This window comes from Taudactylus pleione, unplaced genomic scaffold, assembly GCF_031769625.1.
Source record: "Taudactylus pleione unplaced genomic scaffold, aTauple2 ptg000485l, whole genome shotgun sequence".
Classification (NCBI taxonomy): domain Eukaryota; kingdom Metazoa; phylum Chordata; class Amphibia; order Anura; family Myobatrachidae; genus Taudactylus; species Taudactylus pleione.
Window position 1 is genome coordinate 1,436,636 of NW_028284887.1, and position 144,179 is coordinate 1,580,814.

At 43.1% G+C, this 144,179-nt stretch overlaps 1 protein-coding gene across 5 annotated transcripts; it reads right to left on the reverse strand.

Moving 5' to 3' along the window:
• Positions 1–671: 671 nt before the first annotated feature.
• MNT (MAX network transcriptional repressor) lies at positions 672–104,458 on the reverse strand. Of its 5 annotated transcripts, none has more exons than XM_088449463.1 (7): positions 104,162–104,458; positions 70,018–70,618; positions 69,790–69,807; positions 61,327–61,368; positions 60,261–60,372; positions 21,268–21,460; positions 672–6,745 (listed from the first exon to the last, which is right to left on the reverse strand). In XM_088449463.1, exons 1-7 carry the CDS (start codon positions 104,244–104,246, stop codon positions 6,033–6,035), a joined length of 1,764 nt encoding a protein of 587 aa, XP_088305589.1. In that variant the 5' UTR covers positions 104,247–104,458; the 3' UTR covers positions 672–6,032. The 5 variants fall into 5 exon arrangements, with proteins under 5 accessions (XP_088305589.1, XP_088305593.1, XP_088305592.1 ...); XM_088449467.1 differs by lacking the exon at positions 104,162–104,458 and adding an exon at positions 103,136–103,283; XM_088449466.1 differs by lacking the exon at positions 104,162–104,458 and adding an exon at positions 102,799–102,863.
• Between the last annotated feature and the right edge of the window lie 39,721 nt (positions 104,459–144,179).

Here is a 144,179-nt window from a genome sequence, read left to right on the forward strand (position 1 = left end):
ATCCCCTCATTGCGCAGTGTCTGTTGAGCATCATGTGGTTCTCCAGAAGTGCCTTGGTATTGTACCTGATTTATCACAACTTCAATGATTAAAGGCTCCCATACATCTGTGATGGATTGGGTCAATTCCCCAATCCCCAGGGCCGTAGCATGGGTGAAATCCAATATGTTGGATTTCCCCGATTTGCAAATCCCAACCAAAATATGATCAGGATCAGCAATTGGGGATTTTTAGCCTGAAGAATTTTATCGATTGATGGCCGCAAATTGGCAGTTCCAGTCAGATCAGGAAATTGGGCAAAAGGTCAGCAGGTGTATGGTGCCTTAAGTCATGGAGACAACCAAGTGCCAGGGAACACGTAGCTTTCTATAGGAACAGTAGTTGCTATAGGTGAAAATCTTGTCAAGACCAGTTAATTTATTTTGTGCACGAGTTTAACATCTCTACTGTAGGTAGACAACATATTCACGCATGTTGTAGCCTGAATTTACAATATTTGGAATATCTATTTCAACTCATCCATACTTTGTGAATTTTGCACAAATAAGATGAAACATCCCTTATTGATAAACATTAGGCCGTAGCCACTCTTAAAATGCTAATAAATTTATACGGAAAATTAAAACAAATGCTAAAGACTATACAGTAATAAAAATCAAAATAAATGCAAATTGAGTTAAATAAATAAAGTGTTCATTATTTTTGTAAGCATAATAATCTCTTTGAACAGACAGTGGAAAATTAAACATTTGTAAAATCACATCAGTGATTCACCGTCCCCTCCCCTCCAAAAAATCTTTTAGATGTCTCTAATTTATTAACAGTAATGTTTCATGAACATCATCATAACAAAAAAAAAATCACAGTGATTGTAACAATGAAGGACAGGAATGTTTAACAAAATATATTTAGACCTATTAATAAATACCTATAGTTTTACATATGATTACACAGACATATGTAAATGGAAAATATAGCTGGATAATGGATATTGATAATAAAAGCTTTGAGGTTTTTCTATCTTCATAGTGATGAAATAAACAATTTCAAACTAGAGTGTAACGTTATAATTATTGGCAATTACAGATTTATGCAGTTGTCCTGTGTATAGAGATGGAATATGGTTAAGAGCAGTCACTAAAAGGTTTCCTGTGGTTAAGAAGTTTGAGTTCTGAAGTTAATTGGTAATTATGAACATGAAAAGAAATAGCTTTTCCAACTAGTCTCCCAAAATGGATGTAATGTAGAAATAAACCATTGTTGAGCCACTAACTTAAAGTGGGTATATACTATTATCCACAGTAATAATCATACTGTAGAAATGTAGGCTTTGCATAGATGAGTTTATTACATTTAAGGTATACAGATCAGAAAATAAATCTGGACACACATGAAATGTGTTGCATGGGTTCATTGCAATAATATACTGTAAACTGCATGCTTCCAGGCTTATACACCCTCTGCCCCTCAAGCACTCACTGTATATAGTATATCGTGTCTGACATATATCAATTGCCTTATTACAGCGACTACAGATCACCCGGTGATCCTTCTGCAATCAGTTATTGCAAAGCAGACCGGGATCATAGAGCTGGGAAGGGAGTAGAGAGTCAAGTTAGAGGTCAGGATGGGGAGACTGGGTTCTTATCTTCTCTTATGGGGGGTAACAGCCCTGCATGCTGTATGTGCATTTTATATGTCTGGCTTTATTTACATGACTGATCTGGCCACCTTAGCTACACGGGTACTAGAGATGTGCGTAGACCTCTGTGTTTTGGATCTGGATTCATCTTCATGTTTTGGTTCTGCAAAACCACTCTCACTTATTTTGGTTCTGTATTTTTTTTTTTTTAATATATAATGATAATAATAATAAAAAAAAAAAAGACTGCTAAAATCGTGTAATTTGGACCTGTTTACATGCAATCCAAAACCCGAGTTCGGGACTCTGTTCGACTCAGAATTCCAAAGTGATTTCAAACTAGGACTCTGTTCGACTCTGAACCGCTAAATTCGGATGCTGTCTGTTCTCTGGGAACCAGACCCGCACATCTCTGATGGGAACAGGAGATAACTGAAAGTGAGAACATTTACCTGTAAAGAAGAGAACAAACACTATGCCCACACTGGGATTTGTTTCAGGAACACAAGTAAACATAATTTTCACACCCTTATAAGCATCAATTTAACCCCTGAACACAAAACCTCATTAATGTAGACATGTACATAATTGGGCAGCAGAATTTTGAGAAGCATATATTTGGCCATTTTCCTCTCCTGCTACATAACTTGAAAGCAGTTATGTCGTCATGAGTAGTACAACTTTGTGCCAGCTAAATCTGAATTTAGAAAAATCATCTTCGTTGACAAATAATTATTTCCAAGGTAAACTAACAACAGCTGGTAATTCCTACTAGGTAATGCTATCTAGAAAACAGATGAATCAGCTGTATACGGCGACACTTTCTCTAATGCTGGCTACACAGTGAGATGACAGAGCGGTCAGCAGACTGATCCGCCATCAGAGCGGCTGATTGGTAAGTTAGTGCAGCCTACCAAACAGCCGCTCAATATGTCTGGGCTGAAATCACAACTGGGCAGGCATTTAAATTTGAGATGTCGTTGTCGGTGGTCCCTACAGCAAGTGTACCAGTGGTCGGCGGGTCGCCCGTACACACAACCAGACGTACCGATATATCGGCATCGGCTGTGCTGCAGGGCCGACCTGACATTTCTGTGAACATTGTTCGTAGACATATTGGGTGTACACACCCACCGATGCTTTCGCAATATATAATTCCTTGATCGAACTAACTATATATTGTCAAGTTTGTACCCAGCATTAAGGTCTATAAAAGATAAAGTTAATAAAATTAGAGAGAATTTTGACCAAAATTAATGTTCGCCTTCAAAAATAATCCCCAGGCCCCTAAAAAACTATTTATCAAAGCTGGGAGAGAGATAAAATTGTGATAGATAAAACTAACAAATCAGCTTCCAATTTACATTTTGCAGGCGGTATTTAAAAAATTATAGGAGCTGATTGGTTGGTAATTTTTTTTTTTACATTTTCTCTCTCTCCTAGCTTTGATAAATAACCCCCTTAAGCCCATGATTCAGACCCGAGATCTCTCATCATATGAAGTGGGGATTTAATTCCCGTCATTTTTGTGATGTGCTGTTACATTGCATCCTGCAGGCATCGCAACTTTTCCCTTGCATTCCATAGAATGGGGAACCAAAATTCCTCACTTGCTTGCCCCATATCCCACCTATTCATTTTATCTATTGCTATGAACTGTCCTGAATAGGGGGGCGTGGAGCGGTTGACAGAAACCTTAACTGTGGAACTTGTATTCATAATTCACATTACTGGGGTAAATATACTCATAGGAGATGACAGTCCAGCATCAGGAATCCAGACATCGATTGATTTGATTGGAATTTAACTGGACTCAAAGCCACGAGGGGATGGTAGGAGAAAATGACACACAAGGACAGCTACCCACTGGTAATGCACAATGCTACTATTTTTTTCCCCAGCTGTATAATGCCTTTTTGGGCCTTTCGCAGACATCAAAGTGCTGAAATTGGATAAGAAAAAATTACTCTATTGCTTTTATTCTTTTAGAGGATCATTTTTGAGCATTATGGTTTTTGTGACTTTGCCAATATTAAAAGGTAGGGAAAATATATGATGCAAGGCCATTAAACTTAAAATGCAAATTATTTTATATAAAAGGAGCTATAAGCAACATTCCAGTATACAAGCCATCCAATGGCCGACAAGAGAACAACAGCCAGCACAGACATGTGTGCGCATACAATGTCAAACATTTTAACTTTAGGACTTTCACATATATTTGTTATTACAACGTCATTTAGATATTTCACCAACTTATGTTTTTTAAGTTTAGTGGCCTCAAATGAGAATTTTAAATTTTTGGTTGGATTATGCCCAAAATAATTTGAATTCACTAAAAAAAAAAAAAACTTTTATAAATATAGATATTATTTATGAGTCAAATTGTCTGCATTTGGTATAATAAACCCAAGGAACACATTTCTCACATTTAACACAATTCTGATAAAATGATTTGCAGTGCACTGTAATACACTCTCATGCCTTGACACAAAGCCTCTAATTAATTGTATTTTTACAACATTTCAAGAGAATAATGCCTTTATGTACATAGTTTAATATTCTAACAACTCAAAATGGGCCCAGTAATGCACATTTCAACCCAAGTGAGAATTATATAAAATCTGGAGATAAAATTATTAACATGAGTTTAAAACCAGTTTAGTTGTCAATGAAAATAATACAAATAAATAAGTTAAAACAGAAAGTAATGGCACAAACTCCATGATAAAGATCTTCCACATTGAGAGGAATTTTCAGTGCTTGTAGTTACAATTTACTAAAGTTGTTTTTGATTTGTATCAGGCGATGCTAAATAAAATTTCAGTCTCTTTCTATCTGTGTAACTATTATTCTTGTTGCAGTAGTAGAACTACTCTCTGGATTTCTTTGAGCGACTATTCCATGCCTCATTAGTACATTTCTCAATAGTTTTAAACAATTGGAAACACATTACTAAGTGATGATATATGGGGTACGGAAGCGATGCCTCTAATCTAAAAAGGCAGTCTTTTGACACAATGAAATGGGACCTAGCAAAAACACAATAACCTTGAATAGCAGTTGTGTGAGAGATGGGATGTACAAGGTAGAATACTACTTACAAAACATCAACCAAAGTACTCTAATTTTGGTTAGATGGGAAATCTAGTCACAAGATTTGGTAAAGTCTGGAAATTTTGTAAAGAAAACAAGAAAAAACTTTTAAAGTTATTTTCTGTATTTTGTTTTAGCATTTTTTTTTCACTGTTATACAGGTTTTGTTATGCCTGAAGCACATAACATTAATTTGATGTGTTTGTAAACTACACTTGTGAGAAGTATTAATCCTGCCTTTCAGTCAAAATAACAATATAAGAAATAATACATATGGTTTATAATTATACCTGTGGATAGGTTTGCTACCAAATCACATGTCAAAGAAAGGCAATCTTGGGGAACACGTAATTATATCATTGGGGCAATATATTTATGTCTTTAGGATATTATGTAATAGAACTAAGGCACCAATATATTAAAAATGTAAGTAACCAGTGCTTAAAAACAACAAAATCATGGGGGAGAGGGCGGGTGAGGGCATTAAAAAAAGAAAAAAAGAAGACTGTTCTGTGCAGAAAGCGAGGTATTGCTCACAGTAACCAGATTACAGTTTATAAAATTAACAAAATATCTGACTGGTTGTCATGGGCAACACCACCTGCAGTTACCTATAGAACAGTTATACATTAATGTCCTGTCTCTTCACTGCTGCAATAGTGCATGTTATGTTCACGTGTCACCTCAGCAGCGGCAAAGAGATTAACTTGCCCAGCGTTGTTGCATCTTTGCCTATGCGATTAAAAAAAAAAAAAAAATGAAGGTGGTGATTTGTTTTCTTTTGCGAGTGTGTACATTCTGCAGTTGTCACCTCCATGGAGGTATAAACCGACATTATAGTCACTTTGACAACTGAAATTTCTTATATTAGAGAGAGATCATCGATTTGTATGTTACAAAGATACACATTTAAAAAGACAAAAACAAAACAGAAAACTGAATAAAATAAAAATGTCAATGGAGTAGCAGTTAGGAATTCAAAGTCCTATTTTGTATTCATTGATTACTGGTATTAGGGAAAACAATGAAAAAGTCACTATGAGTGGCTGCCACTGAGACAATGAGAATGATAAAATTCCAGGGCCCTTTGTGGGTTGCAATAGACAGGCCTATAACAATGAAGACTGACACCTTTTCCAAAGCCAATCACAATGTGGATCTTGTAAAGAAGTGCCTGCGTAGCTTGTCCATGGAACATGACTTGAAAGGAATGTATGTAGTTTCAGCTGTCCGGTGGATGACTTAATTTATTTAATTCTTATTTTTTTTTTTTTTTTTTATAGTAGTTGAGAGTTTAAGCTAGCTTCAAAGTGCCGACAGGGAACGATGGCATTGTTACCATAGTCACCGGGTTCAGGACTGTTTGACCAACTAATTGGGGATGGTGAACCACCTGGGCTCCTACGGTTGGCTTTGCCATGACGGCAGGTTGGCCCAGGTTTGTGGTTCCATTTACCTGTGGGTGGGAAATGGTGTGAGCAATGTGACTCATCATGGGCTGACTTACTGCAACAGATTGGGGGTAAATAGGTAACTGCTGGCCAAGATGGGTCATATGATTAATGGCAGCTGGGTGCACAGTGATGTGGCCAATTGGCTGAGCAGCAGTGGTTAGCTGTACAGGGCTTGACGTGGAAGGTGCAATATGAGCAATGTGCTTGGTCTGAGGCCCTGGGATGACATGATTTAGAGTCTGGATGACGGATGCATGAGTGGTGGCCGTGTGGGCTATCACTGTTGACTGCACCGTGGAAGCAGCCACAATATGAGTCTGTGCTGGCACCATGGCCTGAGGCGGGACCAGTGCTTGGTTGGAGAGAGGCTGTACGTGGGGAGTTGGTACTTGTTTCTGTTGAATGGAGATGTGCTGAGGCAGAACGGTGGAATGGTGATTCAGGGAAGCTGCGTTGGACGGTACCATCTTCAGGAGCTCTGGCTGCTGGCGTTTCGGTAGTGAATTTACAGGCCTGTCATCATCCATGTCCTCATCTATGTTGTCTTCTCCCTCTGACAGACAAAACAAGAAAATGTGATTAAAAATGGAAACAAAAAAGGGATGGATTTATCACATGGGAATTTTGGAAGCCATTCACATCTTAGGACCAACAAACACATCAAACCGTCATTTAAGTTTTGGTATGAATATTTGAGGTTTGTTTTTTTAATTTAATTATGCAAAACTTATTACGGAAAACTTTTAAATAATATATATTATTAATTTATACACAAAATGAACACAGAGGGTTTGCACTTGATCCACTAAATGTTTTGGAGGGACTTCTCTTTCACTGGGAATATCCTTTCTACTTTTTAATCTATCAAATCAACCTTTATTTTCTCCCCTCTGGATACATTAGGCTTTTCTTTAGTGACATATTAGAATAAAATAAATTTATATTTTAATAAGCTTCAAATAGAAAACATAACAATACAATTTGGGTAGTACTCTATGGTGCTCACAACCACATGAAATATCCTCATAAAACCATGTGACAAATGGGGTTGGGGGGTGGGGGGTGCCATTATGAACATAAAAGACAACTACAAACTGACCAAACATATCAAACATTGAAAACAGAGCCTACTAACAGAATTAGGAGTTTTAACAAATTCTTAAAATATCTGAAAAAATGATGGAACGAGAAGAAAAAGAGCATTTGAATATTTAAACACAGAGAATACAATGACTCCTACATACGGATGGCCATTGGTGGATTAACAATCGACGGTGCCTTGGGTGGTTATCCTCACTGGTATGAATCACTACTGCAGCTCCAAGATGCCCAATAATCAAAAGGAACAAAAAGTCTCACCACTAACTTTATAGAGATGATCGACTATTATCTCAAGCCCATATTATGGAAATACAAAACTTTCCTCAAAAATATGAAAAGGAAGCTTAAAAATGTCACATTTGAGGATAATATGCAGTTTGTTTCTGCAGATGTCACTACTTTATATACCATAATAGAACATAAACATATATAAAAGCCATCTCCTATCTAACAGGAAACTACAGGAAAATAAAATTTATTTAATCAAGGAAACAACTTTTTTTAATTTGATGGCAACTATTATATCCAGAAAACGGGAACAGCCATAGGTACCAAGGTCACCCCCAGCTATGCAAACCTGTTCATGGTACATTGGGAACAGTGTGGCTAGATTGGTATCCTGGTACAGATGTATTGATGAAACCCCATCTATATGGAAGGGATAATTTCTGCATTTACCTTAAGTCTAATAATCTTAACAATTCACCTTTGACATCAGCCAACATTTAATTAATTTTCTCAACCTTACTATTTACATCAAAGAAGGTACCATACTAACCAGGGGTTTTAGGAAACCCACATATTCAAATAACTATATAAGTTATTAGAGCAAACATCATAGAAATTGACTAGATTAATCCCAAAGGGCCAATTTTTAAGATTAAAATGGAATTGGAGTGAAGCAACACATTTTTAAATCCAGAGTATAGAAATGTCCAAAGGTTTCCTGGAAAAAGGGTTTGATGAATGAATAAATTTAAAACGCAAAAGAAGAAGTGTGCACATATGATAGAAAATAATTACTTTTAAACAAAACTACATATATAAAACAAAGAATGAAATAGGAGAATGGACACTGATTACAGGATATAGTTCCAACCACAAACAAGTTGAATACATCATAAGGAAATTCAGTTTTGAAATATGTCATCAATAGAAAACCAAGCTTTATTTATAGAAAAGCACCAACTTTAAAAAATAAATTTGGCGAGGAACACCACACCCTTTCGAACTAATAATCCTATTAGGACAAAGGAATTTCACCGAAGCGGAACCTGCATAACCTGTAAAAGTTTCTTGCACCGTGTCAAAAATAACCAACTTCTCATCAAAGAGACAGTCTTTTGAAATATAAGGATGTTATCATACCACTAATGTCATCTGCATAGTGGAGTGCAGTTGCAATCTCCTCTATGTAGGACGCACATCCAGTTCCCTAAAATGCCATTTGGCAGAAACACGTAAGAAATATTAACAAAGATTTGACCACAAATAACCTATCAGAATATTTTAAAACTCACCATAATTGTTCTGCAAGCGGCTTATACAGAAATCTTTGGACAGTCCAAATGTGAGAGGTAATTGGAGAGACAGAAATGTAAAAGAAAAATTTGCAAAAGCAGAGATGACTTGGATATATAAACTTAAGTCCATGAGACCAGAGGATTTGAGTTAAAATGGTTATTATTGGTCCTTTCATTCTGTTTTTATAATTTTTATGTAGTTCTTTATTTATCATGATTTCTCTTGCTCAAATTTCAAACACTGGAACTTGGGTCCTAATAAAAAACTATTCTACCACTTCTCACAATTATGGTCACTATCGGAAAAAAGATAATACTTTTACATTGGAAGTCTAAATCTGCTCAGTCTCTTTCTGAACTTCTGAAAAATGTTGCAGCTAATCTATTTTGATAGACGCTCTACTCTTCCAGAAGTTAACAAGGAGTAGAAATATTTTATGCGAAATGGGAACTACCGGTATATATAGACAAACTAGAATTATCTGCCCAAGATCACATCTCAAAAATCTTAAAAAATCTGACTGGTTTTTGCTGAAACAAATATCATCTGGATAATGATCATCTGCTATTGCCACTAAATATATCAATAGAACAGTGGATATCCCACACCAGGTTAATACTGAAATATTATATTCTAATGAGGAATATATTTCTACGTTTTTCCTATAGAGCAACAATTTTATATTTCTTTAGGTATAGAATTAGCCTCGAGAAAGCTGACCAAGCGAAATGCGCTTCAGCGTGTATGCCGTGAGCTGTCCATTTATTATAAATGCTTCAATGTAATACATGTGTGTGTGATATTTAAAGGTTGTGCGGAAATACTATCCGCTATATTTGAATGATCCTCACATTGTGAAATTATATGCAGCATGGAGGTGATCACAGTATCTTTAGATAGAGTGACAGGCGGAACCTCGGTAATGCCGGTTCTGGCATCAGCAGTTCGCTGCACAATCACTATCGAACAGGATTCTTATTAATTCACGTGGTCCAATGATCCTTATACTGAAAAACCATATGCAAAATGAAGGAGATTAGATAGATTTGACAGATGGCACCTAAATTATACCTCTTTTCCAACAAAAACCCGGGTCCGACCTGGGTTTTTGGACATGGTTCCAACATATGTCAGACCCCATTTACACTGCACCTTCGATCTGGGTTACTCCAAGATCAGCCCTGTTCACACTGAACTCAGGTCTGCCCTGCTAAACCTGTGAGGTCATAAAAAGTGGGAGGTGACTGCTCTACAACCACCAATCAGCTCATTTTAGGCATGACCCAGGTCGGATAACCTGGGTCGCACAGTTTACACTGCACAATTACCGGGGTCCATTCTGGGTCCAACCCTGGTAGCTATCTGGGTTGGATTGCTGGGTCACTTGACCCAGGTTATTCTTCAGGGACACTGAGCTGCGACCCAGGTAGACCCAGCAAAAACCCAAGTTTTCGCTCTGGTGTAAAAGGGGTCTTATAGTGGTTCTGGCATTAACGATGCACTACATCACTGTGTCTAAAGTGTATAATAGACTGCACCTGCATAATAAAATGTTGTGATAGGTGTAATGAAGCTATGTTTATTCATAGCATGACTGGATTCATAAGGCACTTAAGCTCTAGCAGTCCCGGCATTGGTAGTGCGCTATATCATTATTATTGAATAGGATTCTTTTTTATGCATATGGTCCTGATAAAATTATACATAAAAGTATTCACTGTATAAAGGGAATTACAGCCACTGGGTTTTAAAGTATACAGCACTCTGCATCTGCATAATAAAAATATTGTTATATGTGTAATTACGCCATGTATATTCATTATATGATTGGATTCAAGAGGTTGATAATGAAGAGAGAATAAAAGTGACTAACATGTTGCATTGGGATTAATATTGTTACATGCCACACTGGAAGTCATCTAGATATCAATTGTATGATTAAACACTGAAATACATTCTTAATAACAGAAAAGGAGATTTAAACATTACTCCTGCTAACACAACTAGTAGATACTCTACTTATCACATGCTGAAACAATTGTTTCAGAATCCCATAACTGATGATCCAGTGTATACTTTGTTTATGAATGTGTAGCAGAAGCTTGAAAAGGATCTGTATACATATTAAGAGAGGAATTACTACCCAATATTATTTGAGGAATTTACTACCCAATATTGGTATTTCATCCTTGTGAATAACGCACATAACTTGAAATAATATATTATATACTTGTCAATAAAGACAGCACATGGTTGTCTTTTTAAGTACAAGTTTAATTTTTTTTTCATTCTTTATTTTCTTGTATACTTATACATTTTAATATTTCGCTTTACATGACCCTATATAAGGGAATATTGTAATGACATAAAAATGTTGACTTAATGAGAGCAATAAATAGCATTTATACTGTGATCAAATGAGGCCAGACATTTTTAAATTATAATTAATAAAGATTTGATTATTTTAATATTTGTTGAGGGATTGAGTGCACCCAATTCAGAATTCATTCCCTTCGCCCCTAAATATTGTCTGAGCCAAACATTTCTTATGATATTTTTCTCAAAATAATTAAGTTATGCTTTTTTTTATCTTTTCTTCCTTTTCTGGTTATCACTCTAATATTCTTTGTACAACTTTACCTCCAACGTTAACAACATGTTTCATGGTTCTTAGCATAGGATGAATAGTTACCCCTCCTTACCCTTATGTGTTTCCCTCACCTTTTCTTTTTAGTAAAGCCTAATTGTTTTAGTGTGCTTATTTATCCCATTGTTTCCTGAGGGACAAAGCAAGTTTTCTACCTCAATTTATAATGTATACAATGCTTGAATTACCCTTACTCTTTTTATCTTTTTTTTTTTAGCAGTGTAAAATCTTTTGCTATTACTTTACGGACAACGAGGTATACTCATTTCCTACAGTCAGTCTAGCTCTCTTACTGTTAATGTATAATTATAATACCACCTTTTTATAAAAGTATTTTCTTATGTATATTCTGGCTATATATCTCTATTTTTCAAAATTCAATAAAAATGTATTAGATTATAGAAATCATGATAATTATTTTCAAATACATTGTTTTGTTATTATTCTTCTAATCCCTCCAGGAATATTGAAAAATTAACTTTTGGGCCCACAAAAAAATTAATAACATTTATTATCTATAATTATGTGTTTTATCTTTGGTAACTTTTTTCAGCGAAATCACCCTGTTTATAAACAAAACCATGTGACCACATTCAATTACAGCCCCTGTATTGCTTAGTAACAATATGTTACTCTCCTGATTGGCTGCATCCATCATTATGGCCGTTCTGCCGACGGAGTTAAATTTGTGATCTCTCCTATAGCTGGCCATCGATAAGGTGACTGCACCTATTGGCAACATTCGGCAATAAGACCAGGATAACCTTGCCGACGGAGCACGGTTGTTTATGACCGGCAACCATGGAGACTAGATACAAAAAGTGATCAGCTAAAAACCTATAATAGCATTGTTTCATAGTGTAAAGAAGGGAAATTAGGTTGTTTGACTAAACATTATACTATGTACAGTATGCATTTGAAACTAGTATAAATTAAAAATGGAAGATTATTACTTTCGGTGTATGAACAGAGAAATTAACCTGAAAGTGAACTACAAGGTGGGTATTTAAAAGAACACTTGGCAGATACAGGTTATATTGCCTTGAGGAAAAGCCAATACACACACTCGAAACGTGTTGGATGTTTTGGACCTGACTTGCCATACTTGCACATTTCCAGCACCACAAGCACTTAAAGAGCTTAAGGGGGGATAATCGGTAATTTCTGCTCCATTATTTTCCATAGCTCACAAAGGGCGGTATTCAATTGTTATAGCACGCCCGATGTCTAGTCTAAACATAGAATTTGACGGCAGATAAGAACCACTTGGCCCATCTAGTCTGCCTCATTTTTAAACATATTGTTACCTCAACCCTTATTGATCCTTACTTCTTCTTCTGAAGGATATCTTTATGTCTATCCCATGCATGTTTAAATTGCTCTACTGTCTTAGCCTCTACCACCTCTGATGGGAGGCTATTCCACTTGTCCACTACCCTTTCTGTGATGTAATTTTTCCTCAAATTTCCCCTGAACCTACCACCCTCCAGTTTAAGAACATGTCCTCTTGTTCTAATACTTCTCTTTCTTTGAAGAATGTCTCTTTCCTTTACCTTGTTAAAACCAATTATATATATTTGAACGTTTCTATCATGTCCCCCCTTTCCCTTCTCTGCTCCAAACTACACATATTAAGATCTTTTAGTCTTTCCTGGTACGTTTTGTGGTGTAGACCTTGCACCATTTTAGTTGCCCTTCTTTGTACAGTCTCTAATGTATTAATATCCTTCTGGAGATATGGCCTCCAGAACTGAACACAGTATTCGAGATGAGGACATACCAATAACCTATACAGTGGTATTATCACTTCTTTCTTTCTACTACTGATTCCTCTCCCTATGCAACAAAGCATCTGACTTGCCTTCCTCATTGCTTTGTTACAATGTTTGCTTGCCTTTAATTCAACTGAAATAGAGACTCCTAGATCCCTTTCCTCTTCAGTAGTTTCCAGTATAGTGCCATTAATACCATATTTAGCCTTTGGATTTTTGAGACCCAAGTGCATGATCTTGCATTTTTTGGCATTAAACTGTAGTTGCCACATTCTTGACCATTCCTCTAGTCTTCCTAGATCATCAATCATTTGTTTTACCCCTCCTGATGTGTCTACCATGTTGCATACCTTTGTGTCATCTGCAAAAAGGTATAGTTTTTCACTTCAATACCATTTGCAATGTCACAAATAAAGATATTAAAAAGCACTGGTCCAAGTACAGATCCCTGAGGTACTCCATTGGTAACATTTCCCTCTTGAGACTGCTCTCCGTTTACTACAACTCTGTTTCCTATCCTGCAGCCATGATCTTATCCATTCAACTATCTTTGTATCCAATCCCATGCTTTCTAGTTTATTTAACAGTATGCAATGTGGAACAATGTCAAAAGCCTTACTAAAGTCTAGATAAGCTACATCTATGCCCCCCCCTTTTATCTATTTCCTTAGTCACCCAGTCAAAAAGTCAATAAGATTTGTTTGACATGATCTCCCCATCCCCCGGTAAATCCATGCTGTTTGGGATCCTGCAAATTGCTGGATTTGAGATAATCTACGACTCTTTCTTTTAAGAGTGTTTCCATCAATTTCCCAACTACTGATGTAAGGCTCATTGGTCGGTAGTTGCTTGCCTCTTCCTTACCTCCACTTTTGTGCAGTGGGTCAACGTTTGCTCTTTTCCAGTCCTCTGGAATTACTCCAGTAGCTAGTGACTGGTTGAATAATTCTGCTAATGGTGTTACCAGCACCCATTTAAGCTCTTTTAGTATCCTTGGATGCAGGGCCGTAGCTAGGGTGGTGTGGTCGGTGCCTCCGCACAGAGCGCAACATTGCTGAGGGTGGAACACCGACCGCCCACCATCTCTCTATATTGTTGTTTCATCTAGTGTCGGGCGGCCGCTGCTGCGTGTCCGCGGCGCCCAGCACAGAAAAGGCAGGGCACACAGACGCTGCCTCCCCGCCTCCTTATGACATAAAGCCTCCGGCTCCGGCATCCACAGTATTAGGGCAGCCGGGCAGGAGAGACGCAGACGTGATGACGTCATGACATCATGACGTATCCCCGCCCAAGGCTCCCAGAGGACAGAGGAGCTGCTGGCTGCAATCCTGTGTGCTGGGGGTGGCTGGCAAGGAAAGGCGCGGAGTGTGGACACAGCAGACAGCACACAGCAGGGCTGGAAACCAGATGATGCAGGACCGAAGAGCTGCTACTGCCAGGTGAGGTCTGACTGTGACTGGCAGTGGCACTGGCAGTATTAAAAGTAATGGCCAGCCCAGCACAGCAGCCTCCCCATTACAACTCGTGTGCTGAATTTATTAAATAAATAAATGTATACTATATATATATATATATATATATATATATATATATATATATATATATATATATATATATATATATTGCCCATGACCGCTCCCCAGCCCCGAAGACTGGCGTCCGTTGTTAACAGGACCCAGTTCGCCACCCAAAACGGATGACCCTGGTTGAGATGGGTCGTCTGCAACCACCAGGCTAGGGACAGGCGAACCTCCGGAGTGAGCACCATCGTCTGGGACTTTAGACTCTGATGCAGTCCATTCCATTTGGACAGAATCAATTGCTGCAGAGGTCTGGAGTGAAACAGGGCATATTCCACCATGTCGAATACTGACACCATGGAGCCCAGTAACCTCATCGCCGAGTGCAGAGACACTCGGCGACTCTGCAGACAACTGCGCACCTTCAACTGTAAGGCAGAGATCTTTTCCCCCGTCACAAAGATCCTCTGCTGACTGGAGTCCAATATGGCTCCGAGGTGCAGAATCCTCTGAGACGGGATCAGGGTGGACTTTTGCCAGTTTATTAACCAGCCGTGACGTTGCAGAACTGCAATCGTCAGGTCCAAGTGGCGTAGAAGGAGCTCTGGAGATCCTGCTACCAACAAAAGATCGTCTAGGTACGGCAACAAGTGGACTCCCTGCAGCCACAGATAAGCCCCCATGACCGCCATGACCTTGGTGAACACTCGTGGTGCTGTCGCCAGGCCAAAAGGTAACGCCCGCAACTGGAAGTGATCGTTGCGGATTGCAAACCTGAGGAATTGTTGATGGCGTAAAAGAATAGGGACATGCAGGTAAGCGTCCTGTATGTCCAATGACACCATGTAATCCCCAGGTTCCAGCGCCAGAATGATGGACCGTAGGGTCTCCATCCGAAAACGCGGCACCCTCAAGGACTTGTTGAGGGCCTTGAGGTTGAGAATCGGACGGTACGACCCATTGGGTTTCTGCACCAAAAATAGATTGGAATAGAAACCCTGGCCGCTCTGGGAGAATGGAACAGGCACTATAACTCCAGCCTGGAGCATAGTGTGCAAAACCTTCCGCAGTTCCACTGCTTTGTTCCGGTCTAATGGAAGGCCCGTGGTGAAGAATCGGGATGGAGGCCTGTGCCGAAAGGAGAGGGCATACCCGTGAGAAACCACCTCGTGAACCCAAATGTCTGTCGTGGTTATCGACCAACACTGGGCGAACTGCAGCAGGCGGCCTCCCACTTTGGGATCCCCCAAAAGGAGGCCTGGACCGTCTTAGGGGCCGGACGTCTGGTACTCCAGGCCTGTTTCCGGGGCTTGGCCGATTTTTGGGGGCCAGCCTGTCGGGGAAAAGACTGTGCTTTAGGCCTACCCTGGGCCCTGTAAGGCCGAAAGGACGACGTACCTGAACTGGAAGGGACCGCGGCAGACGGGAGACATGCAGATTTGGCTGCCGCCAGCGTGGCTACAATTTTGTCCAGATCCGGACCAAATAGCACTTCTCCATTAAAAGGCAAAGCTTCCAAGCCCTTTTTGGAATCAGCGTCCCCCTTCCAAGATCGCAACCATAAGGTGCGACGAGCAGCTACAGCTGCTGAAGAAATCCGAGAAGTTAGGGTACTGATATCCAAGGCTGCTTCATTGATGTAAGTGGCCGAATCCCGGAGATTGCCTACCAACTCGGCCTGTTCAGCCGAACAGTCGGAATCCAAAGACGCCTCCAAACTATCGGCCCAGCGCTCTATAGTTCTGGCTACCCAACATACGGCCATAGCCGGTCTGGATGCCCCCCCCCCCGCAAGGGAATAAATGGACTTTAGGCAGATCTCCACCTTACGGTCCGTAGCATCCTTCAAGCGCTGTGAGCGCTGCCACAGGACCAATCGGCAGGTGCAGAGATGGCTGTGTGCAGCGGGGGAGGCGCCGGCTGTGTACAGGGAAGGCGCGCTCCCCTGGCATGCAATTAACCCCTGGGACGCCGCAGCGCTACCGCTCAGCTGCGGTCCGCTGTCCCAGGGGGGTAGTGGAAGCGCAGTTTGTTACCTGTCTCCACGCTGCAGCCAGTCCCCAGGGAGCCCCCTGCCTGGGGACTCTGGACCATGTGTTCAGCAGGGACCAACCGCGGGACCCTGCTGCTTACCTGCTGCCCCCTTGAATCCGGCCATGGTCCAAAACATCTGGGGTCACCGCTAGCTGTGACCCCAGATGCTTACCAGCATCCCCGGTTCAGTACCGGCGTTCTGGTACCGGCGGGGCTGTAGGGAAGACAGCATGGACGTCAGTAGTGACGGTCCATGCTGTACTTCCAGATGGGCAGCCACAGCTGCCGTGAAGAAAACTTCAGGGGCTATCCTTAGCCCCCCTCTAAACAGGTGCTCTGACTCCGAGCCGGGCACCAACGAAACTGAGATGCCTTGGCTCGGGGGCGGGGTATAGGAGGGGGACCCTAGTGCATCCTGGGAGGCTGAAAACTTAACTCTAGGGTGCTCGATGCCTGACGTCATCACCTATACCCCAAGGTATCCTGTGGATGCCCTATGGACCCTGATGTAGAAATATATATATATATATATATATATATATATACACACACACACACACATACAAATGTATGTGTATATATGTGTGTAGCATATACATATATATATGCAGTATGTGTATATATATATATGCAGTTTGTGTGTGTGCGTGTGTGTGTGTGTATATATATGTAAAATGTATATATATTTGCTGTAAGCAAACAGCCACGTCCGTTGCCCTCTCGTGTGTCCAACCTCGATGGGCACACCAATGAAATGTAGCGGAATGAGGCGGCACTCAGATGACTCAGATTTTTATTATATAGGAATTTGGGGGGCGGGGGCCACCAATGAACTTTCTCGCACAGAGCACCAAAATGTCTAGCTACGGCTCTGCTTGGATGTATCCCATCTGGCCCCATTGATTTATCCACTTTCAGTTTTGAGAGTTCTGTTAGGATCTTCTCCTCTGTAAATGTGCTTGTTCCTACCTCTATTTTCTGATTACACCTGCAACTTAACTATGGCCCCTTTCCCTCTCTCTCAGTAGTGAATACTGAACAAAAATAATTAAGATGATCAGCTATTACATTGTTTCTCTCAACAAGACTCCCTCTTTCTATCTTTTTATTCCACCTTTTGCTTATATACTTAAAAAAAGTTTTGCCCCCTTTACCCACTGACTGTGCCATTTTCTCCTCAGCTTTTGCCTTTGCACATCTGATTACTTTCTTAGCCTCCTTCTGTTTTACAAGATGCACCTCTTTGTCCTAATTATTTTGCGTCTGTTTGTACTTCCTAAAGGCCATCTTTTTTGCATTCACAATACTTGCTACCTCTTTCCCAAACCACACTGGCTTCCTTTTCCTTGTGGTTTTCCTAACCCTTTTGATACAAAGATCTGTTGCCTTTAATATTGCACTTTAATTTTCCCACCTCTCCTGCATTCCTTTCAAGTTCCTCCACACTGCCATAGATTTGCTTACACATCTTCCCATCCCTGCAAAATGAGCCTTCCTAAAATCTAACACCTTTGTTTTTGTATGGGGTGAGTCAGTATCTGTCTTTATTCTGAACCATACTGCTTGATGATCACTGGATCCCAGGTTTTCACTCACCTTTACATCAGATATTCTGTCTGTCTGTGATAGGAGATCGCGGGCGCTATTCAATTGTTGGCGATTTTCGCGCTGATCACGCCCATAATGTTCAGGTTTAGCCTCATAAACCGGCTACCCCCGACCAAAGTGGTGGGTTGAAATGGTGCACCGGCAACTGATCGCGCCCGACAGGAGCAACAATAGAATAGCTCCTGTTCGGAGCGTAGGGGGCGGGGAGTGAAACAATTGAATACCGCCCTTAAAGTGTTTATCTTGTGCGGTTCCAATCTTGCATTCTATCCTTCTACTGGTTTGCATTTATTGTTTAAATGTTGTTATATTAAATTACTACATTGTACTATGTGTATCTACTAAATTATTTATCTGTATGAGGACTACCTACAGCAGAGATGTTTGTCACCAAAATATCTATACAACAAAACACCACTGTGATTTGAAGACTTGATTGAAGTAAGCTTTTAATTCAAAAGGGGTACACTGACAGCCTGAATATATATTTTGATTGTATTATACAATTCATATACCTATTATATCACCATCTTTTCAAAACAGTATCACACTATCGCTGTATATTCTTTTATTTGCCAATCTTCTGGATCAATAACTGAGAGACTAATCACTAGAAAGATCTAATGAGAAGTGTCTTTTCTTATTTAAATGTTGATATATTTCATGTGGTTGTGGGCGCCATAGAGTACTATCCACACTGTAGTGCTTTGTTATTGGTTCAAGGGTAAAATCAGTGTACACTCGAGCTGCAAACACGACCAGTAGCACCAGAATGCCTCTAATTCTCCCTTTTTCATATAGAAAACATACACAAAAATAAGAAAATCTACAATTTTTTGGGGAATTTACCATAATCCTTCCCAAAGCTAAATTTTATGCAATTAGCACAATCTCAGAATATGACCCCAGAATGTGATTGCTTAGTTCTGAGTAGTGAAACCACTTACTTGTAATATATCTGATTCAGTTACAGGCACCAAAAGGTATACATTTTGGTTTCAGAATTATTTTTTTGCTAGTGTATTTTAGGGGTACATGGATTCAAAGGATCCATGTGTACAAATTCTCAAGAGGAGTATAAGGTGGGATATAAACTACTGTGGCCATTTAGAAAACTACTCAGCATTCAAATAATTGGTATACTACAAACAGTTCTTATGATCGCAGCCAGGAAACCAGCTCCAGGTTGATGCAGACTGCAACCTTATCTCCTATATAAGTTAGGATAGGGTCAGAAGGGGCTGAATAACAACTGGCGTTGATTGTGCCCTTTTCTGTCACAGGGGATAAGTGAAAACTTGGAGGGCTATGAAAGGACCTTAGCGGACATGGAGTCAGTTGTGAAGACTATATTATTATCATTATTTGATTTTATATTCCCTATGCCTTTTTCTAGCAACAGATTACTTGTAATATTAATCTAATGCTTGTGGACTCACGACTGAAGCAGAACTACAAAGGAAAGCTGGATCAATTAAATCTGAGCTGCTTGCTATATCAGACAGGTGGTCATAAGTGGTTAATAAAGTACAACTGTGCAGTAACCATTAGCAACGAAGCAGCAATAGAGAATAATGTCAAATGTCTTCTTGCTTGCTAAGGTTACAATACATCTGCATTTCACAAATAACCCCATAAGAAATGTATTAATTTAACAAAAAGGAAACACAAGTCTTGTACACGTGCTTTGTTGGGAATAAATTAAGAGATGAGTGGTTCGGTTTTGGATTGGTTAAGTTCAGATGTGAAAACCGAATCTTATTGGCTATCACGTGGGTTTTTTTTTTTTTAAAGATAAATGCGAACTTGCGCTAATTTGGTGGAAAGTAAAATGCGAACTTGCGCTAATTTGGTGGAAAGTAAAATGCGAACTTGCGCTAATTTGGTGGGAAGTAAAATGCGAACTTGCGCTAAGTTGGTGGGAAGTAAAAAAGAACCAACACATCTCAAGAATAAAGTGCTCTTCAATGCCTCCAAAAGTACTGTATTCCCTTAAAATACCACTTTTCTATCAAGATATATCAGCTGCGATATTAGGAAAAGACTGTAGGGGTCAGCAGCTGAAGGCGTAAAATAGACGCAATGACTAGATGTACTGCACAATGCTCTGAATAAATACAGAGACAGTCACACAGCTACTAGAGAAGCACATAAGATTCGTAGCTCTTTACACAGCAATAATAAGGTCAGGGAATAGAAGCAGTGCTATATATTTTATATATATATATATATATAAATATATATATATATATATACACACACATATATATATACACATACACACACTAAAACATGTGCAACAGGCAGAAGGTCAATTAATAGGACTGAGATACACAGTTGGTGAGGTGAGTGAAAACGTGTTGTACGTAAATGTGAAGAAACCGCGCTCAAACTGGCTGCAATTCAGTTCTCAATCTAAAATTCAAACAGCTGCCTGAATCTCAGAGCCATTTAAAAGAAACAATGACAAGGTTGAAAAGGACAACTGGAGAAATTGCCCATAGCAACCAATCAGCTTCAGCTACCATTTATATAGTACATTCTATAAAATGACAGTTAGAATCTGATTTGTTGCTACAGGCAACTTGTTGTCCTCTATAAAGGTTTGAAACATCTCCCCCATATGACATACAGTTTTTGAGTTTAATTTTTTTTTTATTATATATTTAGAATTTTTCTCTTTTCACTGTGACCTACAAATACATCTCTGTGCCCATAAAATTAAGTAAAATTCTGAATATGTTTGAGTATCTCTCGGTGTTACCCATAGCAACTAACAAGATGGTCACTGTCATGAGATGGTGTTGAACATGGTCGCCTATGGAACATTTTAAATAAATGGCATCCATTATCCATGACTGTAAGGTACCTGAAGCTGTGGAGGTAGAGGCCTGGTCGTCCTCTGGCTGAACAGTTTGACGCACAATTCGGTCAATCTCCAAGATATCCATCCACTGGCTGAGTTCGTTCTTCAAGTCAGCCAGCCGCTGCTGTGTGGCTATTTTCTCTCTGGCCAGACGTTCCATTTCGTGTTCATATTCTTTTTCTTTCCTTTTCAGACTCTGAGAACCAAGAAAAATAATAATTTAAAATCTCCAATAACTGTGCATAAAAAAAAAAACATGCTTAAGAGTTTACGTTAAAAAAAAAAAAAGAACATCATGTTCATATTCCAGTATGGATGAAACATCTGATAATTTGGTCTGCTTGACAAACTTTCATCTGTGTGATTTGTGGCTTTCTGAGCATGCAGCACAAGGTTACTGTTGCCCTATAAGTGGTGGATGTGGTTTTGCTAGGCAAGCGCACGCTGTCTAGCTAAATAGGAATATTTGACACATATAACCACTATCCCATCTTAAACCATTTCCTATATACACTATCCAGTAAAGTATATATAGCACGGATTGATCTTGCCATGTTCAGGGGAGTGTGCAGTTGAATATTCTACAACTCCAAGAAAGGTCTCGGATTGCACTAACTGTATTTATGAGAGGGGGCAACATATACCATCAGGACAACGAAACTAGGCCTGCTGCCCAGTGGAATTCATGTATCTATGGCAACGAAGGTCAAGGCTGCCCCCCTTTTTTTTTTTTTTAGAATATTAACGTTATTATGATCTTCAAAACTAGATATATTACAGTGGTGAGTAACTGAATTAAACGTACAATGATTTACAAATTGTAAATTTTTCTTTGACACATGAACGTAAAGTGCACCTGCCTGCTCTCTGTCCTACCGCAGCTTAATTCAAAAGTACTTTTCTACCTCCATCAGAAACATAAAACAACCCACACCTCTAAGATACTTATAGGAAATAAACTTCTGATGTTAATGCATAGAATGACTGTTTTACTTACTGTGACAACAGCAGCAAGTGGTATTGACAAGAGAAGTGCAAACATCCTAAAAGTACCTATATACAAACAGATCTGGTCACATGACTCAAATGCCAGATTCTATTCCTGCTAGTTAAGAGTCCAATTAACCTTCTCCACTGTCCTCACAGTAATACCCCTTTTACACCAAAATCCCGGGTCCGACCCTGGAATTTGAACACTGGTCAATCCCGGGTCGAACTCTGCTTCAGACCCCGTTTACACTGCAATTCGACCTGGGTTATTCCCGGGTTTGCCCCGTTCACACTGAAACCGGGTAATCCCTGCTTTTCCCTATAGATGTCATTAAAAATGGTCTTTTTTTAAGGGCTGACAAAGATGAGGTCACAAAAGGCAACAAAAGAGAGGGGCGGGGACTGCTTACAGCATTGCTACAGGTTGCTGTTCTGGCTGTGGCAGGCTGTGTATCAGCCTGCGTTTGTGGCTGCTGGTCAGGCTGTGGTGCAGGTTGCTGTTCTGGCTGTGGCAGGCTGTGTGCCTGCCTGCTTTTGTGGCTGCTGGTCAGGCTGCTGTGGTGCAGGAGGTTAGGCAGGCAAGCGATGGCTTCATGTGCGTCTCTCTCTGCAGGGCACTGACAAATTACATCACCTGCCTGTGCCCCAGAAGCTCCAATCAGCATCTTTCAGAGCTAGCCGGGTCAAATAAGCAGGGTAGCACCCGTTCACACTGCCTCATGACCCGGGAACAACCCGTGTTCAACCCTGCTCTCAACCAGAGTAAGATTCCCGGGTAAATCAACCCGGGAAATTTTTCTGGGAGCCGTTCACACAGAGCATCGACCCGGGTCGACCCGGCAATAACCCGGGTTATTCGGTTGGTGTAAAAGGGGTATAATAGAGTGCACTTCACCTTGCTTACAGCAGGGCTCAGCCTCTGCCACTTAGTTAAAGCAAAACCATTGACTGGGGGCAGTATGCCAACTTGCATGATTTTTAAACACAATCTGCTGTTTACTACTCCTGAATTCACTTTGACTCAACCTTGCGAGATCTCTTCTGACACTGTTGCAATTCACTAGGAGAAAATACCTATTGTATGCAGCGGCGGCCCCTTAACTGTCTGGCCAGGGAGTCTGTAATTGTGCGCATGATCGCAATCCCGCTAATAGCAAGCGGGTCGGTATCTAGGGACTGCATCAGCTAAAGCCCCTAGAAGCCGGTAAGGACTACCGTAGTATCAGGGGAGTGGCTTCCCATGGGAAATGCGCTCTGCTATCAGTCTGGACTGGCAGTCCCAGGGGGCGAAAACCCCTTCCCCTGGCACTGCCTGTTCAGCAATGATTAGCAGGGAGAACTTCCAATGGGAAGTCACTGCCACTGCTGGGTAATCCCTGTGGGTGGGGGATTTTATTAGGAAATCCGCCACCGATTCTATGCATAACATGCTTTTTGAAAGCAATGTTTTCATGAGCTGAAATGCACTTGTTCAAACACCGGTCATTGTCCAGATCAAAGTCCATGGGGCGAGTATATATATATTATTTTTTTTAAGAAACAAGAGGTCAGTTCAGTTTCATCAATTATTCAGGATCTTTTCTCATCAGAGGGAAGACTTATAGCCATTGCAGGAGAAATAAGAAATGGTTTGCACGTAACAAAAATATGAGGACTGGCTAAATTTTATTTTTGGGTCGGCAGCTACCAACCAGATTTTGTCCTTATTAGTTTAGTTTGTTCAGTCTATAGAAAATATCTTATTCTGCAGCAGACTTAATTCAGGACATCCCTCCCTCGACATTAAGGCATTGCTCCCCTCCAGAAGTGATCCTGCAAGATAGGTTAGGGAAAGATGTAAAAGAAGAGTTATCACTGGTTCAAGCGTGATAGCAATATATTCTCCTTTTATTCGTATGAAGGAAAGCAGGGTTCTATGAAGCAGTCAACAGGACACGTCAATAACTTCACTCCGATTGATTTAATTATCAGAAAGTCACATAGATTAGTGAATCAAACCTTGGATCAGGGGGACTGGCTAGCCAAGACTGGAAAACTATTTGCACATACAATCGAACGCTTACTGCACATTTGTGGGAAGGATGTAGCATACTTGGACAGCATTCTCCTGAGAGCCTGAAACAAGTCATTGTAGCAAATGTCCAGGTCCATTTTGAGTATTTCTATTAAATGGAGGTGAACACTCAGGTTAATGGTCTGGGGATTGTCTGAAAAGGACCAGCTAAACCTTTTTAGCAGACAGTAAAAGGTCAATGGGCATTGTACAGTTTTGGAAGTAAATTGGTCTACAAAATGGCACGCACAGGAAAGATGTGTATATTCGCCTATATGCAGAATTGTGCAGCCGCCCCTATGTGTATGCCTTGTTTTGTTAATAGTCATCGTCATCAGTGCCAGCATGCGCCTCGCCTACACTATGTGCAGAAGATACACCTGGAAAAAGGGATAGGTACGCTTACGACCAACCCCTGCAAAGTCTACATTTTGCTGACATGCCCTTACGGCACTTTGCCAAAGTGAGAACTCATTTATGCCTTTATGGTCATAGGTATAGATACAATCGAAATGCATATGACTCTGCACCACCCACACTTGAGTGCAGTAAGTTCCGGAGCATGCAGTGCGAAAACACATAAGACAAGCTGTGCAAACAGCTCTGCTTAGCTCCACAAAGTCTCAGAAATGTTACAAAGTTTAGCTAACCTTGAATGGGTGAGCTTATGTACTAGTCACAGAATTCCTTGATGCTGGTCTGGAGGAAGACCTCAGTGATAACGCACTAAAGGCTCGCTCATTAACAGTCCTTTCACTCTTGTGGAATAGGACTGTCAGAACACCCGGGTGAAGACATACTGTATCTGCAAGAAAGCATGTGGCCTAAACTAACACTAAAAGTTGCACTGTAGGAATTTGTTTTTGGGCGCTAGTAAGTAATAGAACTTTGCTTTGATCCCCTGGCTTAAGAGAAATGATGTAGGCACAGCCTTTCCGGTAGATACTGCCTGGGCAAAAACAGTGAAAAAGATCCATGTATTACAGGTGTCAGTGCTTTAACTGGCAGATCATGAAGATAAAGTTGTTGCATGACACAAAGCTTCTCCAAAAAAGGTTCATTCAGAGTTGCCTATAAATCAGGATAGCTGGTTACTACCATCTCTGATAACCCGCAAAATGCAAATGTAGACATCTGGCGAGGGTCATAGTCAGGACATCTACTTTCTGAAAGAACCAATGGCCAGATGGATGATGGCAAGCTCAGAGTATACAGAAGTTTTATCAGCCAAGAGCACGATCATAAATAGCCTCAGTTAAGGCTCATTCAAACAGGCCAGTAGCAGCTTAAGTATGAACTGAATATTTGGCAATACAGTCATGTCTGCTCTGTTCAAATACATAACTGCAGCCTTTGCCTGCATTTGTGTAATTTAGTGCTATGATATATCCCTTCCATGCCCCAATGCATTCCGTAATGATCATTAGGTGAGACAATATTACATAGGGTGTAGTATATTTTGTCGGCATTCATCAGGGCGAATGTTAAAATGTCGACATGACTACAATGTTGACAAAACGTTCCTGGTGGTCTAGTGGTGACGGTTGCTCTGGCGGTGATGTCATGATGACATATGGCTGATCGTGCAACTGTTTTGGGAGTATCCCTAACCACCCCCTCGTGCCTAACCCTCCTCTTGCAACCTAACCTTAACAATCCCCACCCATAGTCTAACTGTAACCCTCTTGTCCATGCAGAATCCTGACATATCACATGTCAACCTTCTGCGGATCAGAACGATCTACATTGTGGGGTCGACATTATGGCTGCATCCCATTTCATATATACACTGTCTTTTTCTGGCAATAAATACACCCCAAATATTTTTTCTCAAGCTTGTTCTGATCTAGAAGACTAGGGTTATGATGGAGAAACTGAGGTAACAACAGCTCAATTTCTTGCCCTTCTGACTAGAATGGGGCATAAACTGCTCTGTTTCCCAGTGCCATGGTAGCAATCCAGGAAAACAAAATTAAGGTAGGCATGAAGATTGTAAGCTTCCGAGCAGAGCACAAGCTGCATACACACACAACGATTTTGTTACCAACGATTTTATGAACGATTTTCTGTCAGATTTTTTTAAAGTGTAATGAACGATTTTTTTGAACTACAAACGATTTTTGCATATTCCCTTAATGAAAATCGTTGAGTTGACAAGTCTTATGGTGCATACACACGATCAGATTTTTCCTTCAGATATGAACGATAACGATTTAAAAATCGTTCAGTCGTTCATATCTGATGGAAAATCGTTCATATCTGACATGCCTGAACGATGGACGATCAACGATGCGCGTTCCCGTTTGTCAGATAACGATATCTGACATCTGATGGGTTTGCAGTCAGACTTGGACGATTCCATTCATTTTAATGTAGTCAAAAATCGTTCAATCGTTCAAATCGTTCAAAACTTTGGTAAAATCGTTCAAATCGTTCAGATCGTTCAGATCGTTTAATCGTTCAATCGTTCATCTGACAAATCTGACAAGTCTGACAAATCTGACCGTGTGTACGCTCCATTACTGAACTACAAACATGAACGCGCATGAACGATAATCGTTCATCGTTTGACTCAGAAAGTGAACGATTTTTTCAAACGATATCGTTTAACGATAAGCGTTCAAAAAATCGTTGTGTGTGTATGCAGGATTAGTCTGTCTGTAATTACACAGTCTTTTATTCATTTTCTGTTCACAATTGTAAAGTGCAACATTTCCTCTTATACATAAAAAAAACCCTCCAAAAAACATAATAATTTGAGAATATGCTGTGGTGAAAAAAAAAGAATGATGATAAAACAGGTGCCATGGAGACAGCTGTGGCTACATTCCAGTATAATAAAATAAGTGTCTGTTGCTGTATTTCAGCAATGGATTGCACCTTTAAGAGACTCCCTCCTTCTTTGCCTCCTCCCTCTCGGCTTCCCAGTGGGGACAGAAACACGTGTACGCAAGGACGTCATACTTCCCCCTTCACTACTCCCAGGCCTCCGCCTTTCGCTCTTTATTTTGCCGGGAAATTAACTGAACTGGTGCCAGTTTTCAAATCCGCCCTCAGCCTGCGTACATTCCATTTAAGGCTTGCACAAACAGCCTGCCTGAGGCTTTCACACATGTGCTCAGAGCAGCATGCTGGTTATAGAGAAGCTTCTTTAGGGGATATGGATATTCACATTTTAGACACAAACTCAATTGGCACAGTGACTGGGGCTGATCCATTCCCCTGGGCAAAGATTTTAGCTGCTACACTGTGACAACTAGCAGCTGATGTCTAATGTCTTTCTTTCAATTGTATCACTGTCAAGTCCATCTCAGATTACAGGGATCTTGTCCCAATCAACGAGTTGTGAGTTAGGAAGCTAGTATATACTACATGTATAATGACATCTACCATTAATATTACTCTTACCATTTTTGATAAAAATGTAAACAATAACGGCTAACTTTAAAAGGTATGCAATCATTCCATGAGCATTTTAGGATCATGTAAAAACCATAAACTAAAACCTTTTGTACACATCTGTTTTTAGAAGATGCTGTGAAACTGAAACTTTCCTATAGAATGTCTTAATATGCCTTTGTTTTAATGCCATATTTTATGATAAGAGTTGACATATTACACAACACTGTATTTTGAGGGGATCATGATACAAATAAACTATATACATATAAAATCTAAACATAAAAGAGCTTTGTATATTTTATATTTATTTAGTACCCATTCTTTACATAGCGCACACATAATATCCAACACCTTACAGAGAATATTTCAATCCCAGCCTCAGTAGAGCTTACATATATATATTCTCTATCACAAGGACATGCTACAGTTAATTTTTTGTCAGAAGCCAATCAACCTACCATTATGTTTCTGGGGTATCGGAGGAAACCACAACACCTGGAGAAAATCTATGCAAACGAGAGGACCCCGGCCGGCGTGATACCCTCAACCGGCCCTGTACAGCACTGAGGCGCCAGGCTGGAGAGGTGCAGCCGCCTTTTACATTTGCCGGACGCCCACTGAGATTTTGTTACCAGTGGGGAAACCTGTTCAGTAACTTGAGGTCAAGGATAGGCCGATGAGATCTTTTGGGCTTCTGAACTTAGAAAAGGGTAGAATAATAGCCCTTCCTTCGCTGTGAGGAGGGGACTGGAATTATTACTCCTGAGAGCAATAAGGACTGAATGGCCTTTTGGAGCAGCAAGGCCTTGCTTGGGTCAGATGGAGGTCCTCTGCAAAAGAACTGCTGGGGTTCGCCTCAGAAAGGAGATGGCATATCTGTGGGTATCTTCTCTTACCCAGGCGTCTGATGTGGTCGGAGGTCAGAACTGGGCGAATTGAAGAAGTCGGCCTCCCACCCTGGGAGCCCCCAGAGAGAGGCCCGCCCCGTCAGGCTGAAGGCTTGTCCTCAGAATTGGTAGGTGGACGTCTAGTAGCCCAGGTCTGTTTGGTCCTAGGCTTGGAGGCCTTAGTTGATGTATGATGCCTTTTGTAAGGACGGACCTTTAGCTTTTACTTGGGGACGAAAGGACCGAAAGGATGACATCCGAGGCTTTGCATTACATGCAGAGGGCAAGAACGAAGTCTTGGAAGCTGCCAAGGTAGTCACAATTTTGTCTACTTCTGGGCCAAACAGGATATCCCCAGAATCCTGGAGAGACTCCAATGCCTTTTTAGAGTCCGAATCTACCTTCCAGGAGCGGAGCCAAACAATACGGCGGGTTACTACAGAAGTGGCAGATGCCTTGGAAGCTAGGAGAGCCGTATCCAGAGCTGCTTCACCCAAAAATAGGAGGCTGCATCTCTAATGTGAGATATGTACGACAGCTGTTCCCTCGAAGCATCAGAGGGAAATGCATCTTCTAGGGCCTCTGCCCAACTCTCAATGGCTTTTACCACCCAGGCTGTAGCCCTAGCAGGATGAGTAAGAGAGTATATAGATTTTAGACAAGCTTCCATCCTTCTATCTGTAGTCTCCTTTAAGTAGGCTGCAGTATGGATAGGTAAGGTAGCTTTATTGACCAGACATGTCATGTGGGAATCCACTGCTGGGGGAGCTTCCCAATTAGTGCAATCAGTAGCGGGAAGAGGGTAAAAGGCAATCTTTTACTGGGCATATTCCATGCCTCACACATATGATCAAATAGCTGATCAGAGTGAGGAAACTCTGGTAAAACTACCTTTTGTCGTTTAAATACTGGCTCTTTTGCCTTAGGAGCGGGTTCTGGCTCTTCTATTTGAAGAATAGATTTTACAGCTCTCACAAGTGCAGGCATATTCTATTTAGAGGGGGGTTCCTCGTCTCCCGAGGGGGAGTCAGAGTGAGAGAGGTCTGCGTCTTCTGCCTCCCCAGATGATAACTCAGAATCTGATAGCTGGGTGGACTGGGAAGATAACACAGCACGCTTAGTAGGTTTACTAGGTAAGGGTCTCTCATTTTGCAGCATTTGTTGAAAGGCTGTAGAGGTATCCGCCAGGCTCTGCACGGAGGTAGAAAGTACATCTACCCATGGGGGAGGCAAAGGATTTGCAGGGAGTACCTGCTGTGGCCATCCTACAGGGGGACTTACAACAGGGACCGCTAGGTGGTCCGCAATTTTTGGTAGCACCTGTGAAAAAGTAGTACAGGGTGGTTTCTGAGGAGAGGACACCGGGGCAGTACAACAAGATGCACAAAGACCATCCTGAATGAGGTCCTCTGGTGTCTTGTAAATCCTGCTCAGCAGGCTTCGCTTCAGAGTGGGAGCAGCAGGCTGCTTGTTATTCTTGCCTCTGCCAGACATAGCTGCAAGAATACTGCAACACGCAATCTGACACAGTGCAGTGAGCAACCCAGATGTACGTGTAATATGGCACAGTGTACTGCACAACAGCGATATATAGTATGCGATAGCCCTCACAAATATAGGGAGATATGAGGTACACTGATCCCCCTATACCTTAGTATGCCAGGGCTATAGTAGAATAAAAGGAAAGGTATAACCGGACAGTAATTGGAAAAAAAAAGAAAACAGACAGCAGGGCTAGCACAACTCACATAGAAATGCAGAATATACAATATATGCGGTGGACACTAAAATCAACTACACAGACCGCAGTGGCTAGTAGGATATATCGCTATATAAACCTGGCACTTAGGAGAGGTATACAAGGAGACTGGACCCAGCGTTCCCGGAGACCTAAATGCAGAAAATGGCTGCCGTGAGTCTCGGAGGGGGCGGAGGTTGAGGGAGGAGCAGCTCAGGGAGCAACAAAACCGCAGTGGAATGGCGCACTGAGCTGGGGGAGGGGCTGCAGGGAAAGCGCCTTCTCCTCTATGCAGACATTAACCACCGGGCTCCCTGGCTATAATTGTGCCCTGCGCCAGTATCCACATCAGCGACTCCAGTCTGTTTCCTGAGACACAGGGGCAAACCCAGGATTTTTAGAGGGGGGTTTCCAAATGTCCGATTTTAGAGCGAGTGTGGCCAGTCCATGAAAAAGGGCATAATTAGCACTTATCCAGCTTTAATATACATCATATAAAATGTATTGTGTGTCACAATAAGCCCTTAAATGCGGCAGTAGGGCCATCTTGCCTGAGCTGAGTGTTTTTATTTAAGATGTGTGGGCACCATTCCAGATCATGGGAGCAAGTCCAGGAGTCTGGGGGAGCAGTAGAAGAACCTAGCACTGCCCTGGACATATATGTACATATTGGTCTCCATACACACTGAATATTGTATTATTATACAGTATTAATAATTTAGTCTATTAATGGTTTATAGCAGTGCACCTCTTAACAGTGCATGTTTTCCAGATCTCCTAGTTGGTGCACAAGTGTATTTATTGCAGGCTGGCACATGTTAAACGATCCAGAGGTGGTGCTGATTATTTCATTTGTGATACTGAGAATATGCAGCATTAGTAACATTCTATTATATTACTATTTCTATTGTGATCATGGTGTGGGCTGAGGAGGGGGGTTTCCAGGCAACCAGAAACTCCCCCTGTGTTTGCCTATAAGACCGGAGGCAAGACTGCGCATTAGACACGGGACCGCGCAAGTGGGGATCTGCCTTACCTGTCCCATTGAGACCCGGTTGCAGTCTGGGGTCCAGGGAGCCTTGATAGCTAGGTCCTCCTCAGAGGCCCGCAGGGAGGACCTAGCCGAGGCTGGTGTCACGGTGCTGCAGAGGGGTGATGGAGCAGCAGTGCAGACGTCTAAAGGACGGTCTTGCGCTGCTGCTCAGTAGTAAAAATAAATGAAAATAAAAGTAAATTATAAAAATAAGCAAGTCCGGGAGTCTGGGGGAGCAGCAGAAGAACCTGGCACTGCCCTGGACAATATGTACATATAAAAGCAGCCCCACTGTTAAAACGGTGATCCAGCTCCTGCCGGACACCAACGAAAATGGGTTGCCCTCAGGCTGTGGACGGGGTATATGGGGAAGGACCGGAGCATCCTGTGATTGAAAAGCTTTGCTGTTAGTGTTCGGTCCTCCAAGTCCCACCTACACCCCATTGTCTCCCTGTGGAGCCCTATGGACCCTGAAGAAGAAAGTATTTTTTTGGAATCCAATTGAATTGTATGGCAGAGTATACTAGAATCGTATGTGAAGCAACAAAGCACTTCAGGTACTATAGAAAAGGATTTTACCTGGATGCATCATTTTATGTTAAGTTGCTAAATAGGTAACCCAATGCAGGGTACAAGGACTGTCTGCATTCCTGACACTGCATAATGCCAAGCAGGCTGGTCGTTAGTTGGAGGGAACCTTAGGGTGGCTACACACAGTACGATATTTTAAACGATATTGGCGTTTTTCGACTGATTGGTCCGACAATTTGTTTAAAATCTGCCATGTGTAGGCACGATAATGATGCCGGTGCACGCTCCCGTTGGTCGGGGTCTGTGATCTTTTGAACATGCAGAAAGATCACAACCTTTCACGATTTGACACACATCGTTCTGTGTGTACGCACAATGAACGATTTCATGAACAACGAACAATTTGTCGTCACTTTTCCTGGCCACTCCCCTCCACCATTTTGTGCCAGCCAATGGGGGGACACAGAAGATGCATAGTGAAGTTGTTTGCTGTCAAGCGATATATCGTTAACAACCCATCTAAATCGTTTGTACAATCGTTCCATGTGTATGCACAATATCGTTTGTCCGGGAGTGTTCAGGATTTCAAGGGAAATCGTTAACAAGATCGTATCATTGCCTACATCGTTCCGTGTGTAGGGGCCTTAAGCCTGTAGCCACGTGTGGGGGCTCCTCGGTGCAGTGTTTTATAATCTTTATATTGTCTGCTGGAGTAATTAGGTAATATGGTCTGTAGCAATGGGATTTATCAAACTTTTTAGAACAAGCGATGTCTGTCAACCCATTATCTCTCTGACCTCTGTATCTTTTAACTATATAAAAGACAAACTTCTTAATCACAACTCATTTATTCTTTTTAACAGTAGAGGACAGAGAAATTCATGTTAGTTTTTGGAAATGGCTTGAAAATTTGAAAGTTTGTTATTACCATAGTAATTTTTCCAGCATTAAATTTTATATGGATAATTTACATCAAAGACTAACCAACTCCTGTGTTTAAAGAATGCCTTTGAAAAAACATGGGTATCTCAGCCCAGTACTCAAGAAGCAACAACTGAATAAAGGACAATATAACAACCTCTTTCATGTGCATGGTTATAAATTTAAATATGACCGTCACTTGGGCGCCTTTCCTACAGTAGTACTTATTCACAAGCAGATTATTATACGGGCTGATTATCATTTAAACCATGGCATTTCCCCGGCCCCTCTCGCAAGTGAGTAGTGGCAGGGAAAAGCCTTGCTGACTTGTTGCCTCACAATAGTTGAAGAGCTGCAGGCTTCTCCAGCATGTACTGGAAGAAGAGAATATCTACTTGTATTTATATCAAATTTATAAAACGACCGACACTTAATACAGAAATAATATATAATCACCAAGGTACCTTCCATAACCAAATAAATTTTACCAGACTGATGGCACTCAAGGACTTTTAGTGGCACAAAAAACATAGGAACAACGATTCCAACGTTGTTTAATAGAACTTTCCTCAGGGATACAAATATAAATATGGAAATAGTGTCGGTTTACAAATAAAAGCTAAAAGCGACATTGTATGAAAATGAAACAAAAGTATGTGAAATCATGACAGCTTCATTGGCTAAAACCACCTGGACGGAGGTGAATGCTTCTTTTGCACACTAGTTGACTGGTCTTACCTCTTCTAATGAGAGGAACAGAGAACCTCAGGACAGTACAGTATGCCATCATACTGTTGTATAGGGCACACAGCTGTATTTCAGGGAAAGGGGCTATAATGCACAATGAGACCATCAACCAAGGCACAAAGATGTATAGGTGGGCCAGTTATAGTGTAAAATCGGCAATGGTAGACATGTAGCTTTATGTGGTGGGTATGAGGCGAATGCATTGGGCGTAGAGTTGTATATGGTGAGCATATGCTCATAAGTTGTGGGCATGAGGCTGTTACGCTGGACACAGGAATAGAATCATGGGTTAAGACTGGAGTGGGCATATGACTTAATCAGAGGTCAGAGCTGGGCATCGGGTCTATGAGGCTGTATGTGGAGGCATTAGGCTAATATACTATAAACAGTATTTACGTTTGTGCTATATGCCACATGCTATTAGAAAAACTATTATGTTATTTTCACCGCAATCAGTATGATTTACCGCCGGGCGCATGGCGTCGGGATTTCGACGCCGGTCATTAGACACTTGCCGGGATTAGACAGTCTGGATACAGACGGTCGGCATTCCGACTGCATCCCATTTTCACCATACTGCAAATGCCATGTACATTTTTGCAACCTTGTACCTCTCCTCACTTCCCGTGCTGTCTGGTCCTGTACCAGGTTGGGTACGGGACACCAGCACTCAGAATCCCGACTGGGCTAGAATGCCAACACCACCATTAAGTAGGCTAACCCTAACCCTACCCATAGCTCTAAACCTAACCCCCCCCATAAAATAAACCTAACTCCCCCCCCCCCCTGCAGCCTAAACCTAATGTATACGAACTGCCCTCCACAATTTCATAGGGAGTAAAGCAACAACACTTATTGAAGCCTTTCACAACCATAGGTCTATGAACAAAAATCAATTAATTTTTCCTCATGCCTAAAAAAAAAAAAAAAGAATATACAAATGTTCAAACATTTTCTGTGCATTGTAATTATTACCATGAGTGATGGCTGCCTCTGATGAGACAACGTGACATATGCAGATATCCAATACACATTCTCTCACCAGACAGCGATCACTCATGGTAGTAATTAAAGCTGTAGAGCAATCAGACTGCAAACCAAAGCTCACATTTTACTCATCACTTAATCACTATTTAATTCCAACCTAAAGTGGCCACTGATGGGTCGATCCGGACGAATGACTGAGCATTGATCAGCAGGATCATCATTCAATTTAACCACATATGGCAGGTGTATTCAACATGCGTCCCTCCAGCTGCTGTGGAACTATACATCCCAGCATGCCCTGCCAGTTTTGCCATTAGGGCATGCTAAAACTGTGCAAGCGCATGCTGGGATGTGTAGTTCCTCAGCAGCTGGAGGGTCGCATGTTGAATACTCCATGCCATATTGATTCCAGCTTCACTGAAGGAGAGCCACATACATTCTCAACGGGTCCAAGCCTAAGGATCCTTATCTGGCATTTCAGCTGTCTAGGTCCAGACTGGCTGCCAAAATCACCAATTTTCCAGATCTCAACTGCAGTATTGCATCATGCGTGACCAGCATTGCAATTAGAGTATAAGGTAATTATCTTGTAGGGAATCAATTGAATTAGTTTCAGATACCTGTCTGAATGGATTTGGGTATTTTATCCCAGCATTGTTTGCATCAGGTCATCCCACATGTATATTTTCCTCTCTGTTTTTTTGGAGTTTACAAACAACTCCAGACAGACGGAAGGACAGACAAATGGACAGATTGTTTAAAAAAAAACAAAAAAAAAAAACTGGGTATAAAAAGCAAAGAAACCCTTGTTGTAATTAAAAAAAATAAATAAAAAAATACTTGTTAACCCTAAGTGATTACTTGCAAAAAGTACTTTTAAACCTGAAATGAACACTAAGGGGGGAGTATTCAATTAGCCAAGAAAATGTGTTTTCATGCATAAAAATGCGTATCGCCCTAAAAAATTATTTTTTGCGCTATTGAAATAGCTGCCCAGTTAATGTGCAAAAATTCTCCATTGGGTTTAACGCAAATTTATTTTCACCACCTCCTGAGCAGATGTTAATCCCTATTTTAAGGTAAAAATGTCAGGACTTTGTTCAGAACCACTGGGACACCCTTCTTAATGATTAATTAGGCAAAAATACATTTTTAATTAGCTTAATTTGACCAATGTCATTTTTGGGGTGAAAATGTAGGTAAACGGGTTAATTGTTGTGGGACAGGTATATTGGGGTGCTGTATGAATGGCATAGGTGTATTTAAGATTGCAGCTGGGTGTTAGTTTAAGAAAAAAAATACACCTGACACAAATATATACTTATAGGGATATTTATGCACTCCCAATTTAATTAGAACATTTATTTTGCAGAAAAACACCTGCTTTCTATCATTTATTCACGGTTTTAGAAAAATGCTTATAACAGCCATTTGACACAATTTAAGAACCCCAAATGCATTTTATTATGGCCACTAACAGACTTCTAAGGGTATATTTAATAAAGTGCAGGTTTTTAGAAGAGGAGTTGTTGCCCATAGCAACCAATCAGATTCTAGCTATTATCTTCTAGATCTATAAGGTGCTAGATAAATGAAAAGTAGAATCTGATTGGTTGCTATGGGCAACAACTCCACTTATAAAAACTTGCAGTTTAGTAAATATACCCCCTATACTGTTATCCTATATAAGTTTGCCTTTTCTTGGGGTACAAACAGATTTCCCCATTTTCACCTAGACTTTTTGCGAATACAGCCTGCAAGAATTATCGTACGAATGTCGCAGGACGACTTCACTAATTAAAATGTGTGAAAAACAGGAGCGCACATAAATGCGAAGAGTGACATTAGCAGACAAATGATTCAATAAATTATCACACGAAAAGTGTATGCATTATCAGAGCTAATTCAATACCCCGCTAAATAAACCCATCCCAATGTTTGCTTTTTATATATTTTTTTTTATTTTTTTTATTTTGCTAGCCATAATTCCCATCTCAATGCATGTTTTCCAATGTTTAAACAAATAATCTATCAACTAAATTAATTTAGAACTTTGAAAAGATCACAGGCTCAGACACATTACCAGAAGCATTGTTGCACAATCTTTCTACCAGAAACCACTACAAGGTTCACTTGTAGTGAAAACTTTTAGCAAAAGTCAGTGTTGATAATTAATAAAGTTTCATACATTTGTATAGCTATGTTTTTGTACTGCATTAAAAAGAGATTGAAATAAGTGTCACAGAGGTGAACCAAGTGAAATAAATGGAAGAACATTTCTCTGTATGTATAAAAAATGTGGCTGACAATAATGCAGTGATGTCCACCTTCCGGAGTAATAATGGGGGCTCTAATGAAACCTCAATGAAGATGTGGTTAACACACCAGCTTTAGTCAAAAAATGTATTATTTAATTGAGGATTTCACACTTCTTCCCTTTGCGTTATCCCACACTTTTGGTACTGTAAGAACATTGTAATTCAATTACAAACTTACTATACTAGGTAACACAAAAAAGCAACAAAATGAAAAGTAATTTAAATCAATGCTGGAGAATGAGAACATCCATGTTCTGTGTAAGAGAGCTTGGTCATTTCAAAGTCAGACGTCTGATCTTCACTGCTGTAAAACGTGACGTAATGTACAGCCCTGATAAATGGCACATGCTACAATTCCGCTACACACCCCTCCATCTCTCAAGGGCAATGTCATTATTTGCCGTCCATTGCACATTCTGGCTGCATAGGGGCTGTGAGACATGTTATTTATGTATCTGTGTTTTTATTCCTTAAAGCTGAGCTAAATGGCGCTCCAATTATTATAATCACATATACAATATATGCCAATATACAGACTAAAGGTGCGTACACACTAGACAATATTTTGCCTGATTTCGACACATCGGAACAACAAATCATATAAAATATGTCCAAATCGTTAGTGTCTACTCAGGATACCGATGCGCGTCCCCGCGAGTCGTACATCGCATTTCAGATCTTGACTACAGCAGGAAAGATCTGCCAATCTTGTTAACGAAATTAAGGTAGTTTGTCAGATTGGACAGTTTATGCAAGATATAGTTTGTCTGGGAGTGCAGGGGAGTTCAAGGGAAATCGTTGACTACATCGCATCTTCGTAAGGTGGTAGTGGTAATTTCATGTGGTGATGGAAATTCCAGCAATTCATCCACACCAATTGGTAACCAAACCAAGTAAAAATAGTATACTTTCATTTGTTCAATACTGTTAAAAACATAATTACTGGGAGGGGGGGGGGGGGGGGGATAATTACAGGCATATTCCCAGAGGATGGTGGGAGAGAGGGAAGTCACCCTTGGATTAACAACTCAGCACAAGTTTGCAAAATTACCAAAAGACTATTAAAAATCTAGTTTTACAGACAATTACTCCACTAAGCTCCCCTCCCCTAAGACAGCAGCATTATGCCCTAGACACGTTTTGCCAAGTTTGTGTCATACTAGAACTCTTGGTCTGGCTTTACCTGCTAGACAGCACAGATCTTACCATCAGCCATGGTCCCCGCATTACACATGCAATTCCATGTTCTACAGCTCTGAGATATGCGCTCAGTGATTTTCTCCACCCTTTTATGAAAGTAGTGCATTTGAAATCACTGCGTGATAAATACCAGATATTTGTCTTTTTCTCTTTGCGTTCTCCTAACAATTACCAGTTTGTGAAAATAATCTCCCTCAATGACACATAGAGCAGAGCCAAGTCACAGAACACATATACAATACAATATAGCCATACTATTTCCATATTCCTGACATACACAGAAGATATTTTAACAATCATGGTTACAGTATAACCTCTGTGTTACCAGCACGTTTTTTCTATACCTGTTTGAAATGGACGCTTGTGACCATGATCTCTATCCCATATTAGGGACAACTTTAATGTATAACAAAATGTTAAAGAATAATACTAGTTTTACAGATAAGCATAAAATTACTTATTTACTTTCCCCTCAACCATACAATCAGCCTGTAACGCTACATTGTAGTCAAACACGTTTATAAAGCAAAGGGTATTGTTCGCTCTCATATTAACCACTTATTTATTAAACACAGAGGACAAAAGCAAACCGTTATGTTTTAGCTACAATAAGAAGCAGATAAAGAGAGCAATGGATACAACAGCTAATGGCAGTGTGTGCTGACATGCAAATCCTCACAATGCGTCTATGGAGAGCATGAAGTTGTATTACATATTCCATTGGAGGAATCCCAGCGCGTTTCCAGGGAGACGGAAACGAGATATTGCCTTGGAAACTGCCTCGGCTGAGTTGCTTCTTACAGATAAATACTGCATCAATACGGGTCAATCCTGTCTGGAGAAAACATTGAACTCTTCTTTCCCTAAGGGTGGAATCACTTTTCAGAAATGTATTGGGCCTCCATTGAGCGATACTATACCATAAAGAAGCCACGAGTGGTTTTCTTAACAGCTTTTAAAAGGCAAAGATATATGAGTCACAGGTTTTTTTTTTTGCTTTACGTCTAAAAATTTTTAATGTTTCCAAAGGTCAGACAGGAACATGTTTTACATCAATCATCACATGCAACTTGAAACACATGTCCTGCAAATATGTTAAGATATAATAACTGTATTGAACACTGGGCCTGATTCACTACCGTGTGCAACTGCGATTACGCACGCAATCGGGCGGTTGTTTCTTTTTCTTTCTGCGTATACGTATGCATCGCAGTGCGCAAAATGGCCGTTGCGATAGGGACTGCGATCGCAGCCGCAAGCAGACCCATCACAGAGTGATTGACAGGAAGTTCCGTTTGAGGGAGGTGACAGGGGGGGGGGGGGGGTCTGCGAAAAGCAGGCGTTCCAGTACGTCCGGACGCTGTTACAGGGGTATGCATAAATTAGCCACTGTAATGCCGTACACAGTCTGAGGACTCATAGCATGCGATGAAGTTAGCAATTTCTGAGTAAGGTTGGAGCTTGTGCAAGTGTGCGTGAGGCTGCGATGGTACTCGATTGTACCGATGGTTTCGCACGTCTTGCTAAATATAACGGATGTGTGCTAAGTAAAATGGTTGTTCTTGTGTAGTGCTGCGATGGGATAGCGATCGCAATGGATTAGCATACTACCGCAGTTCAACTGCGTGCGTAATCGCAATTGCATACGCAGTGAATCAGGGCCACTGTTCATACATCAGCTCTATAGGGGCTTCTGGTTATTATAACAAACAAACTCAGAAAGCATTGCAGGGACAGTGTAGTCAAAAATCATAGTTCTAAATAAGATTTTCGGTGCACAAACACATGCCGTTAAAAGGCCTGGGGGGAATTAAGAGAGCTTGCAAAAACTGATCTGGACTGGCAAATGTCAATTTCAGTTTAATAATTAAGGGTACTGCCTGCTGCCAGCCTTTGCACTTATTCAAAAGGGATAGTGAATTTCTGTCCCCATTACATGCCCTGTGGGCTTTATACTCTAGCTGGGATCACATTCATCCACACAATGAGGCTTTCCCATTGGCTGGAGCTGTAGGATTACTTTTAGTAGTCACTTCTCTCTCTCCTGATCCTCCATCTAAGCAAAAAGCCTTGGGGGAATGATGGGGTGGAAGTGCTTATCTTGCATGTAATAGAATGGTGAAAACTGAGCTGTGATTTCATCCTGCCAAATGCAGGTCCTCAATACCAGTGTTTTTTTTTTTTACTGTGATTAGGGTGAACAGGGAACATATAAAAAGTGATATAAGAAAAAGCCATATACTTTTTCGCAAATGAACCAGCTGCAGGCATTGCTGTATAAACACACACTGAAGTGTGTCATAACATATGGGAGTGGCGTTGCCAGTAAACATAAAGGATGTAGAGGATTAGTGGCGGAGAAACGCTGGTTTCCATGACCAGATTTTCTACATGTGACCTGATGAAAAAAAAACTCTCCCCAAAACCAAGATCAGCTACTTGACCCAGATAACAGTTTGGTAGATGTCATCTTATGGTGGGTACACACTACACGATATGCTCCCTGAGCGATATCGTGTAGTGTTGTCCCCGGCAGGCTGTGCTCAATGTCGTTCATGACATTGAGCACAGCCGCTGAACGATATCATTAACGATATCGTTCAGCGCCGGGCTCTCTCCCCCATTCCCTGACATGCAGCAACCTGACGAGATCGTCAGGTTGGCCTGCATGTCAGCCCGATGAACGATAATGACAAACGACCCGCAGGAACGCGCGTCGTCGTTATCGTTCATCTTTCTGGGGTTAAAAATGGACGATAAAGTGGACGACTGAACGATAACGATATCGTTATCGTTCAGTCGTCCACTTTATCGCCCAGTGTGTACGCACCTTATGACTCCACACAGCGGAGATACTGGTTATGGGAGGATTCCAAATGCCGCTTAGTGAAGCTTGGCATGAGCGGAACAGAACTTATATCACGTCAATGCTTACAAAATAAAGTTATTGCAAATGTGTTACATGTAACAACTGCAAACCTAATATACACAGAAATCATGGATGACACTGTGTGATGAGCACCACCTATGTTGAAAAATGTGCCGTGCAGAACCTCATTTAGGGGTAAATAATTAAAATACTACTGTAACACAATAATGCTTATGCTGCAAACAGGAATACTCTATGCTAAGAACCATTTGGCCCATCTAGTCTGACCTTAAAAAGGATAAGTAGGTAGGAATCAGCAAGTGTCATGCTGTAATGCTATATTCTAAAAGAGACTTATAAATAGTTGCACTCGGGACGGGGAGGAGCAGTATCAAACGTCCGAGAGAGATAAGAAGCAGAAGATGGCCACAGCAACCAATCAGCCTCTGTCATTTCAAAGACATGGGGTAAGAAAACGGGAAGCAATCGACTGTCTTATCCCGGCATGGGTGAAATGCCGGGCATCTAGATGTAGACGCCCGCATTTCCCCGACGCTGGGAGACCGGCGCCCGGCATCACGATCGTAGTGATGCCGGGCGCCGCGAGCGGACAGCCGCGGGGAGGGAGGGTTAGGCTTAGGGCTCCCGGGGGGGGACTTAGGGTTAGGCCCCCCCCGGGAGGGTTAGGCTATGGGGAGGGAGGGTTAGGGTTAGGCACCCCCCGGGGGGGACTTAGGGTTAGGCACCCCCCCGGGGGACTTAGGTTTAGGCAGAGGGGAAGGGGGTGGTTAGGGTTAGGCACTTGGGGGGGAAGTTAGGGTTAGGCACCCCTAAGGAGGGTTAGGGTTAGGGGGGGTTAGGTTATGTTAGTGTATACTTACCTATCCACGATCGGGATTTCCAGCGCTGTCTGGCTTTCGCTGCTTCTAACTCTGCTCCTGTCGGCCTGCCGCTGACGGGAATCGAACCGCCGGTCATGCGGCTGACGGTATATCATACCCATTCCAAGAAAACTGTAGCAATCCACACATCCCAGCATGCCCTGCCACAGGTGTTCTGTTAAGGTATGCTTAATCTGGGCAGGCTGTGATGTGTGGATGTGTAGTTCCACAGCAGGTGGAATGCCACAGGTTGCCTACTTCTGTCACAGACTGTGCTAGATAAATGACAGCTAGAAGCTGATTGGTTGCTATGGGCAACCTCTATATTCTCTCTCTTTTTTAAATGTTTAATCTCCCGGGTCTTTATTGCCTCTTGGAGCAGGGCATCAAAAACCTAATTATTTTTCTCTGGCAGGCCTTACAGAGCCCCCAAACATACGGCCCAATTCATTACGGATTGCAACTGTAACAGCGTACGCAGATCGGCCGATGGTGTGTACTGCGCATGCACCGCAGTGCGCATGCGTGAGTTGGCATTGCGATCGCACTGCGATCACCTACACAGAAACAAAGCCATCGTAGATCAAAGGACGGGGCATCAGCATTTGAGGGTGGTGGCGGGGGAGTGGTAGGAAAAACAAAGGCGTGCCTGTCCGTTTGAGCGCTGCTGCATGTGCGCGCATAAATTAGCCCACTGCGTCGGCATACGTAGCTTGTGTACTTACTGCGTGTGACGAGGTTAGCAAGGTCTGAGTAAGGTCTGACCTGTTGTAATTGTGCGTGAGGGGCCGATGTTGCTCGATGTTCCTGATGTATACACAGGACTGCAAAGTATTACGGATGTGCAAAAGCGGTAGTGGGCGTCTCTATGTTGGCTTAGTGATTCCAGACATTAGTATATTTTCGCAGCAGGTCTGCGTGCGTAATCGCAGCTGCGATCGCATTAGTGATCGGCAGTGAATCAGGCCCACAGGTCCAATTTTAGGTTGGATCAGTACTTTATGAAGGTGCACACATGCAGCAAATTGTATGCAATTTGTTCTACGACCACCTCACCCTGACCGGGGCAAGACAAGTACACAATGGGGGCAATTCAAATGGCTTTATCACGGTAACATGTATGTTCTTTTATTTTGTAATCTACAAAGATATTAACAAAAAGTGATAACTCAACATAAGACAACTATGAAAACTTGTTAAAAAAAATACAAAGGTGCTGTAACACAAAACAGCTGATCAGATGGGCATTTTTCAACAAGAGTTTGGAAAATGAAAGCAAGCATGTGGATAATTGCTACAGGTTACAGAACTAGATGTGCCCCGGCTTTCATAGATTTACTCTGGCGACACTGATGTGCTGTAGCTGTAAAAAGAATTAAAAAAAAAAAAAAAAGTGTCATAGCATAGAAGTCAGGGGGTGGATTAATTATTCTGTTACTAAGCAACTAAACAAACACAGGGAGCTCCTGACTTTAGATGGCCTATATTATATGCAGCTACACTTGTATCTCAGCACTGTTCTGTTATACCCAGCAGATCGAGTGATCTGCAGATGATGGTTGTTCATACACATTGAACAACCATCATCTGTTATCTGGCCACAGGTCGCACCGCGACCCCCTCCCCGCGGCCTGTATACACAGCACAATAGACAGACAGATCTGCCATCAGCTGTGCAGCATAACCGACGAGATATGTCTATGAACAACGTAGTTCACAGACATATCGCTGGTACACACTGGCAGATGGGCACAAGATATTTTGGCCAATCAATTGATCGGCCAATAGATCTGCCAGTGTGTACCCAGCATTAGACATACAACCCTCGTAGCGCCAGTAGGCAACATGGACGCTATCAGCTAATGGATCTGAGCCTTGCTACTTTTCACTTCAATTTTGACAGTTCCAAAAAAAAAAAAAAAAATTCCTGCCTGGTCCTGGTTATACATATGATAAAGATGGTGTTTTGAAATCAAATCGGTGCATTATGTGACCCAAATAGCATAACAAACAAAACAAGGGAATATAATGCATGAAAAGCTCAATTCAAATCGCTCGCTATGGAAACTGTGAGGTTACAGATTTTTTTGGTGGAATGAAAAGACACAAAGTAAAACAATTATGAATATGGGAAAGAAAAAATAAGTGGGTCTCCTTTAGTCATCTGTGGTGCAAGGTTGACGCTTTAGCTGCATTGTGTGCTGTGCTGTTGCCTGGCTATATAATAACATTTTGTACAAGGCAGAAAAAAACAAAACAAAAAAACCTTAAAGCTGGGGTACTGAACACCAAGACTGCGTTTGTATTGACTGATAAAGAATTTACATTTGTGCTTATCCAAAAGCACTGCAGAGATTTAATGGGGAGGGACGTATCCTAAAGTCCCCTGTTAAAATTCTGGTCACTCGGATCCAGGAGGAGCATGACTTAATGACATCAAGTAGGTACCATGATAACGTCATTGAGCACCTGGATAAGGATTGCTAAATATTTTTAAAAGCCAAGAAATAGGGGCGATCCATCTGCCCCAGTCTGGCACCCTCAGGAGGAATTCAATTAGTCAGGGGATATACCCAGAAACTAATTGATAGCGCAGTGCGGGGAACCAGAATTCAATTAATTAGTCTATTTCCCACATGGGTGAACGAGCGCCAACCCATTGATTCAATGTAAAATGTAGAATCAATGGCTTTTCCTGCGCATTAAAATGTAAGTTCTGCTTCTTACGCAAATTTTTCCTTGCAGCTCCAGAGTAAAAATATTGCCGGTAATTAGCGTGCTGGGTTCCCGAAACTAAATTAATGAATTCCCCCCCTCAGACTCAGAGGTACCTTCGTTTGAAAGAGCCCGTCTCCTCTTTGAAATGTTGAGACCCCTGAGAAACTCTTCTTTGGTGATCATGTGAGATCACCAGAGAACACCCGTGAATAGATCTCCATATCCGAGCTTCAATAAACTCAACAGCAAGAGGGGAGTCCCCTCTTTCAACTGATGTGGTTACTATCTGGAGATCACATGTGATCCACACACAGTATCAACCTGCACTGCAGAAAAACTAGTACAGCTGGTGGCTAGTGAAGGACATGTACAATCTTTACCATCCTGGCACCTACACACTCGGGTGCACCTTGTTTGAAATAGGGATTTCCTCTCTTTCAAACAATGTGCCCTCTTAACAGTTATTTTCTTGTGACCACTATACAATAACACTATGCTATAGACTCCATAGCAGCCTTTTTTAACTGCTGTGCCGCGGCACACTAGTTGTCAAGTGTGCCAGGGGGTCAGCACAGTCAGAGCCGGCAGTCACAGCTGCAGGTCAGATCCGCCCTTACTATACTGCAGACTGGGCAGCGCTGAGCTCTTCTGAGAGACTCAGGCATGCCCGGGCCGTGATGTATGAAGACGCGGTGGCGTGACATCACAGGTCACACACGCCGCCGTTGCCAGCCCGCCAAACCGTTGCTGACAACTCTGCACCGTATGCACACCCAGCCGATGAGAGACCGTTACAGGCAGAAAAAAATGTACGTTTATTTTTTTTAAGTGGGAGCCAGTGTGATTTGTTGTTTTTTTTTGGGGGGGGGGAGCAATGTGGGTTTTTTTTCTTTCTTTGAGGGCCAGCCAATGGTTTTAAATTCTGTTAGGAGCAATGTGGTTTTTATTTATTTCTGTAGGGGTCAGCCAATGGGGTTTGTTTCGTGGGGAGCAATGTGGTACTTATTTTGTTTGCGGGGGCCAGCCAATGAATTTTTTTTTTGTGGGGAGCAATGTGGTTTATATTTATTCTTTATGGCCCAGCCAATGATCTTTTTTTGTGGGAAGCAATGTGTTTTTTTGTTTCTGTGGGAGCCAGCCATTGTTATTTTTTATCTCTGGGGCCAATGTATGTGCGTTTTTTATTCCTGTGGGGGCCAATGTATGTGCGTTTTATTCCTGTGGGGGCCAATGTATGTGTGTTTTGTTCCTGTGGAGGCCAATGTATGTGTGTTTTGTTCCTGTGGAGGCCAATGTGTGCGATTTTTTAAGTGGGAGCCAATATGTATGTTTTCTTCATAGGTTGCGCAGGCCGCATCGCCGGATGGTGTGCCTTGGCAATTTTAATTCTTGCATAGTGTGCCTCGAGTTGTAAAAGGTTGAAAATCACTGCTCTATAGTATAGAGAGCATTATGAAGTCCAGAGATGGGTTGGTTTTAATACCTAGATCTCCAACATCCCTGGCATCAATATGCACAGGTTTTCCCTCATTTCATATGGTGGGTGGTCTATTTATCAAAAGCGGTCGATGGTCTATTCCACCCTACACACTGAATGCACATGAATAATATGGTAGCTCAGCAAAACAATCCCGATGCCAGAATTTCAAAGGCAAATATCGGGGATTAAGGGAGGATTAGGTTTAGGCACTAAGGGGGGTGGGTTAGGGGTAGGCACTAAGGGGGGAGGGTTAGGCACCGGGGAGAGAGGGTTAGTGTTCGCTAACTTGCCTAAGGGTGTCGGGATTTTGACCGGCGGCATCCCGACTGCAGAGATCCCATACCCAACCCGTTTCATTCAAGCATGTATAATAAAAGAAAAAAATGCTTTATCATTTTCAAGTGCAGATTTTCTGAGAATAACGTGTAATGGTCAGCATTACTGTCTCACAGCACTGAGGTTGTGGGTTTGATTCCCACTACGGCCCTGTGTGGAGTTTGTATATTCTCCCTGTGCTTGCGTGGGTTTCCTCCGGGTGCTCCAGTTTCCTCCCACACTACAAAAATATACTGGTAGGTGAATTGGCCCCCAACAAAATGAACCCTAGTGTATGTGTGTGTATGTGCACATGTGATAGGGAATAGAGATTGTAAGCTCCAGGGATAGAGACTGATGTGAATGGCCAAATATTCTCCGTAAAGCACTGCGAATATGTATGCGCTATATAAATAAATTATAATAAATAAATAAATATACATGTAGAATCTGTTTTTTTATTAGTTTTTTGCTATTTTGCAAAGGTGAATTAATACTGAAGTACAGGTCGAGTCTCCCATATCCAAAATGCTTGGGAACAAGGGTATTTTGGATATTGGAATATTCCGTATTTTGGAATATTTGCATATCATACTGAAATATTTTGGGAATAGGACCCAAATCTAAACACAGAATGCATTTATGTTTTATATACACCTTATACACACAGCCTGCAGGTCATTATACAATACTTTAAATAATTTTGTGGCTCAAACAAATTATACACAGAGGCTGATGGTCATTTTATACAATATTTTTAATAAATTTGTGCCTTAAACAAAGTGTTTGTACACTGAACCATAAAAAAACCAAAGGTTTCACTATCTCAGTCATGCTAAAAAATTGTATTTCGGAATATTTAGATATGGAAGACTCAACCTGTACTAACAACAATGTATTTGTTGCTGGGAGTTACTTATAGCTCACTTTAATGCAATTTCAATAAAAAAAAAAAACTTTGGTTAGACTGACTTTGCCTTGTGAAGAGATACAAGCATATTAATGATATTTTGAAGAAAAAAAAGTTTCTTCAAAATATCATTAATATGTGGGAAAATAGTATATATAATATTATAACACATTTGTGTGGCTACTGCATAAATAATTGCAGGTATTGATATTGGAATGCGATAAGCCCCAAAAGACCCAAATTGGGCTCAGTGGTGAAGAGATAGAATGACACTATATATTGAGCATACTTGTTAGTTTTATGAATAGATCACTTGCATATTTGTCTGTTAGACCAGTACACGCTTTCTCACCTCATCTGATGCGAGTCTACCATGCAACGAATATGTTCTGGTCTAGAGAAACAGGCCATTACCCTTTATGTGTAGGATGAATCATTCCAACAACAAAAAAACTTTAAGCACTAAACCAATAACACAGTTTCCTGAACACTGAAATTCTGGCATCCACGCAGCCAGCAAACCTCAGGCAAATACCAACTAGAAGAACTTCACTTGTTCCAAGATTGCTTGCCAACTCTCCCTCATTGTCGGGGAGACTCCCTGAAATAGTAGCAATCTCCCTGTTTTCCTGAAGAGTATAGCAACCTCCCCGATTGTGCCTTACCCCCATTATGCAGCTGTTATATATATAAAAAAAAACAAAAAAAAAAAAACACCAGAGATAAATACATTCAAATGGATCATTAGTATAATTTCCCTGCATTGGTTATAAGGCACAATGATCCCTATGGCTACATGCATTTTCTGAAAAGTATTAGTGTGTTTCCATCAACAAATAGATCTTACTAACTGCTTTTGGGCTCGTTTACATTTGGATATAAGTAAATTATATGACCTGCCTCTCAGATGTAGCAGTACACATCCACTGTAATGCGCTCTTATAGGTGTTGCTTTCACAATCTCCCTGAAATGCTTTTTCAAAAGTAGGCAGGTATGGCGTCATTCATACGTGGACAAACCCATGCAAGCCACCACGCTGCACATCTTCTAATAATACAGGATCTTAAAATATTTTTAGAAGTGTGCGGAGAGGTCTAAAAAGTTAGTTGATGTGAAAGGATGAAAAACTAAATGTTGGAGACAGCTTAACCTGGATGAATTTCAAAAACTGCCTATTCATTACTGTTCTCCCTCCGGAATACATACGAATTACCGCCGGACTTGTTCAAATCCCGACAGCGGCAGGCCGATACGGCTGAAAATACTGATCGTCCCCAGGTAAGTATAAACCAAATTAACCTAACCCTCCTTAGGGATGCCTAACCCTAACCTTCCCCCCAGTGCCTAACCCTAATCACCCCTCTAAGTGCCTAAACCTAACCCCCCTTCCCCGCCGCCTAAACCTAAGTCCCCCGAGGAGGTGTCTAACCCTAAGTCTCCCCCGGGGGTGCCTAACCCTAAGTCCCCCCCCAGGGAGCCCTAAACCTAAACCCCACGGCTGTCCGCAGCGGCGCCCGGCATCACTTCGATCCGGATGCCAGGCGCCGGTCTCCCAGCGTCTACATCTAGACGCCGGTCATTTCACCCTCGCCGGGATATGACAGTCGGGAAGCCGGCTGTCGTTGTAATGTCAGCCGGCTTCCCGATTGCATACCCTCCCCTCCTACCGTTATACAGCTTCACTTGTCTACTACCAGGTGTAATCTCTGCAGAATAGGCATTAGAATGTATTCATTTCATTCAGTGCCACTCTCTATGGCGCCACACATGCTGTAAAACCATTTTGGCCCGCGTTTTAAAGATGGCATTTTAATAGAGGGGGAACACTGTACTTTGTTTCTTCTCCATGGGAGGTAGTGAACCATTTTCTAGCAAAAATAGCATTTAGAGCTTTATTCAACATTTAAGGCATTCAAACTGCACAATTGTTACACAACAGTTAAAAGGAAGTTTAAAATTTCCTTTTTATTTCCCTCCATGGTAAAAAGAAATTCCTAATCTCCCCATCCCTCATCATTCCTAGATCACGAGGAGTAAGCCTGGCATATCACCAGCTATTTAACACAGCCACCCACGCGCAGGATGAAACTTTTTTGCCGTTTACGCAAACAGAATACTGACACCATATTACTCTGGGATCTGATTCTGTAGCGGTAAACAGAGAGCTCAAAGCCAAGTTCCACAGCACATGCTATCCTGCCAGAGACCACACACATTCAAGTAACACATCAGTTAAAGCATTTTTATAGTCTAACATTGGGATCCTACTTCTGTGTTTTCATAGTACGCAATGGTTGATTTATTTTACAGTATAGAATGCTGCCTCCACAATGGGGAATAATTTACAATTCATAGATCAAAAGTCAGTCTCGTAAAAATAAAATAAAAAAGCACTATGCTAACTCAAGTCATGGCTGCTGAATATACACGTACCATTCCATATCAGATGAAGAAAAATAGTATGATATGTAGGAAACCATATAATGGCCGTCAGTGACCTAGATTTCCATCAGTGGAGGTAGAAGAATTTGTAGACGTCCAATCCAAAACATGATAAAAGTCAGATTTAAAAGAAAAATGACGAAGGGGGGAAAGTTTAGAGAGAGATAAAGTACCAACCAATGAGCTCCTGTCATTTTTTTTTTTAAACATCCTGTAAAATGACAGAAGCTGATTGTTAGTACACACAGTGTCTTGCAAACGTATTCACCCCCCCCCCTTGGCTTTTTACCTTTTTTTGTTACATTACAACCCGTAATGTATTTTAATTATTTTTTTATCTGAATTTTATGTGATGGATCTGCACAAAATAGTTTCATTTGGTGAAGTGAAATGAGAAAAATAGATATAAAAAGGAATCTTTATAAATAAAATTCTGAAAATTGGTATGTGCAAATGTAATATATGAAGCCCCTCAAAAGTTTTGGTGCAACCAATTACCTTCAGAAGTCACATAATTAGTGCAATGAAGTCCACCTGTGTGAAATCTAAGTGTCACATAATCTGTCAGTATAAACACACCTTTTCTGAAAGGCCCCAGAGGCTGCAACACCACTAAGCAAGAGGCATCACACCATGAAGACCAAGGAGCTCTTCAAACAAGTCAGGGACAAAGTTGTTGAGAAGTACAATTCTGGGTTGGGTTCTAAAAAAATATCCAAATCTTTGATGATCCCCCAGAGCACCATCAAATCCATCATCATCAAATGGAAAGAACATGGTACCACAACAAACCTGCCAAGAGAGGGTTGACCACCAAAACTCACAGACCAGGCAAGGAGGACATTAATCAGAGAGACAGTACAGAGACCAAAGGTAACCCTGATGAAGCTGCAGAGTTCCCCAGCAGAGACTTGTATATCTGTGCATGTGTCCACAATAAGTTGTACACTCCATAGAGTTGGGCTTTATGGAAGAGTGGACAGGAAAAAGCCATTACTTAGTGATAAAAATAAGAAGACACGATTTGAGTTTGCCAAAAGGCATGTGGGCGATTCCCCAAATGTATGGAGGAAGGTGCTCTGGTCAGATTAGACTAAAATTTAACTTTTCGGCCACCAAGGAAAACGCTATGTCTGGCGCAAACCCAACACATCCCATCACCCCAAGAAAACCATCCCCACAGTGAAAAATGGTGGTGGCAGCATCATGCTGTGGGGATGTTTTTCAGCAACAGGGACTGGGAAACTGATTTGAGTCGAGGGGAAGATGGATGGTGCTAAATGCAGGGAAATTCTTGAGCATAACCTGTTTTAGTCTGTCTGTGATTTGAGACTGGGACGGAGGTTCACCTTCCAACAGGACAATGACCTGAAGCATACTGCTAAAGCAACACTCGAGTGGTTTAAGGAGAAACATTTAAATGTGTTGGAATGGCCTAGTCAAGGCCCAGATATCAATCCAATTGAGAATCAGTGGTCAGACTTGAGGATTACTGTTCACAAGCGGAAACCATCCAACATGAAGGAGCTGGAGCAGTTTTGCCTTGAGGAATGGGCAAAAATCCCAGGGGCAAGATGTGGCAAGCTCATAGAGACTTATCCAAAGCGACTTGCAGCTGTAATTGCCGCAAAAGGTGGCTCGTCAAAGTACTGACTTTACGGGGGTGAATAGTTATGCACGCTGAGGTTCTCTGTTATGTTGTCCTAAATGTGGTTTGATTCACAATATAAAAAGAACACAACTTCACAGTTGTAGGCATGTTCTGTGAATGAAATGATGCACACCTTCAAACAATCCATTTTAATTCCAGGTTGTGAGTCAACAAAACTTGAAAAATGCAAGGGGGGGTTGAATACTTTTGCAAGGTACTGTATCTCACAATTTTATCTCCATCCAAGCTTTGATAAATACCCCCCTTAAAGTGTTCCTGCCAACTGAAGTAGGCAAAACATTACAATACATTATTAGCCTTTATATTACCTCTCACTAGGTTTATAGCACAATAAACTTCATAAGATTATATTTAGGTTTGCAATCAAGTTCAACCTATTGTTCCATTATCAGCCAATTCCGCCCCAGACTGCCTGCAGTGGACTGATCTACAAGGAGTTCTGATGTATAAAAAAAAAAAAACTATTGTCACAATTTATGCAAAAATATATTCAGTTCAGACGAGCTGGCTTCTGCAAGTGGCCTTTCTGTAAGGCAGATTGCATGATACCTTACCTGCTCCTTTACACTTTCATGATGTAAGTGACCATACTAATAAGGCATAAAGTACATCACAGAGCTACAAATCAGCTTTTTCACTACAGGGCTGCATGCTCATCCACAATAAATCATAGAAGATACTTTTAATAATCTGCAATTAAATAAAATACCACGGGGTGATGCCTACAAACAAAACCATAATATAAATTTTAAAAATAGATATTATATTTCAATGCACTGGGCTCTTTGTCTGACCTAACCACCCTGCATACTTAGGGGCATATGTATCAAAGCTTGATGTGAGATACTTACTTACATTTTGCAGGTTGTATTTAAGAAATTATAGTTTGGAGCCGATTGGTTGGTGATATATATTTTATTTCACATCAAGCATTGATACATATGCCCCTTAATGTCTTTAAAGTTTGCAAATAATGCCTGTTTAGTTACTGTAGCTTCTACAAGCTTATCCCAACATAGCCACCATTAACCATATTGACTTAAGTAGCCAGAGAACATTTCAGTGACTTGGGCTGGTGGCATTAGCGTCGGAACGTGAAATCATGAAATCTCAACATGAAATCGTTCCGACACCCCTGGCTGGTAGCTTCCGTATTATACCCTTGTACAGATTTGTGAGGCCTATAACTCTTCATTCTTCATGCTGTGCAAAGCTGTACACCCGTACCAATATCAACCAGAAGATACCTGACTTTCATAACTAATCAACCCCACTCAACTAATTGTCGTAAAACGCTGGTTTTAGGTTTGCTAATTTACCAAGTCAATCAAATACACTCAGAAAGCCGGTGCCGAAGTCTGGAGCATAAAATATGCTCTCTCCGAAGAAAATCGGTCAAGTTGACCTATCCTTAGGCAATGATTAGCCAGCTGCTACCTGGAAACATTGTTGCACAATTAGGAAGTACTTGCATTACTTCATATTTAAGCGGATTGTACTTGAGATGTGATTGGCATAAGGCGTAATAATAATAACAATAATGTTTCCTGCTGTGTGCTTTGCAGAGTTGCACTGCAAGGGTGTATCCTGCAGGTGGCAGCAGCTATGTCACTGTGCCAGGCTTTGTAGCTAGCTCGCGACTCCGCCCACCTTTGCTGACCTCAGACACAGCAGAAACAGCACGCGCTGCGGATCTCGTGCGGCCGCTCGCGCCAGATACATCCCCAATCACTAGACACTTCACGGGGAGGGGGAAAGGGTGGGGCTGAGAGCCGGTGACGTCAGCGTACTCGGGGTAGCCATGTGCTCTATGCGCACGTGGAGTAGGGCGGGGATCACGCACGCGCTACGGGTTACATTTTTTCTTCTTCCGTCTTCTCCCTCCGGGGGCGCGCGTGCGCGATCGCGTGGTTGAAAAAAAAAAAAAAAAAAGAATAAGGGGTCGGTGCTGGAAATATGAGATCCAGGAATTGGGCGGGAGAGGAGGAGGGCGGGGCCGTAGGGTCACCGCCGCCGCCCGCCTTATAACTCCCTGCACAGCCAGTCAGCCACATGACAGGGAAAGGACTGTACGGCTTAACCCCTTGCGGCTCTAGCCTATGTTCTCTCAAGAGTCTCACATCCTGATGTGGAACTATAAATCTCAGCACGGGCAAGCTTAGTATTGCAGTGCCACAATAGGTTATCACCACACACTGTTTCATGTGTCAAATGCTAACAATTCCCCTGCCATAATTAAAAAACAAATTACATGGGCAATACACGATTTCTTAGGACAACAGTAGCATGGGTGCATACACACGGTCAGATGAACGATTTGAACTACGAACGATTTTTGACTGCATTATGGTGCATACACACGATCAGATTTTTCCTTCAGATATGAACGATAACGATTTAAAAATCGTTCAGTCGTTCATATCTGAAGGAAAATCGTTCATATCTGACATGCCTGAACGATGGACGATCAACGATGCGCGTTCCCGTTTGTCAGATAACGATATCTGACATCTGATGTGTTTGCAGTCAGACTTGGACGATTCCATTCATTTTAATGCAGTCAAAAATCGTTCAAATCGTTCAAAACTTTGGTAAAATCGTTCAGTCGTTCATCTGACAAATCTGACCGTGTGTATGCTCCATTAGAATGAATGGAATCGTCCAAATCTGACTGCAAACACATCGGATGTCAGATATCGTTATCTGACAAGCGGGAACGCGCATCGTTCATCTGACAAACGTGTCAGATTTTCCTTCAGATGTGAACGATTTTTAAAATAGTTATCGTTCAGATCTGAAGAAAAATCTGACCGTGTGTATAACATAATTATACCCCTTTTCCACCAAAATTCTGGGTCTGACCCAGAGTTGGAACAGGGTTCCTATCCGGATCAGACCCGGCATTTAGCTGGCGCCGACTCGGGATATCCCAAGTCGGCGCCGCTCACATCACAGTCGGGTCTGCATAGACCTGGCTTTTCCGGCATGAAAGTGGACGCTTGGAGATGACGTCATCTCCAAGCGCCACTGAAGCCGGACCAATCGGCCGGCTTGCGGCGAACTGCAGGTCATCAAAACCCGGCATGCACCATACACAATGCAGGGTTTCAAGGGCTACGCTCGTGTTAAACCCTGCTATTTACCTGGGTTGGATTGCCTGGTCACACGACCCGGCGATCTAACCTCTCCCCTTTTATACCAAGGAACTGCCCAGGTTAACCCTGCAATAACCCGGGTTTTAGCTCCGGTGTAAAAGGGGTATAAGATACACAAAAGACTGCATGAATCATTGCACCATTTTATAAACATTTTAGGGTAAATTCAATTAGTTGCCATGTGTCATACAATGTGTTCATGGAATGGCACATCGCAGGACCCGTACATCAGGAAAATTGCCAATATATAGGCAAATATGCGAGCAGCCGCCCATCGTGGCGATACTTGGCGGCACATCATGCCTAATTGAACTGACCTATTAAACTTGCTATGGGTTGCTAATTTTTACAGTGCCTTCAGTTTTGCTAAAAAGTTGTGTTGGGGCTCTGAAATTTTCTGGGTACTTCTTATTGACCTTATAATGTGTGCGAGTCGGCCAGTGTGTACCATTGATATGCTGCACAGCCGATGCCCAATGTATCCGCTGATATATTGGTGCATTGTGCTGTGTACACTTGCTACACGGGCCGACGGTGATTAATGGCTCAGCCGGGCGGGCACATGTAAATTCTCGCCAAGTTGCCACAATAGTAAAGACGAATTGGGCATTGTATGCGGAACATATGTTCTGCACAGTCTGCAGATCAGTCGGTGTGCAGATATGTCGTTCAGGTGTGTACACACCTATACTTTTTCACAGAACTTATAGAGAATACTATGAGTGGCCAGAGGCATATGAAATGCTCGCTGCTGGGGCCAGTGAGTAGGGAGATGGCAACCAAACATAAATCATAATTCAATTGCGTGCACACGGGTGTGATTTCAAAGCAATAAATGTGCATTCTCAAAGCTAATTAAATGCACTTTTATGCTGGTATCAATTCAAGTGAATGGACCTGTATAAAAACAATGTTTGAGTTGTGTGTTTCACTTTGTTCAAATCTTGGCATTACCAGCAGCCTGTGGCGTAACAGGGCTGCAGGGTGCCATGGCGGCTACACCCCATGAACGCATGACGTCGCGCAAAGGGGCCAGGTGGTACTACAGCAGCTATTCTGGTTGCAGGGTGCCATCACAAGTCACCTGCTAGCCAGAACCATGGGCCGCGGGGCACTGTCTGTGCCACCCACATGGCTCTGCGCTCTGGGCCTGATTCAGAGCCGGACGCTCTGACCAGAACGCTCGCTCTGAATCAGGGCCCTCCTACCTAACATTTTAGCGGCCTCATGGACGCTCGCATAGCTGTGGGTTACCACCCACAGCTATAGCGAGCGTCCATGATGATGGTCGCGATGGTCTTGACCATCGCGACCATCGGGCTTGCGACGGAGACCCTGCGGTAGGGTCTCGCTGCCGCAAGCCCTGGAGTGATTTTGTCTCTATCAGAGCCAAAATCACTCCTACTGACATCACTACTATGTCAGTGGAGCCGGACTCAGACGGTAGGTGTTCCCATGGGAACGCCTCCGTCTGGCAGCCACGCCCACGGCACGCCCACCAAAGGGGGCGTGCTGTCACTAGCAATCGACAGCACGCCCCCTTTGGTGCGAGACCCCGAGCGACGGATTCCCCGACGTTCGCCAGGTCTCGCGCATGCGCACGATGGAGCTCCCTCCGTCGTGTGCATGCGCACTTAGGCACCATCGACCCGCTTGCGAGCGTACAGCGCTCGTGTGCGGGTCAGAATCAGGCCCTCTGTGCGATGGCACAGCTCGCACACCCCTAGTTACAGCTCTGCAAACAGCATGCAGAAGCATTAGCAATCCGTTAAATAGAATGGAGTTCTATGGGAAGTCTGATTTAAGTACATAGGCCGCTCGCTCTGAATCAGGGCCCACCTCCATTAATATGGAGCGTCCTCCTGGACGCTCGTATAGCTGTGGGTCACCACCCACAGCATATACGAGCGTGAAGGATGATGGTCGCGATGGTCTTGACCATCGCGACCATCGCCACTGCGAGCAGAAGCCTGCGGTTGAGTTTTTCAACCGCAAGGCCAGGAGTGATTTTGGCTCTATCAGAGCCAAAATCACTCCCACTGACATCACTAGTGATGTCAGTGGGGCCGGCCTCAGACGGTAGGCGTTCCCTTGGGAACGCCTCCGTCTGGCAGGCACGCCCCCGGCACGCCCACCAAAGGGGGCGTGCTGTCAGTCAACATCGACAGCACGCCCCCTTTGATGAGACACTACGAGCGAAGGAAAGTCCTTCGCTTGTCGCGTCTTGCGTATGCGCACGATGGAGCTCCCTCCGTCGTGCGCATGCGCAGTGCAGACCATCGACCCATAGTACACTTATTAAGGGAAAACTTTGAGACGTGTTATTGCATGAGTCTCTAATGCTCTGTTACAATTAGGACAAAGTGTAAAGGTTAGTCTACGCTTTAACTAGTGTTGTTTTTCATCACTGTGTGTACAGGACCTTAAGGTACCTACACACTAGGCGATATTTTACACGATTTTCCCTTTTTCGATGCATCGGGACGACAAATCGTGTAAAATATGTCCAAATCGTGAGTGTCCACTCACAATCATGATGCGCGTACCTGCTGGTCGTACATCGCATCTTCAGATCTTGCCTGCTGCAGGTAATATCTGCCAATCTCGGACACGATGCACTGGAAATAATTAAGGATGAACGATAGATCGTTTGTCAGATTGGACACTTTACACCAAATCGTGTCCAGGACTGCTGGGGAGAGTTCAAGGGATATCGCATCGTGAGAACATCGCCTAGTGTGTAGGCACCTTAAGAGTGCTGCTGCAGTATATAAAATGCCAGGACAGCATACAGGTGAATTGTGATTTTTTTTTCATATTGTCAGGCAAACCATAGAGGACTTCGATGCATACATCCACCTACAGTGTTTTTTCTTTACATAAATACAACATAAAGAAAAGTTTTACATAACTGTCCTTAAATCACCAAAATCCAGCCTGCTAATGGCCACTAATGCAATTTTCAGGACCACAACACTGGGCAATCACTAGCTAATTAAAACTGACACAGTTAACATAAAGATACTAATTTACTGTAGGCTTCTTTAACAGAAGGTCTGATGTCATTAACGCTACAAAGCGTGACTCAGAAAGCCATCCTTGGCTAATTAATTCCTACCTCCACACAGCTTTAAATTCAGAGCAACATGACACTTGGCAATTGTTGGTATGTTAGCTTGCTGAAGGATACCTGTACATTTCCTCTGAGTTTTAGAGACTAAATAGAAGTTAAATCTCTTGCCTGTAAACAGATTTGGCACTACAACCAGATTTATTTTTACTACACAACAAACAGCTTTACAAAAACAAAAAAATTGCAGAAATACAAATGACTAGCTAGACCATGATAGTTTGTGCACATAAAATCTGAAAGCTATATGAAACATGTAACAGTAATGGAACATCTGAGCACATTTATAAATTGTTTTCACTTTGCTTTTCAATACCCAATTGATGTTATTGGAAAGTGTAATGGTAAAAAAAACAAAAAAAAAACACCTTTAGGGCTATTTCACACACACACCGGTTTTGACAGGCAGGCAAAAAAAGGCCACTTTTTTGCCGTTTACTAATCTTAGTGAACAATGTATATAGATGGGTCCTTCCAGACGGCACGGTCGCCATGTTACAGCCGGGAATGTCCACTGACAAGGATGGCTGCTGTTTTAAATTAAACTTTGGCAGTTTTTTGCCGGCCGTCAAAACCAGCGTTTGTGAGATAGCCCTTAGAATCTGAACAAGTTGCCATTTTAGTGCATAACATTTTGACATTGTTTTAGAACAGTAAAGCTTTAATTCTAATGCCATGGAATAAATCAGGAACATATATATATATATATATATATATATATATATATATAAATAAAAAACCCTGGGGTAACCTGCTCTACCCCTAATGACATGAAAACACAGACCTTAAGGTGTGTGTTGAAATCCTGATGTTACAATGTAAATGGAGCTGGGTGGAGTCCTGGAATTATCGGAAGACACATGGATCTTGTTGGGTATCTCTGGGTATACAAGCCCAGTAAAGAACAACTTCAAGTGTGTCAATGATTTTCTACTTTTTAATGTGTGTTGGTGAAGTTTAGTCTGCATTGCATAGTGGCAACATCACCAAAGAAGAATCAATAGGTATTTCTGTAGGATTGTTAGGTATGTGTGACTGTATTCTCTTAAAGGAGTCATCATTTCTGTATTTCCAAGTTTGCTCAATTACCTATCTCTACTGCCACTAAACCCTCCTCAAAGCATGCGATTATTTTGCCAGGGGCAACAACTCAAGATGTTCCTCCTGGCACATGTATAGTCACAAGACTATTTATGTGTCTGCATGGGAATAGCGGGAAACATTGAGAAGTATAGAAGCATTCAAAGTAGTGCAGGGTATTTCACACACTAATTGCTTACAATGCCACTTCTTCAGAACAAATTTATAATATAAGGGGGAATTCAATTAGACGCAGGGTTTACCTCGCAGCTGATAAAACACGCTGCCCGATTCAATTAGCTGTGGGACCATGCGTGCTAAGCACCAGAGGGTGGACTTTACCTCGCAGCCTCCGGAGCTGTAAGGAAAAATCTGCATTAAAATGCAAACTCCTGCATTTAATGCGTGGGGAAACCCATAGATTCCAATACTTTGCACACAATCTATGAGTTAGTGCTGGTTAACCCAGGGTTTACCATGTGGGGGAAATGCCAAATAATTGAATAGCTCCGGGCATGAAACCCTGAGCTTTTCCCCTCCCGGCAAATCCCGTGCATAGTTGAATCCCTCTCCCCATAGTTTTGTATGTGCATACAAAGAATTGAAGCAGAGATCTGGGACAGGGACCCCATTACTTCACTATCTTGGTTGATGAAATGCAAATGTTCTTTGCATACATTTGCGGATTGTATCTAGGAACAAATACACAGACACATGTAATGACAGCCTATTTATAACACCACTTTGCTCTACATTTACTAGTCATATGATCTCTGTAGCACAGTTGTATAATCCGGTACAGTTGTTGGATACATAAATAGTCATACTAATGGGAAACAAAGTTAACCAAAATGATACTGGATGTCACAGTTTATATTGCTGAATTCAACCACTGCATATTTATTTGCAATGAATGACAAAGGGGGAGATTGATGAAACCTTGGTAGAAACCTTCTGAAGTTATCAAGTGGAGGAGTTGCCCATGGTGACCATTCAGATTATAGCTATCATTTATCTAGTACATTCTATAAAATGATAGCTAGGGTATGATTGGTCACTATGGGCAACACATTCACCTGTCCTTAGAAAGTTTGATAAATCTCCCCAATGTGTTTTTGGAAGACTGTGCACAGGTACATCCCTTTGAACAATGTGTATACTTTTCAATAAGCAGCATTGATTTTCCAAATGATGTCCTGTCTGCACCTATCGTGTGGCTGGAAGGACCAAATGGCACTGAACTAGTCCCATGTACATGCAGTTCACGCACGACAATACTTGTCCCACATCTAAATAGTACCATTACTACGGAAACAGCTATATGGCAAAAAAAAATGCATCACACCTTCTAGTTACCTAGAGCAACCAATCAGCTTCTACCTGTAATTTTATAGATACATGATAGTTAGTAGCTGATTGGTTGTTCTGGGAAACGTCTCCACTTGTCCTCTTTAGAAGGTCTGATAAATCTGGACCCTAATGAGAATCATAGTGGACTAGATAACACTTAGTATTGATGGCATTTGCGATTCCTACCTGTATGTATCTCAGAGCACTTCTTAACACACTAAGGTTGGAAGTCTTCTTGTCATCTACATTTGGGATGTTCCTTTTTAGTGTCTCAAAGCATTCCTTGAGGTGTGCTCGTCTGTAGGAAACATGACACACTGATTAGTAAAACCATTTATGAGATATATGCAATATATAACAGTAATACTAGTTATCCTATTAACAATGAAGATACTAGTGTATATCCTTTTCCACAGTGACTGTCAACAGAGTATTTGGGTTTAATATTGGTTGCCAAATATAGGTTTCATACTAGGTATATTCCTGAGAACATACCCAGTTATTAGACTGCAAATTAAAACACCCCATCTCCTCAAAGGGTACCTGTTTTGAGTTTTTGGTATGTTGCTTGTAACCACTGCGAGACCTTCACCTTGGTATGTAAATTATCTGGTTGGGACCCGGGTTTTTCCGGTCCCTTCCTTCTGACAGACAGCTATAATGCAATCAACATTTCCCTACCTCTCGTTGTGTCTGTCTGCACCATATCAGCAGGATAGAGGAGATTTCCAAGTGTGCTACTAATCACCCCAAGTGTAATCATAGATATAAAAATACTCTTTCCGAATTCTGCAGGCAGCTAACTAACGGCAGGATTGTGGAAATCTGAAAAAAGGTATTTAGCGCCTAATAAAATACACTGAGCATTAACCAAGTGTGGTTATAAAGTGATTACATGTAAGAGATGGAAACAACTTGCGTTGTATAGTAAGCAAAGCTATGATAAACATTAAATTGATTTCATTTTCAATTTATGGATAGGCACATAGGGGTTAGTAAAGAAGGAAGAATTGGCATTGTGTGTGCCTGTACTTATGCTCATGTCCCATAGAAATCTGTGTCTGTGAACGCCAACATACTAACGGTTTAAGTAGTATGAAAATAAATGGGCATAAAAAATATTTTGTCCTCTAAAATAAGCACCATTTGAAGTGTTCACTGTATTGCGAATACCATTTGTACGGGCCTGACTATCCACTGAAATCCAGTGGAAGAGAGAATATAGGAAACAGGGCTTGGACTACATACACACCTGTTTTTCTCCAGTTTATTATGGACTTCCCGAGTGCCAGCCCTGCATGCAAAAGAAAAAAAATAAAATTTAAGATGCTATTAATGGAATGCTATTAATGGAAATCTCCTATATTACCTATAGGCACTATATAACCTCAAATATGTTCTTTGCTTCTAGTACAGGGGTATGGCAATGATAGGCATTTATGCTATTTCCCTGTGCAACTTGGTTGTGTGCTCTATTTTATATTCAGATTTCTGGCCACACCCCCAAACATGTGATGCTCTGCCATCTACTGACAGAACTTGCTAACCCCCACCCTCATTTATTATGAAAGGTGTACCATGAATAAGAGTAACAGGAGGGCTCTAGGAGGAGATAATGGGATTAGATAAAAATCAAAACACCTACATATAAAACAGGTAAAATACAATAAGCATGTTATTATACATTTTCCTCTAAATATTTCCAATAGCTAAATACAGAAGGAAAAAGTAATCCCTGTATGACCGCCTGTAGTGATATGTCGGCTCTTAACCCTGAGCCAAAATAGGTAATGGTTGGCAGTAATGGATTAATAGAGCTGGGCTGTTAGTGACAGCACAAGGATACAATAACTGGCTCATTGATTCGGATCCTGCTCTATTAATCCTATGAGCACAGCACTCAATGTGAGCACCGTGTTCAAAATATCAAAATCTAGGAAACTGGAAATTGGCAACATATTAGGAGTTAAAAAACACAATGAAAACTAAAATGTATACATTTGTCCCTGAAGCTCATAAGATGGTCAGATCTTGTATAATGCTCAGGAGCACTAGCTTTATACACTTTGTGATAAATATTTGGAATAGTACTACTTGTGTAAAAAGTAACTTGTGGAATTATCATGGATATTGCTTGTTTTTACATATGTAGTACCACTTAGAAAAGTGTTTTTATTCCACTAAGCAATCACAAAAGGAAGCCATTTCTGTCACAGGGGAAAATATACAATATACAACTGGCTTAAGAGTTATGGTCATTAAGGGGGGAAATAATAATTATATGTGCTACAATAAAAAACTTAAGTGTTCGAATGCCTTTTATATAAAATCTATTTTTCTTACTGTTATGCAAAGAGTTTTCATGTATAAATGCTTCCCAGTCTGTAGGTTAAAAGGGTCACTAAACCTCTACATTTTCAGACACAAACCATTAAGGTAGTATACATTGATCAGAGATAACCTGACAATCCACTGCATCTCTGCAAAGCATTACCTCAACACTCCATTACAGACAGCTGCAAATCCTCCAACATTACAGCAGGTATCTGATACAGGTCAAAATGCGGAGACACAGTTGCTGTGACATCACAGCCTCTGTATACACACTGTGCATTTCTGTCAGTTTATCAAGCTGCTAACATGAAGAATATCAGTTATAGTGGTCATGCCAGACCAGGGGCAGGGCGCTGAGTTGCAGGGCACCACTATAAGGGCAGTGTACATTTTGCCACTTTAAAAATGGGCACCACTAAAAAAAAGCCTAGCGGGAACATTACATTTAATTGATGGCTGGTTTTGAAATATTCCATAAATGTTTATTTAGGTTCAGATTTAAATAAATCAGTCTGTTTAAATTGATACTAACCCTGCAAAATTGGAATGATACAACAGATTATAGCAGATATGTTCCAATGGTAACCGTATAGTCCAATGAATGTACTGAAAGTTATGCTTTGGATGGCATATGTCAAGTATAAACTGGTGAATATTCATGTGGATGGGCTACAGCATCAGAAGACCACACCATTCTACTCTTGTCAGATAAGAACAGGAAACTAGGGGTTTATTTACTAAGCCCTAAATGGTGATAAAGTGAACGGAGATAAAGTACCAGCCAATCAGTTCCTAACTGTCCTTTTTCAACACAGCCTGTAACATGGCAGTTAGGAGCTGATTGGCTGGTACTTTACCTTTGCTCACTTTATCACCATTCAAGGCTTAGTAAATAGCCCCCTAAGGCTGCCAGCTGTAGACTGGAAAAATGTTTCTTGATTTTTAGACATGGTAGGGAAGTATTTGGCGTAAACATAAATGTGTAGATCCATCCGGCCTTGTTCAGGCTGTTGGTAGTGTAATAGTGCGGGGAATGTTCACTAACACACAACAGGCTCCTTAACACCAATCAGATTAAATGTTATTGTTTTAATAGCTAATTCCATGTCGAAGCACATGTTATCTTAAGATGGTTCAATAACCAGGACATTGATCGTTGCGTACTTCAATGGCTTCCACAGTCACCAGATCAGTCCTATCGAGCACATTTGGATTAAGGTGGAACTGGAAATTTAAAGCATGAATGTGCAGCCGGCAAATCTGCAACAACTGCAGCATGATGTTATCAGGTCACAATGGACCAGAATATCTAAGGAATGTTTCCAGCACCTTGTTGTATCCATGCAATGAAGAATTCAGGCTGTTGCACAGGCAAAGGGGGTCCCACCCAATATGCATAGTGCATATACAGTCAGGTGCATAAATATTGGGACATTGACAGAATTTTCATATTTTGGCCTCTATTCACCACCACAATAGCTTTGAAATGAAACAAACAAGGTGTGCTTTAACTGCAGACTTTCAGATTTAATTTGAGGGTAATTACATCCAAATCAGGTGAACGGTGTAGGAATTACAACGGTTTCTATATGTGCCTCCCACTTTTTAAGGGGCCAAAAGTAATGGGACAAACTAAACAATCCTAAATCTAACTTTCACTTTTTAATACTTTGTTGCAAATCCTTTGCAGGCAATTACAGCCTGAAGTCTGGAACGCATAGACATCACCAGACGCTGGGTTTCATCCCTGGTGATGCTCTGCCAGGCCTCTACTGCAAATGTCTTCAGTTCCTGCTTGTTCTTGGGGCATTTGCCCTTCAGTTTTGTCTTCATCAAGTGAAATGCATGCTCAATCGGATTCAGGTCAGGGGATTGACTTGGCCATTGCATAACATTCCACTTTTTAGCCTTAAAAAACTTTTTGGTTGCTTTTGCAGTCTGCTTCGGGTCATTGTCCATCTGCACTGTGAAGCGCCGTCCAATGAGTTCTGAAGCATTTGACTGAATATGAGCATATAATATTGCCCGAAACACTTCAGAATTCATTCTGCTGCTTTTGTCAGCAGTCACATCATCAATAAATACAAGGTAACCACTTCCATTGGCAGCCATACATGCCCACGCCATGACACTACCACCACCATGCTTCACTGATGAGGTGGTATGTTTTGGATCATGGGCAGTTCCTTTCCTTCTCCATACTCTTCTCTTCCCATCACTCTGGTACAAGTTGATCTTCATCTCATCTGTCCATAGGATGTTGTTCCAGAACTGTAATGGCATTTTTGGATGTTGTTTGGAAAACTCTAATCTGGTCTTCCTGTTTTTGTGGCTCACCAATGGTTTACATCTTGTGGTGAACCCTCTATATTCATTCTTGTGAAGTCTTCTCTTGATTGTTGACTTCTACCTACCTCCTGGAGAGTGTTCTTGATTTGGCCAACTGTTGTGAAGGAGTTTTTCTTCACCAGGGAAATAATTCTTCTGTCATCCACCACAGTTGTTTTCCGTGGTCTTCCAGGTCTTTTGGTGTTGCTGAGCTCTCCGATGCATTCTTTCTTTTTAAGAATGTTCCAAACAGTTGATTTGGCCACACCTAATGTTTTTGCTATCTCTCTGATGGGTTTGTTTTGATTTTTCAGCCTAATGATGGCTTGCTTCACTGATAGTGACACCTCTTTGGATCTCATATTGAGAGTCGACAGCAACTGATTCCAAATGCAAATGTCACACCTAGAATCAACTCCAGACCCTTTTACCTGCTTAATTTATAATTAAATAACGAGGGAATAGCCCACACCTGTCCATGAAATAGCTTTTGGGTTGATAGTCCCATTACTTTTGGCCCCTTAAAAAGTGGGAGGCACATATACAAACCGTTGTAATTCCTACACCGTTCACCTGATTTGGATGTAATTACCCTCAAATTAAATCTGAAAGTCTGCAATTAAAGCACATCTTGTTTGTTTCATTTCAAAGCCATTGTGGTGGTAAATAGAGGCCAAAATATGAAAATTCTGTCAATGTCCCAATATTTATGCACCTGACTGTATGTGTGAGTGTGATTTTTATATTATATATATATATATATATATATATATATAGCATTCCTGCTAGGCTGTTCTAGCGGGGCGCGGCGCCCTGCCCTCCTTCTGGAAGGCAAAAAGCGCCCTGCCCTCCAGAAGGTGGGCACAAAGCGCCCTGCTTTAACAGCCTGCGGGAGCCGTCTTCACCCGCGGGTCGCAGTGTCCCACGGGTGAAGAAATGTGCAGTGACCCGGTCACCGCCGGAGAATAGACGCCGGGCGCATGCGCCCAGCATCTATTCTCCCTGTCTGCGGGGCTTGGGGGCTGCCCGGCGTGTCCGCAAGTGCCGGGCACGCCCCCAAGAGTGACGAAAAGGGAACGCGTCTTATAGACACGCCCCCTTTTCGATGACCATGTCCCCTTCTCGTTCGCACGCACGTGCCCTCTCTAGATCCGGCGCCCTGCCTCACCCCGGAGTTAGAGTGAACACTATATATATATATATATATATATATATATATAAAAATAAAATCACACACAGTATGAAAATGTACAAAACTCAATTCTCTTTCATTGTTCATTTGGTTTGTATATTAATCTGTTTTGCCAACTCACTCCATTAAAATCGTTCATGTAGAAAATATGTCCCACTGCATATGATAATGTATTCATGAGAATGAAGGCTATCACATTCAATAGGAACTAGTAGTATGACTGTGTGTCTTATTTCTTTATTATGTCATTATTTCCTAAAAAAATCGATATGCTGAAATACAGCTGCCCCCACTGTGATGTCTGACAGATACACCAAGGTAAAACATGCCTTGATATGAAGACCATTTGTATTCCTTCTTATCAATAGACTAAAAGCCACATAGGACAAGTGCTCATATTTCACTTCTGTTTCATGAAGGGCTGAGCTTTTTACCGTAAATAGTTTCCTCATTCTTCATAACAAAGTTGACAAATCGTTCCTGTCAGCATGTGACATGGAAAGCACAAATGCTCACCAGTAAACAGCCGTCTACATTCTCTTGCTCTTAATGTGAGATAATGGGGAAGATGCAGAGTTGAATGCAAGCGTGACTGCGCATGTTCTGTAACCAAGTATATGAAAGTACAGGCAATGCAGCAGAGTCGAAGCATCACCATCACATTATCTACTAGCAAATGATGGGGCTTAACTGGGCGTTCTTACATAGGCATTTCTTTGATGGTGCGTCAACGTAATTGCGGTCAATATAGTGATACGTATAATTACAGAGTTTTTTGCACCAGGCACAGTATTGGTACATGCGCCGCTGATGTGGTCGGCTTTACGATCAAGTTACGGATAGGGGCGGCCCAGCTGCAGAGATGTGTACTTCCAAATGAGGGAGATGTAACTGCTCAGTATATGAAAACTTAACTGGGCAATATCACCTCCACTAAAGATTCTTACTAAGGTGCCCCAGGGGCTGCTACAGTGCTGCTGGTTTTCCTAGATCTCTGCCAGTTCTGTTCTACAATTCCTTTTACATAAAGATATACTGCTAATTGTCGGCTCGTACCCATTTAATCAGGTCCTCTATCACCCGAATGTTAAGCCTTAAGCTGGCCACACACTAGACCAACTTACATCCAACCAGCCAACTTGTTGATTGGTTGGAATGAAAATCTGGTAAGGAATGGGATCAGCAATTTGCTCCCAAATGATGATCAGCAATTTGCTCCCAAATGCTAGAAAACAGATGAAAATGGTCCTCAGACAAGTTTGTTAAATGTTTGATCTAATCAATTTGTTCAAACAACAGTTTTTGTCCATTTTCCGGCGTTTGGGAGCAAATTGCTGATTGTCATTTGCTTTCATACCTTACCAGACTTTCATTCCAACCAATCAACTAGTTGGCTGGTTGGATGTAAGTTGGTCCAGTGTGTGGCCAGCTTTAGGATGCGCCTTTCCTTGCAGCCTCAGTAGCTGCGAGGAGAAGTCAGTGTTAAAATGCACCCTATTAAATTTAACGTGCTTGGAAATCCATAGATTTTACGTGGAATATATGGGTTACCGCGCATTGCACAAGGATTTACTATGTGGGGAAACTGCCAAATAATTGAATAGCTCCGGACATGGAACCCAGACCATAACACTGTGCCTAATTGGATATGCCCCTAAAACACAGATAGAAAAAAGGGGTTCTACATTTAGCAAATTATTGAAGGAGGACCACTGCTGAAATGCAGGTAAGGTGCAGGAAGTTCATTGGTGAAAATAAATCACTTAAATAACAAATAATTAAGAAGTGAACATCCCCTTTAAATCATCCTGTTTTTGCTGGTCATTGCAATAATCTTTGGTTTGGCCAACAGAACTATAGTGTTAATGCTTACCATGAAGGTATACACAATGTTAAATGTAAAAAGGACTTACGAGCCAGCGTAATTGTCCACTCAGTTCATGACGATATTGCTTTAGGAAATAAACCACTCATATGAATCTTGAGTGATAATTTTTTAATACAGAGGTGTGAAACCTGTGTCAGGACCCCAAGGGTGTGCAATTAAGCAATGCACTATGGATAATTAGTAAATGTTGGTGATCCTGTTATGTGTCGGTTTGGTGGGAGTTGTGCTGGAAGCTATTGCTATAATGTGGAAAGAGAAATAGGCTTACCTACCCCCTATTCCCACATCCCTCCATCTCTGTTATTTATTTTCTATACTTAATTCACATTTCAACTGAATAAAATCATTGCATATGTTTTAAGGTTCACAATGGATACCAGATATTTTTTATATTCTGCCCAATAGTATCAATATGCTCTGTAATTCCTGTATTCCAAAATGCTGGATTACCACTGATTTAGGTATGTCCTCTGTGAGGTCTAGTGGCATAGTCCTGCGCACTATTATGATGTGTAGAGAACATAGGGCCTGATGCAGAGACGGACTCAATGGCGATTTTTACACAGTTAGAGCAATTGTTTGCCATTGCACATGCATATAAGCCGCACTGCGCACATGCTGTGATTCCGTACACACAGAGAACCCATTCGCAAAGTGAGAGACAGGTAGTCAGTGTTTAGGGGAATTAACAGGGGTTGGTCAAAAAAATGTAGGTGTGTTTAAACGCGTGCATAAATTAACCATTGCGATTACATACGCAGCATGTGAGCCCTCTCCATAAATTAGCCATTGCGATTACATGCGCAGCATGTGAGCCCTCTGCATAAATTAGCCATTGCGATTACATACGTAACATGTGAGCCCTCTCCATAAATAAGCCATTGCGATTACATACGTAGCATGTGAGCCCTCTCCATAAATAAGCCATTGCGATTACATACGCAGCATGTGAGCCCTCTGCATAAATAAGCCATTGCGATTACATACGTAGCATGTAAGCCCTCTGCATAAATTAGCCATTGCGATTACATACGCAGCATGTGAGCCCTCTGCATAAATTAGCCATTGCGATTACATACGTAGCATGTGAGCCCTTTCCATAAATAATCCATTGCGATTACATACGTAGCATGTGAGCCCTCTCCATAAATAAGCCATTGCGATTACATACGCAGCATGTGAGCCATCTGCATAAATAAGCCATTGCGATTACATACGCAGCATGTGAGCCCTCTCCATAAATTAGCCATTGCGATTACATACGCAGCATGTGAGCCCTCTGCATAAATAAGCCATTGCGATTACATACGCAGCATGTGAGCCCTCTGCATAAATAAGCCATTGCGATTACATACGCAGCATGTGAGCCCTCTCCATAAATAAGCCATTGCGATTACATACATGCCCTCTGCATAAATAAGCCATTGCGATTACATACATGCCCTCTGCATAAATAAGCCATTGCGATTACATACATGCCCTCTGCATGTCAGGAGAGCTGCAATGTTTGCTGCTGGTCAAACCAGCAGCAAGGGCAAGAAGGCTGCTCGATGTGCGTCGATGTTACCGATATTTATGCAAATAAGTGACGTTGTGCTTTGGTGACCTATGTAACTATTGGCATGTTTTTGCATCTGTGTACTGTGCGAAAACGCAGCGGTGATCGCATTAGCGTCCATCTCTGAGTCAGGCCCATAGTAACCAAACAGATATCCATGCAAATGCACATGCCCAGAGAATTGATCATAACCTTGATTCCAATAGTTGCTGTAAGTTGCTCATTTCTCATTTTAAATCACATTTTTGCCGCTTAGAAACATTCCAAAAAGGATTCTATCCAAATAATCAAAGAGAGCAAGTTAAGTCACTAGCCAACATTAATATAAGTATTACGGAACTGAATAATACCCCTGTTAGGAGTGAGGCATTTCCCAATCTTACCCAGCTGAAGTGTTAATGACAGACTTGCTTACCTGCTCTGTAGAGATTCCCTGTGTGGACAAGAGAAGTAATTTTAGCTATATGACCTGTATCAGATCCTAATAGGGTACTATCATAAAGATGTAGCATATGGGTTTAGCAAGTTGTAATGGAGAGGTAATGTACTATTAATCTCTACTTTTTAACATAGCTGCAGAACGGAAAACAATGTAAATTTACTCTTGAATTTTGAGGTCAGTCTACAATGTAGAATTTCTTACCCTCCAGGACGCCTCCTCTGCTCATTTGGTCTTCCATCATCTGTTGCAGACAGTCTGAGGGCACCCAGTGGCTGATGCGGAGGCTGCTGCTGTGGGTGCTGTAGGGCTGTTGGTTGAGGCTGTATAGGCTGCTGCTGCTGTTGCTGCTGCTGCATGAGGTGGTGGTGTGTTATTGCCAGCACAGGGGTTGAGTAATGGTGCAGTGGCTTTGGACTTCCGACACTAAGAGGTGTAGTCTTGATCTCTGGGAGTCCTGGGCCTGCTGGTCGCTGGATGACAGGAGCCAAGGACACATCTTTGTTTATAACAGGTGGATTAACAACAGGTGGTTGACGCTGAACAACAGGAGGTGACAAAGACGTTTGGACTATGGGTTGAGGAGTGCTGGTTACCACAGGGAGGGGGATGACTGCCACTGGAGTTGGTAGGGGAGGGGGTGGAGGTGGAGGAGGTGCAGGTGCTGGTGGAGAAGCAGCATCAGGTGGGGCCTGGTTTACCAGTTCTTCTGTTCGAATAATGCTTTTCTTCTCTTGCTCCTCTTCTTCTTCTTCGTCTTCTTCTTCCTCTTCTTCCTGCTCCAGCAAAATCTTATCATTTTCCTCTGTTATTCAAGGGCAATAAGAAGAAGGAAAAAAAAGAATGTATGAGATCAAAGTGATCGTTCATAAGTTACTGCTAATCTGTACACAGCAATTTCTGGTATAGTCCATTTTGTTCTACATGTAGAACACTGGTCACATTATAATGTGCTTCATTCATTTTGTGGAGAACCCACAAGGGAATTGTGCATGGGAGAATAACATCAACATTGCAATGCCATTTAACAGCGGTGAGGGCCATTACATACAAGGACTATATATTTTAATTCCATAAATGTTAAGATTTGCACACCATGGTCATTGCATTTTGTACTGACTCATTGTTAAAAGAAAAAAAAAAAGCGCATTTAAACTTTGGGATGTCTACATGCAGCCAGCCAATCAGCTTTGCCAATACAGGAGGCGTCACTTGAGGTGAAAATTCTCCTGTCAGCAATAGCTAGAGCAGGGGTTCCCAACCACGGTCCTCAAGGCACACTAACAGTCCAGGTTTTAAGGCTAGCCATATATGAGCATATGTGTCTTAATTAGTACCTCAGTTATTTTGATTTAACGATCTGCGCTCAAGCATGGATAACACTAAAACCTGGACTGTTACTGTGCCTTGAGGACCGTGGTTGGGAAACACTGCGCTAGAGAATGAGCCTGTTCAGAGGTACCTTGAGGTGCCTATCGATCTGTTAGATGGGGAGCTTACAGTTAAATCTTTATTATCAGTACACATCTCCATTAACAAATAAATCAACCTCAAATACTGAATTGCACCTTTTCCATCAGCACAACCATTGTCTTTTACGGTTCACAAAGAAAAACCGGAGTAAAATAAAAGTAATAAGCGGTAAATGGCATTCCATACACATTTGGTTTTCCTCTTCCTTTCAACAATTAATACACAAGGCTTATTTAAATAGGTTACGCTGCACTCCAGCAAGCACTTAGTCATTGGCATAGTAACGATGATGTGCTGGGAGCACCAGGTTTAGAGATTCCCTTCTGTCTCTCAGCTAATGCATAACACATGGTTGTCCCCTAGAAGGAAAAACCGAGCTGTTTGCCAGCAAAGCCATTAATGGTGCGCGCACGTGTAAGAAGCATGAATCGGCATCACATCATGTGCTGCTCTGCACTCATCTAAAATATTATCTGTCTCACGCCTCAGTGATGTGGATTCCATGCTTTTTTTATTATCAATTGTTGCTCCTTTCTATATAGTATTTTTATTAGAGTTTGCCCCATGCTATTCCAGCGACATCCCATCTTTGCAATCCTTCAAATGCTTGGATGATCAGACATCAGGAGTGGGATACAGACATTATGACATACTGTAGTTTGCGGTTTTCAGCACAGAAGAAAAGCTGACAATTACAGAAGTGTAGTTTTGAGAAATACAGTATAAAGCATCATTTCACTAGATCCGTATATTTGCTCTATACAGATTTACCTGCAAAAGGTTTCCACACAAATATACAACAAGCTTTAATATGAGTGGTTTGGCTATAATTCCTTGACTTAGTAATAATAATAAAATTTCCCCTATAAACATCTATAAGAAAAAAAACAACTCATTCCCTCAAAATTGGTGTGGCATGTGTTGCTAAAGTCTCACAACAGTTTAAGTATATATTATATATACACTGACAGCCGGGATGTCAACTACATCCCAAGTATAGTAATGCTAACCCTAACCCCAACCCACCCCTCCTGCAGCCTAACCCTAATGGTGCGTACACACTGGGCGATTAAAGTGGACGACTGAACGATAACGATATCGTTATCGTTCAGTCGTCCACTTTATCGTCCATTTTTAACACAAAAAAGATGAACGATGACGACGACGCGCGTTCCCGCGGGTCGTTCGTCATCCTCGTTCATCGGGCTGACATGCAGGCCAACCTGACGACCTCGTCAGGTTGCTGCATGTCAGGGAATGGGTGAGAGAGCCCGGCGCTGAACGATATCGCTATTGATATCGTTCAGCAGCTGTGCTCAATGTCATGAACGACATTGAGCACAGCCTGCCGGGGACACACTAGACGATATCGCTCAGGGAGCATATCGTCTAGTGTGTATGCATCTTAACCCTCTACCTTCGGCACTGTAACCCTCCCCTCACGTAGCCTAACTCACCGTTAGAAATTGTCTGCATTTTGAATTGTCAGGATCCCGCAGCCAGTATAGTGTGCTTATATATATATATATAAAAATTAGGCCTTTTATTTCCCAAAATGTCAGAAGTCTATTTTTTTTTACCTTTTCCCAGAGATCTTTTTCCGGAGTAAGATACCTGGGGTCTCACCTCTTGTCCCCACCAAGTCACATGACTCAGCAGAGACTGGACACACATTTTTAATGGACTTAAAGCAACCATTAAGAAAATTAGAACCAGATATGAAAACGGGAAAAGGAAGATAAATGTTAAGTAAAATAGTACATACCTGCCATGTTGACATTTAACAGTTTCACACTAGCGCAAATAACGTCTATCGGAGCAATTAAATTCAGCGCAACATACAGCTTGATGTTTGGCTGCACACATTGCTGCTTAACACAGCAGCCAAACATTACTAATCTTCCTGCTCACCTCTATGGGAAACAAGGGAAAATGATTGATGTTACTGGTCACTAAGAGCCTTCTCTTGACCATTCGGGAGGCACTTTGTGGCCAGCTGTGCTGAACTAAATATGCCTTATGTCTGTCTATCACACTGTAAGCTCAATAAACATGATGTTACCCTACTATTCTTTATCAGTGTCACTGTCAGCATATTACGCAGCAAACATCTAATCGTTCCCTGCCCCAGTGGAAACTACAGTTTAAAATCTCTACCACCACAAATACATACAATACTAGGGTTCAATTCATCAGAAGCCAGTTAACCTATCAGAATGTTTTTAGACTATGGGAGGAAACCCACGCAAATATGGGGAGAACATACAACCTCCACACAAACAGTCTCTGGGCCACGAGTAGTGCAAAAGCCTGGAACCAGGAAAATTACCAAGTGCAGTTTATCATATATATATTTATATGAACAGACATTTAAACAGCATTATCTCTTTAAAATACCCTCAATACTCGCACACAAACACTAACCAATTGTTCAAATACGCCTTCCTGTCCAGGATGTTTACTGATTCAACAACTAAACACGTGATCAAAAACATTTTATACTAGGGCCACACAATGCGTGACAGGCAGTTATAATAGGCAGGAAACAAAGGACCAGCAAGTGCAAGTGTCCCGTGGCACCCAGTTTCTGAACCACTGCCTTACACTATTTTTCTGTATCCAATATGTTGTGGCTTGTAAGTTGCTGATAAAAAGTAAAAACAAAAAGTTATTCTGCTATATAGCATTACAGTCAAAACCAGCAATAGGCAACCTGCCAGCCTTCAGGGTGCATATTGGGCAGCCCTATAACCTTTAAAATGGCCACAATTACCCTTAATCTCAGTATTATGTTCAATAACTAGTTAGCAAGAATTTTAGACAAGTGTTACTAGTAAGAACACAAATATGACAACAAAGCAGGAAGGAGGTGGAGGCTGCACGTATAGGCTCGGAGGGCCGTCTGCTGCCCATTAATGGCAAAACTGGCACTGCTACACTCAGCAGATCCCAGTATACACTGGCCGCTGTGCACACAATATCTCGGCCGCTCAACTGAACAGTCGGCCAGTGTGATTAGATTGCATTTAGATGCAATGTTTGCACTGAACTGCTATGGCAACCCGGTAAAAATTAGCTCATCTGACTAGTGTTAATTAGCAATAAAAGAATGTTTCTGAATGGAAGCTAGTTTATATGCTATATTAAACCCACTAAATATTAAATCAAGACAATGATACAAGAGGCCTGCTCAGACTATATGAAAGACAAGGGTGTTATGAAAAATAAATCTGCTATGAAGCTAGATTACCAAGAAAAAAAAATAATTAAAAACCATGGTGATTCCTAACAAGAAGGCAGATAGAACGTTATGGTGCACACACACTAGACTATTCACTGCCTGAGCGACATCGTCTAGTGTTTCCCTGGCAGCTGTGTGCTAAATGTCATTAACGACATTGAGCACACACACTGAACGATATCATGTACGATATCGTTCAGCGTGTGTGCTCCCTCATCCCCGAACATGCAAAAACCTGGACAATATCGTCAGTTTGGCCTGCATGTTCAGGCGATGAACGACAAAGACCAACGACCTGCGGGAGCGCGCATCGTTGGTCGTCATCTTTCATCGTTTTTGCGTACGAAACTGGACGATATAGTGAACGACTGAACGATAACGATATAGTTATCGTTCAAAATATAGTCTAGTGTGTACACACCTTTAGCTCATCAGCAATCACAGAGCAGTCAAATTGTGTGACCAACATTTCTTTATACAAACCAAATAAAGCTTAGAGGTCAGTACTTTAAAATAAAAAAAAAATAAAAAAAAAATTTTGCACATCATCTATGGACAGAAAAACTCTGCAGCGAGATATCATCCTTAATATTTTCTTGACAAAGAAACCAGAGACACAATTGGATCAGGTCCAGGTAACGGCACCAAAGATCCGACAGAGAGCTCCAACTGGGCTGCCGAACCTGAAACCAAACCCACACTGGGCAATATAGTGACCTTTTTAGGCAAGCTACATCCTGAGCAACCAGGTACAGGATATAACCCACCATGACCAAAAACCAATCAACTTCCTGAAGAGAACAAGGAAATTAAACAAAAAACAGCAAAGGAGGTGTAGTAGCTTAATGGATACTTCCAACTACATACAGGAAGCACACTTGCAGCTGATGAATAGTATGTGATACTCCATACTGTAAAAAACTGCACCAGATCTAAAAACAAAAAAGCATAGGTTAAGAGCCATCTAATTCCTGAGGAGCATACATAATACTGTTAAGATGCTTTCTTATGCAAACCCTAACACCAAGAACTTGCATTCTTAAACAAAAGTTAATATTGGGTGGAAAATATCCTGAAATATCTGGCCAGGAACATACCAAGTTATATTCATGACCCTACGGATCTCCTTAGATATGCTGCCAAAGGCCCTGTATCAAAGATAGGTATGTCCACCATCGATGGGGAATCTCTGTATGGTAACGGCATTTCTGCATATGAAAAGTACCTGCAGGGCGGTTATGCAGTGGATACATTTCATCCTGACCAATAATTACTGTTCATTTGGCCAGTACCTTTAAATGCATCCATACAGGCAGCAATGAGATCACAATGTGTGACTGTGTCTGATGCACGGTGGGATGTGATCCAGTTTGTGTAGTGTTTCTGGAGTCAGCCCCAGAAAATACATTTGTTCATGGAGTGATTGGAGGAAGGAGCATGAATCATCAAGCCAATGGCACATTTATGATCTTCTGATCATCAAGTGAAGGACTTTTTACATTCCATTAATTAATATGATATTTTTCACCCCCAAAAACTCAAACTCAGTTTTTTGGACACAATAATAAATATGAAATGAATAGCCTGCAAACATCCATTCATCACAAACCGGGATGTAGTTACAAGACCGGCAGCCACAATGCCGCCGGTCTCAATACCAACAGTGAAATCCCGACAAGGGACTTAAGATAGGCGTCGAAATACCAAGGCCTATCTTAATCCCGATGCATGAATGCCGAAGGACGCCAAACCGAACTAGGTAAGTCCGGGGCGCCCTTAGCGGTAGACGCGGGGGTGGGTGGGAGGGGTTTAGGGTTAGGCACCCCTAGGGGGGAGAGTTAGGCATTAAGGTGGATGGTTAGGTTTAGGCACTAACGGGGAGGGTTAGGTTACAAGAAGGGAGGGTTAGGTGGGGGAGGGTAAGTATACTCGGGATACCAACCATCTGGATGCCGCTGTCGGTATTCTGACAGGAGGCATCCTGACAGCCGGCATTGCCTACCCATTCCCCGCAAACCCACTATAACAGATGACAGCTTCCATCTCAAACTCACAGAAAAAAATAAAAACGTATCATTTACAGACAATACGATATAATGCATCTGTTTTGTCGCTACCAGTGGAGAAATATCTAGTGGACCTTAGGGGGAAGCTTTATCAAACCCCAAACAACGAATGTTCAAACTAAAAAGATTTTATATTTCACTATAAGCAAATGGAAGAGGATATCAGCATCCTAGCACTAACAAACATTTGCAGATTATACACAAAACTCGGAAAGGACTATGAGACTATACTGTATATACAGTCAGGTGCATAAATATTGGGACATTGACAGAATTTTCATATTTTGGCCTCTATTCACCAACACAATGGCTTTGAAATGAAACAAACAAGATGTGCTTTAACTGCAGACTTTCAGATTTAATTTGAGGGTAATTACATCCAAATCAGGTGAACGGTGCAGAAATTACAACAGTTTCTATATGTGCCTCCCACTTTTTAAGGGGCCAAAAGTAATGGGACTATCAACTCAAAAGCTATTTCATGGACAGGTGTGGGCTATTCCCTTGTTAATTCATTATCAATTAAGCAGATAAAAGGTCTGGAGTTGATTCTAGGTGTGACATTTGCATTTGGAATCAGTTGCTGTTGACTCTCAATATGAGATCCAAAGAGCTGTCACTATCAGTGAAGCAAGCCATTATTAGGCTGAAAAATCAAAACAAACTCATCAGAGAGATAGCAAAAACATTAGGTGTGTCCAAATCAACAGTGTAAATCCAACCGCACAGAACGGTTTAAGAATAGAGGTGGTATGAACAGTACTATAACTATATAAAGCAGTATCTTCATATGGTCTTTCTGACAGCATGGGATTACAGTCCTATCACTGGCAGGGTCCACATGCGATTAACGTGAATTCAAGATTTGAAAAATAGAAACAATAAAGACTAAACCCACAATAACTATATGGCTTCTGTAGACAATCCAAAATATTGCACAAAGAATACAATTATTATAGATTACAGAAACGTATAATAACTGGGCCAACCGAATCAGATATACTGGGGGTGATTCAGAGATGGACACAGCTACAGTAACGGCTTTGACTCAGCCGCTTCTGAGTCTTTATGTTAATGCTGCAGCTGATAGACGTCCTATTGAGGCGCCCACCGGAGTGAATCCGCCGATGAGCATATAAAAATGCACTACTGGCGGACCAGCGGCTCGCACCATTGGACATTGCACCTGTCTATGGCAGACGGTAAATGTCAGAGGTACCATAGCCGCAGCTGTCAGTGGTCTATGGGCCTGATTCAGACCCGCTCGCAAGCGGGTTAATGGTGGCCCAGTGCGCACGCCACTGTGCGTGCGCGAGCCCCGGAGCGAGTGCAAAAAGCACTCGCTCCGTGGATCACTACAAAAGGGGCGGCTGTCGATGTTGATCGACAGTTCGCCCCGTTTTGTAGGCGTGGCCGAGGGGGTGGCTTCACAAACGGAGGCGTTCGCCGTTTGTGGACGGCCCCACTGACATCACCAGTGATGTCAGTGAGAGAGCTTCCAGGTCTATTAGAGCCAGAAGCTCTCTGGGACTTACGGCCACGAGACCCTACCACAAGGGTCTCGTCGCATCATCCTGGGGTCTCGCAATAGCTGTGAGTGGTCACCCACAGCTATGCGAGCGACCGGGAGTCCGCAACTAAACAAAACAGCGCCCGACCCTTATTCAGAACGAGCGCTCGCTTTTTGCGAGCGCCTCTGAATCAGGCCCAGTATTCTATCAAGAAGAATACTGGAAATGTACACTGAATACGGGAAGCAATCGGGAAGCCGACTGCCTATATACCGGCAGCTGGCTTCCCGACTGTCTTATCCTGGCAAGGGTGAAATGCCGGGCGTCTAGATGTAGACGCCCGCATTTCCCCGACGCTGGGAGACCAGCGCCCGGCATCACGATCGTAGTGATGCCGGGCGCCGAGAGCAGACAGCTGCGGGGGGTGAGGGTTAGGTTTAGGGCTCCCGGGGGGGGGACTTAGGGTTAGGCACCCCACGGGAGGGTTAGGGTTAGGCTAGGGGGAGGGAGGGTTAGGCACCCCCGGGGGGGACAGGGTTAGGCACCCCCCCGGGGGATTTAGGATTAGGCAGCGGGGAAGGGGGTGGTTAGGGTTAGGCACTTGGGGGGGAAGTTAGGGTTAGGCACCCCTAAGGAGGGATAGGGTTAGGGGGGTTAGGTTAGTGGATACTTACCTATCCACGATCGGGATTTCCAGCGCTGTCGGGCTTCCGCTGCGTCGCACTCTGCTCCTGTCTGGCTGCCACTGACGGGAATCGAACCGCCGGTGGTATTTCATACCCATTCCAGGAATACAAAGGGTTACATGATTTCCACCGTGTGCAAGGTAACATTCCACACATAAATAACATATTAAAATATTAAAGATCTGCTCATCTTACTTACTGCAGAAAAACAGCCATCTCACATGTGTTTTCCAGATCTACTCTTTATATGCTTACACTGCTCACCTATTACATTATGGCTTACTGCAAGGCCATGCATATGGATCAACATTGCAGGATAGAGAGTAATCTGCCATTACCACGTGCACCAGGCCCCAGACACTCTTCTTTAACATAACGTATCTCTGCTGCAGCAGCCTTTGTGCCCTGGTTATCGGCACCGGGATCAGAGAAGCAGAGATACAGGTTATGTAGGGATAATTGCTTTGACCCAGTTGGCTAAAGTCAATCCATATAGGGAAGTGGTGTACCTGTTGCACATCTTCTGCTTATTCATCCCTTTGTCTTGATTTCTGCAAGAACACACCTTTGCCTTTCGTGCTGGTTCTGTGACAATCGAACTAGGACACATTACTAGCAGTAGGAAGAGCAATGTTTGTCACTGCCTTTCCTGTAGTGACACAAATGCATGCCAGGATCAACATGCTAAATTCCCTTCTTTCTCAAGAGTTATTGTTAACACAACTTGCAATGCAATCGGGATATTTCACAAATCTAGGGAGCAAAGGGCACTCAATATGCATATTTAGGTGCATTTGGCTCACAAAGGCCAAATTCAAGTTCATAGGTTACTTAGCTGAGTATACAGATACCAACATCTCGCCAACTAACTGTATTTACATGGCTTCATTGAGCACTACACACTAGGCTAATCCAAGCACAGTGTGCAGAACTCTGCAACATAGAGTTGTTTATAGGAAGGGTAGTGATCAGCGCATAATGTCGGACTCTGGTATTTTATGGCCTGGGAGAGGATGCCGGTTTCATGTTACCCAGACATAGGGGTGGCCATCGGTACAGTAACCATCAATTGTTAGCATCGATGGCAAAACAACAAGTGGCCATCGATGATAACCAACTATGCAATGGATGACAATCGATGGTTTCACCAACCGATGGTCATCCTTGTTCTATGACTGACTCAATCAGACCCGGGGATTTGGCTTTGCAGGTGTCGGTGGCGGAGCTATGCTCCGTGTCCCGGCACCATGAAAACAAACAAAAAAAACTATTCGGTTATGCTTTTCCATCGGTGGAGGGAAACCATCTGGTTCTCCCCCATTGATGGGAAAACAGTCAACATCGGCCATAACCCATCGCTGATTATGAATCATCGATGGTCATCCCTACCCAGACATAACCTATTTATGAGAACTTTCAGAGGTGGTCAGTAACAGAAGAGGATAGTGTATAGAAAGCAGGTATGTAGAAAGGAAACTGGATAAAGTGTTAAAAGCAAAAAAGTAAATGTAGTAATAACAAAAAAACAGGTTAAACAGTATTAGCATTTCATATTTAAATAAAAAATACTTTGTGTGTCCCTTTATAGACAACTAGTACCCTTATATAGAATTGCCAGGAAATAAATGGTTTAATCCTCGCTCTGGACTATGAAAAGCAGAGTTGTGTGGTTTTTATTGGGAGAGTGATACTAATGCTAGAAAGCATTGATACAGTTTAGTCCTCTTCCTATGTTCCCATGCTCTCACGCAGAATGGCCTGTTGGCTTACGTCCGTGTACTAGGAGATCCTGATTAAATAGAAGCTCAGTGTGACAGAGCTCAGTCCATGCCAAACTAAGTTGTAATCTATGCAGGTCAGCAATCAATGTTCATTCACCAGAAATGTTATATGAAACTACACTAGACAACCTAATGTGACCCTTTTATACTTTCCAGAAGCAGAGGGGAATGTAATGGAGCTCTTGAGGGGTTGGGAATAGGAAAATTCACAGAATGAATAGTGACCTATGGAAAAGGTTTATGGTGCACTCTTGGGTCACCTATTTAACACTACATACATACATACATACAATTTTTTAATTATTCCAATTAATTCCTGGAGACATTTTTATTATTTTATGACACAGACAGTTCTAAACATACATGTCCCTTATTAGTTAGAGCTACTGAATAACGAGACACTCCCACAATGGCCATTAGAACAGTTGACTTTTGTTGCAACTAACTCAACCAAGTATTAAAGTTGCATCTCGGGATTGCTGGCCATATTATCTGCTGGTAGTTGATTTCATCATTTCTTACAGATGCTCTATTGCTGTTTTTCTCAACCTATTTTAGCACATGGGAACACACATACAAAATAAATTGTAAACTTACTGAGGGGACCCCTACATGCCCATATTCCATCCCACTCCAAAGCTAGGCTACCATGTTTCTGCCACCTTAACTAAACTAGTTGCTGTCTGGAACCTATTCGAAAAAACTGTGGCCCTCATTCAGAGCCGTACGCTCTGAGCAGAGCGCACGCTCTGAATGAGGGCCGCCCTCCATGAAAATGGAGCGTCCTCCTGGACGCTCGTATAGCTGTGGGTCACCACCCACAGGCTATACGAGCGTGCAGTTTGATGGCCGCGATGGTCTTGACCATCGAAACTGCGAGCCGGAGCCTGCGGTTGAGGTTTTCAACCGCAAGCTCCGGAGTGATTTTGGCTCTATCAGAGCCCAAATCACTCCCACTGACATCACTAGTGATGTCAGTTGGCCGGCTTCTGACGGGAGGCGTTCCTGTGGGAACGCCCTCGTCAGGGAGGCACGCCCCCGGCACGCCTACCAAAGGGGGCGTGCTGTCAATCAACATCGACAGCACGCCCCCTTTGATCAGACACAACGAGCGAAGGACTTTCCTTCGCTCGTCGCGTCTGGCGCATGCGCACGACGGAGCTCCCTCCGTCGTGCGCATGCTCAGTGCAGAACATCGACCCACTTGCGAGCGGACAGCCGCTCGCGAGTGGGTCTGAATCAGGCCCTGTGTCTTACCCACACTGTTAAAGCCAAGCATGTAAAAACTCTCACTCTTTGAGCAGGCCCTGCTGACTGAAGCTGGTGTGTGTCAAGGCAAAGAACAGATACCCGTTGGCGGGACCTTGGAATTCCACAGAACCCGTCTTGAGATAAGATGCTCGATTGGATCATGACTCCGGAACGGACACTGCCAAAGCACTAACCGCATGTTTGTGGAAGCATTCTCTGACTTTTCTACCTTGAGTATTATCCTGTTCAAAAAGGTCCTTGTGCACCATGTTGCCAAGCAGTGATTTACCAGATTTTTGAATATCCCAGGGACACTGCTTTACAGTTATTTTTTCCAGTTCATCTGTGTTTGCATGCCTTAGCCTCTTGAAAAGCACCTTTTTCTTTTTCACCAAAACCACTTTGGGGACACTGGCTGCTGAATCCCAGCAGTGACAAGGTACGCAGTCTCATGACAGTACAGGCCATCATATCATATTCGCTTTTTTTTCCTGAAAATCTTTCTTTTGAAGCACGTGCATGAGCCAGTAATACCTGCTACCCCTATAGAAGGGGCAAGGTATGTCACTAATCCTCCAAAGAGATGCAAATAACGGACATTACAGGGATTAAAACTCAAACTTTATCTGAATGTATTCAAATTGTGCGATTCAAAGTGTAGTATTGTAATGTACAGGGCACCCAGAATGGATAAATGGAAGATGTCAATATACAATTTCAATCATAGATACATTTCTTCATGAAAGCCAATATTGATCACACCTGAGGGATATTTTAGGACACGACTAGGTCACTGGCACAGTTATTCTCTCATACACCATCTGTACATGTCAGTGCAACAGTTATGCTGGTTACACACTGGCAGATGTATTGGCCGATCCACTGATCAGCCAATATATTGGGTGCCCGCCAGCCAGTGTGTACCAGCGATATGTCTGAATGACACTGCGTCAGCTCTGCTGCACTGCCGATGCCCAATATATATCCAGATAGCTTGGGCATCGGCTGATTCCTTGCTATGGATTCTCCACTTGTTCTCTTTAGAACGTTTGATACATAATCCCCCCAAAGACCTGCATGATCAGATTAATATCATTTTGCCATCCAGGTCAGTGGTGAAAGGACAACCAACATCTCCCATTCTAGTGTCAACATCTAAACAAGAAGTGCAGGATTCCTTGCCTGAAAAGCAATGCAGCAGTTTGGCACACTACCTGAACAACAATTCCAATGCTGTTAGGTTACACGTCTGCTCAAAATACTACTGGATCTGGTTGTTTGCCAATTGTGCCTCAGAGACATACTGCCTGGACTACTGTGGGCTCTGAAAGGCAGAGATTTTCAGAGGGACACAGACACCTCCCACAGGCTGTGACACTGCAAAACTCATATGCTGCTCTTGCAGGGCTGGAAGGTACAGCTAATATAAGCAATACCGAACAGGAAGATATGGGGTCTTCCACTGACTATAGAAAAAGGAATAGGAACAGGAAAATTATATCTTCAAAAAGGACAACACTTCTCTTGGGAGATTCCATTATTAGAGGAGTACATCTGGGAAACACTGCTGAAGTAGAGAGACAAGTAAGGTGTTTACCTGGAGCCACAGCTCCAAGGGATAAAGAGCGCATGCTGAGAATTGTGAATACAGCAAGAAAAGATGGAGAGGTGGATGTCATTGTCCACCTAGGGACTAATAACCTGGCCAATACTGAAGTCATGGCAGTAAAAGATGAATTCAGGAAGTTAGGGACTGCTCTAAAGCAGGTGGCAACCACTGTAACTTTGTCAGAAGTATTGCCAGTACACAGAGGGGGAGATGGACATCATTGCATCAGAAACTTTAATATTTGGCTACAGAAGTGTTGTTATGAGGAGGGATTTGGATTGACAGTCCATAGCCATGCCATCTGGCAAGATAGAAGCTTATACAAATATGATGGCCTGCACCCATCTTCAAAAGGAACTAGAATACAGAGTGAACAGTTTGAAAGCTTCACTAAGAACTATTTAAACTAGAAGAGGGGGACAGTGAACCAAACACGAAAAAAGAAATCTGCTCCCCCAATAATGAGGTATTATTTTTGCTGGCAAATGGAACAGGAAGCATTTCCACAGCAACAGAGGATAATTCAGAACAAAACCAAATACTCATAGGCAGAGAGATGAACATACCTAGGAACAGGAGAAATAAGCAAACAAATAAAAGTCTAAGAGCAATGTGTGCAATGCTAGGAGCTTAGGAAATAAAATCCCCGAACTAATCGCAATAATGACAAGGGATGATCTGGATATTGTGGCTATTACGAAGTCATGGGGCAATGAAAATCATGATTGGGACATAGCTATACCAGGATATACTTTATTTAGGAAGGACAGAATGGGAAGAACAGGGGGAGGAGTAGCAATGTATGTCAAGGAAAACATAAATACTACGTTAATACATAGGGCTGTATTCAATTAGGTGCGAAAAGCCTGTTTCTGCGGAAAAGTATCGCCGGTGATGTAATTTCGTCAGGCGAAAACTTGTCCCCTTATTCAATTCCAAAGACTTTTCGCTGGTGCGGAAAGTCAATGCAGTGGAAACAGGCGAAGAAAATTCGCCTATGAAAGCTGTCGAAAAAAAGTGCAGAAGTGGGGTTTTGGGTTGCAAACTTGTGGAAACCACACTGCACCCTTGGGACAGCCCCCCAAAAGGTAAACTGTGTCAAAAAAAGGTAAAAAAAATACTTAAGAACACCCCAAAAAATTACTTTGAAAAAGGGGGCGAAAAAATACAAAACTATAACAGATTTTATTAAGTCCCAATTTTAGGAGGATATATGCCTTTTTTGTGATTACTTATGTGAGTGCAACTTAATAAAATCTGTTATAGTTTTAATCAACAGTATTGCACTGTGTGTCTTGCGATTTCATGTGCTTATATTCAAGAGCTTCGTCTGATAAAGTAGAAATTCCTGAGTTGAATCACTTTAGAAGCAAGTCCACATCAAGGAAAAATCTTCAATGTGGTGGATATATGCCTTATTTATTTTATCCTTGTGAGTGCATTCTTAAACTATTTAACTGAGATACTCATTAGACAGTGTTGCACTATTGCGATGCTCTTGTGTTTCATTTCAAGCTGACTTCAATCCAAAAGGAGTCTTAAGAAGAAGATTGCTTTTATCATGATTACTCTGAAGAGTTATGCTGGGTACACACGTAAAGATTTTCTATCCAACCATCCAACTAGTTGATTGGTTGGAATGAAAATCTGGTAACGTATGGGAGTAACTGATGATCAGCAATTTGTTCCTAAATGCCAGAAAACAGATGAAAATGGACGTTCAGAGAAGTTTGTTTAAATGTTTGATCTAAACAATTTGTTCAAACAACAGTTTTTGTCCATATTCCAGCGTTTGGGAGCAAATTGCTGATTGTCATTTGCTCTCATACCTTACCAGATTTTAATTCCAACCAATCAACTAGTTGGATGGTGGACAGAAAATCTTTACGTGTGTATGCAGCTTAAAGCTGGCCACACACTAGACCAACTTACATCCAACTACTTGACTGGTTGGAATGAAAATCTGGTAAATGACAATCAGCAATTTGCTCCCAAACACCAGAAAATGGACAAAAACTTATTTGAACAAATTGTTTAGATCAAACATTTAAACAAACTTGTCGGAACGTCCATTTTCATCTGTTTTCTGGCATTTAGGAGCAAATTGCTGATCATCATATACTCCTATACGTTACCAGATTTTCATTCCAACCAATCAACTAGTTGGATGAAAGTTGGTCTAGTGTGTGGCCAGCTTAAGACTCATCATCAATTTATCACTTTGGGTTATTAAATCTAGAATTGTTAAGGACACACTATAAGCACCATTAAGAGAAGATCCTAACAGAACTCTCAAAACTGAAAGTGGATAAATCAATGGGGCCAGATGGGATACATCCAAGGACACTAAAAGAGCTTAAAGGGGTGCTGGTAACACCAATAACAGAATTGTTCAACCAGTCACTAGCTACTGGAGTAATTCCAGAGGACTGGAAAAGAGCAAACGTTGTCCCACTGCACAAAAGTGGAAGCAATGAAGAGGCAAGCAACTACCGACCAGTGAGCCTTACATCAGTAGTAAGGAATTGATGGAAACACTCTTAAAAGAGTCGTAGATTATCACAAATCCAGCAATTTGCACGATCCCAAACAGCATGGATTCACTGGGGGGAGATCATGTCAAACAAATCTTATTGACTTTTTTGACTGGGTGACTAAGGAAATAGATAAAGGGGGGGCATAGATATTGCTTATCTAGAGTTTAGTAAGGCTTTTGACACTGTTCCACATCACAGACTGTTAAATAAACTGGAAAGCATGGGATTGGATACAAAGATAGTTGAATGGATAAGATCATGGCTGCAGGATAGGAAACAGAGAGTTGTAGTAAACGGGGTGCAGTCTCAAGAGGGAAATGTTACCAATGGAGTACCTCAGGGATCTGTACTTGGACCAGTGCTTTTTAATATCTTTATTTGTGACATTGCAAATGGTATTGAAGGGAAACTATGCCTTTTTGCAGATGACACAAAAGGTATGCAACATGGTAGATACACCAGGAGGGGTAAAACAAATGATTGATGATCTAGGTAGACTAGAGCAATGGTCAAGAATGTGTCAACTACAGTTTAATGCCAAAAAATGCAAGATCATGCACTTGGGTTTCAAAAATCCTAAGTCTAAATATAGTATTAATGGCACTATACTGGAAACTACTGAAGAGAAAAGGAATCTAGGAGTCACATTTTAAGGGGACTTAAAAAGGCAAGCAAACATTGTAACAAAGCAAAGAGGAAGGCAAATCGGATGCTTGGTTGCATAGAGAGGAATCAGTAGCAGAAAGAAAGAAGGGAAGAGTATAAATCCTCTTCACTAGTTGAGGTTTCTGCCCACACTTTCCACGAAAATAAGAAAGTTGGCCCCTTGCGGGCTCACTTCGCATGCCACTCTGCAAGCTCTCCTCGCTCACCACATGATTATATTCCCCCTCTATGCCCACTTGGATGGTAGGGAATGTAGTTGGACACTGGCAGATGACGTCATCATACAGAAACGGAAGGGGATCCATCTCTTCCCAAGGAAGAAGTGATAATACCATTGTATAGGTCATTGGTACGTCCTCATCTCGAATACTGTGTTTATTTCTGGAGGCCATATCTCCAGAAGGATATTAATACATTAGAGACTGTACAAAGAAGGGCAACTAAAATGGTGCAAGGTCTACACCACAAAATGTACCAGGAAAGACTAAAAGATCTTAATATGTCAAGTTTGGAGCAGAGAAGGGAAAGGGGGGACATGATAAAACCCTTTATATATTTGAACGTTTCTAACAAGGTAAAGGAAGGAAACATTCTTCAAAGAAAGAGAAGTATTAGAACAAGAGGACATGTTCTGAAACTGGAGGGTGGTAGGTTCAGGGGAAATTTGAGGAAAAATTACATCATAGAAAGGGTAGTGGACAAGTGGAATAGCCTCCCATCAGAGGTGGTAGAGGCTAAGAGAGTAGAGTAATTTAAACATGTATGGGATAGACATAAGGATATCTTTCAGAAAAAGTAACGATCAATAAGGGTTGAGGTAACAATATGTTTAAAAATGGGGCAGACTAGATGGGCCAAGTGGTTCTTATCTGCCGTCAAATTCTATGGTATACATTCAGGAGGTCGGCCGTCGCAATGCCGACAGCCGGCTACCCAACTACTTAATCCCGGCGAGGGTTAAATGACAGGCGTCAATATCTAGATGCCTGTCACTTTACAGACGCCGGGAGACCGGCGCCCAGCATCCCGATCGAAGTGATGGCCGGCGCTGACAGCCACTGTGTGTGTGTGGGGGGGGGGCTTAGGCATCGCCCCGGGAGGTTAGGGTTAGGCACCCCCGGGGGAAGGTTAAGGTTAGGCACCCCCCCCCCGTGCAACTTAGGTTTAGGTGGCGGGGAAGAGGGGGTTAGGTTTAGGCACTTAGAGGAGGTATTAGGGTTAGGCACGGGGGGGGGGAACTTAGGCACCCTAAAGGAGGGTTAGGGTGTAGAATTAGATTAGTTTATACTTACCTTTAGGGCGATCGGGATTTCCTCCTTTGTCGGCCTGACGTTGCCGGGATTTGAACCGCCGGCGGTAAATCATACCGAATGCGTTTCTATGTGCCAAACAACTGTATTGCAAAGTGCATGGAAAGTATGACAACAGCCCTGAGCTCTCCAAATGCAAAACAGAAGGACTCTGGTCACCCAGCCATCACTATCCTAACTGCTGCAAGGTTTTATGGGATGGAAAACGTGAGAACCAAGAGATGTCATGATCTGAATTGTGGTTGCCAGCAAACAGAAGCTCTTGCAACAGAGCTGTGAGATTACTGCGTCAATCTAGCCATGCTTCCAGAAACATAATGCTGGATAATGCTGAAGGTTTACCTCCCTAGTGTTATGTTCATCCCCCCGAAGGTAAATCATAAGAAAATAACAAGCACTGAGGTTATATTACACAGTGACCAGACAAACTACAGTAAATAGACACCAATCACTGCTCAGAAGTAGCTGCAGGCCATGACCCATGTGAACGGATACAGACTATAGCAAATGCATGCACTACACCAGACAGCAAGTGTACCAGTTCTGTCTATAAGACTACAGGAAAACTTGTGAAGTAGATTGATACCTCACATTTAGAGCAGTGTTAAGCCCTTTATTTAGAAGTCTGAGCAGCAGGCCCGGATAAAGGTTTGTGGGGGCCCCAAGCAATAAAATTATACACAGTATATATGTATATATACTGTAGATATACAGTCAGGTGCATAAATATTGGGACATTGACAGAATTTTCATATTTTGGCCTCTATTCACCACCACAATGGCTTTGAAATGAGACAAACAAGATGTGATTTAACTGCAGACTTTCAGATTTAATTTGAGGGTAATTACATCCAAATCAGGTGAACGGTGTAGGAATTACAATGGTTTCTATATGTGCCTCCCACTTTTTAAGGGGCCAAAAGTAATGGGACAAACTAAACAATCCTAAATCTAACTTTCACTTTTTAATACTTTGTTGCAAATCCTTTGCAAGCAATTACAGCCTGAAGTCTGGAACGCATAGACATCACCAGACGCTGGGTTTCATCCCTGGTGATGCTCTGCCAGGCCTCTACTGCAAATGTCTTCAGTTCCTGCTTGTTCTTGGGGCATTTTCCCTTCAGTTTTGTCTTCATCAAGTGAAATCCATGCTCAATCGGATTCAGGTCAGGGGATTGACTTGGCCATTGCATAACATTCCACTTTTTAGTCTTAAAAAACTCTTTGGTTGCTTTTGCAGTATGCTTCGGGTCATTGTCCATCTGCACTGTGAAGCGCCGTCCAATGAGTTCTGAAGCATTTGACTGAATATGAGCATATAATATTGCCCGAAACACTTCAGAATTCATTCTGCCACACCATGACACTACCACCACCATGCTTCACTGATGAGGTGGTATGTTTTGGATCATGATCAGTTCCTTTCCTTCTCCATACTCTTCTCTTCCCATCACTCTGGTACAAGTTGATCTTTGTCTCATCTGTCCATACTATGTTGTTCCAGAACTGTAATGGCATTTTTAGATGTTGTTTGGCAAACTCTAATCTGGTGTTCCTGTTTTTGTGACTCACCAATAGTTTACATCTTGTGGTGAACCCTCAATATTCACTCTTGTGAAGTCTTCTCTTGATTGTTGACTGACACAAATACACCTACCTCCTGGAGAGTGTTCTTGATTTGGCCAACTGTTGTGAAGGGGTTTTTCTTCACCAGGGAAATAATTCTTCTGTCATCCACCACAGTTGTTTTCCATGGTCTTCCAGGTCTTTTGGTGTTGCTGAGCTCTCCGATGCGTTCTTTCTTAAGAATGTTCCAAACGGTTGATTTGGCCACACCTAATGTTTTTGCTATCTCTCTGATGGGTTTGTTTTGATTTTTCAGCCTAATGATGGCTTGCTTCACTGATAGTGACAGCTCTTTGGATCTCATATTGAGAGTCGACAGCAACTGATTCCAAATGCACATGTCACACCTAGAATCAACTCCAGACCTTTTACCTGCTTAATTGATAATGAAATAACGAGGGAATAGACCACACCTGTCCATGAAATAGCTTTTGAGTTGATAGTCCCATTACTTTTGGCCCCTTAAAAAGTGGGAGGCACATATACAAACCGTTGTAATTCCTACACCGTTCACCTGATTTGGATGTAATTACCCTCAAATTAAATCTGAAAGTCTGCAGTTAAAGCACATCTTGTTTGTTTCATTTCAAAGCCATTGTGATGGTGAATAGAGACCAAAATATGAAAATTCTGTCAATGTCCCAATATTTATGCACCTGACTGTATGTACACACACACTGTATGTGCCCTTTAGTGTGTGCGCATTTTATTTATATATATATATATATATATATATATATATATATATATATCTATATCACACATACATATACACACACACACACACACACAGTCAGGTCCATAAATATTCATTTCAAAACCACTGTGGTGGTGAATAGAGGCCAAAATCTGAAAATTCTGTCAATATCCCAATATTTATGGACCTGACTGTATATATATATATATATATACACGCACACACACACATACTGAGAGTATAAGTATGTGTGTGTATGTATACAGTGTGTATATATATATTATACTTACACAGTACATACATACAAACTTACAAATGCTCATATATTTATAATATTGCGTGGTGGGACAGCGGGCTACCTTTCCGCCAGCTCTTCTGCTGACTGCTCTTCCGCTCCACGGCCAGACGCAGAGAAACTCTGAGGCAGCTGCTGTGCCCCGCACGCAAGTCACACAGAGACTGTCTCTGTAGTGAGTCACTCGCCTCGGCAGCTGCTGTGTAAGGGAACAGCTGAGCTGCCGAGGACCGTCACCGCAGCAGTTGTAGTTAGTAGAAGCGCCCGGGGATCAGGGACCGGGGACAGTGTGTCGATGTGTGGGGGCCCCTGGTCGATCGCCCCTGTCGCCCTGCCCTTAATCCGGCCCTGCTGAGCAGTATTTATTTTCATTCATATGCAGCTTTTAAACAAAAGTAGAAATGCACAGTGGGCCATTAATAAAGTCACTAGTACAGATGGGATGGATATGGGACACCGGCGCTCGAGATCCCAGTGGTCAAAATCCCGACAGGGTTAGGATACAGACACCTGTCGGTAGGTTTCCTAACACTCCCCCTCTCCCTACCCTAACCCCTTCCTGGTGCCGGAACCTAACCTGCCCCCCTAGTGCCTAACCCAAACCCTCCCACCAACCGAGCTACTTACCTTTGGGATGCCAGCATTCTGACAGGTGTCGGGATTCCGGCGCCGGTATTCTAAGTGCCAGCATCCCCTGTGCCAGGATACTGAACGTATCCCGTACAGATGATCCCTAAAGGCATTCTTTATCATGTTATTTAAAAATAAATTCTTGTTTAACATTTAGGCCAATAGTTAGCATTGATAGTGTTTTTAAGTGACATATGTCTCCATATTGAAGTATATATTAGCTTACAGAATGCAACACTGTGCGGGCCCAATAGATGCAACTTCCCCCTGCACCCTGAACTAACGGTAGAGAGAATGACCATCAAATATCCAGATCACCAATTTCATTAAACCAGAAAGCGGACCAGTCAGCTAAACACTGGAGGTACACATTTTGCAGGCTGAACTTGTGTATGGTCTATCCATTTGCTATGAACCTCATTGAAAACTGATATGCAATACTCCTAACTTCTATTCAGGAGACAGAAGTTCCTAGAATATTTGTGTATTGGCAGTGTGAAGGTGATGGAATAGATATCACACATCATCTGAAGCATTGACAGTCAATACTCTCAACCAAATTGACAGAAGTGTAGAGATGACCTTACAGTCTAAATGGAGAGGGCAATACTGAAACAATTGGACCCTGTAGCTGGTAGTACATCCAGAGGAAGTAGTATCATTAGGGCAGGATAGGATATAGTAGAGAGAGGAAAGTTTTGAGAGAGCACTTAAAAGATTGAAGGTTTGAGACAGTCTGGCCAGGAGTGTGGAAAAGCACAGTGATCCTGGAGGCGGGAGTGAGAGGTGGCTATAAGAAGAAGGCAGAGAGAAGATGGCATCTCGTGGTGATGTCATATATATGAGGGAGTGGAGATGATAAGGACTCGATAAGGAGGAGTTGGATTTTAAGATAATGGGAAGAGAGTGTACAGACTAGAATGATGGACCAGTCAGCAGATAAAGCTTCAAGTTGTGGCGTTAAATTATTATTATTAATACACTAAATACAGACATTGGTCTGCATTAATTTCTGTAGAGTAAAAAGAACTTTTCTAAAATTTTAGGATGTGGTTCTTTCCAAAGAGGCATATATAGCATTATATGGATTCATTGGACAACATTGGGTAGCCAAGACTTTCTCATGGAAAGGGAGCAAAGTGCTCCTTTTAAGCAACTGCCCCTAGCGACAGATACTCTGTGGACCTCTACAGCAACATGCTACAGTGCATTTGGTAAAGTTTATTTCTCTACTAGAAGATCAGTCTTATGCATACGTATGAGAATGATGTGGTGACGTGCCAGGTATCAAGACTCCCTGTATATGCATTAATACAATCTCTACCTAAAGAGGAATGCTTTACTCAGCATTTCCATTATTAAATGCTATTGGACAGACCACTGCCTTAGTTCACCATTACCCTAGAAAAATGATCCTGTTAGTCTTGTTGAGGCTGCAGCCTGATCAGAGGTCATGTGACTCAGTATCAGGGTACTGCAGATAAAGCACTTCACCTCCTGACCTTCTGAGTATTAGTAGTTGGAGCTTACTAAAATTAACCAACCGCTTGCTGGAAGAAATCAGTGAAGCACCTAGTTAAACTAATGGTGTAAAATATATATTAAAAGCAAAAGACAAGCAGACTCAAACAATTTTGTGACTTCAGCAGTAAACATACAAGGACACTTTAATATTGATATTGTTGGCCTTCAACAGTAATTAAACTGTCTTTTTATACAGCATTCACATCATACAGGTAAGCAGAACTTCTATATTATTTATTTATTAACAGTTTCTTATACAGCACAACAAATTCCGTTGTGCTTTACAATTTGAATCAACATTAACATTTTACTGGGTTGTAAAAGACATACAAGACATACTTAAAAGACAGACATAAAAGGTAAGAGGGCCCTGCTCGCAAGCTTACAATCTATAGGGAAATAGGTGATGATACACAAGGATAGGTGCTACATATTGCAAATTGGTCCAGCCTGATTGCAGATGTTCTTGGTGGGCTGTATAATCCAATCACATTGGAAAGTTGGCCTAGGGTTAGAAGGATGTTAAATTGAATAAAGAGAAGATGTGATAGGTGTGTACTATAAGAAGAGAGTTAGATAGGGAGCTATAAAGGTTAGGTGGGCGGTCCTGGAATCTGATAAGCTTGTCTGAAGAGGTGCGTTTTCAGAGAACGCTTCAATGTTTGGAAACTAGTGGAAAATCTTATTGTGCGTGGGAGGGCATTCCACAGGGTGGGTGCAGCCCAAAAAAAGTCCTGTAACCGTGCATGGGAACAAGTAAAGCGTGGGGATTAGAGATGCAGATCTTGTGCAGAGCGGAGATGTCGGGTTGAAAGATTATTTTGAGATAAGTGAAGAGATGTATGTTGGAGTGGTTTGGTTAATAGCTTTATGTGTGAGTGTAAGTATTTTAAACTGAATACGGTAGAAGACCGGCAGCCAATGGAGGGACTGACAGAGTGGATCAGCAGACACTGAACGTTTGGTTAGAAAGATCAGCCTCGCAGCTGCATTCAAAATGGATTGCTGTGGGGAGAGCCTGTTTTTGGGAAGGCCAATAAGGAGACTATTGCAATAGTTAATGCGGGAAATAATGAGTGCATGTATTAGAGTTTTGCAGTGTCTTGTGTAAGAAACGGTCGAATTTTGGCTATGTTTTTTAGATGTATGTAACAGGATATAGAGACAGATTGAATGTGGGGAACAAAAGACAGTTCAGAGACAAGGATGACACCTAGGCAGCGAGCTTGTGGGGTGGGGTCGATTGTCGAGTTGTCAACAGTAATAGAGATATCAGGTTGGTAACTACTATTGGCTGGTGGAAATATAATTAATTCTGTTTTGGATATATTAAGTTTGAGGTGGTGAGATGACATCCAATATGAAATGGCAGAGAGACGGTCAGTGACACGGACCAGCACAGATGGTGAGAAATCAGGGGAGGATAGGTAAATTTGAGTATCGTCCGCGTACAGATAATACTGAAAACCAAAAGAGCTGATTAGTTTGCCAAGAGAGGTGGTATAGATTGAGAAAAGCAGAGAACCTAATACTGAGCCTTGTGGTACTCCAACTGATAGAGGTAGTGAAGTGGAGGTAGAATCAGAAAAGCGAACAGTGAAAGAGCGATTAGATAGATAGGATGAGAACACATGCATAAATTGTCCATTATTACTTCTGATTAGTAAATTAATAAAAAGGAAATCTAAAGTTAATGTATTATTCAATAATCCATAAAATGAAAGTATGTAATTCTGCATAGTACGTATTAACTATTATAACTGCATTTACAGATGTGTGAAAACTAGCCACCTGGGTATCCCTATTGGACCAAAAATCATATAACATTGTTGAAAACTTTCTTTGATTTACCATGTGAGAAAAATTAAAGAATAAAAAGTAGTTTTTGGGAAGAGGCAAATGCAGTCTAAAAACGTGACTCTGCAGTTAGAGAGCACAGCTTATAAAGAGGACACTGGTATTGCTGTTTCATTCTCTCCCAGGGTCACAGAGGAAACCTGTTTATTTTACTTGCTATGTCATGTACAAGGCGCTAAGTATTAAAGCAATAAAAAATGGCAACAAAGAAAGTGGCAACACGTTCTCTAGGTTTTTTTTTCCCCATCTTGTCCTCAGAACAAACCCTGGCAACCAGCACTTTCCAGTGATGCAGCCAAATTCTCAAAATATTTTTAACCTGAAGAATTCAAAAGTAGGCAAGATGCATCCCAGGCGCTGGCAGCACCCAGCCACACAAATGGCATTCCCTGTAATTCTCTACTGTATAGTGCAAAACATTACCAACACGGATCATACCGTCACAGAAAATACATTCTAGATAAATTAGATTTCGGTCATTGTGATATTCTGCTGGTGTCCAAAGTTTTTCTTTAGCAGACCAACAACCAGATTCTATTATACTGTTCTGTAGTTTCCCAAACAAATTGTGGCCACAAAAAATGTCTTAAGTGGATATGGAAGATTGTCCCTTCTCAGGACATCACATCCCACATCCACGTCATTGGATAAAAGAATCGGGTCAATATTCATCCAAATAAGATATGGTACAAAGGACCTCATTCAGAGTCTCTCGCTAGGAGCGATAATCGCACATCTGTGAATGCATATAATTCGCAGTGAGCATGCGCAAGTCATTTGTTGCAATCTGATTTTGCTAGCTCGCAAGCCACTTTCAGGTCACTGCTTTGAGTGACAAATAGTGCCGTTTGTGGGTGGTAACAGGGGAAGGTGCTTGTGAACGGGGGAGTTTATGTGCGAACGCAGGCGTGTCTGACCGTCAGAACGGCGTTTAATGAGTGTGCATAATTAACAAAGTAGTATCATTGCACATGTGACTTGGTTGTTTTTTAGCATGAACTGCTCGCAGTGCTTGGGGTAGGTTAGGTCTACCCCAAGCGCTGCAAGCAGCTCCGATGGCCCTCAATGTTCACGATTAATCAGACTCTTCCCGGAGATGACATGTGCTACGAGTGACGGGTGGGAGCTTTTATAGTGCAGTGTACGCTAACTGCCGTCGCTCACTAAGACATAGAGGGAGTCCTTACAGCGCAAAGAGCAATCGCTTGATTTGCATACCCGGCCCCTTTTTGCAAGCGAGCGATCGCATCTTGCGAGAGACTCTGAATGAGGTCCAAAATCCGATATTTTTAACTACGGCAAAACTTCACAGGTCACAGGATGCTATTAAGCACCGTGTCTTGCTAGGAACAAGATTTTGTTCAATCATACCCAAAACCAATTGCATAAATATTCAGTTTTAAACCATAGCAATTACGGACTAGAAATATCAATAAGCTGTGGACATCATCAGAAGTCAAAGAAAATCTGAGAAAAACAAAAAACACTGGGCCTGATTCAGAGCCGCTCGTAAGCGGCCGCTCGTTCGCTCCGAGCGATGTTCGCACAACTGCACATGCATATGGGTTGTAATACGCATGCGCGAACCAGTCATTGCGGTCGGAAATTGTGTGCTCGCAAAATAGCGAATGCCTGCTAATTTGAGTGACAGGATGAGGCGTTTGTGGGTGGTAACAGGGGAAGGTGCTTGAAAACGGGGAGTGGAGATCCGAACGCAGGCGTGCCAAACGGTCAAAACGGGCGTTTTAAGGGTGTGCATAATTAACAAAGCAGTGTCATCGACCACGTCACTTGGTTGTCTTTTAGCCTGAACTGCTCGCATGATTGCGGTAGGAAAATGCTACCACAAGCACTGCGAGCAGTTCATACGCCTTTCGATGTACTCGATTAATCTAATAAATAGCGGAGATGACGTAGGATGCGAGCGGCCAGGGGGTGTTTTTTCAAAAATAGCGAGCGCATGTTTCGTTCGCTTGTTCAGACATAGAGGCGTCAACAGACCGCAAAGAGCGAGCGCTCAATTTAAATAGACGGACCCTTTTTCTGAACGAGCGAGCGTAAATAGCGTCCGGCTCTGAATCAGGCCCACTGTCTTAAGCAAGACTCAGCCTATGTAATAAAGCCAGTACTAGACTGTTAAAAATATAGCAGACAAGGTTATCACACTATCATACTAATCAGAGAGAGGTCATCCAGATGACAGGCATTTTCCCACAGCCCTTCAGGATGACAATGAACAATGTTGTTTTAAGGGGGTTTAAAATCTCAGAGGAAATGTATAAAGCTTTCTAGAGAGTAGAGAAAAAGACAAGTGGAGAAGTTGCCTATAACAACCAATCAGCGCAAATCACAGCATATAGGTGAATATAAAACAGTCACTTTCTAAATACTGTATATAATCCCATTTACTGGAATTAAATGTCACACATATAAAAACTGTATTCACATATGTTTCTCTGATCATGCTGTATAAGAAACAAGATAACCGCTTGTTATGATTTTACTATTGGCAAAAAACTTTTAGCAATGTCTCTACATTGGGATTTAACCCTTATTAAACTGGGTTTGATGATGTGCAGTGTCTGCAATTGGTTCTGTGGGCCCGATTCTAAACCGCACTCAGCCAGACGATTTGCAATCTGTGCATGCGTACGCATCGCAGTGCGCGTACCAGACTGAGCGATCGGGTAGCGTTCACTCGCTGCGCATAGACAGCACGGCTGATTGAGTGACAGGAGAAGCAGTTTGTGGGTGGTGACAGGGGCTGGCCGCTAGAATCGGGGTAGTGGAGGTGCGAACGCAGGCGTGCCTGAGCATCCTAACGCCGTTTCAGAGGCGTGCATAAACAAGACGTAGCGTCATAGTACACGTCGCTTGGTTGTATTTCACACTGAAGCACTCGCAGTGCTTGCGGCAGGGTATGGTCGACCACAAGTGCTGCGATCGCATCCGATGGTACACGATGTTACCGATGCATGCATACACTTCCTGGAGGTGACGTGCGCAAGTGGGCGTCTGCATACAGAGCGATTGCACTCTAAGACATAGTGGACGTGCTAATGCCTTGCCGTGCGATCGCCTGCCTTTGCCAGATTTGCATAGCGTTCCCGCTAGGCTGTTTTAGCGGGGCGCGGCGCCCTGCCCTCTTTCTGGAAGGCAAAAAGCACCCTGCCCTCCAGAAGGAGGGCAAAAAGCGCCCTGCCCTAACAGCCTGCGGGAACCGTCTTCACCCGCGGGTCGCAGTGTCCCGCGGGTGAAGAAATGTGCGGTGACCCGGTCACCACCGGAGAATAGACGCCGGGCGCATGCGCCCGGCATCTATTCTCCCTGTCTGCAGGGCTTGGGGGCTGCCCAGCGTGTCTGTAAGTGCCGGGCACGCCCCCAAGAGTGACGAAAAGGGGACACGTCTTATAGACACGCCCCCTTTTTGATGACCACGCCCCCTTCTCGGTCGCGCGCGCGCACAAATGTGCCCTCTCTAGCTCCGGCGCCATACCTCGCGCCAGAGATAGAGTGAACACTATTTGCATATGCTGGGTGTGTGCGAACGCATCTAGCGAGCAGGTCTGAATCGAGTCCTGTGTTCTGTACAGCTCAATGCCGTGTCAGACTTTAATATAGAGTCACTAGGACTATGGTGCTGTTGCCACCAATGTGATGATATAAGTGGGGGATGGAAAAACATATGAGCCAAGAGGGCCCTGCTCATGACAGCTTACATTCTAGAGAATATATAATAATTGGTGTCCAACCACATATCAAAATCTCCAATAACAATCGGACAACTTATCACATATTTTGATTGTTTTTTGGCTGTAAAGTCGCTGTGTGTAGCCAGCATACACATGCATCATAGTTAACAATAGAACAGTAAAAAATATAGTTTGTGACACCTAAACAAACCTATCATTCTCAATACAGAAGACGACAGAGCAGAATTGCTTTTATAAAAAGATTATGAGAATTTGGAATGGAAATAAAATACAGTACGTTACATGTATGATTTGTTACATAGATCATGAAAAATATATGAAGGGCTGTTTGAGCAACATAAATGACTTGAACTACTGTATTTGACCTTTACTTGCCATTTATGGCCTCCAGTAAACGATATATGGGCAGGAATACACGCAAAAAAACCTGGAACAGTCATATTTGAAAGTGGTGCCAGAAATAAATAATAGAAATAAGGAAACCCAATTTTGTTACAAGGTGACTGCATGAATAAAAATATTTTTTTTCATAACGCACCTAACAAAAGTGATCATTAGGTAACACACAAATAGATACACATAAGAGCCATTTTATATTTATAGAAAAATATATACTGACACTACTCTGAAGCCACAGCTATTAATATGTTTATAGAATGCAAATCAAACTGAAGCATGCAGGGAAGAAAATACTAATTAACCGCAGCCTTTTTATGCCAGACCCTGATGTCCTTCAATTTACACATCAGATGCTGGAACCAGCAGCCCAGTCTAAGCGAGGTGAAGCTCATATTTGTCACTGTACATGAGCTTCCAGGAAGCTGGTTAAGAAGGATTGCCCTGTAGCGTCTGCCCCTCCCCCATGCCTATGTATTTAGACGGGCTCTCCCAAGTACCAGACACAGCAGTGAAGGGAAGAAAAAGGAGGGGGGGGGATCCCCCCCAGGATCCGCCTTCTTCTAAATTCCACCCCCACCACATCTGTGCTGGAGAAAGAAAAAAAAACCCTGGAAGGTGCAAAAAAGCCACAAAAGAAACCTTGTGCAGCAATGCGGCTGTACAATAAAAAGACAGGGATAACACTTAAATAATATTTAAAAAAAATTATGATAATCTTGTAGCCTAATTAATAACACTGATAGAGCAATAATCTCCAGCATTTAAACTTTGACCAGCAACTGTATGTACACAATACATTGAGTGTTCTGATCTCTTCATCTATAGGAAACAATGCACATTATTTATAAAATATAGACATGTGATGGGTCAGTTTACAAGTCACAACTGATAGCTGGCAATACCAGTGCATACATAACTACATACTGCGGGAGATGGTTAATGTCTCAGCAGACACTGGCGGGTTATTCTACCAACTCGCATACAAATGTGTCTAAACTGATTTATATTATTAGACCATACAGAGATTATTTCCCTGCAGGGTGAAGCACACATAGGCATACAATCATGCTGTAGGATTGTGTAACAGCTCATTGTAAGGCATAAAAGGGAACAGAACCCGCACTCTATATACAGGCGGAGAATGAAGGCTGTTGCTGAGCAGGAGGCAATGACAGGATGGCTGTCAGGCTGTTAGCTGCCTGTGGAAGATACAGGATGTGTGTGTCAATGTGTAGTGAGGGTGCATGTTCACTCCTCAGCACAGCTAACACAGAGTATGTGAGAGGTGTCATGGTACAGGGTAAGTTGCGTGTAGCTCACATATATGTGATATTTTATGTTTGGAATGAGGCCTAACAATGTTAGAGCTGTGAACTGTGTGAAGCATAGTTATTGAAAGTATAAAACAGTGTACAACAGTTCTTTGCCAGGAGTACCTATACTTGCTGGGGATACAAGACAAGCCACGCCAAGTAATGTCATACTCTTACTTGTACAGTGCGTGTTCCATAAATGTTCCGTACCAGCACTGGCACCAGAACGTTTACTTCATCGCATTTTGGATACTGGTGAAACGGGTTTACATTACGATGGAAGTATAAGTAATATATGCAGGGACGGACTGGGGCTGCAATTCGGCCCTAGCATCCCAGGTCTAAAAAAGGGATGTGGCCACACCTCACATATGTTGCGAACCGCAGGGGAGAGGACTCACAGCATGCCACATCTCTTTGCATGCCAGGCCGCGCAGAGCTGCAGGAGGCAGAACTGCTCGGCCAGGCTTTAGGTCAGATATGCTGGAAGGCCAGTCCAACCTAAGTATGTATGACTTTCAGCTGTTTTTTTATGCAAATAAAATGATGGTGTTACTATTATCATGCAAGGCAGCACAGACGCACAGCAATGATTAGCATTACTGCCTCACAGCACTGAGGTCGTGGGTTTGATTCCCTGTGGAGTTTGTATATTCTCCCCGTGCTTGCGTGGGTTTCCTCTGGGTACTCAGGTTTCCTCCCACACTCCAAAATTATACTTGTAAACTGGCTCCCAACAAAATTAAGCCTAGACTGGGTGTGTGCGCGCGCGATAAGAAATTTGGCGCCATATCTAATTGCGGGCGGGGGTTATTTATCCCGCAGCAACGGGGTTTTGCTATTCAATTAGGTGACTGAAAATGGGGCAACGTGATTTCTATATAAATAAATATATAACCAAATATATATGAATAATAAAATTGAAATAAAACAGTAAAAAAATTAATTCAAATGCAAATAAAATTCAATAAGAGTGGCACCTGTGAAAAATTAGTATTGTAAATATATGGTGGGGACCGTTTGCGATCATGGTCCCGGGCATTATCTATAGAAATCACTGCGTCGTTTTTCTCGCACCTCCATAGCAAGTCTGATCTTTCCTCAAATTGTTAATTTTAGAGAAAATCAGCGGGACTTTCTCTGGGACCCCGGCAGCACACATGAGTCCCCACCTCCCCTTTAGGAGTACTTAATTAAGCATTTGTCAGTGTAAAGCTGCCATCCACTATACAATTTTCTGTCAGATATCTGTCCAATCTGGCTGGTAGGAATGAAAACCTGGTAATGTATGGGAGCAAGTGACAGTCGATCATATGGTTTTAAACACTGAAAAAAGGACAAAAAAATTGTTCAAATTGGTTAAATTTGTGTGTTTTAACCAATTTGTCTTAACAACCATTTTTGGCTATTTTCCAGTATTTGTGAGCAAATGGACGACTGTCACTTGCTCCCATACATTACCAGGTTTTCATTCCAACCAGCCAGATTGGACAGATATCTTAAGTGTATGAGTGACCCCCCATGTATAGCCGGCGCTGGTAGAACTAGATCTCCCAGCAGTCCCTCCCCAGTGACAGGATGGAGGGGAGGCCACCGGGAACCGCGGAGACCACCGGACAGGTATAATTTTTTATTTATTGTTTTACGCACCGCTGGGTTTTCTCCTCTGAAACCCCGTCCCCACTTTTTTAAAATTAGATACCACGGCATCGGGAGCACACATACACACGGCAATCCACACTTGGGAGCAAGACTTTATACCTCACCTGCATATGAATATGCCACATAGATTGTAAACTCTACAGGGGCAGGGACAGATATGAATGGCCAAATATTCTCTATAAAGCGCTGCAGAATATGTGTGCGCTATATAAATAACTGGTATTAAATAATTTTGAGATTCTTGACAATGGGTGAAAGGGCTGGATGGGTGATTTTTCATTTTTATAAACATATGCAGATTTCATTATTTTTGGTAAAATGCTCATTGAGGTTGGGGTGGACGCTTTTTTCAGGTTTCTAATAGCGGATTTTAGGACGGCAGGTGTCACCTCCTATGAGGCTCATGTCCTATGGACATAGACTAAAGGCCCCATAAACCTACGGATGGATTGCGTTATCCTGCGATCAGATGGTAAACACTAATCTGCCGGTCGGCCATCGATGTTTCATGATACATCGAAGGATCGGTGAAATTATACGTTAAATTTCTCAGATTTGCAAATCACGATGATTTGCTTTTATATTTATTTTGATATCTTTCCTCTAAAAATTCAAGTGTTTTATCTACCTATTAATCTATTATTAACTAAAGTGAGCTACTGCATCTACACACAGAGCGCGACAGATCCCCTGTAGTTTTTATATATTTTGTTTGTGATCGGCAAATGTGTGAAATCCAACATGTTAGATTTCACTAATCCTGAGATGTCACGGCGATCCGTCGCAGATGTATGGGGGCCTTTAGCTTTCAACTACAAAATGATGATACATATACCAGCTGACGAGCAGCACAAGGAATAAATAATAAACACTGACGGGGTACAAGCACCCACACAGGACAAGTTGGCCGGTGGTAGTGACAGCATCTGTGCGCAGCTCACTGCAGTATATGTGGCAATGATAGGAAGGATCTTTCTCAACACTTCCTCTGTGTGTTAATGGGGGACGTGGGAAAATTCCACGCACTGACTACATTACAGGGACAGTGTCACCAGTGGGGAGGGGGGCACCGATAAAGGGACCCAGTGTTTCCTCTTTCAAAAGTTCAGATTTCCTGGTCTCTACAGTTTTTGCCTACCCTCCAACATGACTCCTTTCATCAGGTACAAAAAGCTCTACTCCTGGACTTCCACCTAATGGATGATCAGCCACCTGTGCTGAGCCAGGTAATTGATGAGACAGGTGCTTCACCACAGGTGACTGCAATCATCAATGAAGAAGTCCAGGAGCACAGCATTTTGTACCTAATGGAACGGCCATGTTGGAGGGTCTGGTTTTCCAGGAAAAATTCCCTGGCAGATTTGTTTCTTGAAATGCGGTGTGGTCATTACATAGCAGGAGGGCTGACAAAACTAACTACAGTACAAACAAATTCAAAGCTGAGGAGGCTATTTATCCCACCAGGAAAAACCCACCCATAGGTGTAAGCACTGCAGAGGCCTCACAGTGCAGGACTGGGGCTGGCTGGCTTATTATGCTATGCTGGGGATCGCTGCTGCTGCTGCTGCTGCTGCTGTGGGAGGCGGCGGAGGGTTACGTGGTGAAAGCCTCGTGCGTGCTGCCCGGACCCGCCCCCTTCTGTCTGCCTCCCGCTCCCCCTCCTCCTGTCAGGGAGTGTCCCCCGGTGCACGTGGGGGGAGGGGCGTGGCCTGACACGTCACCAGACACATGTGTAACCCCTTCTCCCCCGGACTTCCCCCGCCCTGGCTGCTGGGACCCGGCGCTGTGCGGCCGCCTACCACCACCAGGGTGTGCGGGGCCCGGCACCGTGCAGCTAGAGGAAGGGTGGGGTATCCTCAGTGCAGACACCGGCTGTGGGCTGGGGGGGGAGCGCCGGGTAACCGGCCATGTGGAGGTTAAGGGGAGAGGCAACCTGGAGTCATATGACAGCAGGCCCATGTCATGGTATTATGCAAAGTGCTGCTGGAGTATTGCCACCGCCCTGCCCGGCCTCCATCACAGGCAACAGCGGCCGGCGATCACCCGGGGGGGAGTCCCTGACACCCAGTTCCAGTGCTGCAGCAATAACCCCGCACGGCTCCCAGCACCTGGCTGCCCAGTCTACCCGACACCTAGCCAGCTGTGACCCTGCAGTGCTGTGTCTGCCTCCCTGATACTCAAATCCAGTGACTCTGCTGTACTATACTGCCTGACTGACACATAGTGGCCCTGCAGTGCTATACTGTACTACCCCGCCTCCCTGCAGTGCTATACTGTACTCCACCGCCTGCCTGATACTCAGCCAGTCTCCCTGCAGTGCTATAGTGTACTGCACTGCTCTATACTGTACTACAACTATACCGCCTCTGTGACACGCTCACCCAGTATAGCACAATGTGATGTCCCTGCAGCAGAGGTGCCTGTGTGCCGCACAGAAGGGATGCAGGGCAATCACAGGGACAGTCAGCGAGATAATGCATCACCCCCCCAGCCAGCCTTACCCCGTGTCCGCTGCTGTTGCTGCTGCTGCTGCTGGGCTTGCCATTCCAGGAACAGAGCTGCCTGTAACAGTGTCTCCAGGCTCATGTCTCCAGCCCAGCTCCGCTGCTACTGAGTCTCTGCCTCCGATCAATCACACACTGGGGGCTCTGCCGGCTGTCTGCAGCCTCCTCCGCTGGGAGACCGGCCTCTAAATCATACAGAGCCAGCAGATGTCACCCCGATCCCCCCACGATCCCTTCCAGACAAGGAGAGGGCTGCAACAAGATGGCGATGAGTAACAGAAACACAACAAGAAAAAAAAAAAAAAAAGAGGGACTCACAGAGCTCTGAGCTACTACCGGGCGGGAGGAAAACCCGGAGACTGGAGTCACAGGGGAAGGAGGAGTGGGAGCTGAGCTCTGTCTCTGTGTGCGTGATAAACACCCTGCCCTGGAGAAATGTCCTCATCCCTCCGCCTGTCACACAGACCTCCTCAGCCCCCCTCCGCAGTACACGTGTCTGTGTGTGTGTGTGTGGAATAAATCCCACACACTATTTTTGGTACATTGTTTCAAATGTGACTCTCCAGCTATTGTGGAACTACACGTCCCAGAGAGAGACTGCTGCTATTTGTAGTCCGACAACAGCAGGCTGCCGAGCTCTGGATAATTAACAACATCTAGCTATGATGAATATATTATGATATTGCATGTACAGCTACCGCAGTGTGTGTAAAGCAGGATACACGCTACGATGTGTGTACCCAGCGACGACAGTGGTGACGGCATGATATATCAGGCTGTCCGTACACACTGCATGATTTGGTGTGCAAACACCCAATATATCGTTCCCCTATCCAGAAGCATGATGTCGGCCACTGAAGTTGCGATGAATGACGCACAAGGGCACGCAATAGTGTGTACACACTGGATGATGTGGAGTATTTGTTCCGATTTGCTTTAGGAAGACAAATCGTGCAATATATCGTTAGTGTGTACCCATCTTTACGTGCAATATAGTATCTTATTGTTATAATGTAACAACTTAAAATAAGATCCAGCAACACTAATTCTCTTCTGTACTGAACCACAGACTGTTTTTAACCACCGGGAGGAAACCCATCGCTGGTAGAACCATGAATAAACCCTCAATTGCGCAGATTGTTTCTTCTGTCTGACATTGGACCTCCATGTCTGATGTTCACCATCGGTGTCAGAGCATCGAGGGTTACTAGCCACCGATGGCACTATTCGTTCATGTATGAGGAAATAAGTCTTGGTTTGTTCTTACCTGAGTCTGATACACAGTTGCGCAAATCAATTTATAGGGTGAGACAGGTGCTTGAAAGGGAGGGGTTATCTAGACAAGAGAAACCCAAAAAGTCTTCCATCACGCTGCTGTAGCCATTGTTGGAGGAAATGTAAAGACTGCCAAGTGGCTATGTACAGATGTAACACTAAAAATACATACGTACATACATATATACATACATACAAAGAGTGCACGATATTATAGGCAGCTTAATTCATGGAGCATATTTTGTGCACTGCATGTCCCACTGTACATAGGTTTTCATAGCAGCACAAATTAACTACTTCATGTCGGTGTGGGCACAGTTAACAGTATTGGATGTTGCACTGCAGGGGGTATACACAGATGACTGCTGTTTAACCTAGTCATGCCCAAGTGATATATCAGACATGTCTGTAGTCCTATTCATTACTTGCCACCAGAGCGTCTTCTTCCCCCTCCCTTGCAAACACTCTATCAAGGTATATTCCAGAGGGCTCCAGTACATGTTTTCCAGATGCCCCGCCCCCCTGCAGTGCGTTTGCATATCATTAAAATATGTCATTCCCAGTTCAGCCAATCATAAGCCGGGACAACAAGGCATGGATCAGCTCCACATGGACTCCCTGCTCTGTCTGACGCTGTAAGACAACCATTTAAAGGGACAGGATCGTTTCACAGGCCTATCCACGCTGCTGCAGATTCTTATTGCTGCTTTTCTGGAAATGTCACAGATCGATTTTGCATATGACTCAGTACTAGTGTAGTTAAAGAAAATTACATGCTCAGTTGTATCCAGGCTGCGCGCTCATGTCTGGTATAAAATATATTCTGGTCATGGAGACATACTGTAACTTGTTTATTGCACTATTCACAATTAAGGGCTCAATACAATTAGCCTCGAATCCCTTCACGACCTAAGTCTAGCTGTATGCCGCACTTTTGGTAGCGCCAGACTCACAGATTTTTGTTTGCAGCCCCATAGGCGAATTGCAGTTCCGTTGCCACCCTTTCTATACCATTACAACGCAAACTCGCCATCTTCATGTCTAATTTATTTATTATTATTATCTATTAACAGTTTCTTATATAGCGCAACATAATCCGTTGCGCTTTATAATTGGAACATTAATAGAACAAAACTGGGTAATAACAGACAGATATATAGGTAGGAAGGCCCTGCTCGCAAGCTTACAATCTATAGGGAAATAGGCATTGATAAACAAGGTTAGGTGCTACATATTGCAATTTGGTCCAGCCAGACTGCAGAGTTTCTTGGTGGACTGCATGATCCAGTCACACCGGAATGTCGGCCAAATGTCAGGATGATGTGAAAGAAAGACAGTGTGAGGTTATGTGTGGACTGTGAAAGGTGATGTAATTAGACATGGAAGCTATGAAGGTTATGTGGGCGGTTCTGGAATCTGATAAGCTTGCCTGAAGAGGTGAGTTTTCAGGGAATGCTTGAAGGATTGGAGACTAGATGTAAGTCTTATTGTGCGTGGTAAGGCATTCCATAGAGTGGGTGCTGCCCGAACAATGGACCTCATTCAGAGGCGGTTGTTAGTTGCAAGCGGTCACACTGAATCAGGGCGGCTGCTTGCATCCTGAACGGCCGCCTCCTTGTCGATCGTTAAGCTGTGGGTTACCACTCACAGCTTAACGACCGACCAGGTTGATTGTCGCGATGGTGATCACCATCGCGACCATTGGGGCTTACGACCAGACCCTAAGGTTGGGTCTGGGCACTTGTAAGCCCCAGGGAGCTTTCTGCTCTGATGGAGCAGGAAGCTCCCCAGTGATGATGTCAGTGCAGCCGCCCACAAAACGGTAGGCTAAAGTTAAGGAACGTCTCCGTTTTGGAAACCGGCCCGCATGCCAAATGGGGGCAGCTGTCGATCAACATCGACAGCCGCCCCTTTGGTAACGAGCTCCGGAGCGACAGAGTTTCTCTGTCGCTCCAGGGCTTGCACACGTACAGTGCGGCCGCTGCGCGTGCGCAGGCCAAACCATTGAGCCGGTTACGAGCGCATCGGCGCTCGCGACCGACTCTGAATGAGGCCCAAAGTCCTGTAACCGTGAATGGGAGCAAGTAATGCGTGGGGATGATAGACACAGATCTTGTGCTGAGCGGAGAGGTCTGGTTGGGAGATATTTTGAGATGAGTGAAGAAATGTATGTTGGTATGGTTTGGTTAATGGCCTTATGTGTAAGTAAAAGTAATTTGTATTGAATACGGTAGAAGACCAGCAACCAAAGGAGGGACTGACAGAGCGGGGCAGCAGACGATGAACGTTTGGCAAGGAAGATAAGCCTTGCAGCTGCATTCATAATGGATTGTAATGACGATAGCCTGTTTTTGGGAAGACCAGTAAGGAGACTATTGCAATAGTCAATGCAGGAAATATGGATTAGAGTTTTTTGCAGTGTCTTGTATGAGATAATTGAATTGAGCCCTAAAGGTGCCTATCCACTAGACCAGGGGTCTTCAAACTTGGCCCTCCAGATGCTGTGGAACTACACATCCCAGCATGCACTGCACATAGTTTTAGCATGCTGTTATATCAAAAAGGTGGCAGTGCATGCTGGGATGTGTAGTTCCACAGCAGCTGGAGGGCCAAGTTTGAAGACCCCTGCACTAGACGATTAAAATGAGCAATTGAACAATATCGATATCATTCGATAATCGTTTGATAATTTAAACATCTATCATCGTGCAAACATGCTGGTCAACCTGACGATATTGTCAGGTTCAGCATGTTTGCAGATGATTGATTGTGCCTACACTAAATGACATATCGTTCAGTGTGGGCACCCTGCAGTGTAGTTAATGATATTGTTATCGTTCAGTCTTTTCACTGTTGGGTAGTGGATACCCGCCTTAAGAGTCTGCACAACCCGGAAGGTGCAGGATATTCCCGATTTTACAGGTGGGAGAGGAGATGGATCTCCTGCATCCTGTCCACTTCCTACTGAAGTGGGCACGATTGGGAGATAATACTGGGAACTGCGTGTCCGTATGAAGGGTGTACGTATAAAATTATGCAATTCGTGTCATTTCAGCCTTGTCCATTCCCCACGGACTCGCGATTTGTGGCAGTTTGCTGTGACAGGGGCAGGGCCTAATGATGCAAAGAGCTAAGGGAGGGTGCCACCCCTGGCCGCATGACGTCATGCAGAGGGGGCAGGGCTGCCAGTGCCAGTTTGGACAGCAACACGCCCGGGGTGCTGTACATCGGCCACATGTCTGGTGCGTCCAGCAGATATGGTGACGCTGGGTCCTGGGTGCCGTTCCAGGCATCCTGCTAGCCAGGTGCAGGGACTGTGGGGCAGTGTCTGTGCCGCCCACAGAGCTCTGTGCGACTGCACAGCTTGAACACCTCTAGTTATGGACCTGAGTGAAATATATTTAATGTAATTATGCAAACAGCATAAAAATTCTATTACAATCATATCCAATGTTCAAGTCATGTTGGTGGCTGACTGTCTAGTTTTTAATGCAGAACATGCAGCCATGCCTTCAGTGATTGTACTGACTAGATATTTTCATGCACTTGTCTACTTTGCAGCAAAACACAAATGGTTAGTGCTAGATAGATCAGTGCCAGTAAATATCCAGTATAATAATTATTCTATTTGGGAATGGTAGTGGTAAGCAATCTTGTGCACTGGCCCCTTAACTTTCAAAAGAGCTGCACATTATACTTAATCATAATAATAATGTAAAACAATACATTTAATCAAAGAATAATACACCTATCTGTAATAACATATCAGCAGGCATTTTAAACAAGTGTTACAAATTCTAACAACCAAATCAGACATTACAGTAAGAAGGAGCTGGGGGACACAGTTAAATGTTTGGTGGGCCGCATGTGGTCCTTAGACCATTTGCTGCTCATCCCTGCGGAAAGGGGAGTATTTGTACTGTACTGCACTTTTTGGCCTATGCATAAAGAGTGTAATGTTCAAGCTCTTTTAAGTTACAAATCACAGTATATCTAATTATACTACCAGCACTGTAGTAAAACACCATGCAAATCCTGAGGCTCTATGGTGGTCACGATGTCATACTTGCCTACCCTCCCGATTCGTCCGGGAGGCTCCCCGGAAATGCAGGCAAGCCTCTTGGCGACCCGTCCACCCTCCCCCGCTGTTACAGTATAAATCCCGGCAGCAGAGGGGGCCGTGACGCAATTCGTGCTGAATCGCATCATTGTGGCCCGCCCCCTGCTTCACAATGCCATTAATATCGGCATTGTGAAGAGGGGGCGGGGCCACGATGACTCTATTGTGCTGTCATGCCCCCATGCCCCATCCCCAATGATGCATCATATGCCGGGCCACGCCTCCTTTTTTTAGCGACACGCCCCCTCGCTGTGAAAGCCCGACATGTTGGCAAACATGCACTATGTTAATGCTAGGATCACAGCAGAATAGGTAATAATGTTTGTTGGATAAGCATGTACTGTATTTTAGGTTTATATTGTATGTTTTTGCTAACCCATAGCAGCAAATTTATTATTTTAGTGCATGTTAGAAAATTAATATAATTTATAAACCACGTGGTAAATAACCCCTTACGATCACACTGTGTCTACATTTGGATTTTGCTGGGTGGCTTGAAAAAATCTATTTTTCTCATAAAATACTCCTCAGGTTATCCTCATTGATTTAATAAATTAAGAGCCTATTTATCAAGCGTTTTCATAAAATTATGTAGAATCCGCAGTTTCTGCATAATTTTATGAATTGTTGTTATGTACTAACAGCCTAATGCAGGTTATCTCACAGAAATCTCCTGCAAAGGCTAATTAGCTCTACAGGCCACAGGCCCCGTTATTATCAATGGGAACTATGGTCTGACCCCTATATACCAAACTCCGCCATTTGGTACATAGGGGTTAGATGGTGTAAGCCGTATTATGCCTAAGGAGGCATATTCGGAGGATCCCTCTCCTGCAGCCTCTGGAAACTGTCACTGTGCACATGCAGAGTGTCAGTATGTCAGGAGGATTCTTTCTAAAATGTGACTCTTTCGGTATGCTGGGGATGTAACTTGCAGGGACAGTGTTTATTACTACAGTTGTCCCTGCAAGTTTCAGATAGTACATAGAAAGGCAAATTTTGTTTAAAATTAAAAAAATGTTTGTGATGCGGACTTTAATTATCACAGCATTATTTAAACATACGACATCATGAATGCATAGGCCCCTTAATCATTTATGGTGAGAGGACAACAAGATTGTCACTGTTACTTGTTACTTTTGTGTGTTTAAAGCTTTTTCCATGTGTCTAACATGTATAGGGACGGGTCCTGGGGATAGATCATACTTGCCGACTTTCTGACTATCAAATTGGCACAGCTAGGGGGGAAGTGCGGCAGATGTGGCACGGCATTGGGTGGCATGCAGGGAACACGCGAGGGGTGCTGCGTGGCATAAGGGGCGATCGTGGCTCCGCCCCTATATACAATGTGAGATTATTGGCATTGTAAAGGGGGGGGCGTGGCTGGATAACTCAATTCAGCGTGAATCATTTCATCGGCCGCCCACTGTACTTGAGAAGTGGGCGGCGCCCGGGTGATGCTTTTCTGGGAGCAGCACCCGAGATTCGGGAGCCTGCCATCCGTTCTGGGACAGCATGATTTACTAATGAGCGGTTTGTCATAGCTGCAAATCACAATGTTGACCAGGCTTGTTCAGCATTTATTCCTGTTGCCTTTTTAAACCTATTGGTAAAATTTGCTGATGAAAGGTGACTTTGACAAACAGCTCCTTAGTAATCTGCCCCAAGATCTCTGGCACCAAAGTTTGCAGGGTCACGTAAAGTAGAATGTCAGAGGTGTAAATCTTACTCCATCTTACTTGCTCACATAATGTAAAACAGGAATCCACCCATCTGTCATTCTAACCCTCTGTTCCATGCTCACTGTGCCCCCATCTGTGTCACCCATCTGTATGCCCTTCTCCTTTAGAATGTAAGCTCTCACGAGCAGGGCCCTCTTCCCTCATATGCTTTTCCTTCCTTTACTTAAATTGTTATCTACTCTATACTCCTTATAACAGCACCTAACCCTTGACTTTTGCCATCCTGCTACTGTTGCAGCAATGTTTATATACCATGTACTTGTCCTGCAATGTCTAATGGAGCGTACACACGGTCAGATTTGTCAGACTTGTCAGATTTGTCAGATGAACGACTAAACGATTTGAACGATTTGGACGATTTGAACAAAGTTTTGAACCATTTGAACGATTTGAACGATTGAACGATTTTTGACTGCATTACAATGAATGGAATCGTCCAAGTCTGACTGCAAACCCATCAGATGTCAGATATCGTTATCTGACAAACGGGAACGCGCATCGTTGATCGTCCATCGTTCAGGCATGTCAGATATGAACGATTTTCCTTCAGATATGAACGACTGAACGATTTTTAAATCGTTATCGTCCATATCTGAAGAAAAAATCTGATCGTGTGTATGCACCATTATACTGTAGGGCAGTGTTTTCTTGTTCTGTTCAACTGATTTTATGTACTGTTTCTGTACTATGTTTTTGTACTTGTTAGGTGCTGCAGAACACTTGTGGCGCCATATAAATAAAGGATAATAATAATAATAATAAAAAAAAAATACAGCCCCATAATGCATTGAAGATGCCTTGAAATGTATGTGTGCCCTCTGTTCTTATTTATCTTATTTAAATAATAAAACCTACAAAATGAAACCTAGGCTTTACACTTCAATGTGCACGTGCTGAGTAACTTTTGCACCTGGATAAACAATGTTGCAGTGCATATACAGTTATTTTATTATTTTGCATGCAATATAAGTACTGGCTGCTTTTCATGTAGCCCACAAATGCTGGACAGCTTTAGTTTTACACTGCAATTTAAATTTGAGTTTGGACACTTCCCTCTCAAATCCAAATTTCTCTGCACTTTTTAAATCTGTCCTGCCTGTAGTCCAACACGGTTTTGCCAAGATGTAGTTATATTTTTATGCTCAGCTCCCAACTCAGAATTAGGCCCGCATTCAGAGCCGTACGCTCTGAGCAGAGCGCACGCTCTGAATGAGGGCCGGGCTCCATTTTCATGGTGCGTCCTCCTGGACGCTCGTATAGCTGTGGGTCACCACCCACAGGCTATACGAGCGTGCATTGTGATGGCCGCGATGGTCGAGACCATCGCGACCATCGAAATTGCGAGTCGGAGCCTGCGGTTGAGGTTTTCAACCGCAAGCTCCGGAGTGATTTTGGCTCTATCAGAGCCAAAATCACTCCCACTGACATCACTAGTGATGTCAGTGGGCCGGCTTCTGATGGGAGGCGTTCCCGTGGGAACGCCCCCGTCAGGGAGGCACGCCCACCAAAGGGGGCGTGTTGTCAATCAACATTGACAGCACGCCCCCTTTGATCGGACACAACGAGCGAAGGACTTTCCTTCGCTCGTCGCGTCTGGCGCATGCGCACGACGGAGCTCCCTCCGTCGTGCGCATGCTCAGTCCATAACATCGACCCACTTGCGAGCGGACAGCCGCTCGCGAGTGGGTCTGAATCAGGCCCTTAGTCCCTTAAATTGGGTATACATTTTGACGATGGATTGGTCAGCAGACCAATCCATTGCCAGAACAGCCAGTTGGTAAGCTATACACACTTGCTAATCGGCTGCTCGATATGTCTGGGTAGACATCACCACTGGGCGGGCATTTATATTTGCCCGCCCAGTGTAAATGTCAGTGTTAGCAGTTCCTGCAGCAAGTGTACGAGCAGTCAGCGGGTCACCAGTACACAAATGCAGATGGCATTGGCTGTGCTGCAGGGCCGACCTGATACACAGTCATATCAGGTGTACACACCCACCGATGCATTCGCAATATATCGCTCATCGACAAGTGTGTACAATACTTGCCTACTGAGAGGCCATAAAATTGTTTTACATCCAAATGTAAATAAGCCCCAAAGCAGTTAGTTAGTAAAATCTACTTGTTGCTGAAAACACACTGATATTTCAGAAAATGCATGTAGCTTTAGGGATCATTGGCCCTCATTCAGAGCCGTACGCTCTGAGCAGAGCGCACGCTCTGAATGAGGGCCGGGCTCCATTTTCATGGAGCGTCCTCCTGGACGCTCGTATAGCTGTGGGTCACCACCCACAGGCTATACGAGCGTGCATTGTGATGGTCGCGAATTTGCGAGCCGGAGCCTGCGGTTGAGGTTTTCAACCGCAAGCTCCAGAGTGATTTTGGCTCTATCAGAGCCAAAATCACTCCCACTGACATCACTAGTGATGTCAGTGGGCCGGCTTTTGACGGGAGGCGTTCCTGTGGGAACGCCCCCGTCAGGGAGGCACGCCCCCAGCACGCCCACCAAAGGGGGCGTGCTGTCAATCAACATTGACAGCACGCCCCCTTTGATCGGACACAACGAGCGAAGGACTTTCCTTCGCTCGTCGCGTCTGGCGACGGAGCTCCCTCCGTCGTGCGCATGCTCAGTCCATAACATCGACCCACTTGCGAGCGGACAGCCGCTCGCGAGTGGGTCTGAATCAGGCCCATTGTGCCTTATAACCAATGCAGGGAAATGATACTAATGATCCCAATTGAATGTATATCTCTGTGCAATCAGGGAAATTGCTAGACTCTTCAGGGATACAGGGCGATTGCTACTATTTCAGGGAGTCTCCCTGACAATCAGGGAGAGTTGGTAAGTATGGTGTGTACCCAGCCATAATCCGCAGTCAGCATGAATGCGTCCAATCTACAGAACTCCTTATGCTAGGTACACACTGGCCGATTTATTGACCGATCAATTGATCGGCCAATATATCGTTCCCCCATCAGCCAGTGTGTACAGACGATATGTCTGTGAACAACGTCGTTCAGACATATCGCATTGGCTGTGCTGCACAGCCAATGAACAGATATGTCTGCAGACATCTTTCCATCGGCAAGTGTGCACGGGTGGTCAGCCGATCGCCCGTACACAGAGGTGCAGAGAGGGGGGGGGGGCCGCGAGTGGGTACTATTTACCCGGGTCCGGCAGAGATCCCCATCCACAGCAGCCCAGTACACGCTGCTGTGCGCTGGGCTGCACTGGGAGACTGCTACAGCAGCAGCCCGAGCAGTCTCCTATGCCAAAAGGGGGAGCGATCACGCTGATTGCGCCCCCCATTGGCTGTGCGCCAGGCACACAGCGCACCCCTCCCAAGCGTGCAGCGTCGCAGATGTGTTTTTATTTATTAGGCCACGCCCCCTACCTGGCCCGAGCTGCTGCAGCATGCAGATGATGGTCGTTCAGTGTGTATGAACAACCATCATCTGCAGAAATATCTGTCAGCTGTGTACCCTCCTTACATTGGGCTTGATTCAATTGAGGGCGATGTAAATAGCGCCGGGAGATAGCTCCCGGAGCTATTCAATCCATCACGATGTTAGGTCGGGGAAGGCTCGTTCTCGCGCCTTAAACAGGGTTTTTAGGCGGAAGAAAGGGCATTCCCCGACCTAACTTTTCGGCGCGATGCTGTTTTCCAGGCACGAAGGGCAGAAAACAGCCTTGCGCCGGGACTTTTGTCGGATTTCTGCTCGCATCCCCGGAGGGATGCGAGAAGAAATCCTTAGTCAGGGTTAGCTGCATGGTGTATTGAATAGCTCCAGGAGCTGATTCCCGGCGCTATTCACATCGCGTAGAGTAGAATCGTGCCCATTGACTCCTGCAAATACCACCATCTTGGCCTGGAAATCCATTGTTCTGTATAGAAACAGCTACATTTGCACAAACTATGCGTATGATGTGCCGAATGAGTATGGGCCTCATTCAGAAGTGCACGCTATGTTGATGTCGGAAGCAAGCAGCCAATATTTTCAGTCTGTGCATGCGTCAGAGTCGCACTGCACATGCATCCCAATGGTCACCACCGAAAGCTGGTAAAGCATAAAGCTTTACCATTAGCATAAAGCCACAGTCACCCTGCTGAAAAAGTTTGCGTCGTAACTGCATTAGCCCTATTTGTGATACAGGTCAGCACTTTTATTATCGATACGATCCTTAATGATAGAATATCTGACGCTAGGGGTTATCGCATATTTCTGTTTGCTTGTCGGTACTCCCTGCCCTGGTACATGTGATGTCATGACATCATGACATCACACATCAAGCCCTGGGGGAGCACTGGGAGCAGGAAGGTGGCTGTGGGGTCAGGTCATGTGGCTTTCCGTGCAAGGGCATCCAGCAAGGTAGAAAAGGGTGGTGGGATGACTCTCTAGGCTACCATTGAGGTAACAACCATGCCGCCTTCTCGTCCATGTGCCCTGTGCAGCATGCACCATTTACACACCCCTTGTTACGGCCCTGAGTAATGTCCAATGATGTCTCTATGCTGCGAACTTAGACAGGTCCTGACGGTATGTAGTTAGGAAGCCGATGGTTGAAATGCCGACCGCTAGCTTCCCGAATGTCATATCCCGACAAGGAACTAATGATAGACGTTGAAATCCCGACGCCTATCATTATCCCTACGTCGGGATCCCGATGCCCAGCATACCGAACTAAGGTAAGCCAGGCGGCAGGTGCAGATAGCAGCGGTTAGGTTATGGGATCCTGGGGGGGGGACTTAGGGTTAGGGACCCCCCCCCCCGGGAGGGTTAGGGGAAGGGGAGGATAGGGTTAGGCACCCCCTGGTGGGAGGTTAGGGTTAGGCACCCTCCTGAGAGGGTTAGGTTTAAGCTGCGGGGAGGGGGGTTAGGTTTAGGCACTTACGGGGGGAGGCTAGGGGGGTAGGTTAGGCATAGGACAAATACTTACCCTGTTGGGATCTTCTAGTGCCGGTCTTCCGGCGTCAGGATTCATACTCATACCGATTCTGGTCCTGACTGGTTAACAGGGAATGTAATAGCACTTATATACATTTTAATTTGAGAAGCACATGATGGACAGCGCTGATCAGTAAAGTAGCTTTGTTTAAGGCTAGCATACCCTGTTAATAAGCATCTGGCTCTACTAGTATACTGTACAACCATGTCATTAAAAATGCAGAAACTGGAGAACAACGCCTGAGGCCTGTGGTCACTTTTGTTTATACTGGTAACTTTTATAAGAAATGATAGAGATTTGCAGGGCCACATAATAACAGAGCTTTCACAAGAGGCCTCGGAGGTTACTAACATCCGTAACACAGAGAAAGGGGTGGGAGTAATTAGCTCTGGTTCCCCATCCATATTAACTGGCATATTCTAAAGAGGAATGAGAGATTTCCATCCGTGCAGTATATTGTCACTGACACAGTGCAGTCATTAATAACCGCTGCCTATTCTGCCTGTAATTTGAACCAGAAACTGTTTTTGTGCAGAGGAAAAGTTTTTCAGGGTGTTGGAAATATCCATCTTTTAGATTGTATTAGCAGGAATAAAATGCGAAAGTTTGTAAAGATGTTTTACGGATACAAAGTAGTATGCCATTTCCTGTGGATCTTGCTGGGACTTGTAGTCCCACAACAGCTGCAATCAAGTGGTTTGCCTAGTTATTGTTGTACTGCTGGTGTGCATTATAGTATATCTCTATGTATGTATAGGCATAAACCCCGCTATCAAAGATGACAACCAGAGACACAGAATGATTGTATCATCCCCCGTGGTAGGTGCAGGCAGGGTTAGCGGGTGTGTCCCCTTGCTGTGAGTGTGTGGGAGAGGCCTGGTGCTACGTTTCACAATCAATGGAGGAGGAGGAGGAAGGGCCTGGGTGAAGAGAAACAACGTGGAGAGAGGTGGAGCCCGGCCCGGGGATTACACGGACGCGTGATGTGACTGAGGCGGAGACTCTCCGGGGAGGGAGATCCTGTCTCACTGCTGCTGCTGCTGCTGCTGCTGGCCCAGGCTTCTTAAAGCGGCGATCCGTCCTTCTCTTCCTGCTACTGCTCTAATATTTAACTGGTTGGCTGCCACCTGTACTGGGATTTATCATCTATCCCTCCAGAAAGCTGCAACTACAAGGGAATAACTTAATTTCCTCACATTAATCCATTTATAATCCATTTCCATAGTCCATTTGTGGTATTTGTGATCAGTTCTACTGTATAATTTGAACTTTTAAATATTACTGCATCTTTTTCACGCAATAACCATAACCTAAATCCCCCCGCCTCATATCTGACATGACAATGGGGTATATTTATTAATTGCAGTCTGCCACTGATAATAAAGATTCCTTATTGCCGCCATTTGTGGCAATGAGGAATCTATGGGGCCCATTTATCAAAGTTAATTTGAAGTAAATTCCCCAAAAACACCTGTTTTCCGGGCTTTACCTCAAATTCTAAGTATCCCCCGGATGCATGAAGGAGGGACCACAGCAGGTATCTCTGATTCCTGCTGCGATCCCTCCATTGCCGCCGGCAGCCGCCTCTCCCATAGGTTTCTATGGGGGATGCGATGCTGCCAAATATATCAATATTGGCCCCAGCAGCTAACGCCATCTGAAGATAGCGTTAGCCGCTGTAGTCTATAGGCAACCTACCGCATTTCATTTCAATGTGCGCTGCTCATGTGCAGTCCGCGGGACTGCGCATGCGCAGCAGCCCCGCATGCACTCCGGCCACATCGCAGGGACGGGCTCCTTTCGGAGCCGGTCTCCCTGCATGTGCCGGTACATACATTCAGCCGCTACGATCGCATTTTGCAATGCGATCATGGGCAGTACTGGATGCCCTGATCGCATTACAAAATGCAATCATTAATAAATGGGCCCTATGTTCTCTCTTAAATGATTTTTGAGTCCCCAGGACAGGGGCTCCGAAAAGAGCCTGCCCCAGCGATCAGTAAGAAGTATATGCTATTACTTTACTTCCTAGTTGGGGCTCCCACTGCACATGCTGATGTCTGTCAGTTCATGTACAAGTGGACAGCTCTGGACACTGATCCTTTGGATCTCTCTCCCGAAAAAATGTGTTATGTAGCCCATTTGTTACAATGGCTAATGCAAAGCTTTGTGGAACTTGGTAAATTTGCCTATTAAGCAGCCACTATAGGAACCTATGGGCTCTGCTTTGGAAACGAAAACTGAGGGACTGGAGCAGATATCGAGATATTTGCTGCTGTCTCCCCCTCTTTTACACACACATGCACATACATACATACATACAGTGGGATGCAGTTTATAGACCGCGGACTAAATGCCACCGGTCTATATAATGACACGAGAAGCCCGACGGGGGACTTCAGATAGGTGTCAAAATACCGACACCTATCTGAATCCCGACGCCGAAGGACAACAGCCCGAACGAGGTAAGTCCGGGGCGTCCTTAGCGTTAGCCGCAAGGGGGTGGGCTAGGTTTAGGGGGGGAAGGTTAGGGTTAGGCACCCCTAGGGGGAAGGTTAGGGTTAGGCACCCCCGGGGGTAAGTTAGGGTTAGGCAAGGAGGGTTAGGGTGCGGGAAGGGGGTGTTAGGTTTAGGCACCCCCGGGGGGGACTTAGGGTTAGGCACCACCCCGGGAGTTTTAGGGTTAGGCACCCCTAAGGGGTTAGGAGGGGGAGAGGGGAGGGTTAGGGTACTTACCAGCCGGCGTCAGGCTTATCGTGTCAGGATTTTAAACCGCCGGTACAGTCACACATACGTACAGTCACACACTTCTACAAATACATACACATAGTCATTCACACATGTACATACATAGTCACACACATACGTACAGTCACACATGGGATGTACTAAGCATCGCATCCCGCCTCTTATCGGGTACATACCATGGTTGCTTACTTGTACTTAAATATGCGTATTAAATAGTAAAGGACAGCTCTCCCGATAACCATAGGATACCCTAGGATAGAGAGACTTCCAGGTTTAACACCCAGAAGTCCCTCTGGCATCCTTCTGCACATGCGCAGAAAAGCCCATAGGCTTCTATTGGGTAACGCCATCTGAAGATGGCATTACCCACCAGGACGAAGCACCGGAATGCGATGCTTTGTACATATTGGAAATGCTGCATTTTACCGCATTGTTCACTTTAGTACATTCCACCCTTATACACAGTCACACACATATACATACATACAAATACACATACATACATGCAGTCACACATACGTACAGTCATGCACCTATACACATGCACATATAGTTACACACCTACAGTATACACATACATAAGACATATATTCAGTGACACAAATATATATATATATATACATATATATATATATATATATATATATATACATATATTTCTTTCACTGCATATATGTATTAGATATATTCCATAGTTTTAGAGCTGTATGTAACACAAATGCACAACCGCACTCTAGGGGGTAAATTTACTAAAGTGAGAGCTTTTGGAAGTGAGTTTTAAAAGTGATGTTGCCCATAGCAACCAATCAGATTATAGCTATTATCTTCTAGAAGGTGCTAGTTAAATGTTAGGTAGAATCTGATTGGTTGCTATGGGCGACATCACTTTTAAAACTCACTTCTAAAAACGCTCACCTTTGTAGATTTACCCCCAGGACTAGAAAAAATGCTTTTTTTTTTTTTTTTTTTTTAGTAACAATCAAAAGCAGCTCCACACCTTATATATAAAATTCATTGCTCAGTTTGTTTGTTTGTCTGGTTATGCATTCGGACACCCCTGCACCTATTGGGATGAATCCAACGTGAGATGGTCCAGTAGGATTCCTGCCAGGTTTTTGGGGGGTTAGGGTCCTGGTCGGACCTCCCGTTAGTATACACTGAGCAGAACTTTGACCTGGGGAGCTTGTTTTGAACCTTCCACTCGATGGATTTGGACGAAAACTTCACAGAGTGGTAACATTGGATCCCAGAAGACATACTAGGGGGTTGAGGTCCCACCTCCGGTTAGTGTAAACTGGGCAGAACTTTGACCCGGGGAGCCTGTTCTGTGTCTTCCATTAGATGTATATATTCAAAAGAATAACTAGAGGGCGTTATATCAGAAGATATTAATAAACGCGTGATGAATAAAAATATCCTTTTGAAACAATATTCAGTCTCAAATGATTTAATAGGTTCATTCGGCTTTAGTCCTCATTGGTAACTCGATTGTGGACTGTACACTCTGAAAGTATATCCCTCCACCATCCAAATCACTCCCAAAAAAGAGCCCAATGACTAATCATTAGTTGAAATAAAAAATGTTTTATTCTTGATAAAATAATATACAAGTTTTTACATTTCCTTACAGTATTAAAGATGGTGTCAAGAACTCCAATACTGCTAATAGAGGAGATGTGTCACAGTTCTGGTATTCTGTAGATCTGGCACGGGGCCCAGGGTATTAACTGAGGAGTGCAGGAAACGGGGAGGCTTCAAGATACCACGACTCATAGGTAATACAGATACTGGCAGACTAGAGATACTAGGAATCACGGACCGGAGCAATGCAAGGATACTAGAATTGGAACAGGAACCCAAGCCACCGAGCAGCCTCTCACCTAATGGTCCAAGGACTAATCAGACCAGAGAACTACTCCAGTGACAAGAACCTGAACTCAAAACAGTATAGTACTGACAGTCTGCAACTGGGAACCAAGCCAGGAATAGGAGTCTTATGTAACCAGGCAAGAACTAATGAAGCTATATCCCTGGTACAGCTCTGTCGCATGACCTGGACCATAATCCGGAAGGGGAACTCAGGATAGAGAGACACTTCAGGCACACACAGTACTGAACACCTCGATGCTAAAAGACTGTGACCTGATCATGTCCTCCAGACCTGGAACCCCAACACTGACTGTCAGCCCAAGACAAGAGCACACAGTACAGGATAACCAAAATAGTCAACCTAGATTATGCAGTAACCTACTATAGCAGGGGTGGCCAACCCGTGGCTCTCGAGCCGCATGCGGCTCTTTTGTTTCTAATATGCTGCTCCCCTCGCTGGAACTGGGAACGCTGGTCTCTGAAGCAATCAGAGACTAAAGAAGCCTCTGATCATTTCAGAGGCCAGAGTTCCCAGTGATGCATTGCGTGGGTGACGTCATGCCTGCTTGCCTGCTGGATCTTGTTAGATCCAGTCAGAGGCAGCATCAGTGGGAGCCAGAGCCAACGTGGTCAGATAAGTACTGGGCTGGGGGCACTGCTTAAGGGGCACAAATACAGGGGGCACTGCATAAGGGACACAAATAGGTCATGCTCCTGCAAATGTCATACCAATGGCTTGCGTACAAAAATGGGGCGTGGCCTTGTGACAGCTAGGCCATGCCCCATTTTTGCACACCCGGCTCCCTGTCGGCTCTTTAGCTTAGCTACAGGTATTATTTAGGTCTTTGCCTCTGACTGGTTGGTCACCACTGCACTATAGCCACAGAGTGCAGTGATACTTGCAACACAGTCCAGTAGATGCCAGCACAACACAGAGTGGAATCCGCGCAGGTGATAAGATGTGTGGCAACACCAGATAGTATGCACCGCAGATACACTAGCAGAGCTGGAGTTGGAAGTGGTCTGTGTGCAGCGTGGGTGCTGCAGCGCTGATAGATGGTACACAGTGGTAGATGAAATGCAAACAACAGCAGAGGTGGTATACAGCGGCAATAGTAAACAGTCGCAGCACTGAGAGGCAAACAGCGATGGTACAAGTATGTGATGGGTGAGTTTCTGCAACAAAAGTATCCACAGGAGAAAGCTCTGTAAACACAGAGGACACTGAGCCTGGAACGATCCTCAGGAAGGAACACAGTTGTTCAGGCAATGAATATTTCCTAGGCCTGGAAATATATAGGGAGCGGTAACAGGTAATTGGTCAGGCTGACCAGGTGAACAGCCAGGTGAGCTGTGATCATTGGGATAGCCTGTTGGAGGTTTTAGACACAATGAATGAATGTTTAACCCTGTATTGGCGGCTAAGACCACGATTCGTGACAAGATGGTAGTAATTCCTGCCACCACCCGTACGGATGTGAGCATAAAGGCAGTATCCACTCAGTTAGCACATGGGCAATGGTACCTCAATACCCAACGCGTTTCGTCCGTATCTATGGACTTCTTCAGGGGTGTAACAAGAAGGAAAAATGTTTTTTTACCAGCAGAAGACAACTCACTGGCTGTTCATAAGAATGTGTTTGCTTTGTAATATCACAAATTTAGTTAACTGGGGAAGGTCCTAAGAGTCCTCAGGCAAAAAATATTCCAGTGTTAGTGGGTATGCTATGCCCTCTAACATTGGAAAAAAATAAATATAAATATATTTATTTTGGTTTCCTTCAAATTCAAAATGTGATGTGTTACATAAGATATCTATTTCATCATGGATCCTGAAAATCATATTCCCCATGCTTTACCTGTCAACCACATTGTCATGGTATTTGAAAGATAAAAGTAGGTTATTTTCAAAAAGATACAAATACAGTACTTGTGATGTAATACAATTTTTAAGCATTTAAATTAGTTATTACTTCACTGACATTGTGCACACCTTGGGATCATTTAGAGGTACTGCATTTTGCAAGTTTTTATTTCCGTCATGGAGTTTAGCCCCATCCCGCCCCGTGTTCACAATGTTGCTAGCTTGTCTGATCTAATGATGCTGGTATTTATGGGCGCATAAGGCTTCTTCTGGGGGTGTGTGACCAGTGATGGCTCATGTGATCCTAAAGGGATAAGTTCAGTATTTCAGCACAGAGGATGCCAGCGATTAGAATACCGGCGCCAGAATCCGACACCTGTCAGAATCCCGGTACCGGCATCCAGAAGGTAAGTAGCGAGTTTGGGGGGAGGGTAAGGGTTGGATGCTAGGGGGAGGGTTAGGTTTAGGGTGCGGGGAGGGAGAGGTTAGGTTTACGCACTAGGGGGAGGTTAAGTTCAGGCATCGGGGAGGTAGGGTTAGTGTAGGGAGAGTGTCAGTATCCTAATCCTGTTGGGTTGCCGGTGCCAGGATTTTGGCCGCCGGGATCCTGAGCACCGGCATCCCATACTCATCCCATTCCTAAATATACATACCTACAGTCATTATATCAAATGATTACTAAGTTAATATCCCTTGCTATTTGATATGCTATCATCACAGTTTTTCCATGGGTAAGAACAGAGAAGGATCCTACAAAATGGACACTCCCAAATCACTCAAATCTTCTCTCAACTCTGACCTACGTCAATTCTGAGGACTCCTTCATCATCCTTAGTGGCTATGGACACTCTTCCGTCGCTGGGCTTGCCTCTTTCGCCAGGTTTCTCTCAAAGTGGGGATTCTATTAGCAGTATCCAGAAGGAGAACCCTAATCTCTCTGCAGTCATGCAACGCCTTAAATCTTTACCAACCAAACAAGAGTTTCCCTCCAAGCGGGATTTTGAGTTGCTTGAAGCTAAACTCCAGGAGACAGTATGTAAGAAGGTGGCTGTCTTCCTGGCAAACCTCTCTCAACTGACGACGAGACTGGTGACTGTGGAAGAAGGCAAGGAGGCCATGATTGAGGACTTACAAAGTTTACAGTACTATGTGCTTAAGAATAGAGATAGGTAAGTGTGCTCCAGTCCACAGTACTAATGGTTTGGGAGCAGCTTGCTGACAAAGTCACCACTTAACCTTTAAGATAATCAGAACAAAGAACAAACATATGAAAGTGTTTGTGAAGCGAGCGCTCAATCACGTAAAATAAAATGTTCTGCCTTTGTGTCTATAAATGAAAATTGACAGTATACCTACTGTAATGTTTGAAAAAATAAATATGTTATCAGGAACCAAAGTGAAATGAATGTCACAATATGAATCTAGAATACGCCGCATATAATCAAAAAGTATTATAAATGAAATATAATTTTAATCTCACATGTAGATAATGGTTTTGTAAAGATTAATTATTGCACACTACATATGTTGACACAGTATTGACACACTGGGGAATGGGGGTGCACAGGTGAAAGTAAATGGGGGAGTAAATACAATTGGTAAAAAGGAGGGGGTGAGGATAAAAAATATATAAAAATACAAATGGAATTAAAAATAAAAATGGGCAGTAAATAAATGATGCAAATGTCTAAAAAATCCAATAATGATGTTGGAGCAATCAGATTCGGCATTAAAATCGATCACTCTATGTTCTTAATATGCAGGAAATTAGTATTGGGTTCAAGATGAGAATCCGGTCTTTTGAGTCCATATAATGTGGTAATCCCGGCATAAACCACGGCTCTACAGTAGCCGTGGCCCGCACACAGCCTGCTTCACTGCTGGCAGACAATGTATGGGGTGCCTCTGGGCACAGCAGAGAGTGCCTCACCAGACCGGAGTAAATGCCCAAGTGCTGGCAGGCCAATCAGGCACGGCAGCCGGGATGTGAACCGGTGCCTGTGCTGTGGCTGACAGTAAACTCTGGTCCCCTGTGCTGATGTGATCCTGCTGACCACGGTCACCACCTCGCAGCCGGAGCAGAGGATAACCTCCGTGGCGGCAGAGCGGGTGGATCGGCCGCGAGTCAGATGAGTGTGCAGCAGGGGTAGCTTACCGGTAAGTGCGGTTTCTCCAAATGCTGCAGGTTAGGGTCCCTCCAGGTATTGTCCAGTAGCTGGTGATGGCAAAAGTGCGGTGTGATGTTTGAGTCCTCTTCCGGGTCCCACACGGTCTGGAGTAACAGCGTGTGTCAGGTGTTTCCAATTTGATGTCTCCAACGCGTTTCGGACGGCTTTGGCTGCCTTTTTCAAGGATGTTTGAAAAAGGCAGCCAAAGCCAGCCGAAATGCGTGCCTAACCTCTCCTAGAACCTAAACCTAACACTCCCTCCGAGTGCCTAACCCTTCCCCCCAGTCCCTAACCATCAACCTATTGCCTAATCCTCCCTCTAACCCACTACATACCATGCTGGCATCCGGATTCTGACTGGTGTCGGGATTCCGGCGCTGGCATCCCGCAAGTCGGTATTTCAACTGCATCCCCTCTACGGATATGATAAACCGGGAGATGTCATGTGCAATGTAGAGGGGCTGGATTTTAAACTGAATCTTTATGTTTCAGTGATAGGAAATATAAATGGTTGTTTCCTTTTGGCCTTCAATCGAAGCATAATGGCAAGTCTGCTGTGCAGCGCGATCCATCTAACCTCGACACCTTTTGCTTTGTCCTGAACTTAACAGCACCCTTGCTTCAGGATATGGAAGATACTATTATCATGCCTCAGCCCCCAAAAACGCTCTGAGTGATAGAAACATATAATTTGACGGCAGATAAGAACCACTTGGACCATCTAGTCTGCCACTTTTCATGTATCCTTTAGGCAACTTCAATCCTATTTACTCCTTACGTCTCTCTTAAGGATATTCTTATGCCTATCCCACGCATGTTTAAATTGTTCCAACCACATCTGATGGGAGGCTATTCCACTTATCCACTACGCTTTCTGTGAAGTAATTTTTCCTCAAATTTCCACTGAGCCTACCACCCTCCAGTTTCAGTGCATGTCCTTGTGTTCTTGTACATCTCTTCCTTTGAAGAATGCTTCCCTCCTGTCCCTTGTTAAAACCCTTCAAGTATTTGAAAGTTTCTATCATGCCCCCCCATTCCCTTCTTTGTTCCAAACTATACATATTAAGATCTTTAGTCTTTCTGGGTAAGTTCTGTGCTGTAGGCCATGCACCATTTTAGTTGCCCTTCTTTGTACCGTCTCTAATATCCTTCTGGAGATATGGCCTCCAGAACTGAACACAGTATTCTAGATGAGGCCGTACCAAGGACCTATCCAGTGGCATTATCACTTCTTTTTTCCTGCTACTGATTCCTCTCCCTATGCAACCAAGCATCTAACTTGCCTTCCTCATTGCTTTGGTGCATTGCTTGCCTGCCTTCAAGTCATCGGAAATGGTGACTCCTAAATCCCTTTCCTCCTCTGTATTTTCTATTATAGTGTCCTTGATACTATATTTAGCCTTTAGGTTATTTTGACCCAAGTGCATGATTTTGCATTTTTTGACATTAAACTGTAGTTGCCATGTTTTTGCCCATTCCTCTAGTCTACCCAGATCCTCAGTCACTTGTTTTACCCCTCCTGGTGGGTCTACCCTGTTGCATACTTTTGTGTCATCTGCAAAAGGCATACTTTCCCTTTAATATTATTTGCAATATCACCAATATAGATATTAAAAAGCATTGGCTCAAATACTGATCCCTGGGATACTCCACTGGTTACCTTTCCCTCTTGTGAATACACTCCATTTACTACAACTCTGTTTCCTATCCTGCAACCAAATCTTATCCATTCAACAGTCATAGAATCCAATCCCATGCTTTCCAGTTTGTGATGCGGGACTGTGTCAAAAGCCTTACTAAAGTCTAGATAAGCTACATCTACAGCCCCCCCTTGATCTATTACTTTCGTCACCCAGTCAAAAAAGTCAGTAAGATTTGTTTGGCATGATCTCCCTGAGTAAATCCATGCTGTTTGGGATCCTGTAAATTGTTGGATTTGAGATATTCCACCACTCTTTCTTTCAATAGTGTTTCCATAATTTTTTCCACTTCTGATGTAAGGCTTACTGGTCTGTAGTTACTTGCTTCTTCTTTGCTGCCACTTTTGTACAGTGGTATTACTTTTGCTCTTTTCCAGTCCTCTGGAATCACTCCTGATACTAGCGACTGGTTGAATAATTCTGTTAATGGTGTTACCAGGACCCCTTTAAGCTCTTTTAGTATCCTTGGATGTATCCCATCTGGCCCCATTGATTTATACACTTTCAGTTTAGAGAGTTCTGTTAGGACCCTCTCCTCTGTAAATTCAATTTATGTACTTTTTATGAATGCCTCTGCAACTTAACTGTGGCCCCTTCCCCTCTTTTTCTGTAGTGAATACTGAACAAAAATAATTATTTAGATGATCTGCTATTTCTTTGTCTCCCTTGATCATGCACTCACTCTCTGTCCTAAGTCTTATTATTCCTCCATTTGACTTCCTCCTTTCACTTATACTTAAAAAAAAATTTTGCTCCCTTTATCTACTGACTGGGCCATTTTCTCCTCCTCTTCTGCCTTTGCACGCCTTATCACCTTCTTACCCTCCTTCCTTCTGGCAAGATATGCCTCTTTGTCGTTATTGTTTTGAGTCTGCTTATATTTCCTAAAAGCCATCTTTTTTAATTTCACACTAGTTGATACCTGTTTTGTAAACACCACTGGTTTCCTTTTCCTGGTGCTTTTCCTAACCCTTTTAATACAAAGGTCTGTAGCCTTCAGTATTGCATTTTTTATTTTTTATTTTTACCCACCTCTCCTGCACTCCTTCCAATTCCTCCAATCTGCCACTGACTCAGTAACACATCTTTCCATCTCTGCAAAGTCAGCCTTCCTAAAATCTAACACTTTTGTTTGTGTATGGCATGAATTGGACCCTGCCTTTATACTAAACCATACTGCTTGGGGATCACTGGATCCTAGGTTGTCACAGTCTGTGAGTATCAAGTCCAGAATAGCATTTTTGCGAGTGGGCTCCCTCACTAATTGTTTGAGAAATGTTCCCTGCAGAGAATTTAGAAAGTCGCCACTTCTAGAGGAACTTGCAGCAGACACCTCCCAGTTCACATCAGGTAAATTAAAGTCTCCCATGATTATGACCTCTCCTTTTAAAGCCATTCTAGTAATGTCCTGCAATAGTTACTTATCTAGTTCCTGACCCTGTCCAGGTGGTCTATAGATCACCCCAGTGTGAATTATGTCCTTGTCCCCCGTTTCTATAGTCACCCAAAGGGCCTCAGTTGTTGCTTCAACATTTTGTTTTATAGTAGCATTTATGATGTATTTCACATACATAGCTACTCTTCCTCCAATCCTCCCCATTCTGTCTTTTCTAAATAGATTATAGCCTGGTATAGCTATATCCCAGTCATGATTTTCATTACACCATGACTCTGTAATTGCTACAATATATATTTCATCCCTTGTCATTATTGCAGTTAGTTCAGAGATTGTATCATCTATGCTCCTGACATTTGCACTCATAGCTCTAAGAGTGTTGCTGATGTTTCTTTTTTCCCGAGACATGGTTTGTGAGTATATTACAAAATGACAATGGGATGTTTTTTTGGAATTACCTGGTCTCAGATGTTGGTCATTGTTTTTCAACTGTTTATTAACTGTTATTTCAAATGTTTCTACACTTTTTAAATTTCTTCACTTCGTAAATTTCTGACCTCAGACAACTGCCCCCCAGACAACTGCCCCCACAAGTGAATGCAAATATAAAGTAGGTCTGATTAATACAGGCTAGAGCTGAAGCCACATGACCAGCTAATCAAAGGAGTTGAATTACCCTGTTTTAAGTAAACACTAGGCCATAAATGACACTTCACTGACCAACATCTTAAACTGGCAAAACCAATTACAAGCATGTACAATATTATACCAGTGGCGTAACTAGGGCAGGGCGAGTGGGGTGCGTGCCCTGGGCGCCGTTGGACCGGCGCGCGGGGGGGCGCCGCCGGCCACGGTACCGGCCCCCCCTAGTTAGCCAGCGTAGCGCCGACCGCAATGAGTGCAGTCAGCGCTACACATTTACACAGGACCAGCGCTAGGCTTCCAGCGCCGGTCCTGTGCTGCACAGCTGAGCCCGCTCCCTCCCCCTGAGCGCTTGCCCAAAAGCGCTAGGAGGCGGGCTCAGGCTGTGCATAACACACGCATCGCCGCCAGCGCTGGCGGCGATGCGTGTGTTAAACAGCAGCCAATGAGAGTCAGGTAGACTCTCATTGACTGCTGCAGCACCCACTGCAAGAGCCGGGCTTCCGTCCGGCTCCTGCAGTGGGTAATGGGACAGACGTCATGACGTCTGTCCCATAATGCTGAGCGCGCCAGCCCGGGAGGACTGCCGGGCGGCGGCGGCGGGAGCGGCGGCGCAGACCGGAGCAGCAGCAGCGTGGATTCAGGTAAGTATATTTTTATATATATATATATATATATATTTTTTTTTTTAACCTATCTGCACTGCTGGGGGCACAACGGGGGAGGGGGGGGTGGCTATTACTGGGGGGCCTCTACTGGGAGTGGGGGCATAATGGGGGAGGGGTGGCTACTACTGGGGGCACCATTATTGGGAGGACCTCTACTGGGGGGTGGGCTACTACTGGGGGCACTTAATCGGGAGGGGGAACCTCTACTGGGGACTACTACTTGGGGGGAGGAACTACCACTGGGGGCATTATAAAAGGGGCCTACTACTAGAGGCACTGCACTCGGGGGACCAGTACTGGGGGCAATAATAGGAAGGGCCACTACAGGGGGCACTGGATAGGGGGGATCACTACTGGGTGTCTGCATAAGGGGGCCACTACTGGGAAAACTGCATGGGGGGGGACTACTGCTGGGGGCACTATATAAAGGGCACTGCATAGAGGGGGGACTACTACTGGGGGCACAATATAAAGGGCACTGCATAAGGGGGAACACTACATGGGGCACTGCATTTGGGGGGGCACTACTAGGGGTACTGAGTAAGGGGAACTAATTGGGGGCTGTATAAGGGGGACCACTACAGGGGATACTGTATAAGGGGCACTACTATGGGCCTGCATAAGAGGGACCACAACTGCATACTGGGGGTACTGTATAAGGGGTACTACTGGAGTTAAGGTGCATATGGATAGGAATGTTCAGTGTGAAAATAAAGGGGTGTGTCATGTTGACACGCCCCATTTTTAAGTGACCACGCCCATTTTTTTGCCACGCGCGCACATCGGGGGGGAGGGGGTCTCCCTTTTCAAATTTGCCCAGGGCTCCAAATACCCTAGTTACGCCACTGTATTATACGCATACTTTTAAATACACAGCTAAGTTTTCATTAGTGCAAATATAGATTAGGAATTGTAGTTTGCAGGATGGCAAATAAAATCACATACATTTCCTAAACAGCTGAGGATGCATGAGGGTTAATGCAGATTCTGGGACTTATAGTATTCAGTAAGGCAGCACACAGACGGTATAATGGTTAGCATTACTGCCTCACAGCACTGAGGTCGTGGGTTTGATTCCCACCACGGCCCTAACTGTGTGGAGTTTGTATAATCTCCCTGTGCTTGCGTGGGTTTCCTCTGGGTTCTCCGGGTTCCTCCCACACTCCAAAAATATACTGGTAGATTAATTGTCTCCCAACAAAATTAACCCTCGTGTGTATATGTGTGTGAACTTGTGGTAGGGAATATAGATTGTAAGCTCCACTGGGGCAGGGACTGATGTGAATGGCCAAATATTCTCTGTAAAGCGCTGCAGAATATGTGTGCGCTATATAAATAACTGGTAATAATAATAAGGAATATCACATACATTTCCTAAACAGCTGAGGATGCATGAGGGTTAATGTAGATTCTGGGACTTGTAGTATTCAGTGATGGAGCCTTTTAACAGGTGCAGAGTTCCAGATAGCAGCACAAGCGGAGACAGCCTGGCCTTACACCTGACTGTGGAAAATTATATATGTTTTTTATTTTGCCCTCTGGCTGTGATGGCTATTGGGTAAATCAAACCGCCTGGCTTGTTCATTGCCTTTTACCAGCAGTGAGGAAGTGGTTCCTCTTCCAAATACCACTAAGGAATGTTTTGTTATACTTATGTCTGGTTGATATACATATTACACAGCGCAGTTCATTGTTTATGAGCCTTCTGTATAATGTGTTTTTTTTATTTATCTGCATCCCTTTAGGGATTTTGTATGTTGATAGTATTCATAGGGTCTAATCTAAAGTTTGTTTTAGTGATTGTATTTCAGTGTTTAACATGGATGTTTTCATTAATACTATCCATTATGGTCATTAGATGTTTCTGATTTACTGATATTCAGGCTAAGTGGAGCTTACCCAATAATGAGATATGGCGGTTCCTCCAGGTAAAACATTTTCTCCAAACAAAAGACCTTCTTTCTGTAGGGACCCACAGTCTGGTGCCTTTTGAGCAATTGGTACTATCCCCGACTTCTCCCTCTCTTGTTTTATCCTCCATATATTCTTATTTGAAAACCATTTATAGTGTTACCAAAATGTACTAAAAACTGTTAGATAGATTTCGGCATGGATATCAGTGATACCCAAAGGTACTCTATCTTTAAACAGTCTTGGAGAAGTTCCACCAACATATGTACTAACTATTGAGACTTATCTTAAGGTTATCTCTCGATGGCATCAGTGTCCATCCACTTTGTGTAAAATGTACCTGGGTGTGTCAGCAGTTGCTGGAGATGTGGTGTGGACCGGGAAAATCCCCTTCACATGTGGCGGTCATGCCAGGTCTTGAAGGTATTCTGGGATGGGGTGATTTCAATCGTACGTGAAATATTAGGCTTGGATGTCCCAGATAGGCCTGAATATTTGCTTTTGAATCTACTTATCTTGCCTTTATCTGTGTACAAAAACCTCACTTTTGCAATATCTCAGCAGTGCAGCCAAGGCCCTAATCCCCGTGTGATGGGGTCTACCCCGATCATTGTTGATTGGCTTTAGAGAATAGAAATGTATAGGCCAATGGACAATATTATCATGTTTTCTCCTGATAAGTTTAAGATCTACTTGACAATATGGTTTAGCTGGTTGGAATTTTGCGAATCCGATAGGTATAAATCCCCCACAGAACATCATAGATCTAACATCCTTCTCTGATGCCAGTCTATTAGGTATTTGGATCCTGGTGGATAACCCCTCCCTTTATATCTTCCTTCCTCCTCCTTCTTTGTTGGTTTCTTTTTCTGTCTTTCGCTATTTGTCCTGTTATTTCTCTATTCTTCATATTTTGAGGTGCATATTATATATATTCCTAATTTTGTTACTATGCTATGTTAATATCTGTACATTTTATCCATATGTGTATCTTCATGGTTAATATTATATTTTTTTGCTTTTACTTATGTGTACTAGATACTTTCTGTTATGGCGTGTTGTCATTTTATGTATGTCTGTGAATTTAAAATTTCAATAAAATCTACTAGCACAAAAGAAAAAAAATCATATCTGATGCTAACTCTGATTGCAGTGTTGCTGTAACAACTGGGACATATTTCAAGTGTGTTAATGCTTTTGAAATTCTGAATCATAGGACTATGTAGAAAACCATTGTGCTCTAGTAAAAGTACAATGAGCAAAATGTATATTTTATCATCCATGTCTAAAAGGATCAATAGTATTTTAATTCAACTAGTATTGTTGACGTTTGATGCATGTAACATAATCCATCCCATATATAAAAAAGCATGTTACAGGCAGATGTAGAATCCAGACTGTAAATTACACAGCGCTTATGTGTTATATAAATTAATGGTCGTTTGCAAAAACACAATGTAAATCCTCTTTTGTGAGATGTTTTTTTACAATTACATGTTTTCATAAACAAGTGTGGCATAGGTGTATGGATGTGTGGCAGGGGCAAATCCAGACGTTTGTGGGCCTCATAGCAACATTTTGAAGGGTCCCCAGTCTCAATGCTTTTAGAGAGACACCTCTGTCTGAAGCAGTTGTTCAGTTTATGCCCCATATTAGTGCCCTAGTTTACAATAGGCCTCATAGTAGTGCCCTAGTTCATCTAATAGTAGGTCATTCACCATGCCACCAATCATAATGTCGACACGATAATGTGGTAATGCAGCATGGCAACATGCTTAACATGTCTATACTGACCACGCCAACATTCATCATGTAGACACTGCTGACATGTCGACATGATAGAATGTTGACAAACCATCCCTGGTGGTCTAGCGACGTCTTACCCGGTCCTGACGGCAGCTGTGTCTTCAGTGGCGGTGTCAGGGTACCGGTGGTCACACAAGGAGCAGTTCCGGTGGAGAAATCTGATACAACAGCAATCCGGTCAGTATTCTCTCCCTATCCCTAACCCTCCCATCCCATATCCCTAGATGCGTTTTATGTTACATACCAACAATGCTTAATTTCTTATTGCCACAATAAGGAATTATAACTATCGTGACTAATTCCTGTTTAATAATATGCCCATAAGGGAGAAACTACAGTGACTAACATCTACCTCTTATCCATTCTATAGGAATAAATGGATAAAATAAGAGAGGTATACACAAGGCAGCAGAGGTGCTCTGATTATAAACACAATTTCTTTCATTCTTATACATTATTTATACATATTTTAAACTAATTAGCTGGCTTTATATTAGGTTTATATTGCATTATTATTTAAAAAATTAAATTAATACAAGTTATATCTTAATTGTATCAATTCTTCACAGCATTGTGCATCATACTAGAGAAAGCCTCTGCTTTTTCCTGACTTCCTTCTGTATATTCAATGAATGATGAGAAGAATTATAATAGCACCCCCGTACAAACTGGTAAAACTCCATTTACTGAGCATGAGAACGTCAACTAGGGGCCAATACAAGATATAAAAATAACAAATATACAAAATAACTTTCTGTGCAGATGGACTCCTTTAGCTTTGAACTTTTTTATTGGAATTGCTTGAAATTGATCAAATGTTTTTTTAAGTAAATAATGTAAAATAAATACTTTGTGGTTTTTGCTTCAGCTTGAATTCACCTTTACAAAATAGCAAAAAGTATGAGCATATGGGGTATATTTACTAAAAATCGAGTTAGTTTGGTTGAGTAAGCATTCTCTGGAGACTTTGGCCATTTTTTACAACTGGGATTTACTGTCAAACTCGGGAGAGAATTCTCGTATACTACAGGAAGAGTCGGAAGAGTTAGCAAACACCTTAATTCACCATTGGCCAAACTCAAGTAACTTTTCACTAGTAAAGATAGGATTCGGAAACTTACCAATAATCGAGTTTCAAAACACTCACAAGAACAAACAAAACTTGCGCCCAAATGCAGGAAATCAATTCACATGCCCGTGAGCTGCGAGTTCAGGAGAAACATACACAGATCAGTGTGATCTGTGTACGTTTCTGCCTGTAAATAGCTACAAAAAGGGATACATTTAAAAAAAAAATTACATGGGGTTCCCCCCCCAAAAAAAAGCATAACTAGCCCCTGAGCCAGTGCTAGTTCTAAAAATACAAGGGACAAAATGTATAGGGGTCCCCCATATTTTAATAACCAACACTGGGTTCCCCCTCTCCCGTGCACCCTAGGCTTAGGTTGAAGCCCTGGGCTCTTCTCTTCACCCCTGGCCGGTGGGTGCAGGGGTAATAGTGGGATTAATATATGTGGACTATTGTTTTTTACAGTGGGACTGCAGGTGCAAGAATTCCTGCCCTTTGACACTTGTGGAACTACATGTGGCAGCAGGCGGCCGGCACCCATACCCCCACCATAAACATTTTTTGTAAAATAATGACAGTACTCACGCACCGTAGAAAGTAACGTTTTGTTACATACTAAACACACACATACCTTCTACCCTGTGATCGGTCCCTTAGTCCAGTAGAATTCCAATGGTTTCCCTAAAAAAAAAATCCCATACTCACCTATCTCCTGGCGTAGCTTGGTTCTCTTGTCCAGTAGAGTTCAGGACTTGGCACCATAACAAATGAATAGCCCGGACCATTTAGACACTGTAGAGATGTATGTGGAAACACACTCATCTCTACCCCGGTAAATGACGGAAACTGGGTGGTTTCTGTCATTAGCCGGGAGGCCAGCCAATCACAGGCCACTCTAGAGTAAGCGGCCGCTGATAGGCTGTAAGCCGCATGGCTGTTAATCAGCTTGCGTACTAATCATGTCTGCAGAAATCTGTTTGTTTTCTGAAGGATACCTTGCACCAATGACAGGGCTGATGCAGGTGCACACTGATAGCAATGATAGCTTTGGTTAAACTTTTGAGATGTCCTTTTGGCGTTCTTCCCATTAATTAAATGGTTTACCCAGTCTGCATGCAATGGGTGAGCTATCAATATCTTCTAAGTTCCCTACTGAGTCTTTCAGAGCATATGCCAAGACAAAAGACTGACTTGCTCTAAAAGATACTATTATAGAGGTTTTTCTCTAAATAATGGACTTTCCGTTAACAAGTATGCAGCACTGGCATAATAAACGCATGCATGTTAAGTTCCTTCTCTTCGCTCTTTCTTCACTGGAAAATGGTCATCCAGTGCTAACCACTTGTATGTGCTCAACATCAGGTTCTTTAGAGCCAAAAGGTCTGAAATTAGGAGGGATATTGAATGACTTTCAGAAGGTCGACATTCAGAACAGGTTCTGAATGTCGACAGTCTGTTTCAACATGGACTTTAGTTCGACAACCAAAATGTCAACTTACATTTAGGTCGAAATGATTAAAATGTAGACACATTCAAGAACCACAAGGCTGAGGGCATTTCACCATCCATGATTGAGGATGAGAGTCCCTCAGCCTTAGAGAGACATCTCATCCTCGATCCTCAGTGTGTGGCAGAAGTCACTCAAGTCTCCTTCATTCCTACAAGACTGCAAAAAAATCGCATCAATGGGCTCACTGCTCTTGATTTACCAGACATGCTGAGGTCCGTAAGACTCAGGGGCTGATACTTTGGGACTACTGGTGACCCACACTCCAACAGAATGTGGCAGCCTGCTCCAAGTGTGCTCAGCATAAGGTTCCCAGACAATCTCCCACAAGACAACTTCTCTCTTGGATTGTATAACCGCTCCCTCCAATAAATGTACAACCATCTTATAGATTAGTTCTCTAAAAAAAGCTAATTTTGTCCCTCTCCGAGGTCTTCCTTGCATACTAGTGTTGACACGATTGTTTGTCAGAGAGATCTTCTGCCTCCATGAGTGCCCACTTGAAATTGTGTCCAACCGCAAAGTCCAATTTGTGGCCAAATTCTGGCGGTCCCTGTGTAAAGCTCTCCAAATAAAGCTAAATTATTCTTCAGAATATCATCCTTCCTCTGAAACATTGCCAATAACTGGCAGTGGGCAAAGGCCTCTCTTGTCAAAGTGTTTCAACGCTACAAGCTTATAAGAAGCATAGAGCCATTCCTAGTCTACAATACAGAATTTGGCTGTATACATGTAATTACAAATCAGGGTAACATCCAGAGGCGGATCTACTGTGAAACTAATGAAGCTTAAGTTTCAGGGCCCCTAACCCCCGAGAGGCCCTGAAGCAATTTTTTTTTTAATGAGTGAATTTTTCAACAAAATATTTTTTTTTTCTTAAGTGTGTTATTAAAAAAGTAATTTTAGTGACAGAGGGCCTGATTCAGAGCCGGACGCTCTGACAGAGCGCTCGCTCTGAATCAGGGCCGGCCTTCTGTTTTTTTAGAGCGGCCTCCTGGCCGCTCGCATAGCTGTGGGTGACCACCCACAGCTATAGCGAGCGGCCAGGAAGATGGTCGCGATGGTCAAGACCATCACGACCATCGGTCTTGCGACGAGACCCTTGTGGTAGGGTCTCGTTGCTGCAAGCCCAAGAGTGCTTTCGGCTCTAACAGAGCCGAATGCACTCCCACTGACATCACTTGTGATGTCAGTGGGGCTGGCCCCAGACGGTAGGCATTCCCATGGGAACGCCTCCATCTGGGCAGCCACGCCCCCGGCCCGCCCTCCAAAGGGGGCGCACTGTCACTCAACATCGACAGCACGCCCCCTTTGGTCCGAAATCCGGAGAGACGGTTTGCCTGTCGCTATCCGGGCTTGCGCATGCGCACGACGGAGCCTGCTCCGTCGTGTGCACTGGGCCACCATCGACCCGCTTGCGAGTGCTCAGCGCTCGCGAGCGGGTCTGAATCAGGCCCAGAATCATAAGCAAATGGGTTAAAGTACTTAATATTGACCTTTGAATATGCTCTACAGTAGTGCATGTAGGGGGGGTTCTGAGTACCCAGAAACCTCCCCTGATCAGTACTGGCTGGCAGACATCTGCAGTCTCTCACTCTCTAGGGGGGGTTTACATCTATCTGGTATCTCACTCTCTGGGGGGTTTCTACAGATGTGTCCTGCTACATCTTTGCTTCATACGCCATGTAACGCACCCTGTTAGTTGTGCTATGATGTGGCATATTGAGTCACATCGTAACATACTGAAGCACTGGAAAAGCAGGTTAAAGTAATACCACTTTCTGTCCACCAGATGTTGCTTTTCCAAAACTGCACTGCACATGTGTAAAAAAAGACAATGCAGTGTCTGTAGTCCGCCTGCTGATTGGCTGACTGAACCTGTCATTCTGTACGCTATAGTTGTCATGGATGGAGATCTGTAATTGAGTATATAATAAAGGATTAAATCATTCAGTGTGCAAGTCCTGAGTACACTTTTAAAAACAATTTATAAATGTGTTCTGCCATCATTATTACAGTATATTATGCTAGATACATGCATCAGCAAGACAACGCCTCATTTTAGAAAAGTCAGTGACAGGCCGTGAGACATTGTTCTGCAGGGATGTGTGGCACTCACACAGTGATAACATGCCTTAGAAATTAACAGATGAGTTTGAAGGGCACTGTATAAAACCATCACTGAACTAGATGTCTCAGCCCAGAATGAGGTGTCTCTGGACTACAAACAGACTGTGCGTTTTATGCTGCACACTTGAGGCAATGTCGGCACTGCTGTGCCGCTTTGAACTTGACGCTAATCGTTACACATCAGTAAGTTCCGGTCACTGCAGCATTGTAGAAAGTGGTGTGCGGTGCTCACACAGTGATGACATGTCTTAGAAACTAGTAGTGGGGTCTGAGTAGCGGGACATAAAACCATCACTGAACTAAAAGTATCAGTCCAGAAAGAGGCGTCTCTGGATTACAAACTGACTGTGCGTTTATGCACCACCATTCAGATCCCACTACTAGTTTCTAAGACATGCCATCACTATGTGAGCACCGCACACCACTTTCTGCAGTGCCGCAGTGAAGGCACTTACTGCTGTGTACTGATTAGGGAGATGTTGTACAAACTCCTAATGGCACAGCAGTTCTCCTAGCGGCTGGGGGATGGTGTCCTAGCAATGTCCTTTCCTTTTCAGGGCACAAGTACTGTAATTGCAAGGGCAGACCTTCAGATGACTGCTTAAATGGCTAACAAAGTGTCCCTTATTATGTTAATGAAAGGCTCTGTCTTGCTTTGGGGAAAGGAACCTAGAGGGCATACCAAGTTTGTAATGTGATCACAGCACCCGCTGTAATACATATTGCAATAGAATTTTGAAAATAAAAAATAGAGGTTTTGGCATAATCATGGCCATGGTTATGGGCCTACCCACCGTGCCCAGGAAACCTCTGAGGGTAGGTCCCTAATATACTGGGGTTGAAATCCAGAGCACAGGACACCCCCAAATCAGCCCAGCTGAGCCACCCCATGGCGTTGGTCCCCTGGATTGCTTAGGTTGGGTTGCTTCAGGGCATCGCATTATAAACACAATTTTCCTTTCTTGTACTTTTAGCACCTCTATTGTTTGTTTAATATATACTTATTATTCTCACATCTTTATTTTTCACCTTACTATAGCAGGAGCAGCTGCTCTTATCTATCCAACACTTTTTTTTTACACTTCACCTTTCCTCATTAGAGTGATGCCCTGGGGTGGCTCAGCTGGGCTGGTTTGGGGGTGTCCTGTGCTCTGGATTTCAACCCCAGTATATTAGGGACCTACCCTCAGAGGTTACCTGGGCACGGTGGGTAGGCAAATAAACCATGGCCATGATTATGCCCAGCGCCGTCCAGTGTTGCCACCCCTTCCCTCCTCCGCTCCCTCCCCCTGAGCTTACATATGTGCTATAGCGCCAGGAGGGAGGTGGGCGTTTCCTGCGCCCTCCGGAAACAGTAGCGGTCCGGGCGACGGACCGGCTTGCCTGTGCCTGGATCCGCTACTGATTATGCCAAAACCTCTATTTTTTATTTGCAAAATTCTATTGCAATATGTATTACTATATCTAATGAGTAATGTTGGAGTTCTGCATCTGTTATTCTTTTTTTTTGTGTTTACAACAATAGTCTCCACAGGTAGCACCTCCCATTATATATATATATATATATATATATATATATATATATTCAGGGTATGCAGTCTAGGGCCCTTCTCCACATACTTCTAGGAGTATCCACCACAAAATGATGCAGTTTTCATGAAAATCGGTTCAGTTGTTTTTGCGCCAACTTGGAACAAACAGATAGACAACAACATTCTTAATCTACTAGTGTAGATAATAGTTTATTTTTTTATTTATATAGCGCCCGCCTTTCTTCCAATAAGACTCTAAACACTTTGCATTATTGTACAGGGTTATGTTAAATCTGAAAACAAATAGTAATTGTGTGTCCTACTAACTATAACAATATGTATTAATGGTTTATAACCATGTAATATAGTAAATAGAATATTTCATGCAGTCAGTATAAATCACGTATAAAGCTAGTGTGCATAAAGAATTACATTCATGAAAACGGTTACTCCAACCTCCAGCGCACATGTCCTTTTCTCTAAATATTATGACATAATCTAGCTAAGACAATAAAGGTGGGTGAGGCTGATGGAAACCAGAAAGGCAGGAACAAAGTCAGTATGTTATTCTTTCAGCGTGTATATTTTAACATATGTGGTGCCAGATATATAGACAGATCTTAGTTGGTCAGCTGAGCTAAAAGATTAGTTACCTACATTTGTAATGTTGCGCTCTGAGAGATCGCAGGGGAGAAGGTCCAGGTGGGCGAGGTGGAGGTTATGGCATACAAATAGCCAGTTTGGTGCTTTTTCTCGTAATATAGTTTATTGAAAGGTGAGAAAGCACAAAATGAACACATTTGTCATAACAGAAGCCAGAAAAACACAGTCAAAGATACATAGTTTGTAACACATACATCAAATACATAACAAAGAGAGCACAGGAGATTAAAATGGGCATCTGTGATTTGGTTGCATATGCATACAGTACAGTCATGGGATATGGATAATGAGGTGCATAGATAAGTAACAGAGCCATCAAAATTGTGGTGGGGGAAAGTGGACACCTCTTGTGAGAATTTCTTGGTGGTACCAAGAAGTCAAGTGAACCATTTTCCTATCAGATTTTTGCCATAGAAACCGTCTGCCGATTGGCTGAGTGTGTCCGACTCCAATTAGCGATTCACTATTGTGTATGCGTAGTGCTTCATGTGGGAACTGTCATATCTCAGTTAGCGCATACTTTCTTACGCTCCCGATTCGTCCGGGAACCTCCTGAAAATTGGGTGCCCCTCCCGGCTCCCCAGAAAGACAGACAAGCCTCCCGGCAGTCGCCGAACCCTCTGGCCTCCCTGTGGTTACTAGAGAAACCCCCGCAGCAAGGGGGACCGATGACGAGATTCTCGCAGAACCACATAATTTTGGCCCCGCCCCCTGCTTCACAATGCCGGTAATCTCTGCATTGTGTAGAGGGGGCAGGGCCAAAATGATGTGATTGTGTGGCCACACCCCCACTCCACCCATAAACACCAGCCACGCCTCCTTGATTGGCCGGGGTGCGCTGGATAAAAAAGATAATCAATTTAATAGAATAATGATAGAAATTGAATACGTAAGAGAATAATAGTAAAAAATGCATAATCAGCATATAACATACAGTTAGAAAACATACCAGGCTATCAATGACACAAAATTATCATAAATAAATGTATAATAATAGATCACTAAGACAAATATAATAGGGCAATTGATCACACAAAACAATTTTGTTTGGGATTGCTATTGAATAACAACTCTTTGGCTAAGACGGATGGTACAAGTCCAGCGTATTTTGTAAATGCTGTTAATAAGCAAAGCATGTAGTCTCCAATTGAGTAGAGCCCGGTCGCAGATGATGTAGATTGAATATGTTGCAACCATTATTAGTAAGCAAAGCATGTAGTCTCTAGTTGTAAGTGAGCACAGTCACAAATGATGTGAATGTAGTGTAATGCAAGCGTTATTCGTAAGCAAGACATGCAGTCTCCAGGTGCAAAAGAGTACAGTCCCAGTCAATGCAGCAGATCTAATAGTGTATTCTTATTATAGCCATAGACAAGTCTCAGTATTACTTGACAAGGTGTCCGCCATCCCTGATCAGTGGTGGCCAGACGTGACACTGAGGGATTGTTTCGGTAGGCGGAGTTTGGAATCCCAGCGCCCCGGTCAATCAGAAACTGCTGCTGTGGGTAACTGCTGGGTTGCTGCTATTTCCTATGTGGCTAAAGGACCTCTGTAACGTATCCACCACGTGACCGCTGCAGGAGGCTGGACCGCTCCTGGGTTACCATCCACTAGGGCATAGACGTGGAATAAATATTTGTGGCAAGCGCAGCGAGCCACCGTGCCCGAAGCATGGCGAGCGTAGCGAGCCCGCGAGGGGACACTTTTGGTCCCCCGTTAGCATCCCCGCCCCTCCCCCTTTCAGGTCGGGTCACGTGGGGTTGACATCACAGTTCCATCAGCCTTGTATAGTGTAGACCTAACCGTAACTGCTGTGCTACGCTGGTACAGATAACTCCAACACGTGTTTTGAAATAAATCCCAATATAACCAGGTGAGTGTCCCGCTGTCTTGGGACCTCCATGCTGCAGTCACCTCCTGTGGAATGGAGAAATACAGCTGTGCGGAGAGTCTGTGTGTGCCGCGTAATGGTGTATGTGAGGCACTTCCTGGTATGCTGAAATCATCTGACGCGTTTCTTGACCTATCACGTGGGTCATTTCATCAGAGGTGTACATAGTGTACAGAATGTCCATGGCCTTGGGCAGCAGCGTAGGGAGGGCGGTTCAGGTGGAGCGCAAGCTCTGGGTGCCGTAAAGTTCAGAGGGTGCTAGATTAACTCAAGTCTGACTCAGGACGACCTCATTCCTGAGTCTTCTCCGAGTCCCCTATGAAGGGGAGTACAGTACATCCACGGACGGGAAGCAATCATGCCTGCCACGAAGCCAGCCCCTGTGCAGTGATGCGGCAAGCTCGCGTCACTGCTTCTCCACCTATCCAGCCCTCTCCCTGCCTTCACGGAGACTGATGTTGCCTGGGAGGTGGGGCTTAAGTTGGGTGGTAATGGGAGGCGGGGTTTATGTCCAGGGGCGGAGCATAAGTCCACAGCCGCCGGGTAATGCACAAGCATGGAGAGAGGAGCCGTGGATGTGCCAATGCCCACAACAGAAAAACAAAAAAGAAGAAAACAGGTGCGTGCTGGCTGCTCCTGCTATGTATAATTGTTGCATATGCTTTAGCTCCATATACATTTAACATAATTCTAACCATAATGCTAAATAGATATACAGTAGCTTAAAAAGCTATATTGCTCACATTTCTCAGCAACTGTAATGAGTGAGGTTATAACAATAACACTTCATCTATAAGAACACATCATCAATTATAATGCAGTATATATCCACATGACTACAGTACATAGACAAATTAGGGCCTGATTCAGAGCTGAACGCTCTGACCAGGGCACTCGCTCTGAATCAGGGCCCTCCTCCATGAAAATGGAGCGGCCTCCTGGCCGCTCGTATAGCTGTGGGTGACTACCCACAGCATATGCGAGCGGCCAAAAAGATGGTCGCGATGGTCTTGACCATCGCGACCATCGGACTTGCGACGGAGACCCTGCGGTAGGGTCTCCCTGCCACAAGCCCTGGAGTGATTTTGGCTCTATCAGAGCCAAAATCACTCCCACTGACATCACTAGTGATGTCAGTGGGGCCGGCTTCAGACGGTAGGCGTTCCCATGGGAACGCCTCCGTCTGGCAGGCACGCCCACCAAAGGGGGCGTGCTGTCAATCAACATCGACAGCACCCCCCCTTGGTGCAAGACCCGGAGCGATGGAAAGCCCGTCGCTCCCCGGGTCTCGCGCATGCGCACGACGGAGCTCCCTCCGTCGTGCGCATGTGCAGTGGGGAACATCGACCCGCTTGCGAGCGTCCATGACCCCCTTAGTCCCAATTATCGCTCACTATGATGTAATTAGTACCTTTTATGTCACAAAACAAGGGTTAATAGAACAATAAAGGGTAAACAATATAAGCCGTATATGTTTGCAAATAGATAATAAGGACCCAAATATAGGTTATTATAAAAAGCAAGATAAATTAAGCTGTTCATTTAACCCCACTGTATTCAGACGGTGAATCCAAGATGCCTCTAACATCAATAGAGCCAAAAACCTATCTCCCCCCCTGACTGTCTGTGGTATATGGTCAATTCATTTGTATCTCAAGGTCGCTAGACTATGTTCAGCCATTACAAAATGTCTAGTGACCGGCTGGTCACTATCTTTTCCCTCCAGTGCTAGTCTAATGGAGGATCTATGTTGTGCCGCTCTCGCTTTAAATGTACATGTGGTTATGCCCACATAGGCTAAGCCACAAGGACATTTAATGAGATAAATTACAAATCTGCTGGTGCATGATAGCACATGCTCAATCAGAATTTTTGTACCCAAGTGTGCATGAGTAAAATAAGGGCCAGTCTCAAGATAATGACAAGTCGTACATGCTGTACAGCGATAACAGGCAAATTTGAAAGAAAATGTGACGGTTGTGCCATTCACATCATGTTTGATTAACCAATCTTTTAGGTTTCTTCCCCTTTTAAAACAAGTTAATAAGCGTGTATCTTTGAGGGAAGGGATATTTTTGTCAGATTGGACTAAAGGCCAAAATTTCTTCGAGGTTTCGTTTACCACCTTACTTGTATTGGAAAACTCAGTAATTAATGGAAAAATTCCTTCAGAGGGCTTGATTTTCTTTTTAAGACTATCAATTCTAGAAATTGCCAATGCTTTATTCCTAGCAGCCTCCAGTTCTTTAAGTGGGTAACCTCTTGCTAAGAACTTAAGCATAAGATCCATTTGGATCCTGGTATCTTCTTCGCTACTAGTAATTCATCTTACACTAAGGAACTGTGGAGAGGGCAGCATCTTTTTCA

Bases quoted from the DNA above. Each gene is read 5' to 3' on its own strand.
- MNT (XM_088449463.1), bottom strand. From the start codon at position 104,246: ATGAGCCTGGAGACACTGTTACAGGCAGCTCTGTTCCTGGAATGGCAA. The intron at 70,619-104,161 runs GTAAGGCTGGCT...CTTGAATAACAG, and splicing joins GCAACAGCAGCGGACACGGG to AGGAAAATGATAAGATTTTG. The intron at 21,461-60,260 runs GTAGGAATCGCA...CTTGGTTCTCAG, and splicing joins GTGCTCTGAGATACATACAG to AGTCTGAAAAGGAAAGAAAA.